The sequence below is a fragment of the Quercus robur genome, chromosome 1 (assembly GCF_932294415.1).
Source record: "Quercus robur chromosome 1, dhQueRobu3.1, whole genome shotgun sequence".
NCBI lineage: Eukaryota > Viridiplantae > Streptophyta > Magnoliopsida > Fagales > Fagaceae > Quercus > Quercus robur.
The window spans coordinates 13,310,792-13,426,803 of record NC_065534.1 but is presented as its reverse complement, the minus strand read 5'-3'; the positions used below and the strand labels follow the sequence as shown (position 1 = coordinate 13,426,803).

Sequence of the window (116,012 nt, the reverse complement as noted above, 5' to 3'; positions counted from 1 at the left end):
GATTAGACAGTCCCTAGTTACTCTACCCATGGGAAGCCCCATTCCCCTTTCTATGAAGGCAATCATAGGAATGACGACCTCTCCTTCCCCTCTGTGGGTAAGCCACTGACCCGAAGCACAGTACCACAGGGAAACTCCCTGGGGAATGTGGTACCTAGCCCTATCGGCGGGAGAATCTACCACCTCGTAGATTCTAAGCAAACTAAAGGGAATTGAAGGAAATATTTTTGAAAAAGGAGTAAAGAGTGGAAAGCCGAGGAGACTGGCCTAGGAACGTGAAAACTTACGAGAATAAGGATGAGGGTTACTTTAGGGGCTCCTCGAAGGTCTGAAGATTTAGGAAGTCTTGAAAACTTGAGAGTTTGGGAAGTCTTGGGAGTTTGAAGATTTTCAAAGTAGTAGAAAATGAACCCCCCAAGCGCCTTATATAGGAGGCGGAATTGGGTGGGAGTTATCCCGCCTAAAATTTGAGGAGAAACGCCAGTCGTAGGATTTCCATCTCACCGTAGGACATGGGGAACAAAGCGCCACTTGGAGCATTTGATGAGACGTTGCTGATTCCAAAGCGCCAGAACAATTGCGAGACATGAGAAGTGAAAGAGGATGCTTGTCCCATCACCCCTCTGCTTTGCCATTCTTTCATTATGAAACAGGATTTTTTGGGGTATTTTTACTGTTCAGACTTGTCTATAAGCATTTAATGTGAAAGAGGTTAGGTAGAGGACATCTCAATAATGCAGAGATGACTTGTAGTGACCCAAAAAGGGGGGTCTTGCATTCCATGGAATCCCACATCGCTTAGGGAAGCACATGAGAATGTGTTTATAAAGAATGATCTCCCTTCAATGTGTAGATGCCTTTTCCCTAGCGCAACCTGGGGAAAAGGCCTCTACACATTGAAGGGAGATCATTCCTTATAAACACATTTCCGTGTGCTTCCCTAGGCGATGTGGGATTCCATAGAATGCAAGACCCCCCTTTTTGGGTCACTACAATCCACCCCCCTTACAGGCACACGCGTCCTCGCATGTGGGGCCCACACTTCCGGCTAGGGCATGGCTCTGATACCATCACTGTGTAGATATTGTCCGCTTTGGGGCCCATACCCCTCACGATTTTGTTTTTCCCCAGGTTGCGCTAGGGAAAAGGCCTCTACACATTGAAGGGAGGTCATTCCTTATAAACACATTCCCATGTACTTCCTTAGGCGATGTGGGATTCCATGGAATGCAAGACCCCCCTTTTTGGGTCACTACAATCCACCCCCCTTACAAGCACACGCGTCCTCACGTGTGGGACCCACACTTCCGGTTAGGGCATGGCTCTGATACCATAACTGTAACGACCCCGCCCCAACTGTGTAGATATTGTCCACTTTGGGGCCCATACCCCTCATGGTTTTGTTATTCCCCAGGTTGCGCTGGGGAAAAGGCCTCTACACATTGAAGGGAGATCATTCCTTATAAACACATTTACGTGTGCTTCCCTAGGCGATGTGGGATTCCATAGAATGCAAGACCCCCCTTTTTGGGTCACTACAATCCACCCCCCTTACGGGCACACGCGTCCTCGCGTGTGGGGCCCACACTTCCGGCTAGGGCATGGCTCTGATACCATCACTGTAACGACCCCGCCCTAACTGTGTAGATATTGTCCGCTTTGGGGCCCATACCCCTCACGGTTTTGTTTTTCCCCAAGTTGCGCTAAGGAAAAGGCCTCTACACATTGAAGGGAGGTCATTCCTTATAAACACATTCCCATGTGCTTCCCTAGGCGATGTGAGATTCCATGGAATGCAAGACCCCCCTTTTTGGGTCACTACATGACTGGCTCTGTGGTCCTTATCTCTTTGTAGAGTTTCTCGAGGCGAGTTTGATGATGATGGCATCTCGAGCTAGAGGGGAACTGGTTACCCATGGTTCTCTGTGTATCCTCTATGGGAAGAGCCTTGCTTATTACCTCGGTAGGGGACCTTAGCAATGGTAGCTATATCAGGTCTCCACGAGACTTATTCTTGGGAGTTGTCTTTTATCTCCCGGGTACGATCTATTGGGCCCTTGGTACTCGACTCGAGCTCAAGTTCACCCCTCCCCCCCCACCACAGTAACTATATCATCACTCTTAAAAGAATTAATAATATTATTAAGGGAGGCAAAAAATAATTGTATAGAACAAAAAGTGCTAAAATTAGTACTACATGTGTACTAATATATATATATATATATATATATATTAATTTAGGGGGCTATTGCCCATCAAAGCCCATGAGTGGCTCCATCCCAGATTAGTATGTTCATTTTATTAGAAAATAATATGTCAAATGAACTAATAATTTATCTTTTATTCTCTTGCTGGTGTTATGGACAAATTTGTAATAAAGAAACCTTGTAGTCATAGACCACAAGATTCTTATTCTATCTAACATCTTTTTATTGACCTCCTAGAAAAAAATCCTAGAGTTAGGACAAATGGTATCACACCATAAATATGCATATAATGTATAGATGACATTAATATTACCTGCCATAATAACTCATATTTTTTTTAATGAAAATACTAGATCATATTATTGAATCCGCAAGTAATTGACAATGACATTTTAGGTTTCTGTTCTCCCAAAAAAAAAAAAAAAAAAAAGACAATGACATTATAGAAACAAAAATAGTAGAAGGATGTTATTATTTGCATATATACCACGTGCACGTCTCTTATATGCAATATTATTGTATATATTGCCTCCAGTTTCTTCATTTCTATATATTATTAACGCATAGACATGAGGTTTGTAGATGAGATCAGCAAAGAAAGTTTTACATGTTAATTTTTTTTTTTAAGGGAAAAGATAGTGAATTGGTTGCTTGTTTACGTCAAGCACTTGCTACAATTGATCACATTTTACCATCTGGCGCAAATAAGGAAACCTAGTTTGTCAAAGGGTTTTGTCTCCTATAGAGGATCAAAATGGCCGAATATTACCATGAATGGATCATCAATTAAATATCGTAATCCATCTCTAGCATTGCATTAGATTACCAACTGCACAAAAGGGATCTCATTTGCTGAAAAGGAATAAATCTATGGTTGACACCTACGCCACGAGAGGCTTACAATATAATATATAAAAGGATAAGCATGTTATCGGAATCAAATCCTTGGAAAGATTATATAATCTCTTCTGAGATAAAATTCTACTCTATCCAACTTCACAAAAGTGTGTGTGAAGCTTTTTTTCTAAAAGCTTAAAGTTTGATCATTGTTTCTTATACTGCACAAATACTTACACTTGTAAAGTGATTATCATACCAAAGATATTCGGTGGTATTAATAGAACAATTCTAATATCAAATTATGGAAACACAATCAATTATAGAATTGACACTTTAATACAAACAATATGCAAGACATAGCATGATATTCATTTGTCTGAAAATGATAATATATATATGAAAATCATGGGGCAGGAGCCCACGTTATACTTGGCATATGAGAAAACAACGAGATGGTTTTAGTTCTTTTCTCGTGCTTCAAATAACACCCTTTCCCTAGTGAATCTTATTGGGGGATCATGTGAGTCTGGTTACTCTGCACTTAAATTCATACCCTCAATTTAATTAGTATATACTATTGGTCACCAACTTTTCAATTCTATTATTAATAATCTCTCTCTCTATGTATAATTATATTATTCAGCCTAAACTTGTCTCATATACCTTGTGGGCTCTACAAGTCACTTCATACGACGGTTGTATGAAATATCTTATCTCTCACATCTCGTGGGCTCTACGATACTCACATATATTTAGTTTGTGGTAATCTTTAACAAGGTTTTTGTAAGGTTGAATTTATTCAATCATCTAATTGGCTTTATTCCATGTCAAATTTGCTTGTAATTCAGCATTTAGTAACCCTGTATTTAGGTGGGTTTGTTGTAAGGGTAGTGAGTGAGATAGAGTGAAGATTGCTCAAGAGTGTGCAAGAAAACAGAGACTCGCGGCTGGGACTCGCGGGTGACTCGCGGCTGCAAGCCGCCAGAAGCAGCACACGTGCCAAGCATGCTGGAAGATGAACAGTCATGCTAGCTGGAGCACTACAGGACAAAACAGGACAACTGGCCATACGGTTAACTCGCGACTGGATCTCGCGACTTAGTCAAGCCGCGAGGTCAAGCCGCGAGCCACCCCTGTTTTGTAAAACCTGACGTTTCACATTCCTCTCCCACTCCAGTATAAATACCCCTTTTACCCACGATTGAAAGGGAGCTTCCAGAGAGAATTTTGAGAGAAAAACCCTAAAGAAAAACAAGATTGTTTCACCCACAATCTATACCTTAGAGTCTCTTCAAATTCCTCTACTCTTTTCCTCTCCATTGTCAAATCCTTGAGAGGCATTATACCAAACCTGGTTCTCACCATTATCATCACTGTGAGACAGTTGTTTGGATTTCTGGGAAGCAGTTAGGAAGGAACCAATCTTCATTGGTTGATGCTACGGTCTAGTAGCGGAATCCGGGAAGCTAGAAAAGAAAAAGGTTCGGCGCAACCTCGTTGGAGCAAGAAGCTTGGAGGGCTTAGGTGCACTGGGTAGATTAGGCTTGGAGGGTCTATTGCTGTCCTTGTATCCCAACTGTATTTTCTAGTGGATTGTTTACCGCTTGGAGGGCGGCGGAGAGGTTTTACACCGAGGGCTTCGGTTTCCTCTTTGATAACACATCGCGTGTTGTCTTTGTGTTTGCATCTTCCTTCCTCTCTATCTTTGCCTTTTTATTATCTGCTGTGGATTTTATTTTGTTATGGCTTAGATAGTTTTTAACCAATTTCACATTATAGCATATGTTAAGTTTCCGCACACTAGTTGTTTGACATATTGCTTGAATTGGTTAAGTTGTAATTTGGGGGTTTAAACGTTCAAAAGTGTTTTGTACACGTTTTTGAACTTTCAGTTTTGAAACTCGGACCGTTCATTGAACCGTAAAAGGAAGAGGTTCAAGATTTTTGAGATCGAACTGAGGTTAAACCGGGGTTGAATCATGATGATGTCATAATTAATTCAATAATTAATTAAAGCCTAAATATAGATATTAAATTTATAGAACTAGCAAAATTGACTAATATATCTAGGGAGATTTAATGATTTTTAAGCATATATTTAATAATTAAATAAGAAAGTTAATAAAATAAAATAATAACCATGAAAAAATTAAAATTTATAATTAATTTTTGAAATAAAGTTGAATATTTTTGAAGGGTTTTAATTATAATATTTTTTTTTATTCCTTGTAAGAGATGGATAATTTTAAAAAAAAAAAAAAAAAATTGCTAAGGGGTTGGACCTCAATGTTCTTGCCACTGGTTTTGCATGAACCGTGTGGTCCAACCCCAGTTTTAGGAGTTTACAGAATTGCTACATATACTCAGTTCTTTATGCTTAAAAAACAAAATTTCAATCCAGTTTCCAATTTTTTCAATCCGACCTCCCGGTCCAATCCGGGTCGGAAAACAGTGATCTTTAGGCAAGGTTTTAATGGGTCTTTGCTTTTGCTCTTTAACTATTCCATAAATTCTTTTCTTCACCGTAGAAAGCAAAAGCTGCAAAACACGCATTAAAGTTTGAATTTAGTTTCAACTGACACAATAATAATAATAATAATAATAATAATAATAATAATAATAATAATAATACCCAAATGTCCAAAATTAAATAAAGAATAATGGCCTTGTGATGACATAAGTTAAAAGCTTGAATTGAGTAAAATCTACCAATTTAGAGCTCCTTAAAATTTTTTTAAGCGTAGCTAGTGATTAGTACAATGATTAGGAAGCATAAATTCAGTAACCAACCATGGCACTTTTACATGCAGCATTGTACACATTTTATCTAAAATGTTTTTACATTAGCAAAAGATTTAAATAGATTATTATCTAAAATTACTCTATTTTCCAATTTAAGGGACGTTAATATCAAATTCAAAACAAAGGGAATTATATAGTGAAATTTTACCAAACCTCAGACAAATTAGTAGAATTTTCCTCGAAAGAAGTAATTTTAAGTCAAATAGCTGAGGCAGAAGAAAAACATTGAACTAATCAATGGATAATTTAGCAAAATCTACATACATACATTGATTCAAGTCCTTACAGAACTTCATAGCATTTGTTTACTGCCTCCTGGCTAGCCTAAAAAAGAAAAAACATACATGCAAGTCCTTTACAGTGTGATTTTAAGGCCAAGTCCTTAATTAATGAGTCCCCCTATGTTGAACTAGAACTGGTAGGCCGCCTCTAACAGTGGCAGTGAGACCCGGAGCGAACCTCGGAGCCTGATTTGGATCCGCAACCCGAATATCAAATTGTTGAACTAGAGAAACCACCACACTTCTCATCTCCACAAGAGCCATTTCCTTGCCCAAACAAACCCTAAGCCCAGCCTGAAAAACTGGGTACTTATACGGGCTTTCGGGTCGGAAAACCCCATTGTGTAGCCACCTTTCGGGTTTGAATTGGAGACAATCCGGACCCCAAACCCGCTCCATCCGACCCATTGCATAAGGATGGTACGTAACCCTTGTGCCCTTTTGTACAAAAGTACCATCGGGTAATATATCATCCTCTTGGCAAAACTTGGAGTCAAATTGAATTGGTGGGTACAGCCTCATGCTTTCATATATAGCACCGTTTAGGTAATGCATTTCACGCATTTGCTCTAAGCTCACAACTTGTTTCTGATGAGGACTCGATGACCCAATGACTCGCTCCAACTCGTTCCGAATCGCTGCCTCAACATGTGGGTGCTGTGATAATAAATAGAAGAAACTCGTTAATGCCGAAGCCACTGTGTCACGCCCAGCTAATAAGAAGCTAATGACAATGTCGCGGAGATAGTTATCGTCGTCGATGGAGGCCATGAATCTTGATAGCAAGTCTTTGTGATTCGAAAACCCCATTTCCCGGCGTTGATTTATCATCTCTGTAGCGAAGGTGTTGATCGTTTTGATGGCTTCTTTGAGCTTCTTCTCTGAGCCCAAATTGAGAAACCTTTTGAACTTCCAGATTATTGGTGAGGCAGACATGGCTCGCTCCGCTGACAATTTCGACGCGAGGTCGAATGCTGCTGCGAAATTCGATATAGGAAACGATAATTGAAGACAACCTGGGTCTAATCCAAAGGAAAACTTACAAATATTGTCGAAAGAGAAGCGGCGAAACACGTCTTGCAAGTCCAAGACTTTGTCTTCTTGACCAGCAGCAGCAAACGATGACAAGAGTGGAATGAGTCTGGATTGGATCTCGGAAGTGACAATCTCGAACGCATAGGATCGAACAGAGACGCTTCCGAGTTCAAGACTCGCCATTTTGCGCTGTAACTTCCAAGAATCTCCATCCACATTGAAAATTCCGCGACCCAAAAGGTCACCAAGAATAACCGAGAACGGTTTGCCTTTAGGGTAATTGTCAAACCTGGTTTTGAGAATGTGCTCAACGTTTTCTGGGTTGGCCGTGATAGTGTTGCCGAGGACATGAACGTGAATAGTCCCAGTCGGCGATTTCCGGAGAAGATGTGTGTACCAATCACACAGATTGCCAAACTCTTTAGCCCAACTCAACGACAAGTAACTTCGACAAACCTCGCAGTTACACCACGGCTTAAGCCTCGAGATGAAGAGCAACAAAGAAAACAAAGAGAAAAGGAAGGTGAAAGAGAAGAACAAAATGCAAAAAGTACTGGACATGGATTGCACAGACAATGAATCAAAACCCATATTTTTTTGGGAGAGGAAAGTTGCTAGAAAAGAGAGCTAAGTTTGGATTGAAAGTGATCAAAAGTGGCTCACAGTTTTATAATGGAGGCAGAGTCATAAATTTTACAGACAATAAGGCTATAGCTGTTTGTTGAAGTTGACACATGAAAATGTGCATGAGTAACGCGTGCGCAAAATCACAATAACAATTTGGGTCTTCACCGCACCGCGCATAGGACGCCAGTGCTTATTGATTGGCACGGTTTTATCACCCACGTGCTTTTTATATTATTATATTTATTTTCTCTATTTATTAAGTCTCTGCTAGTTGTAACAGCGTGAGTGTGACTAGTTGAGTTTGAACCAACCCAACTGTAATTGGGAAAGACAAGTTTTTCTTGTTTATCCGAGTTGTCGGCTCCTCGCAAGCTATTACCTTTTCATTTTCCCCCCACTTTTTTTTTTTCTTTCTTTTTTTATAAAATGATGTCGACAGCTCCTATTGGTAGCAAAAATCAAAGAATCATTTTACAACCCAATTTAGAGACGTGACAAAGGACGTGTAGAAGTGTCCTGCAACTTTTTTCTTATATAAAATTATGTCGATAATTTCTACAACTAGCATAAAGTTCACGTTAAATGCGTTAAAATAGCTCAAGTGTTAAAATACTACTTTAGCAATAAAAATACTAAAAAATTCACTACATCAAAAATACTGAAAGTTAAATTTTTTGGCCCCTAGCTACAATAAATTGCCAAGTTTTAAAAGTCAATTTTTTTTCTTTTTTTTTTTTGATTAATAAAAGTCAATTTTTTTTAACACCTAGCTACAATAAATTGTTATATTTCGCAATTTACTATAGCTAGATAGTAAACACAAAAAACGTTATTTAAATAAAAGTTATAGAGGGAGAGACTTGAGTGATAAAAGAAATGATAAATAAATAATATTGAAATGAAATTGTAAAATAATAGAGTATTTGATATTGAGTGTATTGTAAAATGAGGTGTTAAATTAAATAAATTAGTTTTATGAGTTGTTGAAAAACTAAAATTTATTAGTACCTTTAATGTGAATGCTCATAGTCACATACTTTAATTATCACTATTTAAACACATGTGATAAGTGGTTATTAGATTACATTTTATTAATTACTAGTGGTGGACCCCTAATGTATAAGTGGTGTAATTAAATCACAAGTTGAGACTTATGCAAATTGTTGCAAAGTGTGTGGTCCCATGAATAACTCAATGTTTTCTCTTCTTCTCATGCAATAATAATATTATTAATTAAATTTATGAGTTAAAATATATCATTTATATGATTCTCATAAAAGAAAAAAAAATCTAAATCTAAATTTATGGTATAAGATCTATAATTTATGTGATAGAATAGAGCATTACGCTTAGGTAATTGAATGATTTTCTTTTACAACGCATGAAAAAGTTCAATAAAATTATATGTTCTATTATGTTATTTTTTAAAATATGAAATTTGATAATTATGAATGCTATTAATGTGTATTTATTATGGTTGTGTACAATAAGAAATTATTTATTCTACCATTTAAAAAAATGTATGATATGACAATTTTAAAGTGGGGTATACGAAAGATTTTAAAAGGAATCCTTATATAATTTAAAACCAATCAAAAATATACATTAAATAATAACAAAAAAATTAATACGGGCATTAAAAATTTTACGTGGAAATATTAAATATTCAATAGGGAAAATTATATTTTAAATCTTATCAATCATAAAAGGTTTCCAATCTTCTAGTTTTATATATATGTTATAAATTAAACTTTATACTTAAAGGCGGAGTGTGAGTATTCATGTATTGGATCTTAGTACAAATTTATATTCCATAATTTTCCAATACATTTGAAGGCCATATTAGATTGCCCAAAATTCTAATTGGTTGGTTGCAGTGATTCCTAAGATTTCAAAGAAACCTTAAATCTACCATGTTTTTAAGGAGACCTTGCTCCGACTAGTCCTAGGTTACTAGGAGCTCTCTTATGATGTGTTTTGATGGCATGATTTGAGCATTTAAATTTGGATTTTAGTGATTAAAATTTAAGTACTTTGAATTTGAAATAACACCTAATTAAAATCAATGTATTTGAAATTAAGGTGTTTCAAATATGTTAATTTAAAATCTAACTCAAAATTCAAATCCAAGTTTCCAAACGCAACCTTAGAATTTTGTTCCACAAAAAATGCCCCAAGGGTATCCATTTAACCCAAAACTCATGGTGATCATTCCTTTGTAAAGAGCTAGAGCTAGAGCTGGAGCTGGGGACTAGGGTAGGCTAAGAAGAAATTTTCTTTTACAAGTTTGTTTATTTGAAAGGCTATTTAGTTTTTTGTTCCTGCCTAAAAATGTAGGCAATATGAGCTATTCAAATTAGGTATCAAGGATGGCGTAGTGGTTCTAATGGATGTTGAGTTTTTGTAAATCCATTTGTATATGAACAGTACACTTGGAAGAAATCTGAATGGAAATGAACGTTTAGCGCAACTCAAACAAGTTGAGCCTAATAACTGCCTCTTAACTCTTATGACATGAAGCATTGTTTCTAACTCTCGGTATCTACCACCGCATATTCTTAGTGTGATAGTCACTCCACTAGTATAAGTACTTGTAAAGAGTGTGGGGGGTAAGGGCTGGAGTTCAAATCTCCAGAAGGGCTTCACACACACATATACACTTAAATTAGGCTAAAGTAGAATTTATGTCTTATATATATAACAATAATAATAATAATAATAATAATAATAATAATAATAATAAAACCTCTCGGCATCTAGGATAAAGCCTTAAGGTGGATGAGTACTCTTGAGCAAACATTAGACTTCTGGATGAGTTTTTGTCAATTCAACTAATAAAGCTTTTTTATCGTTAGATAATATATAATGTTTGATTCTTGTTTACACAAAATTTTAATTGATATATTAAATAATTAATAATAAAGAGCAATAATTAAGAGTAAATACCATAAGTGGAATCCTATCAGGGTGCATTTTCCAAATTCCATAATCTAAAAGGAAAAAAAAAATAGGAGGAAAATGTATCCTCCATATTTAAATAACTATAATAAATTTGTGTACCCAAATTAATAAATTAGAATTTACAAATGTGTGCTTTTTTAAGTGTATTACATTTCATCATAATTAAATATTTACTATTATTTAATTTGTGTCTCTCTTTTTTTTGGATATATTTAATTTGTGTCCTTACTCCTTAGCCACTCTTTAACGTGACCCAAATTTATAATCCCAAATCTATATATATATATAAAACCGAAGCCTCTGCTGACACCACAATTTTCCACGTCAGCACAATATTTAAAAAATAAAAAATAAAAATAAAAACATTATAACACCTCAAAACCCTAGCAACCTTACCCCTCTCTCAAGTTAAGAAATATAAAGTCACAGTTTCTGCAAACTCTCTCTCTCCAAACGTAAATATCAAATTCAACCCCTTTAATTTCTCTTTATATTTTTGAGGCTTCAATAGAGTTATAGTGATTTATGCTGATTTTGTTTTTTTTTTTTTTTTTTTTTGTGTATAGATAGTCATAATACTCCAGTATTCCAAGAAAAGTTTGTGTTTTCGTTAATTGAAGGCCTTAGAGAGATAAGTGTTGCAGTTTGGAACAGCAATACAAAAGACGATTTCATTGGCAGCGGAAAGTAATTACTTTGTCTCATATTTTTGTTTTTTGAATTGATTTTGTGTGCTTTTTAGACCCTTTTGGATCAATTTTGTTAATTGGGTGTTTTTTTTTTGTTTTTTGATAGGGTCCAATTGGGGAAGGTTCTTTCAAAGAGTTACGACGACCGCACTTGGTATCTGTATACTAATAGTGGGGGGTAAGTGCTATAAATTACTAACCCTTTTAAGTGTATAATCTGTTTCTAAAATTATCTATAATATTTTGTCTTCCGAAAATTTTATCTCTTTAATTTTATTATATTGTGTTTCTTAAGCTATAGACAGATTTTCTTTATTTCTTATTTTCAATAATAAATCATTTTATTGCAATACCGGTAATTGTTTGAGAAATCCAATATGTTCATATCTCTATAGAATAGATAATAGTAGAAGCCAATTTTATTACAACTACTTAAATTGAGTTGACTTAATTCCGTACAATTACAAAGTATAGCATGAAAGATAATGGAATTAATTGTTGTAATTTTTATTTTCTTTCAATGTTTTGAATTTCCATGTTTTTATTGTTGATGAGAAATTAAGGCTCAGTTGCACAATATGTGTAAATTCTTCAGAAGACTATTTTAAATAGTAAGTCAATGTGTCTCTTACATTTGGGTATTAGTTAGAATTATTTTCAAATGATTGTACCAATAAAAGTGAATGTGTATAAATTTTGTTTAACTATCCCGTGCATCGCACGGGTTAGCGACTAGTTTATAATATCGCTATTACCAGTACCACTGCATAGATCTTGGTAGTTGGTACAAACTTCTAGCTAGGCATGTGACATTATGACAAATTGACAATTCACTGCGCATTGGAAATTCTGCAACATCAGTGATCAAAGTTCTCCATTTTTATCGAAAATATGAAACAAAAGAAAGAAAAAGAGGAACTCTAATGTTTGCTTATGGTGCCGGGAGCCTGAGACTTTAAGACACGTTTGGTTTGGTTAGTCGGCTAAAATTCGGCGGCATGTCGGGTTCATGAACATGCGTGTGTGTAACTCTCGGCATCTAGGATAAAGCCTTAAGTTAGAGGAGTACTCCTGAGCAAACATTAGACTTCTGGATGATTTTCAGTCAATTAAGCTAATAAAGCTTTTTATTGTTAGATAATAAATATAATATTTGATTACACAAAATTTTAATTAATATATTAACTTAATAATTAAAAGTAAACATCTTTTTTTTTTAGAAACGAAAAAAATAATAAACACCATAAGTTGAAAACTTTATCATATTTTACAATCAAAAAAAAAAAATTTCAGATGGAATCCTATCGTGGGCGCATTTTCCAAATTCCATAATCTAAAAGAAAAAAAAATTAGGAGGAAAATGTATCCTCCATATATAATAACTATAATAAATTTTTGTGCCCAAATTAATAAATTAGAATTTACAAATGTGTTTTTTTTAAAAGTGCATTACATTTCATCATAATTAAATATGAAAAATGCTAACTTGTGCATTTAGGGTATACATTAATAAACTATTTTAAGAAACTTTTTATCAAAAAATGAAAAAATAATTAACTATTTTGACAGTTTTTTCAGTTCCATTTAAAACTTTCCCAAAATTAATGGTTAATATGTGCCTTAAGGGCACACATTAACCAACCCATATTTAATTTGTGTCCTTAGCCACTCTGTAACGTGACCCAAATTTATAAGCTCGCTATTACCACTGAGCATTGGAAATTGACAACCCACTGCGCATTGGAAATTCTGCAACATCAGTGATCAAAATCCTCCATTTTTATCGAAAATATTAAACAAAATAAAGAAAAAGAGGAACTCTGATGTTTGCTTATGGTGCCGGGAGCCTGAGACTTTAAGACACGTTTGGTTTGGTTAGTCGGCTAAAATTCGGCGGCATGTTGGGTTCATGAACATGCGTGTGTGTATGTAAGAGAGAACATGTTTTTTCTTTTTTTCAAGTTCTTGGAAATCTTTTCTTTTATAATTTTTAAGGACTTATTGTGAAGGAGAAGGGGAATTTTGCTTTGTCTTGTATAGAAAAGATTAGATTTAGGGCCTACAGTACATTTCCCACCAACAAACCTAATCAGCATATTTACAAATCTAATGTTAATTACTTTATCTAATCTTCATTTTCAAGATTTTATTTTATTTTTTAATTGTGCATAAATTATTTCTTAATTATTGGTCATATTCCTCTCTTACACATACGGAGCCCTCTATGAGAGGGAAAGCTGAAAGCTGAAAGGAGATGGGGTATGTAGCATTGTTAAATGGATGTAAAAATAGCATCTTCCTCAAATTTCATCATTTTTTTGTTTAATTTTGTCTCAAGATTGCTTTTTTTTTTTTTTTTTTGGGAAAAAGAAAAATTTATTCAATACTAAGAAGACCCAAGTCATGAAGGAAAGTGCACCCCATTCATGTAAGATTTCCCTTTATTGGGGTAACTTGTCTCATTTTGTAATTTTGTCTAATCCTAATGTCTAGTCTAAGTTTATCATTTTGTAATTTGAATAATTTCAGAATGAATCCAAGCGTTTTTAAATTCGGGGAGGTGATGTTTGGAATTTGATGCCAACTATTTTGACCTCAATTGATTCTGCCCATTTTTCATTTTTTTCACATAACAAAATCAAAACAGACATGCGCATGACGTAACAAATAGCTCATACAAAACTCCACAATATCCTTCTGATAGAATATTAATCTACTTTTCAGACCCAGAAACCCGAGAGAGATAGTACGATTTGGCCGACAGAAAGATTGGCTCAGGTTGTGGCACAAATTTTAATGTGTTACATTTTCGATTTTTGGAAGCATGTATTTAAATGGCACATTGGTAGCGGTAGCGCGGCTGCAAAATTCAGTATAAAAAAAGAGCGGGTTAGACTTGGCTCGATTGAACCGGAGGTAGCCGAGTCCAAAGGAAGCAAAGTAGTAACAAACATATGTGTTTTATTACTGTAAGGTAAAATTAATAGACAACGCTTCTCAAGAAAAATATATATAATATTATCTTTTTCAAGAATAATTAAATCAAAACAATTACATAATTTTGGTCATTTTTTGAGAATCAACAACTGAATGTTTGGTGGACAAGATAAGGTCCTGTTTGGATGGTGAGTGATTGATATCTCATCACTCATCACCCAAAAATTATCACTCAAAACTCATCATTCTATAACTCATTTTTTATCACTTGAAAATTCCCAACTTATACCCAACTCTGTTTGGCTCTTAAACTCAGTTGAGTTTTCATTCTAAAAACTCAAAAATCTCAACTTTTTGTTAGACCCACGGACTAACTTGGTGCAGTAAAAACAAAACATCAAACTTAGCACCCAACTGAAAAAAAACCATCATCGTGCAAATCACAAAACATCAAATCAATCCACCATAGCAGATCCGGCCATTCACACCACCAACACCTTCAAGACCACAACAAATTACACTATAAAGCTTAGAAAGAACTAAAAGAGGGAAAAAAGAGAAGAGAAAAAATCATGAAAAGTGAAGAAAGAAAAAGAAGATAAAAAGAAGAAGAAGAGAACCCAAGCCCAAAAACCCAGTGAAAAGGAATTAAAAAAAGAAAAGAAAAAAAGAAATCAAACCTAGAAACCCAATGTGAAAAAAAAAAAAAAAAAAGAAGAAGAAGAAGAAGAAGAAAAGAAAAGAATAGAGAAACAAAGCCCAGACCCAGCGTGAAAGAAAGAAGAAGAAGAAGAAGACAACGAGGTAATGATGAAGAGTATAGAAAATCAAAGAACAAAGAAAAAAGAAGAAGTTTGGTATGATGAGAGAGGAGAGAGGCACGTGAGTAGTGTAGTCGTTGGTGGAGTGTTGAAGAGAGCAAAAGGTCTGTGGTGGATTTGACTAATCTCTATCGTGAGCCCATGTGTTTCTCAGGAAATTACCAAACTGCCACCGTTACTCAATTTTCATAACTCAAAAACACCACAAACTTATTTCCAGTTTTCATTACTCATCACTCAATTTAGTGAGAATTGAGTGACGAAAACAAAAACTAAGAAAAAATCCAAACAAGTGTTACTGCCATGGGACCCACCAGTTTTGAGTTATGGGTGATGTAGAATGCTTGGCAGCTGCTTGAGCTCTTTGCTTTGCTAGAGACTGTGGACTCACCTCTATTATATTGGAGAGTGATTCTGAGACAGTGAACAAAGCCCTCAGAAGCGAAAACGACTCTTTCACCTCATATAGTCACCTAGTAGGCAAAGTCAAGATACTTGCAGAGGCCTTTTGTGATATTACTTTCTCCCATACACGCAGACAGGGCAACTTTGTAGTTCACAATATAGCAAGATATACTAGAAATGTTAGCGGTTTATTGGTGTTGATGGAGGATGTCATTCCACATCTTAATTAGATTACTTTAGCTAATTTTGGTTGAGTTTTATTAATAATATCTACAACTTTATTCTTCTTAAAAATATATATGTTTTTTAATTAGAACCAAAAATCATGTATTTGAATTTAATTAGGGAGCTTACTCTATTGCACCTAAAATACTACGTTTTACTCAAAAGAAATTATTTGACAAAGATCAATTAATGAGACTACCTTACAAGTTTGTCAAATGAAACCTCAGGAATCACTAAGCTAGCCAACCCTTGAGGTTAGTGTCCAATTTTTATAATTCAAACAACAACACCCCCCCCCCCCCTCCCCCCCAAAAAAAAGCTACCTATCTTTCTAAAGAAAAGAAAACAATCAATATTTACAAACAGAGAGAAAACTATGAAAATCTAGAGTTCTATTATTGGTTGCTCTCTTACAAAAGTGTGTATGGTAATATATAGTAAGAGTTGTCTTATAAGAAGTCAAACCAAAAGATAAGGATGAAATGCTAAGGAAAATATGTATCCTTTCTTATGAAATGGTCATTTACAAATTTTACTACCTATAAACAATTGTCTTACCTTATCTTATCTAACTTTTGACCATATTTGTTTCTCAAAAAAAACAAAAAACAAAAACAAAACAAAACAAAAAAACTTTTGACTATATACAATTCTTGTCGTGACACTTTCAAAGCTACCAAATTTTGGCACTAGTTGATAACAAGAGTTAGTCACTTAAAAAAGTGCAATTTCTTTTGATTTTGTCAATAATCCTACTTATAGAAAATGGGAGGAATTCTACTAGGTTTATAAAGATTTAAAACGAGCATTAAAGCATGGTACTATATCAACAACAACAACAAAATAATGAAAGAGGGAAACTAAATCTCATACACAAAACTAAGTAATGTTTCTCAATCACAACTCCTTTCTTAGAGGGAAACTAAAAAATTCCCTTCCCTCTATCCATATTTATGTGTATGAGTTTAACTATCAAAAGAAAATTAAGTGGGTAAGTTTCCATATTGAGAAAAAATAGTGATGTGTGTGAGTTTAAAGCCTTGCACTACACATTCAATAGTTAGGCTCTAAATTCTTATATGTATAAGTGAGAGAGATACCAAAAAAAAAAAAAAAGATTTTTCGAGGTTTTTGTTTTTTTGTTTTTGTTTTTTTTTGTTTTTTTCAAGTTTTCAAAGAACCAAAATGGAGACCGGTTCTCGGTTTTTACCAATTTTTTGTCGGTTTTTCCAATTTTAACTAGACCAATTTTGGATATGTTTAACTGATCGATCTAGTCCAATTTTCAAAACAATGCTATTACTATATGGAAGTTATTTTATTATTCTTTTAGATAAATTATATTTCAAATCTTATATTTTAGGGGCGAGTTTAAATTAAACCTATAATTTAATAATATTTTCAAATTAAATCCTGAAGAAAAAAAGTATTACGAATAAAATTTGTAGTTTCAATAAAAACTAAACTTTTGATTTTATGCAATTAATTTGGGAGTTTAAAAATAATTTTTTTATTGAAAAATTGATTTGAAATTAATGAAACTATAAAAATTTTATTTGCAACATTTAAAATTTTAGGGTTTAATTTGATATTTTTGAAACTATTAATTTTAAATTGAATTGTTCACAAATATAGAGTTCAAAATATAATTTATAATTTTTTTTCTTAATTTCAATATAAAATATATATATCTATCACGTTCCAAGGAAAATCAAGCTAGTATCTAATTACTTTTGCAACAACTAGTGTCAATAGATTTTTATTTCTTGGAAATTTTCAAAAATATTTCAAATTTTAGGGTACGTTTGGTACACTGAATGAGAATTACGACTTGAATTGTAATCTTTATTACTAGGAATAAAATGTGTTGTAATGTAATAACTAAACATATTCATAAGTTTGGTTATGAGTTATAACATTAGAATAAAACAAGATTTGTTTTAAGAAATATCTTACTCATACAATTAAATCTTCTTGAAAATTGTTATTTTTTAATTTTAAGAGAGATATGTGTTATTTTTTATGATTTTTATTTTTATAATTGTTAGATGTATATGAAAAGTTTGTTTATTTGGAAATATATTAGGTTTTGAAATTATTACACTTACTAAGGAATAGTTAATACAACAATTTTAAAGAGGAATAGTTATTCTTCATTTTGAAGAATAGCTATTTATAAAGAATGAAAATTTATAAAGAATGACTATTTCTTATAATAAAAACATAACCAAACAAAAGAATAGTTAAACCATAAGAATAACTATTACATTAGAATACCTATTACAGTCTACCAAACATGCCCTTACTGCATAAAAACTTACAAACTGATATTGACAATGTTCCATTAACACATCTAATAAATAAATATTTAAAATATTTTTTCTGATTCAAGAGTCAAGACACATCAATTTGAAAGATTATATATATAAAATAAAATGAGTTCAAATTTGGCAAGGATGAAATGTAAAATTCATGTTTTACATCATTTAATAAAAGATTGTCAAATAAGATTTTTACTTAAAATTCATTGCATCTTATAACACCTAATAACATCTTAATAAACTTTCAATTTGATTGGATTTATAAATGAATATTAGAATTGATTGAGTGTAATTATACTTATTTTTAAATATGCGATAAGATAATGTGATATATTAGAATTGAATGATGTAAAACTTAAATTTTACAACCACATTCATATAAAATTTAATCTCTAATAAAATATGTAACATAGGGAACTTAATCTCTAATAAAATATGTAATGTAAGGAACATGACTTTGGTTTTTTAGCTTTAGGTTCGAGAAGTGCGGCTGTAAAAGTCACTTAGTATTTGTACGAAACATATGTTTCTTGCGTTTTATTTTTCTCATTTTTTAGCCTCCTGTTCTAGGTTAAGGATAAGAATTCCCATCTGTCTCATGGGCCAACCCTTGTCTCTTTGCTCGATCTTCCTGTTCCCCCCAACATGGGAAAGAATCGAAGTGAGCTAAATCCAATATCTAGTAACATTTGCGTGCTTGAAAGTAATTTCGAAGTGCACATTTCCATGTTTTTACGGATGATGTGACAATGAGAGTCGTAGGAGTAGCTGTAGACACTTTTGGCCGACCTTTGTTGGTACTTTTTAGTCGAACTTTGACATGTTATTCACGTTTTAAATATTGAGAAATACATAGCACACAAATAGTGCTTTTAGAAAACAATGCGATCGTTGTTTGAAATAGTGAGATATTGCTGTATACTATACGGTCCATTTACAAGTTGAGCCGTTTAAAAATGGGCACGACGTTGACAATTAATGATGCTTGCTAGTTGATAATGATGTCGATGGGTACCCTTTTTGTTTTTATAGAATGTCGATGGTTACCCTTCGAAGGCTCTAAAGTGGTCCTTTGATATATGTTAGACCAACTTAATCGGATCTTACACAATTCCCATGTGTATGAAGATACTTTTTCTGTAAGGAATATATTTAGGTTGCGTTTGGATCTGGATGATTTGTGTTTTGCATTTGCATTTTTAGGTTTTTTTTTTTTTTTTTAGCCGTGAATATGGACTTTTTGCGTGAACAGTACATCCGTGCACTGTTTACGGGACCCACAAACATCACTTTTCAGCAATTTTTTTCATTAAAAATAGGTCCCACAGTACTATTTATATATTTAAAAATTATTTTGTTATAATATTTTGAGTTTCCAATTCCAAACGGACCCTTAGTATCAAATATACCATGACAGTGGTTTTCAAATTCAATAAGTAGGAGATATATTTGTAAAAAATAATTACCTCATTAATAAATAAAAAACATGTATCAATGAGTAGTTATTTTTGCACATATATAATTTGTTTAATAAATTTTGATACAGATAACATAGTATCATTTTATATAAAATATTTTTCCCTATTTAAGATGCATCAATTTTATAATTTTGATTAAATATTATAAATATTAGATGGGTGTTTGAATTCACTAGTTTAACCAAAAAAAAAAAAAAAAAACAAACAAACAAACTGTCCTACTTCGAGAAATAGCAAAAGTAAATAAATAATGAAATACGTTTCACTAAGAAATAATTGAGCGAGCCTTATTGCATTGGAAAAGTAACAAAAGCTAATAAACAAATATAAATATATATATATATATATATATACACATATTGATGAGAACAAATGTCTTATTAATTGAATGTTATGTGACTTTCCAAAAAAGCTTATTGATTGTAATAAAAAAAATAACCTTAATCAATGCACCATTGCCCTCGTTAACTTGATCAAATTTTAAATAATGTGACCCTATATATACTGTCAGATTAAAAAATTATAAAAATAAAAAAATCATGAAATGGACTCTCCCCCTTCTAGTCCTATTCAATCTCATATAGAGAGTCTATTTGTCTTAACTTGTGCTTGTGTGGTACACTTTTTTTATGAATGTTTGGTGTAGTTTATTTTTCATCCTTTTAAAAATGAATTTGTTTGAAATAAATGTTTCTTCAAAAAATGAATTTAATAAAACCATATTTTGAAAAAGTGTAGTTTGAAATTAGCACTTTATTATAAGTTAGTTTATTTAATATAGGACCAAGTTTAACTACAAAATTGGTTGTAGTTTTAGGTTACAACCTTAGTCAATATATTTTTATTAAAGGTGAATTTTGACAAATCCACTATTGGATTACATCTTTTTCTTATATTCTCCATGCTTGCAAAATTTATATAAAATTAAAGATCAATAGCTATGTTATCAATAAATTGTTTAAATTGTAAGTTTTTGTAATTTAAAATTATACATAAAATATAAACTTATAGAACATATGGTAAATAATATCCGGTTGACACAAAATTTGATATGTGTATTAAGAGCGTAAAGAACATGCAATTTAACGATTAGATTTTCAAAATATGTAGTAATGTCTATTTTATTGAGTAAGGTTGTAGTCTTAGGCTCAATATCTTTTTATTAAAGGTGAATTTTGACAAATTCACCGTTGAATTATATCTTTTTCATATATTTTCCATGCCTGCAAAATTTCTATAAAATTAAAGATTAATAGCTATGTTATCAATAAATTGTTTAAATTACAAGTTTTTGTAATTTAAAATTATGCATAAATTATAAGCTTATAGAACATATAGTAAATAATATCCAATTTACACAAAATTTAACATGTGTATTAAGAGTGTAATGAACATATAATTCAACGGTTAGATTTTCAAAATATGTAGTAATATCTATTTTATTGAGTAACCAATTTTGTAGCTAAACTCTGTTCTTTAATTTATTCGATTTACGTATATTTTATTTTTAAAATCTCATGTTTTTTAGATAAAAGTTATTTTTAACCAATTTTATTTTTAATCTAAATAAGCCAATGAAGGGCAGAAATAACTCATCAAAACAAACTTTAGTCTTGATACATGACAATTTTCTTATGGTTAGAAATAGAAAAACCAAGCTGTATTACATGCAATTAGGGGTTAGAGGTCACTTGGACTCATAAAAAAAAAAAAAAAAAAAAAAAAAAAAAAAAAAATTTAAAGAGAGTTTCAACCTATAGTGTCCATTCCTGATAATAGTTTTTTATTATCAGACCAAGACACTAATCAGTTTTTGGTGTAGGCGAGGATTGAATCCCAGATCTTTTATTCAACCATCACTTGAACTTGAATGAAAGTTGTTTTTCAATTTTTGATATACATATGTTTCATTTGTTATATATATCTATATATATATATATATATATATATAGTCCATGTAGGCATAGTGGTGACGCAAGTGGCAGTTTTGGAGGTGGCAAAGATGGTGTGGCAGAGGAAGTATTGGTGGTGGTGACAACAATGATAGGAGTGACAATGGTGTGATGGCACAATAATGGTTGTGGTGGTGTGTTAACAATAATAGTGATTTTGAGGATACTGATGATAAAGGCAGTGGGAGCACAAAAGAATGGAGGGAGTGAAAGCTAGTACAAAATATTTTCCACTTTTCATTGATTTTTGTTTTTAGCCATACCAAACTCTATATATTTATATTTATATTTATATTTATATATATAATATGTTTCTTTATTGGATGCGAATTTTAATAAATCAACCATTAAATTACATTATCTTTGCATATTCTCCTTACTTGCCAAATTTCAAGACGATCAAAGATCAATAACTAGGTCATCGATTAAATATTTAAAGTGTAAGTTTTTATAATTTAAAATTATGATGAAATATGGGTATTTGATCAAATAGTAAATAACATTCGATTAATATGAAATTTGGTATATGTGTTAAGAATATAGAGAATATCTGAATATGTAATCCAATAATTGGAGTTTCAAATTATTTATTCATTAAAAGTTATTAGGTAATGTAATATATATAAGGAGAAATTACATATTACCACTCTACACTATACTCCTGATTACACTTTGTACTCTAAACTTTTTAAATGCACGTTTTGTACTCTAAACTATATGGTTCTTATTTCACTTTGCATCTTAGCATTAAGTTTACAGTTAACTTGGATGGAAAAATATAGCACCACGTGAAGATACCTAATTGCCTATTTTTTCAATACTTTAAACACAAAAGATAAATTACGCTTTACCACCCTAAACTATACTCCTAATTATACTTTAGATTTTAAACTTTGAATTTTCAACTAAGTTAACAGCAAATTTAATGTTAGGGTGTAAACTGCAAAGTGTAATAAGAGTCATAGTTTATAGTGTAAAACATGCATTTAAAAATTTTAGGGTGCAAAGTGTATAACATGGGGTATAGTTTAGGGAGGTAAATTATAATTTTCCCAATATATAAAGTTGTGTGTATGTTTTTATTTTTCTGTGTATGGGTTTTTATATCCCTTCTATTTCAAAACCCTTTTTTGACTAAAAAGAAACGGATAGGGTTCCTTTGACAAACCACGAGTAGACTTAGGTGGCTTTCTTTATTTGTTGTTGGGCCATCTATTGTCTGGTCCATTGAGAGAGGCATAAGTGGGTGAAATTAGCATGGAAAATCTTCATAGAAATATTCATGTACTTTTACTTGTCTTCGGAAGGAATTATACTGAAATGTGGAGGCAGTTGAGTTAAAGGTGTCCGCTTCTTTTGAAAAATTGTACAAATTTTATAACGTCACGTTTTTCATGTTTAACATGAGGCAATTGCCATCGTCCTCATTTTGACATTTCACTACTAAGTCTTACACCTTCATTGACCACATAACCACGTTCACAACATATTTGAAAACTAAAACTAGCGGATTTTGAGGGCTGTGTTTGGTATGGTTTTCTAGAAGCCAGCTTTCAATTTGGCATTTGATAAGTAACCACTTCTAAGTTCTAACTACTAGTTGACAATAAAAACTGATTTTGATTATTAAAATAGAAATCTAAGAAGATAGAAATCTAGAAATGTTAGAATGGCGCAAAGATAATATATATATATATATTTATATATATATATATATATAATTTTCTCTCATATAAATTTGATAAAGATGATAGAAAAGTGAAATGATAAAATATGTGATTTGAATTAATTTAATATTATACTCTTATTACATAAAAAGAGATAATAGAAAAAATTAAAATTACAAAAAATAAAATAGTAAATTTCATGTACAAAACAATCTCTCTCCACTTTTTTCTCCCAGTTTGGAAGGATAGTTTTTGGTGGGCATGGATGGAAAATTCCATCCACCCACTTTTCCATCATTCTTCATTTTCATCACACCAAATAATAGAAAACTCTCATTTTTCATCATTTTATTTTTCCACCCAGACAAATAGACTATGAGGATCTTAATGATACTGTTATAAGGTTAGAACACAAAGTTATCAATACTATAGTGTATTGATTGATAAAACTAGTATTTTTCTTACATATATGAGATTCGATACAAGGGGTTGAAACTTGAAACATCTTGGTTCGCATATTAGGCTACATTGGTCAATGTCGGGCATACCAAGAAAAATAGGGTATTTGGCCAGTGAATCCATAACGTTTCGGTATATATACATGTTTATTCTTTTCAGTAATTTCCTAATAAAAAGGAGTTAATTTTTGTAATTTTCCCTCCTATAAAAGTCATCTCTCCTAATTGACAAATACCTTTGCTTCCCCCCATTCTTGTTTCTACGTGTGTGTCTCTCTCTCAGAATGGCTTTAGTAATTGTTAAGAAGAAAGAAGAAATAAATAGAGCTTAAACGATGTCGTATTGGAAGATTAGTTGAGCACGTGCTGGTCACACCGGTTCCATAACAGATTGAAGCAACTAATTGACACGTGCCTTAATGTTATTGGTAGATTAGCTTTTCTGTAAGTTAGTTAGGATTTGTAACAGTTTTTCCCGCTTCTTTTCATTCTTGTCTTTCCTCTGCCCAGTTGTATATAAAGCAGAGTAATGTATTAGTTTAAATATACTTTTCATTCTCGGTTAAGCAATAAGAATCTTACCATTCAGTCTAGAATTCTTACTGCGATTTAGATATTTTCTGTTTCAGATTTTATCATGGTGTCAGAGCCTTAAGCGTGTCCGTTCCCAAAGTTTCCAAAATTTCCTTCTCTTCCAAAGTTTTCTTTGCATTCTTGTTTAGCTTTGAAAATTCATCAATGGCGTCCACTAAGATGTACCTCCTTCTGCTAATGAAACTTCAAATGATCCCTCTTCTGATCCTTTGATTCTTTCTTTTCTGATTTAGATTGTTCTATTCCCATTTTCCCTACTTCTGTTCTTCCATTTTCATTACCAGATCCAGATTCCCCTCTTTTATCACTTGCAAATTCTGCAGATACTAGTATATGCACACCTTCTATTGAATGTCCTAATTCTGGTTCTATAGCCTCACCATCTGTTCTCCCATTAGCTTCTTCTCCTGTTCCACCCTCTGATTATCCTCTTTGAAAATCCTCTAGGTCTCATAAACCTCTTTCTTATCTGCAAGATTACTCTTGCAACTCTATTTCAAAACCTACTGCTAGTGCTCCTTATGATATTGCTCATCATGTCTCTAATGCTCATCTTAGTACTTCTCACCATTCCTTTGTTCTTGCTTCCTCTTCTACAACTGAACTTGAATCTTTTCACCAAGCCGTTCAATCATCTGATTGGAGAAATCACTGCTTTAGTTACAACTCACACTTGGGATGTTGTTACTTTACCCTTTGGCAAGGTACCTATTGGTTGCAAATGGATTTATAGGATCAAATACAATCTAGATGGCTCAGTGGAAAGGTATAAGGTCAGATTAGTGGCAAATGGTTATACTCAGCAAGAGAGTTTGGATTATTCAGAGACTTTTTCTCCTGTTGCTAAATTTGTTTCTGTGAGGGTTTTATTGTCTATTGTTGCTGTAAAACGTTGGCAATTGCATTAGCTAGATGTTAATAATGCGTTTCTTCATGGTGAGCTTGATAAATAAGTTTATATGCAATTGCCTCAGGGTATTCATAGCAAGGGGGACTGTCATTTGGCTAGTAACAAACCTCTAGTATGCAAACTTAGAAATCTCTTTATGACTTGAAGCAAGCCTCTAAACAATGGCATGCCACGTTATCTACAACCATTGTACAATTTGGATTCATACAATCTAAACCAGATTATGTACTTTTTGTCCACTTAAAGGGATCATCTTTCACAGCCCTTTTGGTTTATGTTGATGATATTCTTATCACAGGGAATGATCCTTATTGTGTGACTGAGTTAAAGAAGTTGCCTGATAGTAAGTTTGGAATCAAAGATTTTGGTGCTTTGAAGTATTTTTAGGGACTTAAAGTAGCAAGAAATGAAAAGGGGATTAGTCTTAATCAAAGGAAGTATGCTTTGGAGGTGCTCAAAGATTCAGGTATGCTTGGTTGTAAGCTAGCAAAGATACCAATGAAGCAACATTTGAGATTGTCCAATGATGAAGGAAAGCTTATTATGGACAATATAGAAGGCTAATTGGGAGGATGATGTACTTGACCTTGACTAGACCAGACATTTGTTATGCAATACACAGGCTCAGTCAGTTTTTGAGTGAACCTAGAGAACCACACATGTTGGTAGCTCAGAGAATATTGCAGTAGATAAAGAGCACTCCTGGTCAGGGAATTTACTTTCCAGCTAACTCAGATTTTCAATTGAAGGCATTTTGTGATACTGATTGGGTAGGATGTCCAAACACAAGAAAGTCTTTAACAGACTATTGTATTTTCTTGGGAAATAGTTTGATTTCATGGAGGTCTAAGAAACAAACAATCGTTTCTAGATTTTCTGCTGAGGTAGAATACTGTTCAATGGCAACCACATGTTGTGAGATAACTTCGTTATTCTAGTTGCTTGAAGATTTCAAGACACAACATCATAAAGCAGCTCTACTTTATTGCGATAATAAGGCAGCTTTGCACATAGTAGCCAACGCAGTATTTCATGAAAGAACCAAACACATTAAAGTGGCTTGCCAGCTTTCATGAATTTGTTAAAAAGATTAGGTGTGTTGAATGTTTTTAGTGCTTCTATCAAATACCCAAAACCTTTCCAAGACTCACTAGCAGCTCTTACATCAGAAGCAGCCGTGGTCTTGAGGGGGACTGTTAAGAAGAAAGAATAAATAAAGTGAGATTAAATGATGTTGTATTGGAAGATTAGTTGTAAGGTTGAACTTTATCAACCATCTTGTTGGCTTTATTCCGTGTCAAATTTGCTTGTATTTTAGCACTTAGTAACCCTGTATTTAGGTGGAAATCATGTAAGGGTAGTGAGTGAAAGTGTCTGAAGAAATACTCAAGATTGTGCAAGGATGCAGAGACTCACAGCTGGGACTCGCGGGTGACTCGTGACTGGCAAGCCGCCAACTACAGCACACGAGTGAAGCGTGCAGAGAAGATGAACAGTCATGCCAGCTGGAGCACTATAGGACAAAAATTCCAGCCTGACCATTCTGTTAACTCGTGGTTTGAACTCGCGACTCAGTCAAATTGCGAGGCCAAGCCGCTAACCAGCTCTGTTTTGAAAAACCTGACTCTTTGTATTTCACTCTCGTCCTAGTATAAATACCCCTTATACCCACGAAATAAAGAGAGTTTCCAAAGAGAATTTTGAGAGAGAAACCCTAGAGAAAAACAAGATTGACTCATCCACAATCTTCACATAGAGACTCTTCAAATTCCTCTACTCTCTTCCTCTCCATTGTTATATCCTTGAGAGGTACATTACCAAAACTTTTACTCACCATACCCATTCTATGAGAAAGCTGTTTGGTGCTTTGGGAAGCAGTTAAGAAGGGGCCAATTTCATATTGGTTGATGCTATGGTCAAGTAGCGGAATCCGGTAAGCTAAAGAAGAAATAGGTTCAGTGTAACCTCATTGGAGTAGGAGCTTGGAGAGCTTAGGTACATTGGGTAGATTAGACTTGGAGGGTCTTCTGCTGTTCATGTATCCCAACTACATTCTTTAGTGGATTATTTACCGCTTGGAGGGCGGCGAAGAGGTTTTACGCCGAGGGTTTCGGTTTCCTCTTCGATAACACATTGTTGTGTTGTCATTGTGTTTGCATCTCTCTTCCTTTAATCTTTGCCATTTAATTTTTGCTATGGATGTGATTTTATTTGGTTTAGATTGTTTATCAGTTCTGTTTTAAGCTTATGTTCATATTCCGCACAATAATTGTTTGATATTAGGCTTGAATTGGTAATTTGTTAATTGAGAGTTTAAACGTTCATAGTGTTTTATACACTAATTAAACTTTCATTAGTTGAACACGTGCTAGTTACACCGATTCCATAACATATTAAAGCAACTAATTGACACGTGCGTTAGGTTCTAAGGATTTAGGATCTAAATGTATTAGAACTTTAATGTATAATGTTAGCAAACCATGATCAAAACTTAGAGTCTAGATTTAGGCTGCTCAAAGTATATTTATTGTAAAATTGGAATCGAGTAATTGCAGAAAATTACTATTCACTTTCTGCAAGGCTCAATCGATCAAAAATTAGACTCGATCGATCGAAACTTGTGCAGATTGTTTTTCTATAGAATTTTCCAACTCAGCTCAAGACCATATGATGTGTAGGGTTTTATGTTTTGCCTTAAGTATAAAAGGAAAAACCCTAGTCACGTTTTATTGTTGTTGTTTATGTTGTGTGTATGAATCTCTTGTGAGATCTAGAAGTGTTTGGCTTCATACTTACTTAGGATTATCAAGATCAAGATTGATGTCGAGAGCTTAGTGATTGTTTTAGTTGCTGTATAAAGGGCTTAAAGAAAAACACAAGTGGGACTTGTGGTTGCTGTGAATCCAAGAAAGAAGTAATTCGTGGACTCAGACCTATAATGTGGTCGTGTAGTAAGTTTTCTACTCGAGGTAGCAATAGGATATTAGTGGTCTAAGTCACTCTTGTAAAACTTCAATTCTTTCATAGTGGATATGTTTTACCTTGAGGATAGATAGGTTAAATCATTCTCAGATTTTTTACTGGTTTAGTTTTCCCGAGTTATCATATCATTGTGTTCTTTATTTTCCGCACTATTTCAATGATATGATTTACTTGTATTAATCTAGATCTAAATAATTTGCCTAAGTTAATCACTTGGCTAAATAACTAGGTTAATCTGTTTGTATTTAAGGGGTCTAAAAACGTTCAACGTGCCTTAATGTTATTCATAGATTAGCTTTTCTGTTAGTTAGTTAGGATTTGTAACAGTTTTTTCCACTTCTTTTCATTCTTATCTTTCTTCTGCCCAGTTGTATATAAATTAGAGTAATGTATTAGTTAAACATACCTTTTCATTCTTGGTTAAGCAATAAGAAGCTTACCATTCAGTCTAGAATTCTCTCTACGATTTGAATATTTTCTGTTTTAGATTTTTATCGGTAATACTTAATAGCCACAACAATATAGCCAAATTTTCTGGGGAAATAATCAAATATGGCATGGTTGATTTGGGTAAAATGTCACAAACTAAATAATTTGGGGGAAAATGTCACAAGCTATGAAAGTTCAAAAAACGTGTACAAAACACTTTTGAACGTTTAGACCCCCAAAATACAACTTAACCAATACAAGCAATATGTCAAACAACTAGTGTGCGGAAACTTAACACATGCTATAATACGAAATTAGTTAAAGACTATCTAAGCCATAAAAAAATAAACCACAGGAGATAATAAAAAGGCAAAGATAGAGAAGAAGGAAGATGCAAACACAAAGACAATACGCGATGTGTTATCGAAGAGGAAACTGAAGTCCTCGGCGAAAAACCTCTCCGCCGCCCTCCAAGCGGTAAACAATCCACTAGAAAATACAGTTGGGATATAAGGACAGCAATAGACCCTCCAAGCCTAATCTACCCAGTGCACCTAAGCCCTCCAAGCTTCTTGCTCCAATGAGGTTGCGCCGAACCTTTTTCTTTTCTAGCTTCCCGGATTCCGCTACTAGACCGTAGCATCAACCAATGAAGATTGGTTCCTTCCTAACTGCTTCCCAGAAATCCAAACAACTGTCTCACAGTGATAATGATGGTGAGAACCAGGTTTGGTATAATGCCTCTCAAGGATTTGACAATGGAGAGGAAGAGAGTAAAGGAATTTGAAGAGAATCTAAGGTATAGATTGTGGGTGAAACAATCTTGTTTTTCTTTAGGGTTTCTCTCTCAAAATTCTCTCTGGAAGCTCTCTTTCAATCGTGGGTAAAGGGGTATTTATACTGGAGTGGGAGAGGAATGTGAAACGTCAGGTTTTACAAAACAGGGGTGGCTCGCGGCTTGACCTCGCGGCTTGACTAAGTCGCGATATCTAGTCGCGAGTTAACCGTATGGCCAGTTGTCCTGTTTTGTCCTGTAGTGCTCCAGCTAGCATGACTGTTCATCTTCCACATGCTTGGCACGTGTGCTGCTTCTGGCGGCTTGCAGCCGTGAGTCACCTGCGAGTCCCAGCCGCGAGTCTCTGTTTTCTTGCACACTCTTGAGCAATCTTCACTCTATCTCACTCACTACCCTTACAACAAACCCACCTAAATACAGGGTTACTAAATGCTGAATTACAAGCAAATTTGGCACGGAATAAAGCCAATTAGATGGTTGAATAAATTCAACCTTACAATCTCCCCCTTTGGCTATTCCGTGACAAAACCCTAAAACAGACTCTAGACTTAACGTGTGAGTTGGGAACAGTTGAACAAAACTCACTCACACCTAACTCTAGAAGCTGTGAAGCACTTGAATCATATGAACATAATACTCCTGAAACACAACAATACACCATTATCATTGTAAGCAGAAAATTATAAATGCATATGAAACAGGCAATATGTGATCAAGCAAAGATGGAGTTAGGAAACAAACCATGGCTTGATCAACCAAGTGAACACCACAAGGTAGTGATCACAGTGCTCATTCACACTTGGAATGAACACAAGGACATACAAGTTAACAAGCACAAGGCAAGACACTTGTATGCTCAACACTCAACCAATGCATAACACACAAGGCATATGCATCTAGGAACAATCCTACAAGGGCACAAGAGTGACAGTACATAAACCAAAATGCAGAACATTTAGATTAAAGTACTGATTTCAACATAGCATAAAGGCTGCATAAAGCAAGGTACATACCATAAAGCCTACAAACTATGCATAAAACATTAACCCTAAAAGCATACAAAAGCACATGGGTACAAACCACAAAAACATCTTGAATAACATCATCAAAATATATTAAAGTTTAAACCAAGAGTATAAGTAATGAGTTAGAAACAACTATACACCAAAACACAGTGTATCAAAACCATAAAAACACTAAAAGTACCCAAGACATAAACATATATAAACAAAGTCTCTGATTTAGACAACTCCCCCTCAACTCATTACTCCTCCTTAAGAGCTGCTTTTCTGCTTCTCAATCATCAATGACATTATCAACAGAAAGAAACTTCTCCCCCTTTTTGACAGGAATGGCCAAAGGGTCACTGTTCAGGCTGATTGGTGAAGCTGTCAAGTTTTGCAGACAAGACATCAATCTGGTCCTGCATGGCTCTCATTCTGTTAGAGTGCTCAGTCTGGACTTCTCTGATCCCATCAAGTCGTTCCAGAATGATTTGGAAAGCATCTGGAGGTGTATCTGAAGAAGTTGATGCTCTAGACCTTTTGCCACTCCTCCTGGGTGTTGAGGTGGATGCATGCCCTGCTGCCTCTGCTTCAGTCTCCATTGGGACACCCTCTCCTTCATCACCTTCATCTTCTTCTCCTGGAAGCCTAACACTGATCCTTTTGCAGGTAAGCTTGTTAATTACAGAGGGTGTGGACATGGGACTGATGTCTTGAGGGATTGGAACACCCTTCCTTCTAAAAATCCTCATTAGCAAACTGGGAAAGATCAATTTTGGCCTAGAGGTTGTTCTTGTCTCATCCACAATAGTGTCATATATGTGGGAACTTATATCTATGAAATTCTTTTCTTTGAGATCCATCAGAAAAACTGCTCTAGCACAATTGATTGTAGTCAATTTCTTAATGGGGTAGAGGTTAAACATCATGATTATTGTTAGACATCTCATGTCCACTGGAAAGGCAGTGGTATTCAAACATTTCCCTTCTCTCTGCCAACCTATCCTTTGTTGAACTGTTTCAATAGAAACACTCCTATCCTTGTAATTGATAAATTCTTCATCATCTAATCCTTCAAGCCCTAGTACATCATCTATGACATGTGCATCCAAAATGAATTCTTTACCTCTAACCCAGCAACTTAACTCATTCTCCTTTATCACAGCATTTGAGTAAAATTCCCTAATCAAGGGTTCACACACAACAGGGAAATCACTCAGAAGCTTTTCCCATCCTCTTCCTTCAAAACAGCTGGGGATAAAGGTTTGTCTTAAGTCCTCCAAATCTACAAATCTTTCTTGAATAATTCCTGCATGCAAGAAGTTATCCTTGTATCTCTCAAAGTGATGAACTGACCTAAACAGTTTAGAATCCATTTTTAATCTTTTGTCAGCCTTCTTTGCAGTAGATTTCTTCTTCGGAGGTGAGGGAGCCATCTGTGAATCAATCAGAAAAGGCCACAACAGCATAGAACAATATATGTGCAGAACCAGTCCGTACCAAGTAATTAACAAAGAGATATCATCCATACAAATGAACTTTGAACACTTAACCAATAAGCTACTTAGATCAATCACATGGATAAACCAAGCCTAAGATAGGAAACACATGAACAACATGGAGAAACTATCCTAAAGGCAGATATATGTCATTGAGACATATAGTGGAAAAATGGATATGACACACAATCAGTATTTTGAGACTAACAGAAGCTCCCAATAGATTAACACAATAGAACATGCATATTTAGCACAGTAAAACTCACAGCCTCAAAAGGAACAATTTGAAACAACTCAACAGCTCAAAGTTCAGATAAAATAAAAAAAACACTTAGCTAAGCACAGGATGAAGAGCAATAAGGAAACAACTAAGATCAAATCAAATTCTAGCAGCAGCATTCGCAAGCTAAGCATGAACAATGAGCAAAATCCGAAACACAAACCCATTTCTAAATCACAAACATATGCGAAAAATCAAAGGGAAAAGCACAAATCAAGTAGAAAAGAGTGCAAAACTGAAAACCCATACCTGTGACTTGAAGATTTTGAGCTACAAGAATGCAACAATGGAGATTGGAAATGGGAGCACGGAGTGTTTGGGAGGGAGATAGTTTAGAGAGCAGATGAACAGTCACAAAAGTTCGAGGGAAAACTGAAAAGAGGTTTAAAAACTGCTCCTGTTTCTGCCAAACACGCGATTTTCGTGACTTGATTGAGTCGCCACACAGTCGCCAGCTCAAGCCGCCAAAGCACACAAGAACAAAAAATTGGAAAATTTTTCTAAGTGTTTTTCGCGACTGGAAGGTCTACCCGCGAGTGAGTCGCGAGCTGAGCCGCGAAAATCTCTGAGTGAACCTCGCGACTGGACCTTCCACTCGCGAACAAGTCGCCAAAAATGACCAGCGAAGATGCGACTGAGGCTCGCGACTTGACATACCCGCGACTGAGCCGCCAAGACAGGGCAAAACAGGATTTTTGAAATTTTCAGATTTTTCAAACAAAATACTTTCCAAAAACACCTAAAACACTCAAAAATCTTTTTGTGCTTGAATTAACAAAGATTGAGCATGTGAAAACACATTTCATCAAGTACAATCACACAAATGAATATGACATTTATTGAACATAAACTTGTGTGTTGTGTGTGGATATCAACAATGAGATAGCCCTTCGTCTAATGTGAAGCTTCAATGATCGATTCAACCAAAACATATATAATTAGCACTAGATCATGTGACCTATCTCAATTATAGAAATATGTATATATGACTTCCCACAAAACTTGATAACATGACTTGGAGCTTTACATTTTACTCCACTTTTAATCATAACATTTGATCTTTTTGATCTTTTGAGACAATCACCTCTCATTGTGAGAGTGATATTTGACATCTCACTTTAATGAACAAGCCTTTGGCTTTTTGAATAAACATTCACTTTAATATAAGGTCGCTTACCCTTTTTCCTAGTCGAATACTAGAATGTGCGACAGGCTTTTGCAGCTCAATATCTCTTTTCATTTGGAGATTTACATTTGGTGAGCTCTTTTTAGCAAAACAAAAATAAAGAGTGGGAAGATATATAGACACAAGTCTATGCATGTCTCAAGATCAACATAACCATTCACTAATCATTCATGACAAGTTTGAAGATCTATTTACAACAATCACATAGATTTCAAGATTTTTCCCACAGTGATATAAGTGCATGAAAACAAGCAATGCTCGAAAATGCACAAAGCCATTAGCACAAAGGTACAAGACAAAACAAGTTTTGAGACAAAACTCAACAAAGTCAATCAAGTTTTTTGATTTTCTAATTTTTATGTGATTTTTGAATTTTTGACACAAGAAACAAAAAGATTGATAAAACAAAGTTAAAAATATTCACAAGTAGACAAGCAAACAACCAACATAAAAAACAAACAGCAAGCAAAACAAACAAACATTGTCACAAAGCATAGGAAGTATTAATGCATGGACATGTTGTAATGCTTATGCATGGGTACCATTTTTCACCCACACGTCACTTACGTTTGGGGTGATTTCCTTATAGGATTGGGTACGGGGGTTAGGGCTTTCAAACCGTCGTGAGAAGCTTTCCAAGTAGTTGGTGAATGCACCAATCATCTTCATCACGTTCATCATTCCGGGATCTCCATTTTGATCTCTAGATTGATCACCTGCCCAAATTCTCCTATCATTTTTGGGTCCTCCTGACCTTTGAGGAGTTGCACTGTTCTTTGCTCTCAGCTTTTGGCAATTTGGTAGAGTATGCCCTTGAAGTCCGCAATAATGGCACACATAAGTTCCTCTAGGACCTCTTTGTGGTCGTGGACGTGACTTGGCACGAGATTCAGACCTGCCCACAGATTGATTACGGGGATTCAGCATCCGTTGGTTCACCACATTCTTCTTCTCCTCCACCTCGAGCTTCTCATCAGTAAGGTCAGCTACAACTGGATCTTTGGCCTTTACAAACTTCACTTCTTTAGTGATATTTCCAGATAAACTACTTCCTCCGGTATATCCCAATCCGGATTTGTCTGAAAAGCTCTTTTGAGATGAGATAACATCATCTAGCTTCTTGGTGGTGACCCTCTCTATTTTAGCATTTGCTTGCACAACCTCATTCTCAAGAAATCTCACATTTGTGTAAGATTCGGACAACTCACCATTCAGTGTCTCTATCTCACATTTGGCCTCCCTATATCGGATTAGGAGACTTTTGTAGTCCTCCTCAGCTTTCTTCATTTTTCTCACAGCAGCCTTGGCCACCCTTGTATACTCACCCGACTTCTCCAAGAGTGAGTTATAATTCTCTTGAAGATTTGCTGTGCTTTCATCTTCTTCAGCATCCGATTCTTCAACAATTCCTAGTGATTCATCATCACTATGTTCTCCAAGGTCTCGTACAAGCAGATTCAACTCATCTGAAGACTCACCATGAGCTATAGTCATAAAAGCTGAATAGTTCCCCTCTCCATCACAGCTCTCTTCAGATTCTGAGTCAGACGAATCCGAGTCACTCAAGGTCGTGGCATACACTTTACCTTTCGATTTCAAATAATTCGGACATTCCTTCTTAAAGTGTCCATGTCCATTACATTCGAAACAAGTGACACCTTGTGTGGGTTGGGATTCTTTTCCATCTTTCTTTTTGAATTCCCTCTTCTCCCTTCCAGAACTTTGGAATTTTCTTTTATCATCAAATTTGCCATTATTTTTGAATTTCAAGAACTTTCTGAAATTTTTGACAAGGTATGCAACATCTTTGTCAACCACATCTTCTCCCGATGAGTCTTGATCTTCCACCTTCTCATTAATGGTCTTTAGAGCAAGAGATTTACTCTTCCGTTGATTGGGCAGCGACATCTCATAAGTCTGCAGAGAACCAACCAGCTCCTGTACTTTGATGTCATCAAGGTCCTTGCTCTCTTCAATTGCTGTCACTTTAGCACGAAAACTTTCCGGCAATGATCGAAGGATCTTCCTTACAATCTTTGAGTCCTCCGTTTTCTCGTCCAAGTTGAACTTACTGACAACCACCTCATTTAGCTTCCCATAGAAAGAGTCAAAAGACTCATCCTCACTCATTTTGAGCTCCTCAAACCGAGTGGTCAGCATTTGCAACTTGGTGTCTTTCACTTTCTTCGTGCCTTCATAGGTGGTTTCCAAAATCTCCCACGCTTCTTTGGCAACGGTATATGAGAAATCCTGTGAAATTCATCTAGAGACACACCACAGAAAATAGCATTGAGTGCTTTACTGTTAGCATTAGATGCAGCAAGTGCTGCCTTATCCCATGTGGATTTGGCTGCCTCAGGTTTGGTCCAACCAATCTCAACAGCATCCCAAACGGATTCATCAATAGAACACAGAAAAGCTCTCATGCGAACCTTCCAAAAAGCATAATTACTACCATCAAAATATGGAGGTACATTTAGGGATTGAGACCTATCCATCTCAAAAGGGAGTCAAGGATCACACAATGGTAATGAAACCAATAGCAGTGTACCCGCTCTGATACCAATTGAAAGTTCAAAAAACGTGTACAAAACACCTTTGAACGTTTAGACCCCCAAAATACAACTTAACCAATACAAGCAATATGTCAAACAACTAGTGTACGGAAACTTAACACATGCTATAATACGAAATTGGTTAAAGACTATCTAAGCCATAACAAAATAAAACCACAGCAGATAATAAAAAGGCAAAGATAGAGAGGAAGGAAGATGCAAACACAAAGACAACACGCGATGTGTTATCGAAGAGGAAACCGAAGTCCTCGGCGAAAAACCTCTCCGCCGCCCTCCAAGCGGTAAACAATCTACTAGAAAATACAGTTGGGATACAAGGACAGTAATAGACCCTCCAAGCCTAATCTACCCAGTGCACCTAAGCCCTCCAAGCTTCTTGCTCCAACGAGGTTGCGCCGAACCTTTTTCTTTTCTAGCTTCCCGGATTCCGCTACTAGACCGTAGCATCAACCAATGAAGATTGGTTCCTTCCTAACTGCTTCCCAGAAATCCAAACAACTGTCTCACAGTGATAATGATGGTGAGAACCAGGTTTGGTATAATGCCTCTCAAGGATTTGACAATGGAGAGGAAGAGAGTAGAGGAATTTGAAGAGAATCTAAGGTATAGATTGTTGGTGAAACAATCTTGTTTTTCTTTAGGGTTTCTCTCTCAAAATTCTCTCTGGAAGCTCTCTTTCAATCATGGGTAAAGGGGTATTTATACTGGAGTGGGAGAGGAATGTGAAACGTCAGGTTTTACAAAACAGGGGTGGCTCGCGGCTTGACCTCGCGGCTTGACTAAGTCGCGATATCCAGTCGCGAGTTAACCGTATGGCCAGTTGTCCTGTTTTGTCCTGTAGTGCTCCAGCTAGCATGACTGTTCATCTTCCAGCATGCTTGGCACGTGTGCTGCTTCTGGCGGCTTGCAGCCGCGAGTCACCCGCTAGTCCCAGTCGCGAGTCTCTGTTTTCTTGCACACTCTTGAGCAATCTTCACTCTATCTCACTCACTACCCTTACAACAAACCCACCTAAATACAGGGTTACTAAATGCTGAATTACGAGCAAATTTGGCATGGAATAAAGCCAATTAGATGGTTGAATAAATTCAACCTTACAAGCTAAAAATCAAAACCGTTCAAAAGAAAACAAGTGAGTGGGTTTACACATATTCACATTCGCAATAAAAGACATAATGGAGAGAGAGGAAGGCAATTTTTTCCCTCCCAGTTACATATAGGCAAATGCACGAGATACATATACTCCACATACAGCCATTTAACTCCCTTTCCACACTTAATTCCTTTATAACTTGCATTTATTCAGCTTCTCACATCTATTCATTTATTTCTTACATAATTTGAATCATAAACACTAAATAATCTTGAATATGTCATATACGTTGATGAGTACAATGTATGTAAACCTCTGAACTAATAATCCACTTCAAGTTTGTTTCTAAACAGAATGGCAGCAACCAATGCTTCCTTATTGGGGAAGAAAATTCCAAAACACACACCATTTTAAGAAATGAAGGCATAAAATCCCTCAAGTTATGGTTTCATTGAGTACTTTATCAGGCCAGAAATATGAGTGTTCATAATGTAGTCTCCCCAGTCAATACATTTTGGATCAAAGTCAAACAAATGCATATCGGCTTCACTCTCTCTTGCTGCCACTCGTAGCTTTTCAGTGTTGGAATCATCAAAACTGTATTGAATTAAAAAGCTATTATCTGTTGACACATTGATAATACGACTGAAAAATTAAGCATTAAAATAAATAATACCCACCTTCCTGTAAAGAATACATATGGTTTGTAGAGTTCAACCAATCGCATACCCACTTCTACATTCCTCTTACTATCAATGTACATGTCCCGATAGTACTGCTGGCAAAGCACTTCATTTGCTAACTATAATACCTTTAAAGAATAAAGTCAGAAAATAAAAATAATGATATTATAGCATAGAGAATATGTAAGTGTGTTGAGAGAGAGAGAGAGAGAGAGAGAGAGAGAGGTTTGTGTTATTTATTTATTTGATATTTTATTGTGTATTTTAGTGGTAGGGTCTGGGTTAAATATATATATATATATTTTTTTTTTTTTTTATTGTAAATGGAACTATATATTATTGTATTAGACATTTATTATGATGGTATTTGTATATGAAATTATATATTTTAATTTTTAAAGAAAATACAATATAGAAGATTTTAATGGAGGGTTCAAATTTAGAATAGAATTTAAATTTGATTAAAAATATAGAGTAGAATAATGTGTACAATTGTGAGACATCTAAAGCTATATTACAAGGTCAACCAAATGCCAAACAACTTCAAGTTTATATATACAAGAAACAAGGCTTGACCACATTTTTCTTGCGAAAATTAAACATTATATATATATATATATGCGTGCTTGCACACACAACACATATCTTCCTTGACGTTCCAAGTTACCATGGCGAGCCCCATTAATCAAATATGATAGGCACAGTATAATGTTCTCAATTTTTCTATTAAATCTAAAAACAAGTGATAAAGATGTACACCAAGTTTGGATTGAGAGAGACAAGAGTAGACTATTGTGGAATGGAGAAATGATTTGAGAGGATTTGGAGAGGTTCTCAAACCCTTTTTTTAATCCCTTCAATTTGTGAGAATTTGAAGGGGGAAGCGATTCAAGTTTAATTAATTTTATATACTTCCTATTTTGTCCTTAATATTTCTTAAGTATATAGTTAAATAAATGAATGATATAATTACTAATTTCTCTATGTATTTTCCTTTCCTTTCCTTCCAACTCTACAATATAATTAGAGGATCAACAACATCAAATCTCCTGTCCTCTCTTTTAATTTTTAAAACATGCAAGTAAGGGAAAAAATATCTACTCCCCCTTTTCACTCTCCTCCACTCCTCCTTTCAAATTTCAGCAGAGTACAAAGAATTAATTTCGGTGCCTATAAAAATAGGCACCTATCTTAGTGTTTTAGACTTATTTTCCCCATGAATTTGAAAATGAGAAACTATTACTAAATATGGGAACCAAATTAACATGCCTTACACTTTCATATTTCATGTATATAATCTTGGTTACTAAGTAAAAAACAAACCTTCAACGGTAGTTTATATCGAATAGCCATATATGCATGAAATCGAGCCATACTACTAAACACTATCAACTTCCCGACTTTGATTGATTTCCCATTTTTACCAATTCACGGATTTCCAGTGAAGTACCGGAAGAGGAATTCTTTAAGAGTATATAATCTCATTGGATTTCTCAATGAAGAACCATCATGGAAGATGATCTGAGAAGACTTATTTGCATGAGCCACCATGGCCACAATCATAGAATTTACCACCATGTCTGCTGGTATCTGCATGACTTTCAAATTTTCATATTGAATATATACTTAATGAAAAGAGTAAATGTACAAACACAACCATAGAAGCAAGAGCAATAGATGTGCGTCTACATGTGCTTAATTGCATAAAGAATGAAGAATGAGTTTAACTCACTATATCTAAGATTGACTTAGGATGGGCTGTAAAGAATTCCAAGTTTTCTTTAGCGTAGGCAGAAATTACTCCATCAATGGTTCTGTAACAAGAAAATTAAGTGTAACAAGACATGAATCACTCACGAAAAGAAAAAGACAAAAGAAAAAAAAATCAATTTAATGTTATTTTCTTGAACCTCAATTACCCAAAATTCTGAGCTTCTATAATTTCATGACAAACTATGATTACCTTGTGCATTCAATCCAACCTGAAAATGGTTATTTGTATGTATTGGTTACCACGGTGGGTCGTATGATGACTAGAGGCAGATTCTGATTAAATTGTCCTAAAGGCATTTCTCCCGTTGCCTTCGTATATGTGTAGGTGTTTGACCATCCATATAGTTTTGCCCTAACAATTAATAAAAATAAATAAATATAATTAAAAAGAGGGATCAAATAATTAATTTGCTAGAGAATGGCTTCATTATTATTCACAAAATTTGAGCAAGGGTAAAACTTAGATATAGCACCTTAAATATTATTCCTTAAATAGGTTTACCCTTATTAAATTTCTACCATCTTTCTAATTAATTATGAGAAAACATTAGGTCTGGGCGTGGCGTAAAACTAGTGTTTTACGCCACGCCAATGAGACCTCTCCATGTCAAAAAAAAGCTCCACACAGCAAAAAAATAAAAGAGTCTCCCACAAAAAACCTTCACGCACGAACACAGCTTCCTTCACAACCTCCTTCACACCGAACCTCCACAACCTGCTCACACACTCGCCAGTTCACACCATTTGCTTTGCTTCCTCTCTTCCTTCATGCCGAACCTCCACCACCGCCACACAGATTGCCGGTTCACGCCATTCCTCTGCTTCCTCTCTTCCTTCATGCTGAACCTCCACCACCGCCACACAGATCGTCGGAGCAGAATGATTTCGAAGAAGAAGAGTTCGCCGGAGCTTGGAAACAAACCGGAGCTGCCGTGAGCCACGATCCAAATGTTTGTTTTTCATGATTTTCCCTTTTCCCCAATTTGGATTTCAAATTGGGTGTTCGGATTTTTTGTTTGCTTCATCAGAAAGTTTCAAATTTTGAGCATTTCCTTTTTGATGAGAACGGAGGGTGAGTGTTTGTTCATATCATGTATTGTTCTAATGAAAGATGATGTGTTGGGTTTTAATATGATCTGGGGTTTGTTTGGTTTTTGAATTAGGGATGTTTGATTGATTTGATTAAGTTAGATGGACTGTTAGATAAATTGGCTTTAGATGTACAATGTGATGGGATTGAGTTTGGAAATGATAATTGAATACTGAATTGGAACTTGCTGTGAAGAAGTTGACAATTGCGTTGAAAGTTTCAAAATTTGTTTTACTTTTTCACAAGTGGGTTTTTGTTGGGTTGCTACAGCTGTATTGTGCTTATAAGATTGATATTGTGTTTTTTCTGATTTCTTTTGTTGTGGTTTGAACTGGGTAAATTTTGGTTTTTGAAGTTTATGTTGGGTTGCTGGAGTATTTTTTTGTATGTATATGTATATGTGTATGTGGGTTTTACTTGATGCAATATTGATATGTGTATGTTGGGTTGCTGGAGCTTTTGTATCTGTCATGGCAAAGGCATGCTCTCTCTATCTTTTCTTCACTTACCAATGAATGGAAATTATAGTGTTTTATTAATGGGAACTTTTATATGAATGCTAGCACCAAAATTCATAGCCTGTTAATGTAGTCAAATTTAAAACTGTCCACTAAAAAAAATGTTCTGCAGATACAGAGCATTGTTTTCTCTTTATAAAAATGAAATGTAATAGTTGATTTGATACCTAGGAGAGTTGATACCTAAAAGGTTGTCATTTATTTTAATGAAGGTCTGGTGAGTACATGTCTGGGTGGTGCCCTTGTTGGAGCACTACTCAGTGGTTGGATTGCTGATGGGGTTGGTTGACGTAGAGATTTTCAGTTGTGTGCTTTTCCTATGATTGTTGGTGCTTCTATGAGGTATGCTTGCACCATAATTATCATTGCATTTGAGTGCTTACTGGGTCTTTGTGTTGCAATTGGTTTGGTCTCTTTTAGTTTATAATAGACTAATAGTTGTCTTAGATTCTTGATATTTTCTGATATTGTAAGGGTAAAGTTACTTTCTAAAATAAAGGGGCTTACTGTTACATAGAAAAATTTTGCTTCTTACTAGGTGCCTTTCCAACAAGTTTACTTACTGTGGTTATTGAATTCTCCACTGTCAACTTTAGCCTTTGGGACACAGCTGGTGTCATTTATTTGATAGCTACTAAAATATTTTTAGTTTCAAATATAATTTACTCCTACTTGTAATGTCAATTTTCTCCTACTTGTAATGCCAATTTTCTCTTACTTGTAATGTCAATTTGCTCTCTATATGTATCAAAGTGCAAATAAGGATGTACTTGGAGCTGTTTTATGTAATAAAGTTTATTGAGTGGTACTATATGTACCAATGTACCAATGTACTTGTATTGTAATAGCACAAGTTTGCCAAATTGGGCAAGTTTAGTATTGTAATAGCACAAATTTTAAATTTATTCTTAATTGTTGCTTATGAATTTTTCTTCTCTTTTGTTTTTTATAGGTCATATTAAAATATAAAATTACTTGAATTGAAAATATGAGTGCGAACAACAAAGAACCCGAAACAATCTCACTTTGTGATATGGTGGATGACTTAGTACATGATGAGTTAGAAATAAACGAGGATCAAAATAATGTAGACTTGTCATTGGATGATTCAAATCAACCTTTTGCATGCAATAGGCATTCAGAACCATATCTTAATATGGTATTTGAAAACTTAGAGGTTGCTCGTGCATATTATAATGCATATGCAAGGCGAAAGGGTTTTAGTATACGGGTAAATCATACTCGAAAAAATAAAGATAAAATAAGGGTTGGAATTGAATATGTTTGTTCGAAGGAAGGATTTCGTCGTCAATGTAATCAAGACAAGGAAAGAATAGGTCCAGAGCGTGCAGAAACAAGAGTGGGATGCAATGCAATGATAGGTTTAAAGAAGGTTGATGATACATGGATTGTATGTAAGTTTGTGGAGGGTCATAATCATGAGCTTCTTACCCCTAAGAGTACAAGTTTGCTTCATGGGCATAGAGTGATAACAAGTGCCCAAAAGAATCTTATAGATTCACTCAATGAGTCAGGTATAGCCCTAAGCAAGATAATGTCTGTGTTAAGTAAAGAATCTGGTGGTGATTATAATGTTGGATGTATTCTAGTTGATATTCAAAATTTTTTGGGTAGTAAAAGAAGAAAGTTGCTTCAAGATGGAGATGCTCAGGGAATGTACAAATATTTTATTGAGAATCAATGTAAAAATCCAGGTTTTGTTTATGCAATTGAAGTTGATGAATATGGGTGCATGGGTAATTGCTTTTGGGCAAATGCTAGGTCAAGAATGGCATACCAATATTTTGGAGATGTTGTTACCTTTGACGCTACATACCAACCAAATCGTTATAAGATACCTTTTGTTCCTTTCACAGGGGTTAACCACCATCATCAATCTGTGATGTTTGGATGTGCTTTGCTTGTCAATGAAACAGCAAAATCTTATACATGGTTGTTGAAGACTTGACTTAATGCAATGCCTGGAAATCCTCCTTCTACAATTATAACAGACGATAACAAGGCTATGGCTAAGGCAATTGCAGATGTATTGCCAAATGCAACTCATAGATTGTGTATGTGGCATCTTTTACAGAAAGTTCCAGAACAGTTGTCCCATGTATATAATAAATATCCACATTTTCAGGAAGAATTTTACCATTGCATCCATGATACAATTACTATTGAAGAGTTTGAGTTAGAATGGAGTAAGATTATAGAGAAATATGAATTGGGGGATAATGATTGGTTGGGGAATCTTTATATGCTGCCTTGAAGATGGGTTCCAGCTTACTTACGAAGCTCATTTTGTGCCGAGATGTCTACAACTCAAAGGAGTGAAAGCATGGATAAATTTTTTAAAGATTATGTTTGAAAGTTCAAAAACGTGTACAAAAACACTTTTGAACGTTTAGACCCCCAAAAAACCAATTTAATCAACACACGCAATATGTTAAACAATAGTGTGCGGAAACTTAACATATGCTATAACATGGTATTGATTAAACAACTATCTAAGCCACAACAAAATAAACCACAGCAGATAATGTAAAGGCAGAGATAGAGAGGAAGGAAGATGCAAACACAGCGATAACACCAGATATGTTATCGAAGAGGAAACCGAAGACCTCGGCGAAAAACCTCTCCGCCGCCCTCCAAGCGGTAATCAATCCACTAGAAAATACAGTTGGGATACAAGGACAGCAATAGACCCTCCAAGCCTAATCTACCCAATGCACCTAAGCCCTCCAAGCTTCTTGCTCCAACGAGGTTGCGCCGAACCTTTTTCTTTTCTAGCTTTCCGGATTCCGCTACTACACCGTAGCATCAACCAATGAATATTGGCTCCTTCCTAACTGCTTCCCAGAACTCCAAACGTCTGTCTCACAGAGATGATAATGGTGAGAACCAGGTTTGGTATAATGGCCTCTCAAGGATTTGACAATGGAGAGGAAGAGAGTGAGGGATTTTGATGAGACTCTAAGGTAGAGATTGTGGGTGAAACAATCTGGTTTTTCTTTAGGGTTTCTCTCTCAAAATTCTCTCTGGAAGCTCTCTTTCAAACGTGGGTTAAAAGGGTATTTATACTCAAGAGGAGTGGAATGCGAAACGTCAGGTTTTACCAAAACAGGGGTGGCTCGCGGCTTGACCTCGCGGCTTGACTAAGTCGCGAGTTCCAGTCGCGAGTTAACCGTATGGCCAGTTGTCCTGTTTTGTCCTGTAGTGCTCCAGCTAGCATGACTGTTCATCTTCCAGCATGCTTGGCACGTGTGCATCTTCTGGCGGGTTGAAGCCGCGAGACCAGTCGCGAGTCCCAGCCGCGACACTCTGTTTTCTTGCACACTCTTGAGCAATCTTCACACTATCTCACTCACTACCCTTACAACAAACCCACCTAAATACAGGGTTACTAAATGCTGAATTACAAGCAAATTTGGCACGGAATAAAGCCAATTAGATGGTTGAATAAATTCAACCTTACAATCTCCCCCTTTGGCTATTCCGTGACAAAACCCTAAAACAGACTCTAGACTTAACATGTGAGTTGGGAACAGTTGATCAAAACTCACTCACACCTAATTCTAGAAGCTGTGAAGCACTTGAATCATATGAACATAAACTCCTGAAACACAACAATACACCATGATCATTGTAAGCAGAAAATTATAAATGCATATGAAACAGGCAATATGAGATCAAGCATAAGATGGAGTTAATAAACAAACCATGGCTTGATCAACCAGGTGAACACCACTAGGTAGTGATCACAGTGTTCATTCACACTTGGAATGAACACAAGGACATACAAGTTAACAAGCACAAGGCAAGACACTTGTATGTACAACACTCAACCAATGCATAGCACACAAGGCATATGCATCTAGGAACAATCCTACAAGGGCACAAGAGTGACAGTACATAAACCACAATGCAGAACATTTGGATTTAAAATACTGATTTCACATAGCATAAAGGCTGCACTTAAGCATGGTACATACCACAAGGCCTACAAATATATGCATAAAACATAAACCCTCAAAGCTTACAAAAGCATATGGGTACAAACACAACAAGTACCTGAATAACATCAACAACATATATTAAAGATTAAACCAAAAGTATATGAAATGAGTTATGAACAGTTATACACCAAAACACAGTGTATTAAAACCATAAAAACCATAAAAACACTAATTACTCCCCCTCAACAAATTACTCCCCCTCAAGAGCTGCTTTTCTGCTTCAATTATCAATGAACTTTCTCCCCCTTTTTGACATGGAATGGCCAAAGGGTCACTGGTCATGCTGAGTTGTGAAGCTGTCAAGTGTAGCAGCCAAGACATCAATCTGGTCTTGCATGGCTCTCATTCTGTCAGAATGCTCAGTCTGGACTGCCCTGATCCCATCAAGCCTTTCCAGAATGATCTGGAAAGCATCTGGAGGTGCATCTGCAGAAGTTGAAGCTCTGGACCTCTTGCCACTCCTCCTTGGTGTTGAGGTGGATGCATGCCCTGCTGCCTCAGCATCAGTCTCCATTGGGACTTCCTCTCCTTCATCACCTTCATCTTCTTCTCCTGGAAGCCTAACACTGATCCTTTTGCAGGTAAGTTTGTTGATTGCAGAGGGTGTAGACATGTGACTGATGTCTTGAGGAATTTGAACACCCTTCCTTCGAAATATCCTCATTGGGATCTTGAGATGCTTGAGATGAAAGACGAGTCCTTTTAGCAACTGGGGTTGCTGGTTCGTCAGAAACAATGTCTTTACCCCTGGAAGATCGACGAGACATCTGCAAGAGAACAGGCCAACAGAAAAGAACCAAGCAACAATACCCCACAAAAGATTGTCAACAAGAGTCAGTATAAACAATATTGCAATATAAACACCCAGACTGAATAAAGTGCAGACCCAACCAATCCTTCCAACAAAAGATACACAAACTAATACGTGCATCAAACTTGGTGAAAGTGCACCAAGACAAAGAAAGACATCACAAATGTCATTGAGACACATTAACATGACCATGATATGCAATAAGAAACAGAACATGAACAATTAGAACAGATAACATAAATCACTCCATCAGAGTCATGAACATGGGAAAATATTTCAATCATGAAGAAACCAAACATCCACACAGGAGCACGTGTTTGAGAGACAAACAGTAAGTTAACATGTCAACCCAGAAACCAAAACCAAACACCAACATCAATAATCAGGCAAATGTAATGAGTAAGTCACATAGACACCAAACCCATTTCAGAACAGATTCGCAGATTCAATAAAAAGCAAATAATCAGAACAACAAAAAAATAGTGATTGCACAGCATGAAAACAGGTGAGAACAAAGTCAAACAAGACACTCCATACCCATTACACATAGAGATAAGTAAAACGAATGCAATACCAGTCCAAACAGCAACAGAAATATGCAGGAAACAGAAAATGAGATAGAGAAGACAAAACCCATACCTTTTCTTGATGATTTGGAGAAGAAATGAAGCACCAAAGGGTTTTGAAAAATGGATTCACGAAGAGTTTTGGGAGGAAACAACAGTTTTAAAAGGGAATGAACAGTTACAAAAGTTCGAGGGAAAACTGAAAGAGGTTTAAAAACTGCTCCTGTTTCTGCAAAACACGCGATTTTCGCGACTGGTTTAAGTCGCCACACAGTCGCCAGATCAAGCCGCCAAAACAGTCAAGAGGAAAATTTTGAAAAATTTTTCTAAGTGTTTTTCGCGACTGGAAGGTCTACCCGCGATAGAGTCGCGAGCTGAGCCGCGAAAATCTCTGAGTGAATCTCGCGACTGGACCTTCCACTCGCGAACAAGTCGCCAAAACTGACCAGCGAAGATGCGACTGAGGATCGCGACTTGACACACCCGCGACTGAGCCGCCAAAACAGGGCAAAACTGTATTTTTGAAATTTTTCAGATTTTTCAGCAAAACACTTTCCAAAAACACCTAAAACACTCAAAAATCTTTCTGTGCCTGAATTAACAAAGATTGAGCATGTGAAAACACATTTTATCAAGTACAATCACACAAATGAATATGGCATTTATCAAACATAAACTTGTGTGTTGTGTGTGGATAACAACAATGAAATAGTCCTTTGTCTAATGTGAAGCTTCAATGATCAATTCAACCAAGGCATACACAATTAGCACTAGATCATGTGACCAATCTCAATTATAGAAATATGAATATATGACTTCCCACACAACTTGATAACATAACTTGGAGTCTTTCATTTGACTCCACTTTCAGCCATAACATTTGATCTTTTGAGGCAATCATCTCTCATTGTGAGAGGGATAAACAATACTTTTCTTTGAAGAACAGGCCTTTGGCCTTTTTGAAAAAGAATTTTACTTTTGATATGAGGTCGCTTACCCTTTTTCCTAGTCAAATACTAGAATGTGCGACAGGCTTTTGCAGCTCAATATCTCTTTTCATTTGGAGATTTACAATTAGTGAGCTCTTTTTAGCAAAAAAATAAAAAATGGGAAGAGATATAGACACAAGTCTATGCATGTTTCAAGATCAACATAACCATTCACTAATCATTCATGACAAGTTTGAAGATCTATTTACAACAATCACATAGATTTCAAGATTTTTCCCAAAGTGATATGGGTGCATGAAAACAAGCAATGCTCGAAAATGCACAAAGCCATTTGCACAAAGGTACAAGGCAAAACGAGTTTTTTAAGACAAAACCCAACAAAGTCAATCAAGCTTTTTGATTTTCAAATTTTTTATGTAATTTTTTGAATTTTTTGACTCAAGAAACAAAAAGATTGATAAATCACATTTAAGAAATATTTACAAACAAACAACCAAGATCAAAAACAACAAGCATACCAAACAAACATAGTCACAAAGCATAGGAAGTATTAATGCATGGACATGTTGTAATGCTTATGCATGAGTACCCCTTTTCACCCACACGACACTTGCGTTTGGGGTGATTTCCTTAGAGGATTGGGTACGGGAGTTAGGGCTTTCAAACCTTCGTGAGAAGCTTTCCAAGCAGTTGGTGAATGCACCAATCATCTTCATCACGTTCATCATTCCGGGATCTCCGTTTTGCTCTCTAGGTTGATCCCCTGCCCACGTTCTCCTATCAACTCTTGGTCCTCCTGACCTTTGAGGAGTAGCACTGTTCTTTGCTCTCAGCTTTTGGCAATTTGGTCGAGTGTGCCCTTGAAGTCCACAGTAATGGCACACATACATTCCTCTAGGACCTCTTTGTGGTCGAGGACGTGACTTGGCACGAGACTCAGACCTGCCCACATACTGATTATGATGATTCAGCATCCGGTGGTCCACCACATTCTTCTTCTCCTCCACCTCGAGGTTCACACTAGTAGAGTCCGCTACAACTGAATCTTTGGATTTCACAAACTTCACTTCTTTAGTGACATTTCCAGTTGAGCTACTTCCTCCGGTATATCCCAGTCCGGATTTGTCTGAGAAGCTCTTTTGAGATGATATAACATCATCAAGCTTCTTGGTGGTGACCCTCTCTATTTTTGCATTTGCTTGAACAACCTCATTCTCAAGGAATCTCACTTTAGTGTAGGCTTCGGACAGCTCACCATTAAGAGTTTCAATCTCGCATTTGGCCTCCCTATACCGGATTAGGAGACTTTTGTAGTCCTCCTCAGCCTTCTTCATCTTTCTCACAGCAGCCTTGGCCACCCTTGTGTATTCACCAGATTTCTCCAAAAGTGAGTTGTAATTTTCTTGAAGAGTAGCTGTGCTTTCTTCTTCTTCAGCTTCCGATTCTTCAACAATTCCTAGTGAGTCATCCTCACTATGTTCTCCAAGGTCTTGAACAAGCAAATTCAATTCATCCGAAGACTCAACATGAGCAATAGTCATGAAAGCTGAGTAGTTCCCTTCTCCATCACAGCTCTCTTCAGATTCTGAGTCGGATGAGTCTGAATCACTCAAGGTCGTGGCATACACCTTGCCTTTTGATTTCAAATAGTTAGGACATTCCCTCTTGAAGTGTCCATGCCCGTTGCATTCAAAACAAGTAACACCTTGTGTGGATTGGGATTCTTTTCCATCTTTCCTTTGGAAATCCCTCTTCTCCCTTCCAGAATTTTGGAATTTTCTCTTATCATCAAATTTTCCATTGTTTTTGAATTTCAAAAACTTCTTGAAATTTTTAACAAGATAGGCTACATCCTTGTCCACCATATCTTCTCCTGAAGTGCCTTGATCTTCCACCTTCTCATTAGTGGTCTTTAGAGCAAGGGATTTACTCTTCCGTTGATTTGGCAGAGTCATCTCATAGGTTTGTAAAGAACCAACCAGCTCCTGAACCTTGATATCGTCAAGATCCTTGCTCTCTTCAATGGCTGTTACTTTGGCACGGAAGCTTTCCGGCAATGATCGGAGGATCTTCCTGACAATCTTAGAGTCCTCCATCTTCTCCCCCAAGTTAAACTTACTGACAACCACTTCATTTAACTTCCCATAGAACGAGTCGAAAGACTCATCCTCACTCATCTTGAGCTCCTCAAACCGAGTGGTCAGCATTTGTAACTTGGTATCTTTCACCTTCTTCGTGCCTTCATAAGTTGTTTCCAGAATCTCCCATGCAACTTTGGCAATGGTAATGTGAGAAATCCTGTGAAATTCATCTGGAGACACACCACAGAAGATAGCATTTAGTGCTTTACTGTTAGCATTAGATGCAGCAAGAGCTGCCTTATCCCATGTGGATTTGGCTGCCTCAGGTTTGGTCCAACCCATCTCAACAGCATCCCACACGGATTCATCAATAGAGCATAGAAAAGCTCTCATACGAACCTTCCAAAACGCATAATTACTTCCATCAAAATATGGAGGTGCATTAAGGGATTGAGACCTATCCATCTCAAAAAGGGAGTCAAGGATCACACAATGGTAATGAAACCAAATAACTGTGTACCCGCTCTGATACCAATTGAAAGTTCAAAAACGTGTACAAAAACACTTTTGAACGTTTAGACCCCCAAAAAACCAATTTAATCAACACACGCAATATGTTAAACAATAGTGTGCGGAAACTTAACATATGCTATAACATGGTATTGATTAAACAACTATCTAAGCCACAACAAAATAAACCACAGCAGATAATGTAAAGGCAGAGATAGAGAGGAAGGAAGATGCAAACACAGCGATAACACCAGATATGTTATCGAAGAGGAAACCGAAGACCTCGGCGAAAAACCTCTCCGCCGCCCTCCAAGCGGTAATCAATCCACTAGAAAATACAGTTGGGATACAAGGACAGCAATAGACCCTCCAAGCCTAATCTACCCAATGCACCTAAGCCCTCCAAGCTTCTTGCTCCAACGAGGTTGCGCCGAACCTTTTTCTTTTCTAGCTTTCCGGATTCCGCTACTACACCGTAGCATCAACCAATGAATATTGGCTCCTTCCTAACTGCTTCCCAGAACTCCAAACGTCTGTCTCACAGAGATGATAATGGTGAGAACCAGGTTTGGTATAATGGCCTCTCAAGGATTTGACAATGGAGAGGAAGAGAGTGAGGGATTTTGATGAGACTCTAAGGTAGAGATTGTGGGTGAAACAATCTGGTTTTTCTTTAGGGTTTCTCTCTCAAAATTCTCTCTGGAAGCTCTCTTTCAAACGTGGGTTAAAAGGGTATTTATACTCAAGAGGAGTGGAATGCGAAACGTCAGGTTTTACCAAAACAGGGGTGGCTCGCGGCTTGACCTCGCGGCTTGACTAAGTCGCGAGTTCCAGTCGCGAGTTAACCGTATGGCCAGTTGTCCTGTTTTGTCCTGTAGTGCTCCAGCTAGCATGACTGTTCATCTTCCAGCATGCTTGGCACGTGTGCATCTTCTGGCGGGTTGAAGCCGCGAGACCAGTCGCGAGTCCCAGCCGCGACACTCTGTTTTCTTGCACACTCTTGAGCAATCTTCACACTATCTCACTCACTACCCTTACAACAAACCCACCTAAATACAGGGTTACTAAATGCTGAATTACAAGCAAATTTGGCACGGAATAAAGCCAATTAGATGGTTGAATAAATTCAACCTTACAATGTTCGTTCGAGCACAACGATAAGTGATTTTGTATATTAATATGAGGTAGCTTTGAATGCACGTTATCTTAAAGAGAAAGAACAAGATGTAAAGACAAAAAATTCAGTGCCACTTTTGAAAACATGTTATAAGCTGGAAGTAGAGGCAGCAAAAGTTTATACAAGAAAGATGTTTATGAAATTTCAAGAAGAGTTATTTTGTTGTAAAAAATACAAGGCATCCAAATATCATGAAGAAGGAGTGAAGAAGATATACAAGGTGGTAGCTCATGGGAGAGAAAGTCCATTTTATGAAGTGTCTCTTGATATTGTTGAGACAAAAGCTATTTGTACATGCCATTTGTTTGAGTTTGTTGGTATTATTTGTAGGCATATCCTAGCTGTTTTTGTGAAGAAATCTATTGTGAAATTTTAAAATACTTGTAAGTGTACGAACTGTACTGAAGTATAGTTGGACAAGAACGAGGTCGAACCCACGGGACTTGAATAAACGTAGGAAAATTAATTAAACCTTAACCAAATTAATCCTAATCTAGTTTAAATAAAAATTGGTCGGTTACAATAAAATAAACTAAGCAAATAATAAAATTAAGCAAATAGTTAAACTAAGCAAAATATATAAAGCAATGAAAAGATGTAAACAATCAAGGGAAAGGAATTAAGGTTTTGGAATCCGCCTTATAAGTCATATTAGTATATATTTATGATCATTAATTTTTCCCAACTCACTACATGATAATCTAGAAATCAATCTTGCTATCATGGAAAATATCATCATTAAAACTTATGTTTAAAAATCTAAAGCATGTTCTTCTTCGCCTCTTAAGTATAAAATCAAATCATCAATTGTATCCGTAGCCAAACAAATCACAAGATATATCCAATTCTAAAAATCAAATCATAAATTGTATCCATTGACAGACAAATCACAAGCGATATTCAATTTTATAATCAAGAATTAATAAACCAAGCATTCCATTTATTAAGACAAATCCTAAATCATGAGAAAAACATGATTAAACTCATATCTAGAATCCCATCTTAGTCAATTGATAAGAAGTAAAAACAATTTAAATCATTAAAGAACAATTATTGTGGGAAAAATCAAATCACATAAATATTAGTAATAATCCTTAACAAGGTTTCATCCTCAACCCTAATTATAAATTTAGCTACTCATAGTAATTGAACTAAAACACAAAAGTAAAATACTAAATATTAAACTAGACAAATAAAATAAAACTAACTGTCATGGAAGAAAACCAAAGAAGTAGCTGCACTCTCTATGTACAGCTCTCAGCCCTAGCACTAGCCTCCGCCTCCTTGAATTTTGCCCTAAAGAGCCTTTAAATAGGTCAAGGAATCCTATTACAAGTTGAATTCCCGTTTGGAGAAAATCCCAGATTTTTAGGCTTCACTTAACCGACTATTTTGGCCCACTTAACTTCAGAATTCAGACTTTTGCTAAACTACAAAGTTGTAGCCCTTTAAGTTAACGTTCCAGCCCAACTTGAATCATCTTAATTAGACATCTGAGCCGAAAGTTAGGCCAAAAATACTAACTGATATGCAGGCTGGAATCCTAATCCGAATTGGGCTTGGATTTGGTGCAAATTTCCTTTGATTCCTTACTCCAATTAGACTTAAATTTAATTGGGTTGGTCTTTTCTTGAATTCATGCCTGGCTGGATGTAAGTTGGCTTGATTCAATTGGCCTAGCCCTACTTTGCATGTAAAGCCCTTGTTACCTGCAACACAAAGATATTATATAATCAGTCACAAAATAACATAATAGTAAGGCTAAATATGTAGATATGTGAGTACTTTATTGTATATATTTCATGCACATCAAAATCACTTGTGCACTTTCTTCCATCACATTATATTTTAGAAAGATGGACAATTAATGCCAAGAAGCACATTGTACATGACATATCTAGTGATGTAGTACAGGTGGAGCCTCAAGTTTCTTCTAGCATGATGAGAAATAGTTTGATGCTTCAATTTTTGGAAGTTTCAAAGGTAGGGTCACAATCAGAGAAGCAATACAAGCATCTTGAACAAACTTTACGAAAAGTTCATGAGGAGCTTCTAGCCATGCAAGATGTTGATGATGTTGATGATTTAAAAAGTCCTGATAATACTACATTAAACAATCAAGTATTATCAAATCTTCCAATTACTTTGCGAGACCCTCCACATGTTCCATCAAAGGGAAGGCCTAAAGCTTTGAGACAAAAGCATCCAAAAGAAAAACAATTGACGAAGAAGAGAAAATGTAGCATTTGCAAAAAAACGGGCCATGTGAGAACCAATTGTCCAACACATAAACATTCTAGGTAATTACATGACCTTGTTGAGTTGTAGTATTAATTTAGGATTTAAATTTTTGGTTTATAAAATTACTTCTTGTAGGGATGTTGCAAATACAAGCTTGACACCACATTGGGAGTCAGTGCATCAACAACAAAGTCAAACTAAGGTTATTTAATTACAATATATTCAGTTTCAAGATAATACATACATTTGCTAATATTTTCAAAAATAAACCTTTACTTTTTTAAATTAGGAGTCTTCAATGGCAAGGTTGAACCCGTTAGTCATAGCAAACACATTGTGCTCTACAAGTTTTGTACAGGTATATGATGTATTTGATTTTTTTACTTAGTATAAACTATTTTGTAATAGATGTTTTTGTTATTTATTCATTTTTTTTATTTGTCAATCATCTGTAGGACTCTTTGCCAAGTGTGACATATCCTTCTACATCATCATCTACTATGCATATATATCCTAACCAGTCATCATTTACGGTATGATCACTTAGCGTTTAATTAGAATATATTGATTTTTTTTTTAACTGTGTTCATTCTAATTTTATTTTTTGTATTTTGTTGTATATTCTTTTATGTAGGATCCATTACAACGATTCCAAGAAAGTTGATGTACAAACAAGTTTTGTGTCCAAGAGAATGGATTGGGAAGCAAATATTTTTTGGTTATATAATGTGTAAATTGTGGTGGATAGACATAGAACCATCTTCTTTTTTTGTATTTCCAACATAGGGTCATCTTTTTTTGTATATTGAACTATGACAGATTTTATTCTAGATGAATGTATTCTCAATTAGAAATTTCCCAAAAGAATTGTGACATTTTATTTTAAGATGTATGGTCAATCATATGATCTTTTATGAACTGAATTGTGACAGGTTTTATTTCAGTTGAATGTAATCTCAATTAGAAACTTTTATAATAAAAAATTGTGATAGGTTTTATTTCAGGTGAACTGTTATAGAAAAAATTGTGACAGGTTTTATTTCAGGTGAATGTATTCTCAATTATAAACTCTTATAAACTCTTATAGAAAAAGTTGTGACAGATATATTATAGAAAAAATTGTGACAGGTTTTATTTCAGGTGATTAGAAACTTTTATAGAAAAAATTGTGACAGGTTTTATTTCAGATGAATGTATTCTCAATTCCACTCTCTTTTATGAAAAAAAAAATTGTGATAGATTTTATTTTAGATGAATATATTCTCAAGTTTCATTTTTGCAGAAAACTTCAAAATTAAAAAATAAATAAATAAATAAATAAAACCACCAAAAAAAAACCTATGCAAGCATGGAGGGTTTTTTTTTTTTTTTTTTTTTTCATTTTTGCTGAAGGAGTTTGACCAATTTTAAAGGCAATAGGTGCATTTTTTTTTTTTTTTTACTTTAATATATTGCTAGAATTTGGGCAACATCAATCCGGGACATACTATTTGCTTCATTTCAAGTAACCTATGTATGCCATTGGCTAATGAAATTCAGCTCAGTTTGCTATTCACTGTAGATGGTAGTGAGAGTTGGTTGACATCACTCACTATTCAGTCCTTTGCCTGATGCATCTTTGTAGATCATTGTATCACTTAGGATCCAACTTGTAAGATATTTGGTTGAATTGGAGAAAACAGAACTCATCAACAATCAAAAGCACAACTACAACGAATTCTAAATCGGTGCCACATTTTATAAGACACGAATTTCGCATATATTACATATTATAGCTTTTAAGTTTGACATGGCAATTGTATAACCATCTTCAAAATATGGTATCTAGCACATATGGACATTACCTTGAAATTAATTTTTTGATAGGAAAAGGACTAAGTAGCTTCATCTTAAAACAATACTCTAGACCAACAGAAGCAAAAACAAAAAGGAAAAGATTCTCAGACACATATACAGCTCCATCAAAAGCATGTGATAAGAAGCTTCCAGTATTTAGTTCCAAAGGTGGTCCACTTCTGTCAATTTCTTCGTTTTCTTTCTCCAAAAAAGCATCTCCATCTTCAATTCCATCCACATTTATCCCTAGTGAGCGCTTTGCTTCTTCAACCATTTCTCCAGCTTCTAATATTTGCCTTTGACATTCTACAACCTAGTGTGCACCACATTGAACACCATTAGCAACAAGAAGCATCTCAATAACTCAAATCAAGGAATCAAACAAAGAGCTGTCAAAGAAAGTAGGTAGTTTGTTAGATTGAAGTTTGCCACATTCCCTACACCTACTTACGGTGCAAGAAGGGACAAATCCCCATGAAACGAAATGTGTGTGTTTATGATGATAGACCAAGATCATATTGTTTCAAAACCATCTACTTACAATCATCTTTTCAGAAGAAATTTCAAAACTGTACCACCTTCACCTCACAACAATTTTAACTACAAAGACAAACTAAAATGAGTTTGGGCTCCATTTCTGGTTTTCTAATTGGTGGAAACACATTTTAAGCCTCACCTGCTGCAAAGTTCATATATAGAAGACAAAGCTAATTTGTTTGCTTCCAAAATAGCAAGCTAGCAAGACTTCCCAAGTAGCATCAAGCATAGATGAACAAACACTAAACAAAATTTTGTTGTGGATACCAATGACTAATAAGTGCCCTTAATCTCCAGCAAACAAATACAAAAGCTCCAGCAACCCAACATACACATATGCATATACATACAAAAAAATACTCCAGCAACCCAACATAAACTTCAAAAACCAAAATTTACCCAGTTCAAACTACAACAAAAGAAATTAGAAAAAGCACAATATCAATCTTATAAGCACAATACAGCTATAGCAACCCAACAAAAACTCACTTGTGAAAAAGTAAAACAAATTTTGAAACTTTCAACACAATTGTCAACTTCTTCACAGCAAGTTCCAATTCAGTATTCAATTATCATTTCCAAACTCAATCCCATCACATTGTACATCTAAAGCCAATTTATCTAACAGTCCATCTAACTTAATCAAATCAATCAAACATCCCTAATTCAAAAACCAAACAAACCCCTGATCATATCAAAACCCAACACAGCATCTTTCATTAGAACAATACAAGATATGAACAAACACTCACCCTCCGTTCTCATCAAAAAGGAAATGCTCAAAATTTGAAACTTTCCGATGAAGCAAACAAAAAATCCGAACACCCAATTCGAAATCCAAATTGGGGAAAAGGGAAAATCATGAAAAACAAACCTTTGGATCGTGGCTCACGGCGGTTCCGATTTGTTTCCAACCTCTGGCGAACTCTTCTTCTTCGAAATCATTCTGCTCCAACAATCTGTGTGGCGGTGGTGGAGGTTCGGCGTGAAGGAAGAGAGGAAGCAGAGGAATGGCGTGAACCGGCAATCTGTGTGGCGGTGGTGGAGGTTCGGTGTGAAGGAAGAGAGGAAGTAGAGCAAATGGCGTGAACCGGCGAGTGTGCGAGCAGGTTGTGGAGGTTCGGCGTGAAGGAGGTTTTTTGTGAGCGTGAAGGAGGTTGTGAAGGAAGCTGTGTGTGTGCGTGAAGGTTTTTTGTGGGAGACTTTTTTTTTTTTTTTGCTGTGTGGAGGTTTTTTTTGACGTGGCAAGGTCTCATTGGCGTGGCGTAAAACACTGGTTTTACGCCACGCCCGGACCTAATGTTTTCTCATTAATTATCTCTGCAAAGGTGTTAAAAACATCTCCTATAGCTAGGTTTTTTTTTTCCCCTGATCAATGAGAAAACCTGATGGATTAACTGGATTCTAATGGTTAGTAAAATTCCTTCAACAGATCAAAGCTTGAATGGATCTAATCTTTCGTAAATTCTTCTTTACATCACCCAAAGACCAGATTACGTACACCTATGAGACCTAAAAGTTTCCTTCATGATAAACGTAACTTTTAATATTATAGTCAGGAAACATAACTTTGTTAGATTCAAGAAAAATATAGTGCTGAACAGGTCATATTATGTTAGATTCTTAAAACCTTTCAATGCCAAAATCCTTCATGGTGGATATGATTGCTTCATTCGTGGCGCCTTGTACTTGTAATCTATCCAAGTATTCCTTCACAAGTTCTTTTTTGGCATTGATATCTAATTTTGAGGTTCCTTTTAGCGTGTCTCCCATGTAAAATGGGCTCTCTAGTATGTTCCCTCCCTTCTCGACGCACGCATAAGCTATAAAACAACAACAATAGTTCATTGATGAAAGCTCATGTTTTACTATATGTAAGGTTCTAAGAAATTAGGAACTAATGTATTAGAACTTCAATTTGTATTATGTTGCCAAACCATGATCAAAACATAGAGTCTAGGTTTAGGCTTGCTCAAAGTATGTTTATTTGTGAAATTGGAATCGAGTGATTACAGAATTTATTGGACTAAATCTACAAGGCTCGATCGATTGAAAATTAGACTCGATCGATCGAACCACGTGCAGATTTATTTTTCTGCAGAGTTCCAATTCAGTCCAAACTCTACTTAAACATATTAGGGTTCAAGTAAAACTCTCCTATATATAAGGGAAACCCTAGAAAGTTTTTTGGAGTTGTTTTTAGAGAGATTAGAGTGCCTCTTGTGCCTATTTTTATTTTTAGGGTTTTGTACCCAAAGGCTCTCTAAAGGTTGTTCATATTTGCGGTTTGTGTAAATCTCTTGTGAGATCTAGAGGAGCTTTCCTTTGCACAAACTTAAGGTTTTCAAGGAGAAGATTTATCTACGCCTTGATGATCAATTCAGTTACTGCCATTGAAGCTTAAAGAAAACACAAGCGGGTGTGCTTGTAGCTGGTGGTGAATCCAAGAAAGAAGGAGTCCTTGGATTAGAAGTTTGCACGTAGTCGTGTCAGTAAGTTCTACTGGTTGGTAGCAATAAGAAGTCGAGCGTGGGGGCTTGTAAGTCTTATTGTATGAACTTCGATTCTTTCAAGATAGTGGATTCAAGTTTACCTTGAGGATAGCTTGGTCAAATCCTCCCCAGGTTTTTACCGGTTTGGTTTCTTGGGTGATCATATCTTATGTTATTTATTTTCCGTTGCTTTGCATGATTTGATATTTTATATTGTGATAACCTAGACTTGTTTAATTGGACTAAGTAACAACTTGGCTAATTACCTAGGTTTAATCAATTGTTTAAGGGGTCTAAAAACTATCAAGTGGTATCAAAGCGGGTTGCTCTTTTGTTTTAGATCTTTTGATCCAAGAGCTGATCCTTGACCCCTGTTGTCATGGATAATTTGAAGTTTTTTTCTGATCATGTGTCTACTCATGCTTCTATTGATTTTATTGATGCCTGTGAAACTCTTCGTAAGGAATTATTGAAATCTATGAAAATTGCTAAGAAATTCAAGGAAGAATTAAAATTGGCTAATCTTGAAAAAGAGAAATTGATTGTTAGATTAGATGAATCTAATAAAAAGAATGAATTTTTGAGAAATCAAATTTCCTCTCAAGATGAGAAGATGAAAAGTTTGGAACAAGAGTTAGTTGAATTTAAAGCTAAAATTGAAAATTTGACTTGTACCAAGTCTGCTGTTGATAATAGAAGTGTTTCTGTTTCTCTTAAGCCTAAAACTGAGAAAGTTTATATCCCTCATTTCAAGAGGAATAATAAAGAAAAGGCTTATTTTGCTAGGTTAGACAAAGGTAAAAATTCTGATGTAGACGCTGAAGTTTCTAAACCTATGTCTAAACCTACTGTTAGAGAGCACAATAAATCTTTTTTTGTGCCTACTTGTCACCTTTGTGGTGTTGTTGGTCATATTAGACCAAATTGTTCTTTGTTGAGGCAAAAACCAAAAATCCAAAAACATTGAAAAATTTTCAAAAAGACAAAAATATTTTATTTTGTGTCTAGTTTTATTTTTCTTGAGGATTACATGAGTTATGATATCTCTCTCTTGATTTAGAACATACTTGACATTGTGGAGAAACTTAAATAGTATGTGTTAAATAGTATGTACTAGTTTGTACATGTACTCATAGGTTAATTAAGAAATTGATATTTCTTGTTTGTGTACCCTCTATAGCTTAGTTAAACACTGTCATGCATTGCATTTGCATTGTTCATTTAGCATAATGTGGGCTTTGTGTTTTTCACATCTTGGATTTATAATCAAGGATTGACCATATTATATTTACATAACAAGTTTATGTACCTTGTTTAGCTTTGATGAGCTTACTTATTATACTTTACTAGTTGAAGCTTTGTAGTACATGTTGTGTGGGAAAGATGTTTATGGTATTGATCATTTTGTTTTGATCTTGAAGTCACATGTTTTTGACTGTCGGACTTGAACCTTTTGAGAAAGGCATAAATAACCATTTCACCACTGTTTACTAGCCAATCATGAACACCTTAGTGCATATCATAAGATTTTGTGCTCGAGAAAGTGTAGCACATGCACAAAAAGAACATAAGGTGTAGCCTCGGTTTAATTGCTTAATACTTAAAATTGGTGTGTACTATCAGGCTTGATGCCAAAATCACATGACTTAAAATTGGTGTGTATATCATGAGGCATAAAATCAAGAAACTTACATGATTGCAAGCTTATGATTTAGGAGATGTGAGAGTTATATGATGTAACTCTTTAGGTGATAGTCTCTTTTAAATTCTTTGTGATGAATTTTGTAGACTTTGTAATTGATTGCTATTCACATATCACCTCACATGTATCTCAAGCTTTTGCTAGTTGCACACACTACACAAGTTACTCTTTGCTAAACTTGGTATATTATATTGTGTGTGATCTTGTTGTGGCCATCCAAGATTACATGTTCCTTGATTTTGATGCAAAATGTGCTTAATGTTTGAGTTTTTGAGGACAATTGGTTGAAAAAACTTGTTTTTGGAAGATCTAGGTTGAATTCAAGTGTTTTTTTTTAAAAAAACTTTTAATCTCATACTCATGCATTTTATTCATAATATATTGTGCTTTGAAGAGTTTCTGCATTAAATTGCTCTGTTTTTCAAAAATTTGATTTTTCCACGCATCATTTACGTTTAGGATTCACATGTATTGCATTGATTTTTTGTATCCATCTTGCAGTTTTGCAGTTATATCTCTCATTGTTTTCACACATAACATGCATACACTTTGCTACATTAGGTACTCAACTTGATCAAAAAATTGATTGATTAATTTTTGAGCTATGTACTTTCTAGTATATGCCCTTTTTTATGTGTGAACTGTAAAAAATATTTTTTTAAGAGATATGATGGATAATCAATGTACAAATATTTTCTCTACTCATGCAACTGTTTATGGGTCACATAGTGCCATATTTGCATTTTATTGAAAGAGAGAATATTTTTCTTCATGTGTATCCTCAACTTAGTTTTTTTTTTTTTAAAACTTGGTTTGTCTTTTTATTTATCCCCAAAATTGTTTTTCCCAAAACTTGTTTTGTTTTTCCTATTTTTATAGGGGGAGAAGCTTGTTTTTTAACCTTTATTGTTCATAGGGGGAGTTGTCTCTATTTCTTATAGAGTTGAATTGTTTTGTGTTCCCTTCTTTCTCTATTTTCTCTTACTCTGTTGCGTATGTTTTCTGTCAACTCTTTGTTTGAGTTGTCTTTGTCAATGCCTGACAAAAAGGGGGAGAGATTTAGATGAAATGTGTGGAAAATACAAGAATGTTCTGTTTAGGGGGAGTTAACTTTGAGTTAACATTGTTTTTGATGTATCAAACTTAGGGGGAGAGTTAGATTGCATATTTGTTGATTTACTGTTTTTGTTTTTCTGTCACACATGCGTTTATGTGTTTGTTGAGTGTTTCAGGAAATATACAGGTTGATTCAGTCATGCTGCTGTCTACACTTGCAACTAATAGATAGTAGTTAGGTTGAATTATTTTTGGGCTATATGTAACTTTGAGCATTTCATGTTTGTGATATGTTTTGTCACGGATTGGCAAAGGGGGAGATTGTAAGGTTCTAAGAAATTATGAAATAATGTATTAGAACTTCAATTTGTATTATGTTGGCAAACCATGATCAAAATATAGAGTCTAGGTTTAGGCTTGCTCAAAGTATGTTTATTTGTGAAATTGGAATCGAGTGATTGCAGAATTTATTGGACTAAATCTACAAGGCTCGATCGATCGAACTACGTGCAGATTTATTTTTCTGCAGAGTTCCAGTTCAGCCCAAACTCTACTTAAACGTATTAGGGTTCAAGTAAAACTCTCATATATATAAGGGAAACCCTAGAACGTTTTTTGGAGTTGTTTTTAGAGAGATTAGAGTGCCTCTTGTGCCTCTTTTTATTTTTAGGGTTTTGTACCCAAAGGCTCTCTAAAGGTTGCTTATATTTGCGGTTTGTGTAAATCTCTTGTGAGATTTAGAGGAGCTTTCCTTTACACAAACTTAGGGTTTTCAAGGAGAAGATTTATCTATGCCTTGATGATCAATTCAGTTGCTGCCATTGAAGTTTAAAGAAAACACAAGCGGGTGTGCTTGTAGCTGGTGGTGAATCCAAGAAAGAAGGAGTCTGTGGATTCGGAGCTTGCACATGGTCGTGTCAGTAAGTTCTACTGGTTGGTAGCAATAAGAAGTCGAGCGTGGGGGCTTGTAAGTCTTATTGTATGAACTTCGATTCTTTCAAGATAGTGGATTCAAGTTTACCTTGAGGATAGCTAGGTCAAATCCTCCCCAGGTTTTTACCGATTTGGTTTCCTAGGTGATCATATCTTGTGTTATTTATTTTCCGCTGCTTTGCATGATTTGATCTTTTATATTGTGATAACCTAGACTTGTTTAATTGGACTAAGTAACAACTTGGCTAATTACCTAGGTTTAATCAATTGTTTAAGAGGTCTAAAAACTAGCACTATATATTCCAATGACGGATAATTTTGCATTGCAGATGAAAAAAAAAAAAAAAAAGGATAATTCTTTTTGCACTAGCAATCATTACTTGACGTTCAAAATAGCTAATTAGTGTATAAAGGCAGAGTTCAAGTCTACACTGACTGGTTGATACATGGAGAAGCACCTTCAATTTAACACAATTCTGCGCAAAGCTCAAAACATGCAAAGCTCCATATGTGTTGATGCCCAATGCAACATCATATCTAAAAGAGGAAAGAAATGAATAGAAAAAGTAAAGACGATTTATATTTTATCGTATGACTCTTTTGTTTACTCACACATTGTTCATTGTTACCTTTCATCAAAGTTCGTTGTAGCAGTAGAATTTAAGACGATGTCTATTTCTTTCCACATCTCTTCTCTCAATGTACAATATTTGATTCCTAAATTCTCGTCACAAATGTCACTAGAGATAGGAGTAACCCTTTCAGAGATAAATTATTCTAGATTTGCATCCAAGTTGTTTCTTAGTAACATAAATAGATCCTTTCCTAGTATCTACAAATAAATGAATATATATGATTGATTAAACGCAAGGCTCTTAGAATAGTACAAAAGTGCATTAAACTTTTATTTGTTTCGCTGAAAAAATTTCTATAAAGATAGTTTGTTTTCTAGATTTTTCAGTGTTTAGTAGCATAAAAAAAATCGGTCAAATGGAAAACCGAAAGCTCAAATATGTGTGAAAACACAAGAGCTGTTTAGATCCCCAAATAAATAAATAAATAAAAGGGCTTAGTTGATTTTACTCTAACTTAAACTAAGTACGGAATAGAGTAAATGCAAGCAGATAAATAATAAAACTACTCTAAGCCACATTCATCAAAACACAGAAATAAAATGAAAGCTAAAAGAGTAGGGAAGAAGAATGCAAACACAAGATAACACACAGATGTGGTATCGAAGAGGAAACCGAAGAACTCAGTGAAAAAACTCTCCGCCGCCCTTCAAACGGTAAATCGATTCACTAGAGAATAAGTTGGAGTACATGAATAACAAAAAACCCTCCAATCCTAGTCTCCCCCATATACTCGAGCCCTCCAAGCTCCTGCTACTAACTGACATAACGAAGTTTTATCTTCTTTAGCTCTCCGGATCACGCAATACGCTCGATTGCATCCGCCTAGCCTCACCGGCTTCTTTAGGCAAATCCCTAAAGCTTCCCAAGCTTCAAAACAATTTCTACACTCTGAAAAGGTGTGAGTTGTGTTTGGGTACAAATCTCCTCTCAAGGTATGACAATGGAAGAGGGAAGGAGAAAAGGCTAGAATGATTCTCACTAAGGATGAGTAGCTCTCTCTCTAAAAGATGGGTGTATATATTGTAAAAAACCTATCTAAGAGTGTATGAATCTTTTGTGAGATTTAGAGGTGTTTGCCTTTATACATACTTAAGGTTATCAAGATCAAGATTAATGTCCGAGAGCTTGGTGATCGCTTCAGTTGTTGCATAAAGAGCTTAAAGAAAACACAAGTATGAGTGCTTGTGGTTGCTATGAATTCAAGAAAGAAGTAATTCGTGAACTCGAAGCTGTAAAGTGGTCATGGTAGTAAGTTTTCTACTTGAGATAGCAATAGGATGTTAGTGGTGTAAGTCATCATTGTAAAACTTCAATTCTTTCATAGTGAATCTGTTTTACCTTGAGGATAGCTAGGTTAAATCCTCCCCAGGTTTTTTACTAGTTTTGTTTTCCTAGGTTATCATATCATTGTGTTCTTTATTTTCTGCATTATTTACTTGATATGATTTACTTGTGTTAACCTAGACTTGAATAATTTATCTAAGTAATCACTTGGTTAAATAACTAGGTTAATCAACTTGTGTTTTAAGGAGTCTAAAAACGTACATGTTTTTATCTGGTAAAAAAAATATTGTTTTATTTATTTATTATAAATTTAACCCTATTGGTTAAAATTTTGGAGTCTTTTTTTTTTTATTTGGAGCCTTAGGCGACCGCATTTCTTGCTCCATCATTCAGCCGGCCCTATAAGTGGGTGGGTTTACACATATTCACGTCCTCAAACATTGGCAATTATAAACATAGTAGAGAGAGAGGAAGGCAATTTTTCCCTCCCAATTACAAATAGGCAAATGCATGAGATACATATACTCCACATACAGCCATTTAACTTCCTTTTCACACTTAATTCATTTATAACTTACATTTATTCAGCTTCTCACATCTATTCATTTATTTCTTGCATAATTTGAATCATAAACACTAAATGATCTTGAATATGTAATATACGCTGATGAGTACAATGTAAGTAAACCTCTGAACTAATAATCCACTTCAAGTTTGTTTCTAAACAGAATGGCAGCAACCAATGCTCCCTTATTGAGGAAGAAAATTCCAAAACACACCATTTTGAGAAATAAAGGCATATAATCCCTCAAGTTATGGCTTCATTGAGTACTTTATCAGGCCAGGAATATGAGTGTTCATAATGTAGTCTTCCCAGTCAATACATTTTGGATCAAAGTCAAACAAATGCACATCGGCATCACTCTCTCTTGCTGCCACTCGTAGCTTTTCAGTGTTGGAATCATCAAATCTGTATTGAATTAAAAAGCTATTATCTGTTGATACATTGATAAGACGACTGAAAAATTAAGCATTAAAATAAATAATACTCACCTTCCTGTAAAGAATACATATGTTTTGTAGAGTTCAACCAATCGCATACCTACTTTGACCTTCCTCATACGATCAATATACATGTCCCGATAGTACTGGCAAAGCACTTCATTTGCTAACCATAATACCTTTAAAGAATAAAGTCAGAAAATAGAAATAATGATATTATAGCATAGAGAATATGTAAGAGAGAGAGAGAGAGAGAGAGATTGGTGTTATTTATTTATTCGATATTTTATTGTGTATTTTAATGGTAGGGTCTGGGTTAAATACGTGTTATTTATTTATTGGAAACGGAACTATATATCATTCTATTAGACATTTATTATGATTGTATTTATATATAAAATTATATATTTTAATTTTTAAAGAAAATACAATATAGAATATTTTTAATTGAGGGTTCAAATTTAGAATAGAATTTAAATTTGATTAAAAATATAGAATAGAATAATGTGTAAAATTGTGAGACATCTAAAGCTATATTACAAGATCAACCAAATGCCAAACAACTTCAATTTTATATATACAAGAAACAAGGCTTGACCACATTTCTCTTGTGAAAATTAAACATTATATTTACATACATACATACATACATATATATATATATATGCGTGCTTGCACACACAACACATATTTTCCTTGACATTCCAAGTTACCATGGTGAGCCCATTAATCAAAAATGATATTTTGCACAGTAGAATGTTCTCAATTTTTCTATTAAATCTAGAAACAAGTGATAAAGATGTACACTAAGTTTGGATTGGGAGAGACAAGAGGTGACTATTGGGGAATGGAGAAATGATTTGAGAGGATTTGGAGGGGTTCTCAAACCCTTGTTTAATCCCTTAAATTTGTGAGAATTTGAAGGGGAAGGGATTCAAGTTTAATTAATTTTATATACTTCCTATTTTGTCCTTAATATTTCCTTAAGTATATAGTTAAATAAATGAATGATATAATTACTAATTTCTTTATGCATTTTCCTTTCCTTTCCTTCCAACTCTACAACATGATTAGAGGATCAACAACATTGAATCTCCTCTCCTCTCTTTTAATTTTTAAAACATCCAAGTAAAGGGAAAAATATCTACTCCCCCTTTTCACTCCCCTCCGCTCCACCACCTGTCTCTCTTATCTTCTCCCATCCTCTCATCTCCTTTCAAATTTCCAAGCAGAGTGGAAAGAATTCATTTCTGTGCCTATAAAAATATAGGCATCTTTCTTAGTGTTTTACACTTTTTTCTCCCATGAATTTAAAAATGAGAAACTATTACTAAATATGGGAACCAAATTAAAATGCCTTACACTTTTATTTTTCATGTATATAATCTTGGTTACTAAGTAAAAAACAAACCTTCAACGGCAGTTTATATCGAATAGCCATATATGCATGAAATCGAGTCATACTGCTAAACACTGTCCCCTTCCCGACTTTGATTGATTTCCCATTTTTACCAATCCACGGATTTCTAGTGAAGTACCGGAAGAGGAATTCTTTAAGAGTATATAATTTCATTGGATTTCTCAACGAAGAACCAACATGGAAGATGATCTGAGAAGACTTATTTGCATGAGCCACCATGGCCACAATCATAGAATTTACCACCATGTCTGCTGGTATCTGCATGATTTTCAAATTTTCATACTGAATATATACCTATTGATAAGAGTAAATATGTACAAACACAACCATTGAAGCAAGAGCAATAGATGTGTGTCTACATGTGCTTGCATAAAGAATGAAGAATGAGTTTAACTCACTATATCTAAGATTGACTTAGGATGGGCTGTAAAGCATTCCAATTTTCCTTTAGCGTAGGCAGAAATTACTCCATCAATGGTTCTGTAACAAGAAAATTAAGTGTAACAAAACATGAATCACTCACGAAAAGAAAAAAGACAAGAAAAAAAAAAAATCAAGTTAATGTTATTTTCTTGAACCTCGATTACCCAAAATTCTGAGCTTCTATAATTTCATGACAAACTATGATTACCTTGTGCCTTCAATCCAACCTGAAAATGGTTCTTTGTAAGTACTGGTTACCATGGTGGGTCGTATGATGACTAGGGGAAGATTTTGATTAAATTTTCCTAAAAGCATTTCTCCCATTGCCTTGGTATATGTGTAGGTGTTTGACCATCCGTATAGTTTTGCCCTAGCAGTTAATAAAAAGAAAGAAATATAATTAAAAAGAGGGATCAAATAATTAATTTGCTAGAGAATGGCTTCATTATTATTTACAAAATTTGAGTAAAGGTAAAACTTAAATACAGTACCTTTAATATTATTCTATGCTTAGAGTAATGTTATAATCACAAACTATTTTACAACATTTTTACAAAATGTTGATGTAGTCTACCTCTTATTGGTTTTCATCTAAGGCTACAATGAATATTGTTTTTTCATTTATCAATAATCACTCACCGTATCAGTAGTTTGTAAAATATTTTATAAAATAATTTGTATCTCTCGCATTATTCTTACCAAGTAATGTTATAACCACAAACTATTTTACAACATTTTTACAGCATGTTGATGTGGCCAATCTCTTATTGGTTTTCATCTAGGTTCACAATTAATATCACTTTTTCATTTATCAATAATCACTCACCACATCAGCAGTTTGTAAAATTTTTTGTAAAATAGTTTGTATCTCTAGCATTATTTTTATCGAGCAATATTACAGTCATAAACTATTTTATAACATTTTTACTAAATGTTGAAGTGACCAACGTCTTATTAGTTTTTATCTAGGTCCACAATTAATATCTCTTTATTTAATTTCTACCATCTTTCTAATTAATTATCTCTACAAAGGCATTAAAAACATCTCCTATAGCTAGGTTTTTTTGCCCTAATCAATGACAAAACCTGATGGATTAACTGGATTCTAATGGTTAGTAAATTCCTTCAACATTTCAAAGCTTGATGGACTAGTGTGTGTTTGGCAAAAATTAAAAAGTCAGCTTATTTTACTATTCAGATTATTTTTGCTACTATTTATAGGTCCCACTGCACTTTTTGGTACTATTCATGGGTCTCACTATACTATTTCAGTTAACTTTTACTTTTATTTACAGTACTTTCAGTAAAAAGTTTTCAGTTTCAACAAAATAAATGGATTCCAAACAGACTCCTAATGTTTTGTAAATTCTTCTTTACATCACCCAAAGACCAGACTACGTACACCTATGAGACCTAAAAGTTTCCTTCATGATAAACGTAACTTTTAATATTATAGTCAGGAAACATAACTTTGTTAGATTCAAGAAAAAGACAGTGCTGATCAGGTCATATTATGTTAGATTCTGAAAAACCTTTCAATGCCAAAATCCTTCATGGTGGATATAATTGCTTCATTCGTGGCGCCTTGTGCTTGTAGTCTATCCAGGTATTCCTTCACAAGTTCTTTTTCGGCATTGATATCTAATTTTGAGGTTCCTTTTAGCGTGTCTCCCATGTAAAATGGGCTCTCTAGTATGTTCCCTCCCTTCTCGACGCACACATAAGCTATGAAACAACAACAATAGTTCATTGATGAGAGCTCATGTTTTACTATATATTCCAATGACGGATAATTTTGCATTGCAGATGACAAAAAAAAAGAAGATAATTCTTTTTGCACTAGCAATCATTACTTGACGTTCAAAATAGCTAATTAGTGTATAAGGGCAGAGTTCAAGTCTACACTGACCGGTTGATACATGGAGAAGCACCTTCAATTTAACACAATTCTGCGCAAAGCTCAAAACATGCAAAGCTCCATATGTGTTGATGCCCAATGCAACATCATATCTAAAAGAGGAAAGAAAGGAATAGAAAAAGTAAAGAAGATTTATATTTTATTGTATGACTCTTTTGATTGCTCACACATTGTTCATTGTTACCTTTCATCAAAGTTCGTTGTAGCAGCAGAATTTAAGACGATGTCTATTTCTTTCCACATCTCTTCTCTCAATGTACAATCTTTGATTCCTAAATTCTCGTCACAAACGTCACCAGAGATAGGAGTAACCCTTTTAGAGATAAATGATTCTAGATTTGCACCCAAGCTGTTTCTTAGTACCATAAATAGGTCCTTTCCTAGTATCTACAAATAAACGAATAGATATGATTGATTAAACGCAAGGCTCTTAGAATAGTACAAAAGTACATTAAAAAAAATGGTTAAACTTTGTGCACAAACTATTTTATATAGTCTAAAAATTAGCTGAAATTATGCCTTTAAGTCATGATTTTAGTTGTTTTTTGGGTGTGTGTAAAACTATGTAAAATATTTGTGTGTAATAAATACTTTAAAAAAAAAAAAGTATTTGAACCTATTTAGTGTGTATAATATTATAATGTAATTAAATCCTAGGAAATTAAATAATTCTCGAATTAAAAGAAAGATTAAAAAATAAATTAACCAATTAAATTTAGGGTCATTTTTTATTTTATCCTTGATGTTTAAAAGTTTTGATTTAGTTCTCATTTTAGTTTTTAAACATTAGAGAACAAAATAAAAATTTTCCTAAACTTAAAAGTTTAACTTATAGTTTAGTCTAAAGGAAATCATGTGTTTTACATGTAAAAACTAAAAACCAATAGTTCTGCGCATTCATTTTATTGCTTATAAAATTAAAAAGAACCAAATGGGTACCTCATTCCGAAAACGTTGTGTAGCAGACTTGTTGTCTGAAGTTCTCAAAAGAAGATAGAGTTTTTTCACATTTGGTTGGGCCCTGAGTATTTTCTCCACAAAAACTGTGTCAATTTATACAATCAAAGTTATCACTTATCATTAACACCAACATCCTTTAATACATGCAGGCACAAAATCGTTAACAAGAAATACAGGGAGGTGGTGCTATATAGTATATACTATAAATTAGTGGAGCCAAGTGGAATTTTTCAGGGAGAAAGAGAGAACCTTTTGCTAGGAAGCCTGTGGCACCAGTGACTAAAATAGTCTTGTTCTCAAAAAATGGAAGTATACGTTCCAACTCCATGAGAGAAGAAATTAGAGACGAAAGAGTAAATGATGATGATCTCAAGCAAAAAATAGGTGATTTGATTTCTAAGGCGGGTTTGAGAGTCACACCTTTCTTTTCTTTATATATATATATAGTTTGTTTTGGCACCTTCCTCTCATGTTTCTTTACTTTTTTGAGAATTGATTGATTGCATTGAAGTATAGTCGGCGAGTTGGACTACAAACCATCAAATCTACATTATCTCGGTACCTAATTTACATGGCTGTACCGAGTTCTCAACGTTCTTAATAATTATAATAAAAATTGGTAGTTCGTAGTTGTTTGTTAGCTCCTTTATAATTATCAAGGTTTTCAAATCTTTCATTGAACCGTAAAAGGGAGAGGTTCAAAGTTTTTAAAGTCGAACCGAGGTTGAATCAAGATCGAACCGTGATGACATCATAATTAATTTAATAATTATTTAAATATAAATAAATATATTAAATTAGTATAAATAGAAATTTTAACTAAAATAAGGATAAATAATTTTATACGTATATACACTTAACATTTTTGTTGGAGCTCTTAAGTCATGACAAATCTCATTTGAGTACCCAATAATTTTTATTTTTAATTTTATGAGACCCATAAAATGGTTAAGGTAGAAATTGGTCTACCCATTCATGGCCAAGCCTATTTGATAATCCAATCAAAAAAAGTTTTATGCCCAAGCCCATTTGAATAGTCAACCATTTATGAATTTTTTTTTTTTTTTTAAAAAGGAATCCTATAGGATGCCCGCCTTTTTTTTTTGGGACTGAAACAGGTAGAATCATTTTATTAAAAGAGAAAGTAAAATAAGTATAAGATGGTCAATGGGCTACAATAGGCTGATCAACTAGCTCAAGCCCGTGGACAAGACATACACCATTAAAATACAATTCAAAAAATCTAGCTAGGATGCCCGCCTATTTAAAAATGAGTTAAACACAAAAGTTAAAAGTGCTTGACAGTAAAGCATTAGTGGTTGACAATAAAGCAAATATTAGTGGCTAAGTTGAAGCAGCAGAAAAAGGAGACTCCATTTACCAAAAAAAAAAAAAAAAAAAGAAGAATTTAGCGTCGAAAATGTAGAAACAATATCATAAAAAACACAGAGGGAGAAAGCAAAACGAGTGCGAGCAAGACAGAGAAGAAGAACAAGAAGATGGGGGTGCGATCTCAAGTCTGATAGCGTCTCACGGCGGTTGAGGTTTCAACCTTCAACATGGTGGTAAGCTTGTAAGTACCAAAATTTTTTTAGAAAAAAACCTTTAACGATCTGATCTATAAGAACCGTTTACAGTTTTGAAACTCGGAAGGTTCAATCGCGATTGGCACGGTTCATTGAATTTCTTGCAAAGGCCGGTTCTTGGAGTTTAAAGAACCCTCTTGATGAATAGTTCTCGGTTAACCCAGTCGGACCGTACGGTCAGGTTCGAGTTGAACAACCTTGATAATTATAGGTTTACTTTGTACATACTGTTTGACAACAGGGATCAATGGATCATACAGCAAAAATTAATTCTAATCAGAGTGTGTTTGCTCTTATACCACTTAATAGGCCAAGAATGTATTGACCATTTAGGTAAATTAACCAATTAATTAGCCAAATGAATTAATTAAGTCAAATTAACATGCAATACGTGTGGTAGCACAAACAAATCACTAAATAACTAAATGTAGCGAAAATTAAGTTGACAGGGGTGATTTGTTTACGAATGGGGAAAACTACTGAGGCAAAATCCCACCAGGTGAATTTAAAGTCACCACTCCTAAGAATCCACTATTATCAAAACAAGCGGTTACAAGTAAAGGAATCCCAGTACCTTATACTAACCTACAATTGAACCCTTACCCCAATACACAATTGGACTTGTAATGTAGGGACAATCTCTCCTTTCAATGCACGGCTCTCAGTACGTGCCTAACCAATCAATGCACGGATCCCAATACGTGACTAACACACCAACTTGAGAAAGATGTTGACTACAAAGTTCTTCAGTTTATCAACACGATGAAGATCAAGAAGCTCTTTGGTTACAAAACTCTTGGCGTACAAACGCAGTAGCTTCTTCAAGAGAAAGATGAATTATGGCAAATTGTCTCTGGTAACAATTTGAGTGAATAATCACTTTGCATCAAGTTGCATCAACTTGGATGACCCTTAAAATAATCCTTATATATGTCTAGGGTTGTGAGAAAAGAAATCCTACACAAATAGCTTGGATATGTGTGAAAAACAGATCTGGAAATCTGAATTTCATAATCCTCAATAGATACAGCTGTCGAGCTATCTATCGAGCTTCAAATATTAAATATCGATAAATACATTTGTTGAGCTTTAATGTGCAACACTTCTTCACTTGATTCTTGGACAGATTTGCATAACTTCAATACTTGGACTTGAACTCGAACTCTTGTTTCTTGAAGTATTAAACACATCTTAGATCTACTCAATTACAAGTAAAGTGCATTTTATCACAGGATTAGCCAATTCTATATGACATATGTTCATAACATGTTCCACATATGTCCTAACATCAACTATTTTTTGGAATTTCCATTTCACATCCTTTTTCGGACTCTTCTTCTTCAAAGCAATATTCCTTCCTTTTGCATGTCTCAAAATTTGATGAGAACCCATTTTATTTTCTCATTTTTGACAATTTTCCATTTTTTTTTCCTTTGTTTTTTTTTTTTGTTTTTTTTTTTCCTTCCTTCTTTAAATTCTCACACAACCACCACATAGAAACAAACTAATCAAATTCCATCTTGAAACACTATGTTAAGGGATTTAAGAAAGAAAGGCTAATTAAAAGACTCAATAAGGTGACTAGCGATAATGTGTCAAAAAAGAAAAACACATATACGACACAAAGTAGACAAAAATGGTCTAATCTCATCTCTCAGAGACTAGTATAGTTCATTCAACATCAATGACTTTGAAAGATTCAAGTGTGGCATAAAATTAAATATTTTTTGTTAGGACATATGTGGTTCAATGTTAGGAACATATGTCAACATTTTATGTAATTGGCTAATCCTTTGACAAAACGCACTTTACTTGTAATTTGGTAGATCTAGGATGTGTTTAATACTTCAAGAAACAAGGTTTCAAGTTCAAGTGTTAAAACCATGCAAGTCTGTCCAAGAATCAAGTAATGAAGTGCTAGATTTCAAAGCTCGATAGCTAGTATCTATCGAGGTTTAAAAGCTGTTAAAGCCCATGGCTCGACAACTAGCTTAATAGATGGCTATTTATCGAGGTTTATGAAACTTGGTTTTTCAGAGCTGTTTTTCATCCAATCTGTGAGTATATGTTTGGGCTTTCTTTTCTCACAACCCTAAACATATATAAGATTATTTTAAGGGCCGTTAAAGGTTACGCACAGTTGCACAAGTGTGAAGCAAAGTTTTGTTCATGAAAAGTGTAACTAGAAACCTAGTTTGCCCTAGTTCTTCTTTCTCTTGAAGAAGTTGCTATGTTTGTACACCTTAGGGTTTTGTAACTAAGCAACTTCATGATCCTCATCATGTGATGAACAGAAGAATTTTGCAGCCAACATCCTTCTCTAGTTGGTGATTAAGTCGCTTACTGAGATCCGTGCATCTATTGGTTAGTCACGTACTGGGAGACGTGCATTGAAAGGAGAGATTGTCACTACAGAACAAATCCAATTGGGCATTAAGGTTAGCGTTCAACTGTAGGTTGGTATAGGGTACTGGAATTCTTTTACTTGCAACCGCTTGTTTTGATAATAGTGGATTCTCGAGAGTGCTGACCTTAAAATCACCCGGTGGGATTTTTGTCGTGTAGGTTTTCCCCATTTGTAAACAAATCACCATGTCAATTTATTTTCTACTGCATACTTTAGTTAATTGGTGATTTATTTGTGCAATCACGTGCTTTGTATGTTAATTTGATTAATTAATAAACTTGGCTAATTAATCAATTAATATATCACAAGGGGTTAATACATTCTTGGCCTATCATTTTTTTTTCTTGGCCAAAAGAAAGAACAATGAGACTATAACAAGGGAAATATGTTACGCACTTCCAAATGAACTTTAAGATTAGAAAATAAATAAATAACCCTCCAAAAATAATGATTGGCTCAAAACTCACAAAGGTTACAATCTCCAAATTGTTATCTTCAAGATTTTCTAATCACTGTTATCCTCGAACAACAAGTTGTGTTTGAGTGGCTACGTGCATGTGCAATGAATTGAGCATGAAAGCAATGAAATTCTTTAAGCAAGAGTAGTATAACGAACTCAAAACATAAACCTCAAGCTAGGCAAAAGATATAAATATATATATATATATATATATATTTGGGTACTAAACAAAAGACAATAGAAAGATAGAAATCTATGTACATCCCCTCAAACCTAAACCAAACATTGTCCTCAATGTTAAAAATGATACCCTCAAATATATTTCTTGAATGAAAAGAGAGCAAAATATTAATATGTAACATGGGAACCAAGTAGAAACAAGTAAGGTAAGGAGAAGGAGGAGACGTACCTTGATTAAGTTGATTGTTATAAATTTTAATTTCTGTCAAATATCCGCTAGAACAAAAGAAAATAAAAATAAACAAGAAAATAAACACAAAGTCTAATCTAGAAGTAGAAATAAACAAGAGAAAAGGAAAGGAAAAAAAATGCAAACTTGATAAACACAACTAGGATCAATCCTGATAAACAGGATCATCCTAGAGGGTTTCTTCAACTTCTAGAGGCTCAAATTCTAAAAATGGTTTCAAACGTTGGCCATTAACTTTAAACATATCACTATTTTTAGGATTCTCAATCTCAATAGCACCATGGGGATAAACAATGCGAACTATGAATGGACCTGTCCATCGAGATCATAACTTACTTAGGAAAAGATGCAAACGAGAATTATAAAGAAGAACGTCCTAACCAGGTTCAAATGATTTTCTCAAGATGTTTTTATTGTGAACCATTTTCATTCAATCCTTATATGATTTGGCACAATTGTATGCATCATTGCAAAGCTCCTCCAACTCATTGATTTGGAGTTTCCTTTCAGCACCTTCTTTGTCAAGATCAAAATTTAACCGCTTAATAGCCCAATAAGCTCTATGCTCTAACTCAATAGGGAGGTGACAAGCCTTACCATACATAATTTGACATTCCAATGAGAGTCTTAAATGTTGTACGGTATGCCCACAATGCATCATTGATTCTTAAAGACTAATCTTTTTTAGTAGGGTTAACTGTTTTCTCCAATATTCTCTTGATTTCCCTATTAGATATCTCTACTTAACCACTTGTCTGTGGGTGATAAGGTGTTGCAACCTTTATGAGTGATGCCATATTTCTTTATTAGTTGCTTAAAAACTCTATTGCAAAAGTGCTTTCCTCCATCACTAATAATGGCACGTGGTGTACCAAACCGTGCAAACACATTCTCTCTCAAAAACTTGACTACAACTTTGTGATCATTAGTTCTACATGCAATGGCCTCAACCCACTTAGAAACATAATCAACAGCAACAAGGATGTATAAGCTACCAAAAGAATTAGGAAAATGACCCATGAAATTAATACCCCAAACATCAAATACCTCAACAATCAAAATAGGGTTCAATGGCATCATATTTCTTTTTCCAATACTCCCCAAATTTTGGCATCTCTCACAGGCAGAACAATATGCATGGGAAACATGAAAAATGGAAGGCCAATAAAATCCACATTGCAAAATCTTGGCAACAGTCTTTCTCAAACTAAATTGCCCTCCATAAGCATGATCATGACAAAAGGATATAACATTTTGTTGGTCACTCTCAGATATGCATTTCCTAATTATTTGATCAGAACAATACTTAAAAAAATATGGATCATCCCAAAAGAAATACTTAACCTCAGCCAGAAATTTAGACCTATCTTGTTTAGTCCAATGTGAAAGCATTTGATTAGTGACAAGATAGTTTGCAATATCAGCATACCAAGGTCTCTGGGACACATGCAGCAACTGCTCATCAGGGAAAGATTCAAGAATTAAACTATCATCAGCGTGCTCAACAATTAATCAGACAAGTGGTCAGCTACTACATTTTTGGATCCCTTCTTGTCCCGAATCTCAAGATCAAATTCTTATAGCAATAAAATCCATTGGATAAGTCAAGCTTTAGCATCTTTTTTGGAGAAAAGATACTTTAGTGTAGCATGATCCGAATAAATTAAGACCTTAGACCCCAACAAATAGGACCTAAATTTATCTCTAAGGCAAAAACTATTGCTAGCTACTCCTTTTCTGTTGTAGAGTAGTTCATTTGAGCATCATTTAAAGTCTTACTAGCATAATAAATCACATGGGGAACCTTACAAACCCGCTATCCTAAAATAGCACCAATTGCATAATTAGAGGCATCACACATAATCTCAAAAGACACTTTCCAATCATGTGGTTGAATGATAGGTGCAGAAGTCAACTCAGTTTTTAGTCTCTTAAATGCATGGAGACATTCATCATCAAACACAAATGGGGCATATTTGGCAAGTAAGTTGCATAAGGGCCTTGAGATTTTACTAAAATCCTTGATGAACCTTCGATAGAATCCTGCATCACCTAAAAATGATCTAATTTCCTTAATGAATCTTGGAGGTGGAAGGTTAGAAATCAAATCTGAAAGCTCGGATTTGTGTGAATACACAAGAGCTTAGTTAGACCCCAAATTAAAAATTATGGCTTGATTGCTTTTACTCTAACTTAAACTAAGTGCGGAATAAGAGTAAACGTGTGCAAACAACCGATAAATACTCTAGTACATAAACATGAACAATAAACAATAAAAGTAAAGCACAAGAGTAAGAGAAGAGAGATGCAAATACAAGATAATACCAAGATGTTTTATCGAAGTGAAAACCGAAGAACTCGACGAAAAACATCTCTGTAACCCTCTAAAGTTGAAATTGATCCACTAAAGAATAAAGTTGGAGTACATGAATAATAAAAGACCTTCCAAGCCTAGTCTACCCAATGTACTTAAGCCTTCCAAGCTCATGCTACCAACGGACTTCTTGGAGTCATGTCTTCTCTAGCTTTCCAGATCCCACAATACTCCTAATTACATCCGCCAAGCCGCACCAGCTTCTGTTGGCAAATCCCCAAAGCTTCCCAAGCTCCAAAACACTCTTTACACTTAGATTGGGTGTGGGTTGTATTTGGGTACAAATCTCCTCTCAAGGCATGATAATGGGAGAGGGAAGGAGAAGAGACTAGAATGATTTCCCACTAAGGATAAGTAGCTCTCTCTCTAAAAGATGGGTGTGTGTTGTAGAAAACCTATCTAGGGCTTTTCTCTCTAAATGGTCTCGCATACTTTTGTGGGTAATGAGGGTATTTATAGTATGGGTGAAGGGTAAGAAATTCTGATAGTTTTTAGACCCCTTAAACTCAATTGATTTAACCTAGGTAATTAGCCAAGTTGTTACTTAGTCCAATTTAACAAATCTAGGTTATCACAATCACAAAGATCATATCATACAAAACAGCGGAAAAATAAATAACACAAGATATGATCACTTAGGAAACCAAACCGGTAAAAACTTGGGGAGAATTTGACCTAGCTATCCTCAAGGTAAACTTGAATCCACTATCTTGAAAGAATCGAAGTTCATACAATAAGACTTACAAGCCCCCACGCTCGACTTCTTATTGCTACCAACCAGTAGAACTTACTGATACGACCATGTGTAAGCTTCGAATCCACGGACTCCTTCTTTCTTGGATTCACCACCAAATACAAGCACACCCGTTTATGTTTTCTTTAAGCTTCAATGGCAGCAACCGAGTTGATCATCAAGGTGTAGATAATATCTCCTCCTTAAAAACCCTAAGTTTGTGTAAAGGAAAGCTCATCTAGATCTCACAAGAGATTTATACAAACCGCAATATGAGCAACACTAAAATGTGGTTAGGGTTTGCCTTTTATACCTAGGACAAATTAGAAAACCCTAAAACGTTTTAAATAACTAGGGCTGAGTTGGAAATTTGCAGAAAAAAACATTCTGCCCGAGCTTCAATTGATCGAGCCTAAGCTTCGATCAATCGAGCCAGGCCGAAATGCATAATGCTTTCTGCATTAGCTCATTCCAACTTTACATAAAACGTACAACTTTGAGCAAGACTAAAACACTTCTAAAAACATTATTTTGATCATGATTTGTCAACAATACACATTAGAGTTCTAAATACATAAATACCTAAGTTTTTAGAACCTAACAAACTCCCCCTTTGGTAATCCGTGACAAAACACAACTAGAAGCTCAAAGTTTACAAAATAAAAGCCCGTTACACAAATAATGCTTATAAAACAAATTCAATCCTAACTACTATTCATTAGTTACAAGTGTAAACAGCAACTCAATTGAATCGACCTGTATATTTCCTGAAATACTTAAACAAAATGCATAACCGCATGTGTGGAAAAAATACAAGTAAACAAATTAAATTCTTGATTTCAAACAATACACAATAAAGACATATATCAATGAATAACTCATAAATATAAATCAATAAACAGTTTGAAACAAGAAACATATAAGGTAACAAAAAAAAAATAATACTCCCCCTAACATGAATATCCTATCAAAAACATGGCAAGAGCTAAAAAGATAAAAATACAATGTGAAGTACCTAGATACAATCTAAACTCCATAAGCTCCAACCAACAAAATACTCTCCCCTTGAAAAACAAAACTCTACAATGTATCTAAGAGGGGGAACAGCACAAGATGACGCACCTCGAGGACGCGAATGAGCAGCTCTAATGTGAGGAGCCCTCTGTCTAAGAAAGGTGGCACCTATGGGAGCAACGACATGAACAGGCTCACCAGACGAGAAACCATCTAGACCCAAAAACAGAAAAATTCTATGAATGAAAATAGGATGAATAAGCGCATGTCCTACAGCAGAACTCCTATGAACCTCGGTCAAAGAACGAAGGAACAGATGAGGGAAACTGATCAATGCACAAAAAACGAATGCATACAAAACACACATCGCTTTAGAGGGATGGTATGGAAATAAGAAATAGGCCACAACGAATGACATGCTATCCTAAAGAAAAGATAGGCAGTCTCGGTAAGCTCAGCGGACGTGATCTGAGGATCAGAACCCCACTGGATAGATAACCCAGTGATGTATGACATGACAACATCTAAGGAAGGCGACTCATCATAGGGATAGTCAGGCTCCCGAACAACCGGAACCCCAAGAGCTTCAGCCACTACCCGAGGGGTAATGGTGAACTCAACACCTCATATCCAACTCCTAACAAGGGTGTTAGAATCATAGACGTGGCAAGAGAGGTTCGAGAAGAACTCTCTAATCAGGGCGGTCGGGGGTGGATGATCTATCTCTAAGAGAGGCAACCAACCTCTAGACTCAAAGTTGGCCCTAATGGCCGGATCAAGCTTATCTAAAACCACAGCATGCTCAGCCCAAATCTTATGCTTACTATTCAAAGTCTCAAAGGCTTCTCGGCTTTTATCATTCTTAAACACCTCACTCCTAGAGGGAGACTCAGAGGAAGTGGAAGGGGTCCTATGGGCTCTAGTTTTTCTAGGCATGGTGCTAGGATAAGGACCAAAACACAAAGCAAAAGAACAAAACACAAAAAAATACCAAAGGCAGACTGTAAGTTAGCACATAAAAAATAGAACAAAATCCATATGATGCATGAACACTTTAAATGGCATGATCATGTCCTAATGCAGTACAATTAAGTTCAAATAAGTTCAAATCCACAAAACTGGCTTGAGCATAGAGTTTTTAACACTAAAACCCCAAAATTTTGAAAAACCACTTGATCAATTTGAAAGATATTGACGAATTGATCATCATACAAGATAGATTTCAAAAAATAATGACCAATTACATCAAATCAACAAGCCAATTTCATCAATTTAACCCAATTTGAACAAAAACCCCAATTCAGATTAATTACAAACCCTAGAATTTTCAATTTTTCACAAAACCCCAAATTGATCAAATCAACCAACATATATCATAAATATAACAATATAGAAGCAAAACCCAATGATCAATTTCAGAAAAAGATGATTGATTCAACAAAAATCCCAATAGAGAAAAGTTCCAAAAATTTCCTTAAAATGCATGAGTTTATGTATGAAAACAAGAAAATAAATGCAAAAGGAAGGGTAAAAGGGTCTTACCAGCCTTGGGAGACAAAAACCCTGCAAAACATTTGGTCGAAAACGACAAAAAATCTTCAGTGGAGCCTTGCAAATCGGAGAGAGAGAGAGAGAGAGAGAGAGAGGAAAGTTTGAAAAAGTAACTTTGAAAAAGTCCAATCTGAGTTTTTTTTAAAAAAAACTTGATTTACGAGTTTCGATCGATCGAAAAACAGCCTCGATCGATCGAAACAGACAGAGACTTTAACAAAACAAAATTAAAAGATTTCGATCGATCAAAAATTAGAATGGATCGATCGAAATGGGCAGAGGCTCACTAAATTTTGAGGAAAACCACAGTTTTTGAAAAAGATTCAGAAACAGCTCAAAGCATTGAAATTTAAGAACAAAATGCATGAGTATGTGATGATGTGATTTTCAAAAACAAGAATTTAAACCCAAAATTCCCAAAAACAAAATTTCTTTCATTCTCTATAAATTTTCAAGCATCAAATTGATTTTACACAAAATTCAAAATATTTGCAAAACTTGGTTGGTCATACCATAAACACACACAATAACATGTACAATGTTTAGCAAAGAGTAACTTGTGTAGTGTGTGCAACTAGCAAAAACTTGAGATACATGTGAGGTGATATGTGAATAGCAATCAATCACAAAGTCTACAAAATTCATCACAAAGAATTTAAAAGAGACTATCACCTAAAGAGTTGCATCATATAACTCCCACATCTCCTAGATCATAAGCTTGCAATCATGTAAGTTTCTTGAATTTTGGCCTCATAATATACACACCAATTTTAAGTTATGTTATTTGGCATTAAGCCTAATACTACACACCAATTTTAAGTATTAAGCAATTTTAAACTGAGGCTTCACCTTATGTTCTTTTTGTGCATGTGCTACACTTTCTCAAGCACAAAATCTTATGATATGCACTAAGGTGTTCATAATTGGCTAGTGAACAGTGGTGGGATGGTTATTTATGCATTTCTCTAAAAGTTCAAGTCTGACAATCAAAAACATGTGACTTCAAGATTAAGATAAAGTAATCAAAAACCATAAATATCTTTCCTACACAACATGCACTACAAAGTTTCAACTAGTAAAGTGCAATAATTAAGCTCATCAAAGCTAAACAAGGTACAAAAGACATGTTATGTGAAAATAAATTGACCAACCTTGTTCTCAAAAACCAAGAAGAATAGTACAAAACACAATTTGCTTCCTTTTTCTTCCCTTTTTTTTATTATTATTTAAAAAAAAAAAAAAAAAAAAAAAAAAAAAAAAAAAACTAGAATGAAATGCATGAATGTTATGCAATGCAAATCCTAGAAAACAAAACAAAAAAATCAAAACCAAAGAACCATGGTCACAAAGGGTAGAGCAATGAAGTACAAAGATCATGCCAGAAAGACTCAGTTAGTTCGAGTCTTTTGCATCCAAAACCTTTTAGATACACCATGAGCATTGGAGTTCTTATTCACATGGGAATGATTACCAACTCCAGGATTGGAATAAAGGTTTAAAGCCTTTATCAATTCACCAATAAGTACCATAGGATCTTGTGCTTGAGGCATAGGTACTTTTGGTTTGTTTGCTCTCTTTGCAGGTTGCAATTTGTAACAGTTTGGACGTATGTGTCCAGACTTTCCACAAAAGTGACAAACCCATGCAGGCTTATCATGTGTCTTGTCCTTAGATAGGGTAGGCTTCTTAGACTTAGACTCTCTCAGATCAACCCTAATCTTCCTAGATGATGAAACTTCTATGGGTTTGACAACCACACTCACAGGGGGTTTGACAGTCTCACTCACAATCTCACTCATAGAAGGTTCAGAAGAAGATGAAGGGACAAAGTTTGTGGAATAGGGAGCAAACACAGAGATGCTTTCAACATAACCTAAACCAGATTTGTCAGAATGAGACTTTTGAACACTTAACATTTGATCAAGTTTAGAACTAGTAAATCTAGCAACAGATAAATCAAGTTCTAAAGATTTGACTTTATCGAGCAAAAGCATATTCTTAGTTTTCACATTACTCAAAAGTTCATTAGCATCAAACAGTTTTACAAGCAAATTCTTCTTATCAAGCTCAAGAGATTCAATTTTCTTCAGGCCAAGTTCAACATTCATAGCATCCTTTTCAGCAACTTTACAAAGTTTATTATAGGCCTCCTGAAGATCTGCATCTTTAGAGAGTTCCCCATCAGAAGGGTTCTCTTCAACAGATATGCTCTTATTGTCTACAACAATAGTGGTGAAAGTAATGAAGTTTCCATCCTTATCACAATCAGACTCATTATCAGAAACTTCACCATCACTAAGGGTTACAGCCATAGCCTTACCCTTAGACTTCAAATAGGTGGGACATTCAGATTTCATGTGTCCATACCCTTGACATCCAAAACACTGAAAACCCAAAGAATTATTAGAAGTTTGACCTACTTTTTCTCTAGGTTTATCATTATTGTTAACCTTAGTGGGATCATGCTTCCTAAAGTTTTTAGGTTAAGCAGTATTCGTGCCTCTTGCCTTTCTGTTACTATTCCTGAGAAAGTTTCTAAAGTTCTTGGCAAGATAAGCAATCTCTGTAGCAGAGAGCTCATCATCAAATCCACCACCTTCAACATCATCAACTGACTTAAGAGCCATTGATTTGGATTTGGTAGTTTTAGGTAGATCCAACTCATAAGATCGAAGAGATCCTACAAGTTCATCAACAGGGATGAAGTCCACATACTTACTTTCAGTAATGACAATCACCTTGGGTCTAAAGTCTTCAGTTAAAGATCTAAAAATCTTCCCAACAATTTTAGGTTAATCATAGATTTCACCCAAGTTAAAAGTATAATTAACAATATCATTCAATTTAACATAAAATTCATCAAAAGATTCATCATCAGACATCCTAATGCTTTCAAATTTAGAAGTCAATTGCTGCAATTTATTGATTTTGGCAGCCTTTGTGCCTTCATGCACAGTCTGGGGGATATTCCAAGCAGTATGAGCAACCTCAACATTAGAGATTCTCTTAAATTCCTCCATAGAAACAGCGTTAAAGATAGCATTCATAACCTTGCTATTGAACGCAACTGCTTCTTTTTGAGAAGTTTCCCACTCACTAACAGGAGTAGTGGGCTTCTCCCATCCGTATTCAATGAAGTTCCAGACTCTCTCATCAATCGAATTCAGGAATGATTTCATCCTTACTTTACAATAAGTATAATTATTCCCATCAAAGTGAGGAGAAATAACTAGAGAGTGTCCATGTTCCATGACAACAGGGGTCAAAGATTAGCTCAGTGATCAAAAGATCAACAACAAAAGAGCAACCCGCTCTGATACCACTTGATGGTTTTTAGACCCCTTAAACACAATTGATTTAACCTAGGTAATTAGCCAAGTTGTTACTTAGTCCAATTTAACAAATCTAGGTTATCACAATCACAAAGATCATATCATGCAAAGCAGCGGAAAAATAAATAACACAAGATATGATCACCCAGGAAACCAAACCGGTAAAAACTTGGGGAGGATTTGACCTAGCTATCCTCAAGGTAAACTTGAATCCACTATCTTGAAAGAATCGAAGTTCATACAATAAGACTTACAAGCCCCCACACTCGACTTCTTATTACTACCAACTAGTAGAACTTACTGACACGACCACGTGCAAGATCCGAATCCACGGACTCCTTCTTTCTTCGATTCACCACCAAATACAAGCACACCCACTTGTGTTTTCTTTAAACTTCAACGGCAGCAACTGAGTTGATCATCAAGATATAGATAATATCTCCTCCTTGAAAACCCTAAGTTTGTGTAAAAAAAAGCTCCTCCAGATCTCACAAGAGATTTACACAAACCGTAATATGAGCAACACTAAAATGTGGCTAGGGTTTGCCTTTTATACTTAGGACAAATTAGAAAACCCTAAAACGTTTTAAATAACTAGGGCTGAGTTGGAAATCTGCAAAAAAAAAAAAAAAAAAAAAAAAAAAAAAAACATTCTACCCGAGCTTCGATCAATCGAGCCTAAGCTTTGATCAATCGAGCCAGGCCGAAATGCATAATGCTTTCTGCATTAGCTTGATTCCAACTTTACATAAAACGTACAACTTTGAGCAAGACTAAAACATTTCTAAACACATTGTTTTGATCATGGTTTGCCAACAATACACATTAGAGTTCTAAATACATAAATACCTAAGTCTTTAGAACCTAACAAATTCACACTTAAAAATCCTCCAAGCAGAGAGTTTTGCAGGTATCTCACAGGTTAGCCCTTCTCGCGAGACACTTGTAAAACTGAAAACCTAGCATGACTCTTCAGCTTCCAGCATATGCTTCTCATGTGACTCTTTCGCGGGTAGGCTTTTCGTGAGACACTCGCGAAATCCACTTGTTCATCCAATACATGCTCGATTATTCACCAACTTAATACTAAACCCAATACAATAAAATCCCACAAAATACAAGGAACAAAATTAAAGCGAATACAACACTTTTTGTTATGGAATAAAGCCAACATAAAACATAGTTGTAAATCAAAACTTTACAAAATCAATTTTAGCCTTACCAACCTTAATACAACTTTTTGATATTACATGCCCAAGAACAATTCACTTTCTCGCCATAAAATGAGATTTCTCCCAATTAAGAACAAGATTTTTCTTCTTACACCGCACTAACACTAAGGATAGGTGGTGCAATCATTCTTCAAAAATGGACCCAAATACTAAAAAGTAATCCATAAATACCTCCAAAAATTGTCCCACCATATCAGGAAAAATACTAATCATGCACCATGCACCTCTGAAATGTACTAGGAGCATTACATAAACCAAATGGCATGCGATAGTAGGCAAATGTCCCAAAGGGGCATGTGAAGGTAGTCTTTTCTTGATCTTCTGGTGCAATGGGAATTTGATTAAATCTAGAACATCCATCAAGAAAACAATAATAAGCATGACCAGCTAACCTTTCCAACATTTGGTCTATAAAAGGAAGAGGAAAATGATCTTTTCTTATCATGGCATTCAACTTACGGTAATCAATGCATACTCTCCATCCTGTTTGCACACGAGTTGGGACTAACTGATCATCCTCATTCTTGACAACTGTTATGCTAGATTTCTTTGGTACAACTTGAACTGGACTCACCCTAATTACTATCAGAAATTGGGTAAATAATACCCACATCCAAAAGCTTCAATACTTCAGCTCTCACTACCTCTTGCATAATAGGGTTTAGATGTCTCTACAGTTCACATGAAGTTTTAGCATTCTCTTCCACATGAATTCTATGCATAACCACAGATGGACTAATACCTTTGATATCAGCAATTGACCAACCTATAGCTTCCTTATGCTCTTGAAGTACACTTATCAATTGGCATTCCCTAAGCTCATCCATATCCGCAGCTATAATGACAGGTAAGGTCTTAGAAGAACCTAAAAGGCATACTTAAGTGTGTCAGGTAATGGTTTCAAATCCAACTTTGGTGGTTCCATAGTAGATAAGGGTGGGGATGAAAAAAGTGGAAGACGGATCACTTTTGGTTGCTAACTATCAGTACTTAAGAGAGGAACAAAATCTAACAATGCATTGACCTCTTCAATTGAGTGTTCAATATCAAAATTGCAACCAAAAAGATTTAAGCAAGCCTCTAGAGGATCCTCATAACTTGATTGTAAGAAACTATCATGGACTAGACTCTCAATCATATCAACCTCACAGATATCCTCATTGTCTAGCACTTGTTTACTTATGTGGAAGATATTAAGCTCAACGGTCATATTTCCAAAAGAAATCTTCATTACACCACTTCGACAATTGATCAAAGCATTGGATGTGGCTAAGAAAGGGTGACCCAAAATGACATGGATTTGTGTGTTGGCATTTAGAGCAGGCTCAGTGTCTAACACAACAAAATCAACAAGAAAATAGAATGCATCCAGCTTAATCAACACATTCTCAACAATACCTCTAGAGATTTTCACAGACCTATCAGCTAATTGAAGTATCATGGTTATGGGTTTTAACTCCCCCAAACCTAGCTATAAGTATACTGAATATGGCAATAAGTTCACACTTGCCCCCAAATCTAGCAAAGCTCTCTCAATGAAACGATCCCTAATCTTACATGAAATTGTAGGAGATCTAGGGTCCTTACATTTCACTGGATATTTATTTTGAATGATTGAACTAACTTGCTCTGTCAAAAATGTCTTTTTAGGGACATTTGTCTTTCTCTTCATTATCACAAGATCTTTTTGAAACTTGGCATAAGTAGAAACTTGCTGAATTTGCATCAAGAAATGGAATATTTATTTGCACTTGCTTAAAAACCTCTAAAATATCTCCAAATTGTGCACTTTTCTGAGGATTGATTAAACTTTGAGGAAATTGAGCTTTAGGAACAAACTTCTTATCAAGAGGGGCAGAACTAAGATCCTGAATTGGAATTGAGGTTAAGTTGCCCTTCTTTTCTCTATGATCATCCTGTGAACTCCTTTTTCCTTTAACAAAATATTTTCATCATCCTTCACTTCTGGCATTTTCACTTGATTATCAACTTGCTTACTAGACCTAAGGGTAGTAATAGATTGAACATGTTCTTGTCCATGAGTAGAACTAGAAGAACCATCGATGGCATACTATCCTTTTAGGTTAGGTATAGGTCGACTAGGAAACTATCCTTTTTCCCTCTCTCCAACTTGGGTTGCTAACTGGCCAACTTGATTTTCCAACTTTGAAATAGCTTGAGTATTCAAATGGGTGGAACTTTTCATCTCTTGAATGGCTTGGCTAGTTGATTGCATGAAAGTTTTGAGAGACACCTCCAAAGATGATTGTTGTCTTGGTGGTGCCACAAACTAAGGGGTTGATTGAGGAATGGGAGGATATGCCTGAGTATGTGGATGAAATTGACTTTGTTGATGTACTTATTGTCCACCTACATTTGTGGGAGGTTGATTTTGCCTCCATGAGAAATTAGGATGGTTCCTCCAATTTGGATTGTATGTCAATGAAAATGGACTAGTGAATGGTTTTCCATAATTATTTAGTGCATTTGCTTGCTCAGTATAAAAAAATCAAGGTAACCAACTATGGAAGGACATATTTGTGTTGTATGTGTTTGTTTTTAGACCCCTTAAAACACAATTGGATTAACCTAGTTAATTAGCCAAGTGATTACTTAGTCCAAATTTCAGATCTAGATTAACACAATCATATAATCATATCAATGTAAAGTGTGGAATATAAAGAACACAAAGATATGATGACCTAGGAAACCACATCGGTAAAAACCTGGGAAGGATTTAACCTAGTTATCCTCAAGGTAAACTTGAATCCATTATGAAAGAATCGAAATTTTACAATAGCAACTTAGACCACTAACATCTTATTGCTACCCACCAATAAAAAACTTACTGACACGACCACATGACAACTCCGAGACCACGGACTCCTTCTTTCTTGGATTCTCCAGCAAGTACAAGCACTCCCGCTTGTGTTTCTTTAAGCTTTTATTGCAGCAGCTGAATGATCATCAAGCTCTCAATGAAATCTCCTTTTTGATAATCCTAAGTATGTGTGAAGGCAACCACATCTCAGATCTCATAAGAGATTCACACACACAGCAAATAGAGCTACCTCAAAAACGTGGCTAGGGTTTCTCTTTTATACCTAGGGAAAAACATAAAACCCTACACGTCATATGGGCTTAGGGTTGAGTTGGAAATTCTGCAAAAAAAAAACATTATGCCCGACTTTCGATTGGTCAAGTCTAATTCTCAATCGATCAAGCCAGATCGAATTACACAGTGAATTCTAAAACAAGACTAAAAACCTATTTTGATCATGGTTTGCCAACAATACAAATTAGAGTTCTAATACATTAGTTCCTAAGTACTTAGAACCTAACAGTATGCATAGGACTCGTACAAATAGAGCATGTTTCACTTTGAACTTGATTAATGGAATTCACCCCTCTATCTAAAGCTAAAATTTCAACCTTACGAGTGAGATTGTCTAACCTTGCTTTCATGTCTAAATCTTCACTGATTTCATACAATCCTCCTTTCTTAATTGCAGGGGCAGATCTCTCTCTACGGTTGGAAAAATCCCATTGTTGTGAACTTTCTGATAAATCCTCTAGAAATTTGTATGCCACATCATCTGTTAGACTCAAAAATCCACCACCATTCATGGACTTAATCATGTTATGATTTGTCTGAGTTAAACCGTTATAAAAATGTTGCATGAATCTTCATGTTTCAAAACCACGGTGGGAACACTTTAAAATTAAGTCCTTAAATCTCTCCCAACTCTCATAAAATTTCTCTTGTTCATCTTGAAAAAAATCTGCAATTTCTCTTCTCAAAACATTGGTCTTGGCCATTGGGAAAATTTAGAGAGGAATTTTGTGACCAACAGTTCCCATGAAGTGATAGATCCAGGTGATAAAGAATTAAGCCATGCTTTTGCCTTATCCTTCAACAAAAAAGGGAATAAATGTAAGTGAATAAAGTCATCACTGAAATTCTAGGACTTACAAGTAGCACAAATCTCAAGAAAATCCTTTACATGCATATAAGGATCTTCTTTATCCAATCCATGAAAAGTAGGAAGAAGGTGGATTATTTGTGACTTCAACTCAAAATGTGTAGCAGTGATTGCAGGCAATATTATGCAAGATGGAGTATTGGTGGTAATAGGTGAGAACAACTCCCTAAGAGTTTTTGAATCATCTTCTGTTTCTATCATTGTGGATGGATAATCAAAATTAATAAGATGATTTTCTTTATCACGTATCCAAGTTCTCATACACCATGCACAAAGCAAGGATATCTAAAAGCAAGGATAACTTATAATCAATCACAAAATAGCTTAAAAGTATGGCCGAAAATGCAAATATGAGAGTATTTTATTATATATATTTCATGCACATCACAGACCGAGGATGAAAAGGGTTACTCACTGCTGAGCAAAAAAGTAAGGAAAGAGAAGGGATAAAACCATCCCCTTCGCATTAAATGTACTGCAACCACTTAGCTGCCACATTAATGAGAAAATGACTTATGAACAGTATCCACATAGCTCATACCTCAGTGTAAAAACCTTCTAGCAATGCCTTGATGGGACAAGTATTAGGAAAATCTGATCCTAACCCTCCAAATGTAGAGTTTAGATGCATCTTGGCCAGTGGCGGTTTCAGGATTTTTGTTTATGGGGTCCATAAGAAACATAAATTATACAAAATCTATTAAAAAAAAACACTATAAATTCATTTGACATATTTTTTTTTCTAATACAATAACATATTAATTATTCTTGTAAATGTACTTTAATTGTTATTACTTAGAATAGTTTATTAGTTTTTTTTTTTTTTTTTTTTTTAACTGTAACAATTTTTATGAATTTGCAAGAAATTTTGATAAATTATTTTATATTTTCTTTACAACTCTTCATTTAAGGTACTGACCCACCCACGTAGCAACAACCACTCCCACACACTCCGGTCAAAGACTCAAAAGCGCAAAGACAAAACTCATAACTCAATACTTTATATAAAACATTGCAAAAACTTAATAGTACATATGCATAGAAGGAGACTTTCTATAACTTCTTAGAAACTTTCTGTAACTTCTTCCTCAGACTAAACCCGAGGACCCCACTATCAACACTTCAAAACTGTTCTTTACTTAAGGTCTGTCCACATTTGGAATCAGGTTTGACACACTTTGTAATTTTTTCTCTTTTTCTTCTTAAGGTATTTGTGGTTGATTGAATATCCCACCTCTTAAAAATAAATTGTGTGAGTCAAAGTAGGGACATCTTTACGTCACTTAACTTTTGCCCGCTACAAATTGCATTGTTAAATCAAGGTGCATGTATTCGTTTTTTAAATCAAGGTGGTTGGAAAATTTTGATTGCTGAATGATTATCAATATAGTAAATATAGTAATGTGTTGTTTTCGTACTTTTTAACAAGTCAGCCTATGATTATTGATATTTTGATTGAGTGAAGCTTTAAAATTGCAATTTACGAAGATTTTTTTACAACTAAAAGATCATGAAAAATAAACTGAACCATAAGATTTTTTTTTTCTTTTTTTCCCCCTGGATAGTATCTTGAATCTCTTTTATTCATATAACTTTAACCCATACGTATTTGGTAATATAAACGACGTGAATTTCTTCTCTTTTTCTTTTCTTTTTTATAATATTGGAAAGACCTTTTTAGCCTTTTGAAAAGGTCTTAACTTTTTTGTTTTTTATTTGAAAAACTAACCTATAAGCACACAAAAAAGAGAAGGAATGCATTTTACAAAAAAGCACACCACAAAAGGGAGCCATCAATATGCACATGGGTTACTAAGTGGACGTGAAACAAACTAAGAAAATCCCCACCATCCGATCTTCTCAAAGTGAGAATTCATTCTGAATCTCTGATCATGTGTGTCAGTGTAGGACCGTAGGTGTCAGATGTAGTTGCCGAACCTTGTTTCACGTGGAACTATTAACATTTCCCATTATTAAAAACTGGTCGTTGGTTACAGAGGCGGATACTGACGAAGGTGATCGACTCAAGCTGTTTTCAATCTTTATCAATCTTTAATCTTTATAGTGCCTAAAAGTTGTTGTCTAAGAGAAGGTGGTTGTATTTAATAATTCATTAGTTAGGGGGAGATTGATAAGGCACTAAAATGGATACTAAATTATTGGAGATGACTCAAGCTGGTATCAATCTTTATCAATCTTTCAAATAAAAAAAAAATAAAAAAATTCTTTATCAATATTTATGTTCAAGAAAGTTTGTTTGGCTAAGTTTTTATTTCCAATTTTTATAACTCAAAATTCATAATTTTGAGTTTGAGTTACCAAAATTGAAAACAACTTTGAAATGTTTTCAAGTTATAAAAAATGATTTATTGTGGTATTTTTGTAAATATTTTCATATATGTGGGACCCACCTCATGAGTTGTCTCCATCAAAGTCAGACCCCAACCCACGGCTTCCTCTCCCTTTCTTTCTTCTTCTTATTCCTGTTGGAAAAAATAGTCTGGAGTGAATAAGAAATTGATGTTTTCTATGTTCACTTGAAAATGTTATTGTAAGTGATGAAAATCCTTCAGTCCCACTTTGGAATTGATATAGAATATGAGTTTGGGTTAGATATTGAGTTGAGTTTTAGGCATGTATGAACTAGGTCCACTTATCCAATTAATAATAATATTTTATTATTTTATTATTGAGTCAATTAATCTGTGCACAGCAGTTATCACTGAAACAAAATGTCTGTTTAGTAACATATAAGTTTCATAGTCCCTCATTCCTGAAAATAACTTTTCAGAAAAAACTCTTAGAGTGAGAAATTTTTGTTCATTCAATTTGTGTCAAAGAGAGAGAAAGAGGCATTGAGTAGTTCGCAGAATACGACATTGTGTGCTTTGTTTTTGTGTTAAAGATCATTTTATCCTAGGAGGTAGACGTCCACGAGTCTCAAAGCACCACAGTGATTGTGTGAGGGGCGAAATCTACTTTAAGGAGATTGTGTAAAACACAATACTTGATCTCAATTTTCCATCCTTTCATGCATTTGGTCTGTGAGTCTTTTATTTTTCACAGATTTCTATTTATATTTATTCAGTATCTATTTATTGCCTTTACCTATCACATCTATTTGTGTTATTGCTTATTTTTAAATCTGTATATTACTCCTTTTGCTTTATCACAATAGTAAATTGTCGTAATATATCCATCAATTCCACCATCACACTCTGAAACCACACCAACCCTAAATGGCACTTTCTCATCAAGTCACAACGCTCATTACTCACCACCAACGGACACCCATCTCTCTTCTCTCACTACCACACCCCAACCCTACGCATCTGGCGGAGATTGGAAGTACATGAGCATGGCTATAGCTCCACCATGGACTCACCGAAGAGGAAAGCTAGGAGGGTTTTGTACGGCTCGCTACTGCGGATGTGGAGGAAGAAAGATAGGGAGGTGCCGGTGATTAGAATTTTTTGTTGCCTAGGTAGCAGCGAAGGCCGTCATATCTGCCGTGGCCGAGGAGATCAACGACGAAGATGGCGTAGCCCCAGGAGGCGAAGTTGATGCAGATTTTTTGGGTTTGATGATTTGCTAGTGCCCTGGGTTTGACGATTTTCTAGCAAAATTGATGCAGATTCACTAGCACCCTGGTTTTGATAGTTTTTGATGATTTTGTATGATATTGTGATACCCATGAATGTAACTTAGTTATACGTGCTTAAACTTGGTGAAAGTTTGAGTTTTTTGTTGGTGATTTTGCAATTTTTTGTAGTGAAAATTTGTCATTTGTGCTATCCTGGCTTGATTTGTGAGATCCCATTTCTAGCAAAGAAGAAGAAATAACTAAGTAAGAAGAAGAAAAAAAAAGTGGGGAGAGAGAGTTCACGCGGGTAAGAAAAGGTGGATTCTGAACCGTGGGCTCCACATGTTGGAATTAAAAGTAGAGTTTTAGTGATGAAATATTACCAAACAAATTGGGAGTGAGATAAGAGAGAAATAGAGAATTAGTTATGAGATTTAGTCAAAAAAAAAAGAATTAGTTATGAGATATAAGTTTTGAGTCATGAGTTATAAAAATTGAATTATAAAAATTGGGCTTGTTTGGTAAATTAGTCTGAGTAATGTTATTTAAGTATTTTTGATATACGTGTGGGTAAAAAAGTGTTTTGAAAAGTATGTAAGATTATTTAAAATGTGAAAATGTTGGTTAAAGATAACTAACCAAACAGAGTTTCAATGATGCTTCAAACCAAACAGGGCCTTAACGTTTCCCATTATTAAAAACCAGTCGTTGGTTATAGACGCAGATATGGACGAAGGTTATTGACTCAAACTGTTATCATTCTCTATCAATCTTTAATCTTTATAGTGCCTAAAAGCTGTTGTCTAAAAGAAGGTGGTTTTATTTAATAATTCATTAGTTAGGGGGGAGATTGATAGGGCACTAAAACAGATACTAAATTATCCGAGATGACTCAAACTGGTATCAATCTTTATCAATCTTTCAAATAAATAAAAATTAAAAAAAAAAAAAAAACTTTATCACTCTTTATGTTCGATACTTAAATAATAAAAAAATAAAAATAAAAACCTTCAAAATCTGTATATATTGAGAGGATGTATCTGGTGGGATTTGTTAAATACAAATCTTATATGTATCGTTCCTTGTGTTTCACTTTATGCTCTACCAATCCGACATTACAAATTTACAATTCAAGCCATTTCAACATTTCATGTGTAAAGGTTCAAACTCGCCTGTAAGCATTTAAAGGTGGAGTTTCGTCACATTATCAACACCTTTGAGAGAGTTATGAAGGATCTCTCATGCTTGATTAGACAACTACATTTACAAATTTCTCGAACGTGGTTTCATCAAAAACCTTATAGTTAAGCATTAGAGCTCATTGATCATTCTTTTAAGCCTTTTGCGAGGACTATTTCTTATTTGGAGTCAAAGGGTTTTTTTGATCATGTAAACTATACATATAATTTTCCCACTAATTTCCATGCATTCTGGAATATGAGTGAGTCTTTCAGTTAGATACCCCAATTATCAAAGTTCTTTGGTAAGTCAAGAAAATTAAAGAGACAATCGAGTTAACAATTTCGATTCCCACCATAAGCATTTTCACTCAAAATTCGCTTCATTACAAGTTGGTTGGCTTACACATGCATCTAAACAATCTCAAACATTCACTATAGAATATTGAAGGGAGAAAGAATAACAAGAAGAGAATTTTTTCCCCCCTTGGTTACAAATGGGTATGTATACTCCAAATAAAACCCTTTTTAACTCCATTTTCACACTTTATTAATTTGTAACATACATTTATTTAGTTCCTCACATCTATTCATTTATTTCTTGCATATTTAATTTCTGAACACTAATTCACTTCAAGTAAAATTCTAAACAGACTAGCAGCTAGCTAGGTAGGTTGCTATTGCCTTATTGATGAAAGAAATTTCAAATCACACAACATTTTTTGAAATAAAAATAAACAATCCCTCAAAGTTATGGTTTCATTGAGTACTTTGTCAGGCCAGGAATATGAGTGTTCATAATGTAGTCTTCCCAGTCAATGCACCTTGGGTCAAAGTAAAACAAATTTACATCGACATCACTCTCTCTAATCGCCACTCTTAGATTTTCTGTGTTAGAGTCATCAAAGCTGTATGGAAAAAAAAAAAGCTTATTATCAGTGGATACATTGAAAACACAATTGAAAAATTAATCATTACAATAAACAATACCAACCTGCCTGTAAAAAATGCATATGGTTTGTAGAGGTCAACCATTCGCATCACTACTCTGACCTTCCGGTTAAGATTAATACGTATTTCCCGATAATACTGGCAAAGCATCAGATTTGCTAACCACAACACCTTCAAAGAATATTGTTAGAAAGAAAAAAAAAAAAATAGTGATATTATAGTATAGAGAATACATATATTGAGGGGACGTTTTCCCTGTGATAATGCATGTTTAGTGTCTGATTCAAAATCATTTTAGTGATAATGCATTTTTTTTTCTGTGATAATGCATGTTTAGAGGGTGTTTGGTCATTGATTTCAAAACATATTGTTTAGTGTTTAAACACTAAACAATATTGTTCAAAAACAAAAAAAATATGTTTGGTCATTGATTTCAAAAAGTATTGTTTAAAAAATATTGCACAAAACATATGTTTAAAACAATAGTTTTTGAAATCAGCTTGGGACTGATTTTGAACAACAAAAACCATTGCTGAGTGGCATTTTTGTAATTAAGTTGAACAGTACCGATCAGCTTTTTCACCCACACAGACACAACCCGGCAGCATTTAAACAATATTTTATATTTTTTTTGTACTTTGCTGATTTAAAAAATATTTATTTTGTACTTTATTCAGCTTTTTTTTACCATCTAACACACACATACCAAACACATATTTTATGTTTTTGAACACTGAAACATGTTATTTAAACCATGATACCAAACACATTTTTTTGTTTTATAAACACTAAAAACATGTATTTCAATAACACTTTTTAAACTACAATTTTCACATCTTTTAAATAATAATTTTTGAACTCTATAACCAAACGGGTCGTTAGTGTCATATTATTGCAGGGTTGTTTTGACTTTGTGACATACTTAACAATTTAGATTAAAAATTTCACACCCACACGCCACTTTGTCCAATAGTATAGACAATACACATATTGAGGGGACGTTTTCTCTGTCATATTGCATGCATAGTACTGTCTGATTCACAGGAACCTTTGAAAGGAAATGCTATATTTTCTTTTTGTTGCAAGAATAAAATACCACTAGAAATAATTAACAGTGTTTGGTTGCCAAATACCTTCAACGGCAGTTTATATCGAATAGCCATGTATGCTTGAAACGTAGCAATATTGCTAAAGACTATCAACTTGCTGACTTTGATTGACTTTCCATTTCTATCAATCCATGGATTTTGAGTGAAGTACAGAGAGATTAAATCTGAAAGACTAGGGAGTTTCATCGGATTTCTCAATGAAGAACCCACATGGAAGATGATCTGAGAAGACTTATTTGCATGAGTCACCATGGCCATAATAATAGAATTTACCACCATGTCTGCTGGTATCTGCAAGACTTTCAAAATTCAGTATTGAAAGCGTGTTGAAAATAATGTAGGCAAACACAAGCATATAAGCCGGATAAATAGATTTATCTACATGTGTTTGCTTAATGAGTGAAGAATGAATTTAACTCACAACATCTAAGATTGAATTAGGATGGCCAAGAAAGCTTTTCAATCTCCCTTTACCGAAGGCAGTAATTACACCATCTATGGTTCTGTAACAAGGAAATACCATTTAACAAAGCGTGAATCCATGAAAATAGGAGAAAAAAAATAGTCTAGAATAGTGTTATTTTTCTTCATTGTTTTATACGTAAACAGTGGGGGGTGACTTGTGGGGTTTGAACCAAAAACATAGAGCATCACAAAGATGCCATTATTACTGAACTGTTACTTGAGCTTTTTTTTTTCTTGATCACCTTATCTTCTCAATTACCCAACCAAAAAATAAAAGATAGTTTTTCAGAATTGTGAGCTTGTATAATTCCATGTCAAATTATGATTACCCTGCACCTTCAATCCAACCTGAAAATGGTTCTTTGTAAGTACTGGTTACCATGGTGGGACGTACGATAGCCAAGGGCAGATTCTGATGCAATTGTCCTAAAAGCATTTCCCCCAATGCCTTTGTATATACATAGGTGTTTGGCCATCCATATAGTTTTGCCCTTGCAAATAATTAAAAAAAAAAAAAAAACAAATAAAATTAAAACAAGAAGGAAAAAATCATCTAAAAAAGACTTTATTTTCAGAGCAGTGTCTATTACGTATATTCTATTATACACATAGCACACACAAGCTGCTACAATTTACACATAGCACACACAAGCTGCTGCAATTTACAGTAAAGCTCATGACTTTAAGTCATAATTTCAAAGTTCGAAACGGTGACTTAAAGACAAGAGTTCCTTTGCAAAATGATGTTCTGTGTGTTAAGTGTACACTTTTTTTTTTTTTTTTTAAGAGTTTTACTTTATGGCTCATGATAACATTTAATTGTATGCATTAAGAAGTTAATACCGTACCGTATTGCCGGTACTGCCAGTATTTACCATACCGGCACCTAAACCGGTACCAAAACATGGTTGTTTCTTACCACTCCAAATACCAGGGCATACCGGATTGTACCGGTCATACCGGGAAATATATCGGATTCTGGCAGAAAAATAAAAATCAGCCGATATTTAAAAAAAAAAAAAAACGATGTCAGTGGATAAGAATAAAAAAGCAGATAGCTCAGATCCTCACTGTCAACGTGATGTTCTGGTAGTGACTCTATTTTTCCGTTCATCCTCTCATCCAGTCCTCCTAATCTTCTTCTTCTTCTTCGCGCAGAGTCCCAAAAGCCAGACTTTTTCCCCCTTTTCTATTTCTGACTTTATCTTATGGCTTTTTAAATTTTATTTTTTGGAGGACATGTGTAGCTTTTATGGCCTTTAAACTTGAAGTTTGGGCAGTGCGCCTTTGATAGGACACTAACCGACGTTAACTTGATAATTCAAAGTTTTAAAAACTTTTATTTTTTTAATTAAAATCATTTTAAAACCTTAGAAGTTTCCATCGGCAGGTAGGAAAAGACATTAATTTTATTATTATTATTATTAAATAGTAAATACATCAATGGCCAATTATTACTAATTAGCTCACACTTTAGCTAAAGCTTAACATATTAAGTGAATTTTTTATTTCTAAATTTAAATTTCTTTTACAAATTATAGGGATTTAATTTAACATATATAAATATATCAAATTAGCAGTAATCCTGAAACTATACACCAGTTAATACTGGTACTGAAATATTTTGTTTTCATGACCAAAATGAAATCCCCTCCGATACGGTATTAACTTCTTTAAAATACATTAGTCATTTTCTTTATTTTTTCACAAATTTTTTTTAGTAAATACACATGATTGACATGAAGGTGACAACTATTATGTCATTGGAAATTTTATTAAATGATTTTCAACATATTTTGTAAGATTCTTAAAAACCTTTTAATGCCCAAATCCTTCATGGTGGATGTGATCTCTTCATTCGTGGCACCTTGCACTCGTAATCTACCTAGGTATTCCTCCACAACTTCCTTTTCGGCATTGATAACTAATCTTGAGGTTCCCTTGGGCGTGTCTTCCATGCGTAATGGGCTTTCAAGTATGTTGCCCCCCTTTTCGCTAGACACATAAGCTATAAAAACAACAACGATAGTCTGTTGAGGAGAGCTCAAGTAAACTAAATCAGTTTATAAGGGTAGAGTTCAAGTCTACACTGACCGGTTGATACATGGAGAAGCACCTTCAATTTAATACATTTCTTTGCAAAGTTTAAAACATGCAAGGCTCCATATGTGTTGATGCCCAATGCAACATCATATCTAAAGAAAGGAATAGAAAAGGTAAAATAGTTTTATTGTTTAATTATGTGAATCATTTTGACCATGCACACAATATTGTTCTTTGTTACCTTTCATCAAAGTTTGTTGTAGCAGCAGAATTTAAGACGATGTCTATTTCTTTCCACATCTCTTCTATTAATATAGAATCTTTGATTCCAAAATTCTCGTAACTAATGTCACCAGAGATAGGAGTAACCCTTTCAAATATAAAGGATTCTAGATTTGCACCCAAATTATTTCTTAGAATCCTAAATATGTCCTTTTTAATCACCTACAGATACACGGTACAAATGATAGATTAAACACAATGTTCCTTGAACATTGGTAAACCACATGAAAAAAAAAAAATTTATTTAAACCTATTTTAGTTTTTAAACATTAAGGATCAAAATAATAATTTTTCCAAACTTAAAACGTGTATTTTACATTTCAATCTGAATTAAAGAGATCGTGTAACATGTAAAAACTGAATACCAATATGTAGTTGGGTGCATTCATTTTCTTTTTTAGAGAAATAAAAAGTACTTAATTGGTGTACCTCTTCACGAAAGCGTTGTGTAGCAGACTCATTATTGGAAGCTCTCACAAGAAGATAGAACCTTTTCACATTTGGTTGAACCCTTAGTATTTTCTCCACAAACACTGCATGCATTTTTGCAATTAGGGTAATCACTTATCACTAACACCAACATCCTTCAACCCATGCACACACAAGATTATAAACAAGTAAAACATGCACGTTGTGCTATACATAAATGAGAAGAGCCAAGGAGGGAGAGAGAAAGAGAGAGAACCTTTGGCTAGAAAACCTGTGGTTCCAGTGACTAAAATAGTCTTGTTCTCAAAAAATTGGAGTATACCTTCCAATTCCATGAGAGGAAAAATAATGAGAGAGGGAGAGAGTAAATGATGATGATCTCAAGCAAGAAGTAGACGATTTCTAAGGCGGATTCAAGAGTCATAGCTTTCTTTATTTATATAGTATGTTTTGGCATCTTCCTCTCAAGCTTCTTTCATTAATTTTTTGGGTATTCATTAGAATTAATCAATTGCATTGTTACGCTATTTCCAAATGTACTCATATATTAAATTTTTGTACCAAGGTGGTTGGAGATTACTGATTACTATTAGTACAAGGAGGGCAGTTGAACCACAAACCATCAAAAAATTAGAAAAAATATAATTATAAATAAAATTGATTACAAAAAGGTGGGGGCTACGTACTGAAGTTGACGACTGATGCGGTGTATAATTCCTCTACCATTTCTACCCCCGCATTTTCAAAGTCGTAGGAATTTCTATACTTTCGCTTTCAAAAAAAAACTTTAACTAATAATAATAATAATAAATAAATAAATAAATAAAATCACACACAAACAAACCCTAGCTACTTAATTAATAGCTTCACACGCTATTAATCTCCTAGAGTATCCCCTCTCGACTGCATAGGCCACACACGCTAGTGACACCATTGTGTCGGCAACATTCTGATTCTCTCTCTCCCTCTCTCTCTTTCTCTCTCCAATAGTAAATAAAAGCTGTAAAGTTGAGTTTTGTTTCGAATAGTAGTAGCACGTAGATTGCGTGGTGGTACGGTTTTTCCCTATTACTGATAATCAGTATAGTCAAGTTTTCGTTTTCGTTTTTTTTTTTTGGTCAAGAAAGTTTTCGTTTTGAATATAGTAGTTAAATTTGTTCCTCAAAAAGTGAAAAAAAAAAAATAGTAGTGAATGCCCTAAAAGTATTTATTAATAAATTATTTTAGAAAAAATTTATGAAAAAATAAAAAATAATTAATATTTTGACAATTTTTTATATTTCCTATAAAAGTTGGGTTAAAATTTGAGTTTTACTAATGTATGTCCTTAGGTCATCTTTAGTAGTTTCTGTTGTGAAATTTTAAAATACTCGCAAGTGTACGAACCGTACCGAAGTATAGTTGGACAAGAACGAGGTCGAACCCACAGAGACTTGTATGAATGTAGGAAAATTAATTAAACCTTAACCAAATTAATCCTAATCTAGTTTAAATAAAAATTGGTTGGTTGCAATAATATAAACTAAGCAATTAATAAAATTAAGCAAAAGATATAAAGCAATAAAAAGATGTAAACAATCAAGAGAAAGGAATTAAGATTTTGGAATCCGCCTTGTAAATCATATCAGCATATATTTATGATCATTAATTTTTCCCAACTCACTACATGATAATCTAGAAATCAATCTTGCTATCATGGAAAATATCATCATTTAAACCCTTATTTTAAAAATCAAAAGCATGTTCTTCTTCGCTTCTTAAGTATAAAATCAAATCATAAATTGTATCCGTAGTCAAACAAATCACAAGATATATCCGATTTTATAATCAAGAATTAATAAACCAAGCATTCAATTAATTAAGACAAATCCTAAATCATGAGAAAAACATGATTGAACTCATATCTAGAATCCTATCTTAGCCAATTGATATGAAGCAAGAACAATTTAAATCATTAAAGAACAATTATTGTGGGAAAAATCAAATCACATAAATATTACTAATAATCCTTAACAAGGTTTCATCCTCAACCCTAATTATAAATTTAGCTCCTCATAGTAATTAAAAGAAAACATAAAAATAAAATACTAACCATTAAACTTAAACAAATAGAATAGAGAAAGAAATAGTCACAGTGCTAGAGAAAAGCCATAGACAAAAAGAATACGTTCTGCTCCTACGCACCAGTCCTAGCCGCAGCCTCTATATGTTCAGTCCTCATATTTTTTCTGTTTTGCTCTCTATTTATTTGTTTACTTCCACCGCCTGATACCATGCCTCATCCTAATACAAGTGGAACTAGAGCTTTTAATGCTTGGACCACACGCTGACTTGAGGAGTTTCACAAGGTATAAACCCGAATGGCCCAGAAATACCTCTACTATATATTCTAACGTGCAATTCCTTTAAATAAGAAAGAGGCCCACTTAACAACTATGCATAGAAACCACAAGCCCACTTGTAGACTCCACAATTAAACTTCTATTTCTTCATCACGTCAGCTTAGCATTAATCCAACTCTTTTCATTTTTATTTTTCTTTCCTTCACTTGTCTCCAGGCTTCCATTACAATTCTCTACAATTTGCCTTCTTGAATCAGTTGGCCCACCTCGTAGACTTGTTTTCTATTGTGACACCTGTGCTTGATTGTAGTTTCTTTCCTAGCAAACTTCATCCATGTTGAATTGCAACTTGGGCTTCTTCTTGAATTCACGCCTGGGCTGGATGCTCTACTTCTTTGCAAGCTCTCTTCTCTTAAGTTAGCTTTATAATCGGCTTGGTCCACGTAACTTGTTCAGCCTCTCAACATGAATAGCCTTTATTTTCCACAAAACAATATAATATATAATTAGTCACAAAATAATATAAAAATAAGGCTAATTATGCAAATCTGATGTTACTTTATTGTATATATTTCATGCACATCAGTTTCTCCAAATTTTTGTACTATTCGGAGAATAAACAATGACATTTAGTTTTTACATACCCACTTTTTCAAATACACTTTCCAACAGATTTTCTATCACATACTTTATCTCATTTAAATATTATTTCTTCATTCATTGTTTATTCTATTTTTAATCATCATTTATTCTTTTTTTAACAACTATATTTTTCAATGAGAAGTGTTATGTTCACAACATTTTACGCAATACTTTCACAACAAAATTTATATGGAAAGTTGTTACTAGTTCTAATTTGAACTCACCATTGAAATTATTTTTTTACTCACCAATATTAACTAATAATAATCTGTTATTTAAAATTTATTATGAAAATATTGTGGTAGTATTTTTCAATTAGGATTTTTTTATTTTTTTTATTATTTTTCTTTCTTTCATTTCATTTTCACCCATACAAGTTTCGTTTCTTTTTTGCTTTTTTCTTTTTCTTGTTTTTCTCCTCCACACAAGTGTCCACTATCTCTATCCCTCTTCTTTTATTTTCTTTCACCTCAAGAACATTCCAGCAACCTAAACATCTAGTTCACATGAGAGAGAGAGAGAGAGAGAGAGAGAGAGAGAGAGAGAGAGAGAGAGAGAGAGAGAGAGAGAGAGAGAGAGAGAGGTCGCCGTCTCACCGCCGGTGAAGATCGAGGTCGTAGAAAGGACAAAGCCAGTGGAGATCGGCGTTCACCATGTAGCACTACCACGTCCACCGCCCCATTGCTGCTCGTTCTCCTCCCCACCACCAGGCTGGGTCAAATCGGCTTCTTTTTTTTTTTTTTTTTTTTTTTTTTTTTTTTTTTTTTTTTCTGATTCAACTTTATTTTAAGAATTGGATTTTGTTTTGTGTTTGGATTATGTGAGAAACGGGGTCAGATCGGTTTTTTTTTTTGGATTATGTGAGAAAAAAAAAAAACCTGGAGGAGAGAGAAAGAATTGATATAATAGTAACTGATATAATTTTTTAAGCAGAAAAATTAATTTGGAGTTACTACAGTGTTCTCTAGATTTGGAGAAGTACTATAGCAATTCATTCTAGGGTTGATTAGGATGTTTATATGTTTTATTTAAAAAAAAAAAATTTAAAAAAATTGTGTATTACACACCACTAAGTGTGTAATTATAAAGGTGGCCTATGAAATTTACATTGTATGACAGTGTACCTTGTTTAGCTTTGATGAAATATTTTCTACATTTTGCTAGTTTGTGCTATGTAGTGCTTAATTGTGTGAGTTGTTTATAGTCTTTAAACAAACAATCTTGATTCTGATGTCACATATTTTGATCGTAGTGACTAGAAAATCCTAGGAGAGTTCTTGAGTTGAGCGATTCATTTTTATGTATGTTTTGTCACAGATTGCCAAAGGGGGGGGGGGGGATTGTTAGGTTCTAAATATTTAGGATTAAATGTTTAGATTCTTATTTTGTCTATGTTGGCAAACCGAGAACAAAAACATGTCTAGATTAGGTGTTAGACATTGGTCAAGATTGTACAAATCAACTTTCAAGAACATTCAAGCTGCAGAAGGGAAAGTTCAAGTTCTGTGAAGCTCGGAAAATCGAAAATTACACTCAATCGATCGAAAATCATAGATAAGTCAATTTTACAAAATTTAAATCAGGCTCAAGACCACAAAAATGTTTAGGGTTTCAATCCAACACTACAAAGTATAAAAGGAAAACCCTAATTATGTTCTAGAAGCCCTTGGAAGACTTATGAGTTACTCTTGTGAGATTTGAGAGGTTACTGTACCTTCTAATTCTACAAGCGTTTACCGAAACAAGATTTACAATCAAGAACTGGTGGAAATAAGTTGCTACATAAAGATCTATTACTAATGGTGATCTGAAACCTTTGAGTGGGATCTCAAAGTCACAAACAGGGAGTTTGTGTTTAGAAAATCTAAGATAGAAGAGTTTGTGGAGTCGGAGCTGCACGTGGTCGTGGTAGTAAGTCCTACTTGAGGTAGCTTTAGATTTATGGTTTAAATTTATTGTAATCTTCCCTTCTATCATAGTGGATTTGTTTACCTTAAGGATAACTAGGTTAAATCCTTCACAAGTTTTTACCTTGAAACAGTTGGCTTCATTGGTTTTCCGAGGTAATCATATCGTAGTCTTCTTTATTTTCCACACTATATGATATGATTATATGTGTTTAACCTAGATCTCATAATTAACCTAACTAACTACTTGGCTAGTTCAATAGGTTAAACTAATCTAGTTTTAAGGGGTCTAAACAAACAAACATATATGTTTGTATTTATTTATATAAGTATGAATTTATTAATTTTTATGTTTATTAACAAAATTTAAAATCCACATAGCTTCCAAGCCCAAATATAGTTTAAGTACATTAATATAATATTTAGCTTAAATAACATGTTTTTTCCCAATATTTTTCAATTTGTTTACATTTTTATTTTTTTTATTATATTTGCCAAAACACTTAAAACATCTTAGTACCACCAATATAGGCCTGTACAACCCAATATTTCATCCACTACATTTTAGAAGAATACCGATATTGGTTTAATAGCCAGTATAGTATATTTTTCTGGTACCTGTACAATATTGACTTTCCAAATTGTGGTAGGTTCAAGTGTGTTTGTGTGTGTATATATATTCTTTTTATATATATATATATATATATATATAATTTTGACCTATGGTGATTTGATATATCACTTGTTACAAAAATATTGTAAGATTTTGATATATGGAACTCTAATAGTGTGCGGATGACCACTGAAAGATTCTATATATTATATCATCTTTAAATTTCCTATAGTCACCTATTCCTTGTATTTCAAAACACGTCAAGGTTCTAGTTATATTCTAAAAGAAAATTATACCCCTTTTGTTCTTCAATGTCAAAGGTTATTTGTGTAATTTTAACCCATTGTAAGTTTTCCTTAAGAATTAGTAATCTCGCCATCTAATTGTTTGTTATCACGTCACTAAAAAATTTAGTGTTTATTTAATGGATTAAAAATCCTATGGGTTTTATGCTAAAAATGTTATATCTAGTAATATTGTTAAATATAGCCAATGATAGATTAGAAAATTTCATTACACTTGTGCCACATGTCTATTAACTTTGTATATAAATGGATAAAAGATATTTATTAAAGGAATATATACATGTGTTTTATTTCATGTTTGATATGAATTATTTCATTCTTATCACAAGTTTATATTTGCATAATTTAGATTGAATAAAATATTGCTTAATTATGGATTCTAATTAACGCAATTGGTAAAATCTTTGATAGTTGCATAAGAGATTTGAGATTTAATCCTGTCTACATAAAAAACCGTTTGGTGTCTTGGTGTAATGATAAAAAATACAATTATTAAAAGCAAACGTCATAGATTGAAACTTTATATAATATATATATATATATATATATTAAATATTAAAGACAAAATTAAAGAATAGAAATTGAAGAGAAAAAAAAGATGAAAATAATCTCATCCAAAACATGGGCCTATTATAATTTGGGTTCTATCCTAGAAAATAAGTATTGAACAGTGCTCCCGAAGGAATTGGGCTTCTTTTTTAAAAGTTAAAATGGATTTGGTTTTATTAGGAAACGAGTTAGCCAGGCCCTGTACTTTCTTACTCAAAATCTCATTCAATTGTAATTGCTTTACTCTTGGAAAGTCCTCAAGGTCCTCTTCTGCTTAATAGCTAACCGCCTATAAAGCCCATGTTGAGTAACTTAGCAATATCCTAGAAGAAATCAAAATCTAACCTTTTATTTTAATTTCACCAAAATCCAACTGCAAGCCCAAACCTTATCAACGATTCAACACCCATGCCATTAACAAATCGAAAGCCTGGTAACTTGACTTAACTGGTAGACACATTTTAATGTTTTTAATGAAAATATTATGAATTCAAATCTCCCCCTAATTATTGAATTATAAAAAAGCAAATTTCAAAATCTGTGTTTATTGAGAGGATGTATTTGGTGGGATTTGCTGTGGTAATGAAGGTGGTTTTAGTGATTGAGCCTGTTTTGGGCTTTGGGGCTGAAATTGCCGGTGCTGTTGTGGGTTTAGATGGAGCTCTGGGTTTAGTAGTTCGAAGTTAAATTTGGCCCCCAGGATTGGATTTTTTTTTTTTTTTTTTTCTCAAAATATTTTTATCAATCTCTTTTTTAAAACAGTTTTAAAATTTAAAGAAAGGTAAACCCTGAAATAACCAAAAAAAAAAAACAAAAACTAAAACAAAACTTTAGAAAAAAGGTGGAAATTTTTTGGGAGTAAAATTTCATTCAAAATTTGTGTATTTTCACTCTATTTTATACTTCTCCTCTCAAGACTCTCCTCAAGATTTTCAATATGTAGCACAGTGACCAAAGAGCTCGTCCAAAACTCTTTCAGAATCTCAATGGATATCGGAAAGTTTTGGCGCATTATTTAAATTGGCTCATCATTTAGAGGGATACAAGCTCGAGTGAGTATGCATCATAATTGATAGATTGAAATAGGGTGTTTACAATATACATTATCAAATATTGGTTTACACTTAGTGAACCAAGCATTTTCTAATATGTACACTCATATCAAGCCCCTGGAATATGGGTGTGCATAATGCAGTCTTCCCAGTTCCCAGTCAATGCACTTAAGATCAAAGTTAAACAAAATGGGCATCAATATATTAAAATGATGATATTCAAGTTTAAAGGAAAAAAAAAAAAGGGTGATATATTATAGCATAGAGAATACCAATACTGAGGGGACTTCGTTTTTGTGGGTGTGTAGTGCATAGTTTTTAATTAGAGTTTAAATTTTGTCTGGATGTGGCGTAAACCAAGGGGTTCATGCCTCCAATAATATAACGCCACGTCAACACCCAATTAAAAATCTCATTAAAATTAAAATTATTTAAAAAAAGTAAAAAACAAACCAACAAAACAATGAACTTTCTATGTTGATGTTAGCAACGGTGATGTTATCGAAGGCACAAGGAAGCTGAAGAAGTCACCGCCATCGGTGATTTTTTTTTTTTTTTTTGAAGATGAATATTCATTCATAAAAGAAATAAACGTTATAGCCAAAAACAAAGCAAGACGAAAGAACAGAGGCAGAGCAAGACACAAGCACCAAAAGAGACTATGAACAAAGACACTAGCCAAGAGGACTGGAGATTTAAGAAGCTGGGTTGGAACAACTCTAGAGATAGTTAATGACCTGCTATGTACAAAGACAACATGACCAGGTCAATGATTTGGACCATTTGGTCATCTCTCTTCCTCCTCGTAAATTTTATCTTACCAAACCTTAAAAACAAAACAAACCCCACAACCACAATAGACCAAGAACCCAGGCTCCAAAACACACGTGCAAAAGCAAAAGTTTCAAAATTTAATCACCTACAAATAGCGGAGACACCAAAACCTTGTCTTCCCCCACCAAGATCCACACCTTTATCCCATATGCAAATCTTGAGCCAAACCCGCAAACTTGCACACAATCCAGATTGGATATATATCTTAAAAAGATTGTACATTGGATAATGAAAATTGGGAAAAAGAAAAAAGAAATCGAGAAAAAAGAAACTTAGCTCAGTAGCAACTTCTCCAGAGGATTTTGGGCAGCATCTCCGGTGGCAGGGGCTATGTCTTAGCTAGCTTGGAGGTTTGGTTGGTTCTAACTTTTGAGGAAGATACAATTTTGGTACATGAATTTTCAGAGGCAAGATTATGTGTGACAAGTTTTATTCTTTAGTTTGCAATTAGCTGATGTGGCGCAATGTGACGAATGGGTTTTACATTCCACGGACAGAATTGGCACTCTTTTAATTAACAAGACTTTAGAAGGAAATAATATTTTTTTTCTTATCTTTCAAGAGTACGTAAGATAAAAATGGGAAATACTAAAGTAAAAAGTAAAATAAAAAAGTTGTGTTCCTAAAACTAATTACAATTTTTTTTCAAAACCTTTTCATCGCTTTCTCAATATAGCCAAATGGACTGCAATAGAAATTTGAGTGAAGGGCTGTGGCTAGGAATGAAAATTGATAATGTGTTCAGTTTAATGGGTTTTTCAACTCAACCCAAGCTTAATAGTGATGGATGAGGATTTTCTTTAAACGGATTAATTTGGAGTGTGTTTGGATTCTAAATTTTAATTCCTTTATGGTTTTTGCATTTTACAGTGATGCCTAATTAGATACCTGAACCTGACATGATTATGTATTTAATTTATTAAGATAACCTAGTCATTAATTTTATATACAAATGCAAGAAAATAATATAAATATAAATATATATATATATATATATATTTTTTTTAACAAAGGTGTCTCTTTTTCTCTCTTAAGATATTATTTACTTTAGTGCAAAAGTGCTTACTAATACTTAAATTTAGATTATATATGTATTTAAATTATTATTGTTTATCTAATAAACAATTAATTCCAATATAATATTGGGATACAGCCTCTCTCTCTCTAACATCTTTCATAAGTTACATTAATCTTTTTTTATGTCCACGAGTATCTAAATTATAACATTGCTAGTAAACAAAGATACCACAATGATATAGCCAACATTTGAAACTATTGACCTACGCATTGTTTGTACTACAACATCATAATCCAAATTGTCACAATATCCTTTTTAATGGTATAGAAAACCCAATACTCTTTGAAAATAACATGAAACTAATTCATATTCTTTCATGTGTAAAGGTTCAAACTCAGGGGGAATGGGCAGACTAACAGTGTGAGGGGCAACTATGTAGTAAGTTAGGCAACATTTCAAAGTTTTAAGAAAAATAACATCTCGAGTTTTAGAAACTTGAGATCCATATTAAAACCCGAGTCCCAAAGACTCGTTTTGCGGGTGTTTGGCTGGACGATTTGGACTGAAAATGCCACATAGATCTCGAGTCTTTAAGACTCGAGTTCCATGCAAAAAAAAATTCCCCTATAGTGGCGTTTTTAAGTCCAATAGTGACATTTTAAAGCCTTATAGCGGCATTTTCCTGCAAAATTTTTTTATAAGTGTGATCACCCCATACCAGGTTTAGGGAGCCCTATAGTGGCGTTTTTAAGCCTTATAGTGACGTTTTAAAACCCTATAGCAGCGTTTTCCTGCAAAATTTTTTTTTATAAGTGTGACCATACCAGGTTACGGGAGTCCTATAGTAGCGTTTTTAAGCCTTATAATGACGTTTTAAAGCCCTATAGCGGTGTTTTTCTGCAATTTATAGAAATCGAGTCTTTAAAACTCAATTTCCACGTGGATTTTTTCCACATTAGACTCATCCACTTACAAATCGAGACTTAAAAACTCGAGTTTTATCTTGGAACTTGAGTTTTAGACACTCGAGATGCTAGTTTTCAGCATTGTTTTGAAATGTGACAACTAACTAAATTTTTTGATATTTATTGTTATTTGGAAAGGGTGTTCTTCAAACTCACCTGTAAACATAGAACTTGGGAATTATAATATTGTCCAACTTTTTGCATTCAAGGATGGAAAAGTATTATAGTAATTTATTTTGTTAATTCTTATTTCATTCACCAACATGTGTCTTTTCAGAATAGTGGAGCGTGAAATAAACTTAAATATTATTTGCAAATACTTGGAGAGTAGACAAGGGAAAAAATGCGTAAATCTGACCTTTAGAGTTTAGACTATAGTGTGTGACTTTGTTCTTTGAACTGGGCCATACCCTTAGGTTTGTCGAGGTCGCTCAAATTTTATGGTCGTCCAACATTTAGTCTGTGCCTTATAATGAATGAACCATCTGTTTGGTCTCCACTCCACCATAAGACCCAAAAATGTGTACTTTGTTTCTTTACTTCAGTGGTGTGGACCTCAAGGAGTCAAGGTATAGGCCATAGGATTTGAGACCTATTTATCTCCTCCATCTCAGCCCAATCTTAGATTGCAAAAGTGGTCAAAGAAATGGGAATTTGCAGAGTGAAGAGATGATCAATTGGTATCATCCCATGAGATACTCTTGGTCTAGTATCTTGTTATTCATAGCCCTCGACTGAGTTAAGAGATCTTTGTTGTAGGAAGAGCTTAATGGCTAATATTGAATCCTCACAAACAGCGCCAAATTGATGATGCCAAAAATTATCAGTAGGGTCAATCACCCAAACTAATGTTTTTAACGGGCTTTTAAGATCTACAAGAATAAGAAAGCTAATGAAAGAGATCACCGAGTTGTGCTTGGTGGAGAAGTTTTTGATGTTTGAGTTAGTATCAGCTCATATATTTTGTATATAGATGATATTTTGTAGTCTTTTTGACGTACTTTAGCAAGTGAAATAGATTGTTCCTTTTATAGGTGACTCAGGTAGTTATTGTACATAAATGAGGGTGATATTGATTATTATTCTAATTGTAACGTTCTTTGTCTTGATGAGAATTTAAGATCTTTAATGGTCGTTATTGAATATGTTGAGTGGTTACTTATTTTTCTTTGATGGCTTACTAATGACACAATAGTCGTCCATTAAAATGGACGATTTAATGATTTTTATGGACTCAACACTCTTCATAAATAATATGAAACTAATTCATATTCTTTCATGTGTAAATGTTCAAACTTGCTTATAAACGTTTAAAGGTGAAGTTTCATCACATTATTGATCAGCACCTTTGAGAATTGTGAAGACCTCTCACGTACGCTTGATTAGACAATTACATTTACAAATTTCTCGAAAGTGGTTTCATCAAAAACCTTATAGATCAACATTTGAGCTCGCTGATCATTCTTTAAAACCTTTTGCAAGGACTATTTGTGATTTGGAGTCAAAGGTTTTTTTGATCTTGTAAGTTTTTTTTATCACGTACGCGTGTTAACAATTTCGATTCCCACCATAAGAATTTTCGCTCAAAATTCGCTTCACTACGAGTTGGTTGGCTTACACATGCATCTAAACAATCTCAAACATTCACAATAAAATATTGAAGGAAGAAAGACTAAAAAGAAGAGAATTCTTTCCCTCTTGGTTACAAATGGGTATGTATACTCCAAATACAACCCTTTAACTCCCTTTTCACACTTTATTAATTTGTAACATACATTTATTTAGCTCCTCACATCTATTCATTTATTTCTTACATATTTAATTTCTGAACACTAATTCACTTCAAGTAAAATTCTAAGCAGAATGGTAACTAGCTAGGTAGGTTGCTATTGCCTTATTGGTGAATGAAATTTCAAATCACACAACAGTTTGCGAAATAAAAACAAGCAATCCCTCAAAGTTATGGTTTCATTGAGTACTTTGTCAGACCAGGAATATGAGTGTTCATAATGTAGTCTTCCCAGTCAATGCACCTTGGGTCAAAGTAAAACAAATTTTCATCGACATCACTCTCTCTAATAGCCACTCTTAGCTTTTCTGTGTTAGAGTCATCAAAGCTGTACGGAAAACAAAAGCTTATTATTATCAGTGGATACTTTGAAATCACAATTGAAAAACTAATCATTACAATAAACAATACCAACCTGCCTGTAAAATATACATATGGTTTGTAGAGGTCAACCAATCGCATCACTACTCTGACCTTCCGGTTAAGATTAATATATATGCCCCGATAATACTGGCAAAGCACCAGATTTGCCAACCATAACACCTTCAAAGAATATTGTTAGAAAGAAAAAATAAAATAGTGATATTATAGTATAGAGAATACATATATTGAGGGGACGTTTTTCCTGTGATAATGCATGTTTAGTGTCTGATTCAAAATCATTTTAGTGATAATGCATTTTTTTCTGTGATAATGCATGTTTAGTGTCTGATATTATTGTAGGGTTGTTTTGACTTAGTGACATAACAATTTAGATTAAAAATTTCACACCCACACGCCACTTTGTCCAATGGCCAGTGCACCTAGGCACAATTAGTTAATTAGATAGCGGGATATTATAAATTTATATTTAGTGATTGTCATTAGGTGGGTTTATATCATTATTTTTTAAACTTAATAGCTTAAATCTATAGTTCTTTTTGTGCATTTGTCTTATCTAATTCATTGAGTGGTTTGTGATTTGTGTTTGTTGATTGGGAACTACGGCAATTTTAGGCTTACTAAATAGACTTCTCACATTGTATTTTTATTTTTTTCCTTTATTTTTTACTTGGCAATAATTACTAGTCTTTTTGTTAGGAAATTATTGGACATATAGTGAGATAGTAAAAGTAAATTTTATTTGATTAGTAAATTATGAGAAAGTCAACCACAATAATTGAGTTTTTAAGGGTGTCAAGTTATATGTTGATAGATTCAGCCAAAAAAAAGAAGTTATATGTTGATAGACAACTGCATTGTATTGTATTAATAAACAATTATTTTGTGTCGTTTCATTTGTGTATATTTGGTTAATACTAAATGCATGCTAGTTTAGTTTTTCATTAAAAAAAATTGATTCATACTTCAGTCCTTCTCGATTAAAATCCTGCGTCCATCCATGTAAAAAATTATTACTAAAAACAGGAACCAAACAAGCACAGTACTTTCATTTTTCATGTATATGATTTTGGTCACAAAGTAATTAGCCGAAAGCATACCTTCAATGGCAGTATATATCGAATATCCATGTATGCTTGAAAGCTAGCGATACTACTAAAAATTTTCGGATGGGGGACGTTGATTGACTTTCCATTTCTATCAATCCACGGATTTTGAGTGAAGTACCGGAAGGTAAAAATTGAAAGACTAGAGAGTTTCATGGGATTTCTCAATGAAGAACCCACATGGAAGATGATCTGAGAAGACTTATTTGCATGAGTCACCATGGCCATAATAATAGAATTTACCACCATGTCTGCTGGTATCTGCAAGACTTTCAAAATTCAATATTGAAAGCTTGTTGAAAATAATGACGTAGGCAAACACAAGCATATAAGCTGGATAAATAGATTTATCTACATGTATTTGCTTAATGAGTAAAGAATGAATTTAACTCACAACATCTAAGATTGAATTAGGATGGCCAAGAAAGATTTTCAATCTCCCTTTACCGTAGGCAGTAATTACACCATCCATGGTTCTGTAACAAGGAAATTCCATTTAACAAAGCGTGAATCAATCATGAAAATAGGAGAAAAAAAATAGTCTAAAATAGTATTATTTTTCTTGACTGTTTTATAGGTAATCGATGGGAAGTGACAAGTGGGGTTCAAACCACAAACATAGAGCATCACAAATGATGCTGTTATTACTGAACTGTCACTTGAGCCACTTTATTTTCTTGATCACCTTATCTTCCCAATTACCCAACCAAAAAGTAAAAGATAGTTTTTCAGAATTGTGAGCTTGTATAATTCCATGTCAAATTATGATTACCTCGCGCCTTCAATCCAACCTGAAAATGGTTCTTTGTAAGTACTGGTTACCATGGTGGGACGTACGATAGCCAAGGGCAGATTCTGATGAAATTGTCCTAAAATCATTTCCCCCAATGCCTTCGTATATACATAAGTGTTTGGCCATCCATATTGTTTTGCCCTTGCAATTAATTAAAAGAAACAAATCAAATTAAAACAATAAGGAAAAAAAAAAGATCATCTACAAAAGACTTTGTTTTTGCAGTACTTCCTATTACATAAATTCTAGTATACACATAGTACACAGAAGCTACAATTTACAAAAGAGCTCATGAGTTTAAGTCACAATTTCAAAGTTTGAAATCGTGACTTAAACTCATGAGTTCCCTTGTAAAATGATGTTGTGTGTACTATGTGTGTACACTTAGTTGTATACACTAGTCATTTCATTTATTATTTCAGAAACATTTTTAGTAAATACATATGATTGACATGAAGGTGACAACTATTATGTCATTAAAAATTTTATTAAAGAATTTTCAACATATTTTGTAAGATTCTTAAAAACCTTTTAATGCCCAAATCCTTCATGGTGGATGTGATCTCTTCATTCGTGGCACCTTGCACTCGTAATCTATCTAGGTATTCCTCCACAACTTCTTTTTCGGCATTGATAAATAATCTTGAGGTTCCCTTTGGCGTGTCTTCCATGTGTAATGGGCTCTCAAGTATGTTGCCCTCCTTTTCGCTAGACACATAAGCTGTAAAAACAACAACAGTAGTCTATTGAGGAGAGCTCAAGTAAACTAAATCAGTTTATAAGGGCAGAGTTCGAGTCTACACTGACCGGTTGATACATGGAGAAGCACCTTCAATTTAATACACTTCTTTGCAAAGTTCAAAACATGCAAAGCTCCATATGTGTTGATGCCCAATGCAACATCATATCTAAAGAAAGGAATAGAAAAGGTAAAATAGTTTCTTTATTTAATTATATGAATCATTTTGACTATGCACACAATATTGTTCTTTGTTACCTTTCATCAAAGTTTGTTGTAGCAGCAGAATTTAAGACGATGTCTATTTCTTTCCACATCTCTTCTATTAATATAGAATCTTTGATTCCAAAATTCTCGTCACTGATGTCACCAGAGATAGGAGTAACCCTTTCAAATATAAAGGATTCTAGATTTGCACCCAAATTATTTTTTAGAACCCTGAATATGTCTTTTTCTATCACCTACAAATAAATAGTACAAATGACTGATTAAACACAATGTTCCTTAAACATTACTAAACCACATGTAATAATAATAATAATTTATTTAACCCTATTTTAGTTTTTAAACATTAAGGATCAAAATAACAATTTTTCCAAACGTAAACGTGTATTTTACATTTCACTCTAAATTAAAGAGATCATGTAACATGTAAAAACTGAAAACCAATATGTAGTTTGGTGCATTTATTTTCTTTATTAGAGAATTAAAAATACTTAATTGGGGTACCTCTTCACGAAAGCGTTGTGTAGCAGATTCGTTGTCTGAAGCTCTCACAAGAAGATAGAGCCTTTTCACATTTGGTTGAACCCTTAGTATTTTCTCCACAAACACTGCATGCATTTTTCAAGTAGGGTTATCACTTATCACTAACACCAACATCTTTCAACACATGCACACACAAGATTATAAACAAGCAAAACACGCACGTTGTGATATACATAAACAAGAGGAGCCAAGGAGGGAGAGAGAGAAAGAGAAAGAACCTTTTGCTAGAAAGCCTGTGGCACCAGTGACTAAAACAGTCTTGTTCTCAAAAAATTGGAGTATGCCTTCCAACTCCATGTGAGGAAAAAAAAAATGAGAGAGGGAGAGAGTAAATGATAATGATCTCAAGCAAGAAGTAGATGATTTCTAAGGGGGATTTGAGAGTCATAGGCTCATAGCTTTCTTTTTTTTATATAGTATGTTTTGGCATCTTCCTCTCATGCTTCTTTCCTTTGTTGGGTATTCATTAGAAATCAATTGCATTGTTACGCTATTTCCAAATGTACTCGTATATTAAATTTTTGTACAAAGGTGGTTGGAGAATAGCACAAGTGGGAAAATTTTGATTGCTGAATGATCACCCTACTGAAGTAGAGTAGGGTGGTTGAACCACAAACCATCAAAGTTTACACATTGTCGCACCTAATTTACGTTGCTGTATAGAAAACTATAAAACTACAATAGTGGTAATTAGTAGCAGTTTGTTTGTTGTTCAAAAATAAATTATAATCTCATTTTCATATACGTTTATCTTGCCCCTTTATTTGCATTGTTTTACAAGGCTTATTGGCAAGGCATTGATGATTACAAAGTATAGTAAAAAAATTTAAAAAAAAAAAAATATATATATATATATATAATTTTATAAATAAAATTGATTACAAAAGGGTGGCGGCTACGTACTGAAGTTGACGACTGATGAAGTGTATAATTCCTCAACCATTGCTACTCCACATTTTCAAAGTCGTAAGAATTTCTAAACTTTCACTTTCAAAAAGAACTTTAAAAAGTAATAATAATAATAATAATAAATAAATAAATAAATAAAATCACACACACAAACATTCCCTATGGCAAATAAATTAATAGCTTCGCACGCTATTAATCTCCTAGGGTATCCCCTCTCGACTGCATGGGCCACACACGCTGGTGACACCATTGCGTCGGCAACACTCTCTCTCTCTCCAATAGTAAATAAAAACTGTAAAGTTGAGTTTTTGTTTCGAATATTAGTGGCACGTAGATTGCGTGGTGGTAGGGCTGTTCCCTATTACTGAAAAACTGTAAAGTTGAGTTTTTGTTTCGAATATTAGTGGCACGTAGATTGCATGGTGGTTGGGTTGTTCCCTATTACTGATAATCAGTATAGTTAAGTTTTCGTTTTGAATATAA

The 116,012-nt window shown here is 34.4% G+C and overlaps 3 protein-coding genes, 2 long non-coding RNA genes and 2 pseudogenes across 8 annotated transcripts; 1 reads left to right on the top strand and 6 right to left on the bottom strand.

The window, feature by feature from the left end:
* Nucleotides 1–6,070: 6,070 nt before the first annotated feature.
* On the bottom strand, nucleotides 6,071–7,819 carry LOC126722021 (cytochrome P450 94C1). The gene has a single exon (XM_050425160.1). The coding sequence runs from the start codon at nucleotides 7,754–7,756 to the stop codon at nucleotides 6,236–6,238; it is 1,521 nt and encodes a 506-aa protein (XP_050281117.1). The 5' UTR covers nucleotides 7,757–7,819; the 3' UTR covers nucleotides 6,071–6,235.
* Nucleotides 7,820–38,895: 31,076 nt separating this feature from the next.
* Nucleotides 38,896–62,736, bottom strand: LOC126722006 (fatty acyl-CoA reductase 3-like; annotated as a pseudogene).
* LOC126722017 (uncharacterized) lies at nucleotides 53,931–54,331 on the top strand. The gene is made up of 2 exons (XR_007653950.1): nucleotides 53,931–54,010; nucleotides 54,112–54,331. It is a non-coding gene; the product is annotated as an uncharacterized LOC126722017 (long non-coding RNA).
* Nucleotides 62,737–64,582: 1,846 nt separating the features above from the next.
* Nucleotides 64,583–70,077, bottom strand: LOC126722000 (alcohol-forming fatty acyl-CoA reductase-like). Its single transcript, XM_050425140.1, has 10 exons — nucleotides 69,925–70,077; nucleotides 69,655–69,758; nucleotides 68,900–69,102; nucleotides 68,707–68,807; nucleotides 68,330–68,522; nucleotides 67,006–67,167; nucleotides 66,773–66,854; nucleotides 66,366–66,632; nucleotides 65,006–65,133; nucleotides 64,583–64,922 (listed from the first exon to the last, which is right to left on the bottom strand). Exons 1-10 carry the CDS (start codon nucleotides 70,001–70,003, stop codon nucleotides 64,766–64,768), a joined length of 1,476 nt encoding a protein of 491 aa, XP_050281097.1. The 5' UTR covers nucleotides 70,004–70,077; the 3' UTR covers nucleotides 64,583–64,765.
* Nucleotides 70,078–75,151: 5,074 nt separating this feature from the next.
* Nucleotides 75,152–89,408, bottom strand: LOC126720316 (uncharacterized; annotated as a pseudogene).
* Nucleotides 89,409–94,044: 4,636 nt separating this feature from the next.
* LOC126721978 (alcohol-forming fatty acyl-CoA reductase-like) lies at nucleotides 94,045–115,102 on the bottom strand. Of its 4 annotated transcripts, none has more exons than XM_050425124.1 (10): nucleotides 114,839–115,102; nucleotides 114,582–114,685; nucleotides 114,111–114,313; nucleotides 113,921–114,021; nucleotides 113,642–113,834; nucleotides 113,093–113,254; nucleotides 112,715–112,796; nucleotides 112,315–112,581; nucleotides 111,249–111,376; nucleotides 94,045–94,446 (listed from the first exon to the last, which is right to left on the bottom strand). In XM_050425124.1, the coding sequence occupies exons 1-10, from the start codon at nucleotides 114,915–114,917 to the stop codon at nucleotides 94,290–94,292; spliced, it is 1,476 nt and encodes a 491-aa protein (XP_050281081.1). In that variant the 5' UTR covers nucleotides 114,918–115,102; the 3' UTR covers nucleotides 94,045–94,289. The 4 variants fall into 4 exon arrangements, with proteins under 4 accessions (XP_050281081.1, XP_050281090.1, XP_050281076.1 ...); XM_050425133.1 differs by lacking the exons at nucleotides 111,249–111,376; nucleotides 112,315–112,581; nucleotides 112,715–112,796; ... (4 more) ...; nucleotides 114,582–114,685; nucleotides 114,839–115,102 and adding exons at nucleotides 94,533–94,660; nucleotides 95,623–95,889; nucleotides 96,020–96,101; ... (4 more) ...; nucleotides 98,818–98,921; nucleotides 99,074–99,213; XM_050425119.1 differs by lacking the exon at nucleotides 94,045–94,446 and adding an exon at nucleotides 110,718–111,161.
* LOC126722014 (uncharacterized) lies at nucleotides 96,987–97,414 on the bottom strand. The gene is made up of 2 exons (XR_007653940.1): nucleotides 97,135–97,414; nucleotides 96,987–97,041 (listed from the first exon to the last, which is right to left on the bottom strand). It is a non-coding gene; the product is annotated as an uncharacterized LOC126722014 (long non-coding RNA).
* Nucleotides 115,103–116,012: the final 910 nt, after the last annotated feature.

Coding starts and splice junctions, on each gene's coding strand:
- LOC126722021 (XM_050425160.1), bottom strand. CDS start 7,756: ATGGGTTTTGATTCATTGTCTGTGCAATCCATGTCCAGTACTTTTTGC.
- LOC126722000 (XM_050425140.1), bottom strand. CDS start 70,003: ATGGAGTTGGAACGTATACTTCCATTTTTTGAGAACAAGACTATTTTA. Junction 68,808..68,899: donor ACAACGAACTTTGATGAAAG/GTAACAATGAAC, acceptor TTCCTCTTTTAG/ATATGATGTTGCATTGGGCA. Junction 64,923..65,005: donor TATGTATTCTTTACAGGAAG/GTGAGTATTATT, acceptor AATTCAATACAG/ATTTGATGATTCCAACACTG.
- LOC126721978 (XM_050425124.1), bottom strand. CDS start 114,917: ATGGAGTTGGAAGGCATACTCCAATTTTTTGAGAACAAGACTGTTTTA. Junction 114,686..114,838: donor CACAGGCTTTCTAGCAAAAG/GTTCTTTCTCTT, acceptor AAATGCATGCAG/TGTTTGTGGAGAAAATACTA. Junction 114,022..114,110: donor ACAACAAACTTTGATGAAAG/GTAACAAAGAAC, acceptor TCCTTTCTTTAG/ATATGATGTTGCATTGGGCA.